This window comes from Sceloporus occidentalis, unplaced genomic scaffold, assembly GCF_023333645.1.
Source record: "Sceloporus occidentalis isolate IW3139 unplaced genomic scaffold, rSceOcc1.0.p SCAF_236, whole genome shotgun sequence".
NCBI lineage: Eukaryota > Metazoa > Chordata > Lepidosauria > Squamata > Phrynosomatidae > Sceloporus > Sceloporus occidentalis.
In genome coordinates, this window is record NW_028317216.1 from 215,506 (window position 1) to 339,240 (window position 123,735).

General features: G+C 39.0%; 3 protein-coding genes across 3 annotated transcripts in view; 2 read left to right on the top strand and 1 right to left on the bottom strand.

Moving 5' to 3' along the window:
* LOC149276496 (nucleolar MIF4G domain-containing protein 1-like) overlaps window positions 1-24 on the top strand; it is an 8,342-nt gene extending 8,318 nt beyond the window's left edge. The window contains exon 11 of the mRNA XM_089503562.1: window positions 1-24. This exon is cut by the window's left edge and continues 154 nt beyond it. Within this exon, the coding sequence (XP_089359688.1) occupies window positions 1-24 (24 nt within the window).
* Window positions 25-19,900: 19,876 nt separating this feature from the next.
* Window positions 19,901-26,243, bottom strand: LOC149276497 (motor neuron and pancreas homeobox protein 1-like). Its single transcript, XM_089503563.1, has 3 exons — window positions 25,754-26,243; window positions 22,491-22,651; window positions 19,901-20,257 (listed from the first exon to the last, which is right to left on the bottom strand). Exons 1-3 carry the CDS (start codon window positions 26,241-26,243, stop codon window positions 19,901-19,903), a joined length of 1,008 nt encoding a protein of 335 aa, XP_089359689.1.
* A 50,073-nt stretch (window positions 26,244-76,316) lies between these two features.
* LOC149276498 (ubiquitin-protein ligase E3C-like) lies at window positions 76,317-121,667 on the top strand. The gene is made up of 23 exons (XM_089503579.1): window positions 76,317-76,382; window positions 79,071-79,124; window positions 80,750-80,824; window positions 81,695-81,835; window positions 82,668-82,783; window positions 83,566-83,723; window positions 84,115-84,268; window positions 84,988-85,208; window positions 85,833-85,987; window positions 86,632-86,819; window positions 95,899-95,985; window positions 96,199-96,356; window positions 96,716-96,948; window positions 99,672-99,776; window positions 100,481-100,577; window positions 103,079-103,176; window positions 103,597-103,729; window positions 103,907-104,154; window positions 113,706-113,918; window positions 116,469-116,657; window positions 116,826-116,892; window positions 117,447-117,577; window positions 121,497-121,667. Exons 1-23 carry the CDS (start codon window positions 76,317-76,319, stop codon window positions 121,665-121,667), a joined length of 3,258 nt encoding a protein of 1,085 aa, XP_089359705.1.
* Window positions 121,668-123,735: the final 2,068 nt, after the last annotated feature.

The window sequence follows — 123,735 nt, forward strand, 5'->3', positions numbered from 1 at the left end:
AAAGAGAACAAGTTGCAACTATAAAGCAATCACTCTTACAAAATGTTGCCCATTATGAAAATGAGTTGCACTTTCTTGTAGTAATTTGCATATGGTGCCACAGGGTGTTCTGCGTAAAGCTGCCAATTTGTACTTTCCCGGTTACACAGTAAGCACTGTTTAGGCGACAATACCCTTCACGCAAACTCTAAATATATTACTCTGTATTGCCCTTGCAAAGGTTGACATCCCTTCTTGTTTAGGACAGGTGTACACATTTTTTAATTCCCTTAATAAGGGAACTTTATACTTCCCACCACTCTGTTTTTTTTCTCTGTCCTAACTCAGGATTAGCAGAAGCATCTTTTGCCTGGAGTATTTTGATATTTAGGTGTATATATATATATATATATATATATATGTGTGTATATATATATATATATATATATATATATATATATATATATATAAACACACATATGTATATTTATTACATAATTTAACTGGGAAAACTATTTCAGACCCATATTAATAAAATAAATAATGCAGCAATTGGTCCTATTTCATGTTGCAATCATCTTTTTGGGGCATATTGAATATAACGTAAACGGCAGCCGAGCAACAAAAAGGATCATTTAATACCTTTTTTTTTTGTTTGAATTTTTATCTTATTTTAGAACAGGACTTTGTTTAACAAGGAGATGTTTAAATTAAACATTGAAATTTAGTAAATTCTCATTATCTTCCGTGTTTGTACTGGGAGTGTATACAACCCAATCGATGGTCAAACGGAAAAAAATTATCTGATTTTTTTTTTTCAACTTTTTGACATGCAGAGCACAAACAGGTCGGATATTTTTATATTACTGTACGTGTGATTACAACAGTATAACTACTGCTCTGATGAAGGTACTCAAATCCCTCCATATCTCAACACATCTGTACATATGCCTGTTTTATAGACATCCATGTGTGGGGTTTTTTTTTTTTAGTTTTTTTTTTATTTTTATTAACCATGCCGTGATGTTTTTTATCTTTCATTTGATAGGAAATGTTAGTTTTTATATTGCCATGAAATGGTAAACACTTGTAATTATTCTGCTGGCCACTAGATGGTGTCATGTCAATAAACAACCAAATAAAATCGTTTTAATGTTTCATTTTCATTTGTATTTAATTAAGTTATAACCTGAAGGAATACTGATGCACGGCTAAGTGAAGGATACATATTATTTATTGTTTTATATAGCGCCATTAGATTTCGCAGCGCTGGTGGAAGAAGTGGTTTGAAGTGACGTATATCTTTTTTTATGGGTGACTGTGTGTTAGGAGGAGCTGCTTTCATGGCAATTTTTTAATATCACATTTATTTGATTTCAAGTTAAAGCTGTGGCTGTGATAGTCCTCTGATTAACAGTAATGGGAGTTGTCCTCCCAAGACTTTGTTAGGCTGCAGCTTCAATGTCCTTGCTTTTAACACGGTACAGCTAAAATACTCAACTCATCCTTTTTATTTTATTAACCCTTTGGCCCCTAAAAAAGTCTTTAAAAGCCATAGAAGGGATTGTGGTTTAGAAGTGCTGTTTGGCGTACAATTTTGGGCTTTTGTAACTAAATACAGCATTAGAAACCTCATTCCTATTAATGTTGGATGTCCAAACTTTTCCTAGAAATAATACTTAATTAAAGTAATAGTCTACCTCATTCATAATTGTTCAGGGAATGCTTGTCATGTGACAAAAAAAAATCTTCTTAAATGCTTGCATTGTTTTTATGTGATTAGAGAAGTAGAGGAAAGAATAAAATACAGATCTGCTATGGTTATTTGCTTAACATGCCGGAGGGCTCAATTCATTAAGTGAAGCTGCACCTTTAAAAGCCACATTAAGTTGTTTTATTTAAACACACTGTGTTGACACTTATTCTCTAAAAAAATGTCAGTTTATCCGCTTATTGGGATCTCTCACATAAGGGAGCAGTAAATCCACTTCTATTTGCACTTATTAAACTCTAGCGAGACACGAGGCACCATGCAGATTAGCACCACTTAGTTGATGTTGCCCATACTCCCTCGTTTGTGGAGCTTCTGCATTAATGGGCAAAATGCTGCAACCCCTTCAGAGGCAGAGAGTGTATTTACATCGTATTAACATAGGAAACATACCCTGGCTCTGCAAAGGTTAAAAAAAAAGTTCTGGGGGGGAAAAAGTGATTTTTCCCATTGTGCCAATTCATAAAATAGTCTGGTTTCTTAGTAACGCGATCTTTCTTTATAATAAAGTGATGTAAAAGTTGCCTCCTATTTAAATTTGTGTTTTAACTTTGTCTAATTTTATTTTTTTGCAATTTTATATTAATAAAGTAACCTTCCAATAAAATAGAAACTTTAAACATGTATGTAACATGTGCAAACGCAGCGGATTGGAAATAGCTTGCGGTGTTTTGAGGATAAATATTTGCCAACCCAACGTTGCCATCGTCAGTCACGTTTTGCTCATCCAGAGCCCAGCGCTTATTCCGTCTCTTCGGTCTTTCTGTAAATGTTCTTTTTTTTTTTTTTTTTTTTTTCTCCAGCTTTCGAATCATAAGAATATCTGATTATTTCCCCATATGTCCTTTGCCATGATTTAATCCTCTTTATTTCTCCCCATAAAGGTTACATTACTTCCTCATAGCGATCGCAGCTGTGCCATATAAAAGCGTCACCATATAAACAAAAACATGTCTTTTGGGAATTATTTTCTTCCTAGGTGTTTGTTGCAGTAGCCGAAATTCCGTGGAAGTCCCTTTTAACTCATGTTAGAGATACTCTGCCAGGAATGAGTTTTTTCTAGTTATCCATTCTGTGGTTATCGTTGTCTTTTTTTTTTTAAAACCGGTAGAATTCAAGGCTTTTTGTACAAATTTAACAGTATAAAAAAAAAGTTTTAAAATAATAATGATAATTAAAAATTTAAATAAGAATTGCACTTGGGTCCAATTCATGTCTTCAGACCTCTGTAAAAGAACGGAAGAGTGGAGCAGAGGGCTTGGGACTCTTTATTTTGGGCTTAAAACAGAGGCATTTGATTATTGCTAAGATTTTCTTTGTGTCCGATATGAATTTGGCCACCCGAGGGGTTGGGGAAGTCCGCATCCCCCTGGAGCTCTTTAGTTCTATGTTTGATTTTCCTTTTTTTTTCTTTTTTAAATATTTTTGCATTGGTTTCGCAACAAGAAAGAAGTGGTGATAATTGTTGGAGTAAGATGGAAATAGCTCGCAAGGATGTGATGTCACAATGATGTCATCTTGGATTGATGTACTGAAGGAAAACCCTTGTAGAGATTATTGCGATTTTTCTCTAATTGGTGCAATAAAAAGAGATTAACCCTCTGTGGTTGGATTTCAGTTACGTGGGGTGCACATGCTGTATTGGGAATTCTGCATGAATGTTTTTCAAGGACAAGAAGTTGATTGTGTTTTTTTAGTTTTTGAGACCAGCATTTTATTTGCTATTTAATAATCCTTGGTTTAGAGAATACTTTGTGTTATGTTGCATTTGCGGGTTTATACGTAGGGATTTAAGAGTCCAAACGTTCTGCGACATTCTGAAAGGATATTTCAGGAGACGAATAGAAAATAGGGACAGTCCCTTGACGATGTCTGATAACCAGTAGGTAGGCTTGCTATTATTTTAAACCTATGAAAAATGTATACTTTTTAATTGTCCTGTTTTAAGCAGAACAGTATAGAGCTTCCATGTGGCCTCCTCGCGACCTATGGAAACAGAGCCAGTTATGACATCATATCCCAGCATTCTGCTTTAACAGACAGCAAGGTGCTCGGAAGGTTAAAAAAATGCCACCGGCTGCACCCCCCACCTCAATGGAAGGGTTCTTCTTTGGACATCTGGGGGTTATTGGACATGGTGGGTTATGAATCAGAATGGCTCGGTATGTCGACGTGGCTTCCCCTCAGCTGGATATGACCGGCTGCACATGTTTATGCTCATGTAACGTCCGGCCGGGTATATAAATCCTGCCGGTGGCCGCACACTGCAGCAGGTAGCCCAGCAGCCCGCCGGCCATACAAAGAGATGTACCATATTAGATCAAGTTTTGGACTTTAGTAAAATACCCCAAATCCTGCAGAAATTCCCATCAGGACCTGAACAAAAATGATTTCAGATAACTATTTCTGTGCCCCTTTTGGAATATTTACCTAGAATACGTCACAGAGGCAGTTATTCCGGTTATTAATTTGAACTTTTTTTATCTTTATTATAGTTTAAAATAATATATAATACAATCCATGTATTTTTCTGACATTTGGGGTGTAACAATGCACAGTTATGATGCATTCCAGGTGATGTGGACCCAAGGCAGGATTTTCCTTTAAGATGACTAGTTTTGTTCCTATGAAACCATGAACCAGGACATATATATTTCGCATGTTACTGACCGGCACATGAAAAGTGCTGCCCCCCTGCGGAAAGTGGGGTGTAGAAATGGATGGTTCCCTTCTCTCATGTGATACGTCTCACATACTGCGGGGGGCAGCACTTTACATGCTCCCTTCAGCAGATTGGTCAATGTATATGTGTCCTTATGTCTCCATAGTATTCAGGTGTATGTCTTGTGCTTGTGTGATGTGTATATTTTCTATCACCCTCCCGGTTCAGACCTACAGATGTCCCAAGGTTTCCCTCAGACTAGACGTCGGATAAATTCAATGAAGAGAAACTAACGTTCCTCAACGTTCCTTCCACGTGGTGGAATAAATCAAAGCGTTCCTTGCAGAGAATTGGAGTAAAGCATATTATTTTAAATGTAACTGAGTACTTTTTCCTTAAATGAATGGTTTTGTGCCAATTTTGCATCTGTAGCTCCTTAAAAAGTCTAACTAATGGATCATCAATGGATGGCAAAGTCTTCAAAGGTTGAGTAGATAAACTCTGACCTATAACGCGTAATATGTCTAATAGCTAATCGTAATGCATTGTACCCGTCCCTAAATGTGACATTCCTGCTTGGAAACTAAACATTTTATAATTGGTTGACCTTTTCTCTGTGACCTTTAGGATTTAGGTTTCACATGGTGGATTGGAGGGGCTGGTTGACTTTGTAAGCAGTATAACAGGTCCAGGTGAATCCTTTGGTCCGTCTTTGTGGTATGTTTACATTGAAACGCTGACCGGGACGGTGGACCTGGCCTTCTCAGGAGATAAGAAGCCCAGAATCCTTTGTTTCCTCACAGCTGGGCAAACGATACTTGGCTAAATTAGACCCCAATCAATAATAATTGTTCCTCAAATCAACCTTCCCAGTAAAACAATCATTCTTAGCCCTTTGCAGAAGTCTTCATTCCATCTGAAGTATCAATATCGGGATAATAAAACATCTGGATAAACAGGGTCCTCGCGTCAATGAGTTTAATGATGAATCAAGGTGTGTTAATTGCTACAGATCACAATGACACGAAACTCAGGTAGACGGCAGCTAATAAGTTCAACTCTCACACCTCTACCACCTGTCAAGGACCGTAATCATATAACTGGTAGGAATGGTAGCTGTGATACTTTATTACTTTTATATTTGGAATTCTCTAAAGTATTGCTGTAGGACACTTGATCAATAAGCAACGCAGAAGGTTTTAGGAGCAAAATTGGTCTTCTGCAACAACTAATGCATTAAATACAGGAACAGAATATCAGTAAAGATAAATGCATATATAACAAAGCATTCACATGGTCTGGTTCACGGCTTAATTTATTTTTGATATTGTTTAATAATTATTTTATTTTTTAAACAATTGCCTGTGTTCTCCTCTTTGATCTTGCTGCTTGCTGATCAGGAGACCGGCCTGTGCTTCCCTGGTTTCCCGATCACTGGGCATCATCAGCAATGGAATCGTCAGAGACCACAACAGGGTCTGCAAAGAAGGGATTACCTGAAGTTTATTTCAGGCATATAAATCCCTCTCAGTGCAATGTGAGTGCTGTTTCCATTGCATCTGTCAGTGAGGAGAATAGGCTGCCGGCAGACAGCCTGATCACAGCCTCATCAAAGGTCTCATAGATACTTGTAAGTAAAGAGAAGACTATGTGGAAAGCATGAACACCTGAGCACAAGGTGCATGCCTCAATTTCCCTCCCTAATCTCCCCCAAAAGGAAATTTTCCACTAAATCACAAGATTGCAGTTGGTTTGAAGTGGACCACTTCAACTCACAATGAATAGCCAATCCCAGCGAGCCATCTGTATGAGTTCCCATTCTTTTATCTGAGCCCAATCTACTAGACAAACACCCTGTCTCCTTATCATACTGCCTATGGTAAATAATAGAATGGCTTGGTCTCAATCACCCAGCCAAACACACTTGCTAGTGAAAGGCTATTGAGGAACAGACTTCACGAGCCTTGCCATGAAGCATCAGCTCAGTGTGGTGATGCAGGGAAAGTCATCTGAAATATCACATGACTGACAGCAATGGCGGCCTCCAGGTCTACAGATTAAGGGATTTTTTATGGATTCAATTCCTAGCAAACAGCTCAAAAACGTAATGCAGGAACATCTCAAATACCGACTCCTATCTATTCAATACCTCAGGTCCAAATATCCTTGATGTGTTAAATGTTGCATATCTGACCTTATTCTGGAATATTTTGTAATTTTTTAAATTATTTTAAAATTCGATTTAGTTATCAATTTAGTTTCCTTTTCTAGCATTAACATTTTATTTTCCTTGAAATCACTCCTGTTCCAATACATATGTATTTTTTTTTTCTTAGGTTTGGGAACATCTGGAGACCGTATAATGATTTATGAAGTGAAAGTGTTAAACGTGGCCCCCAGCTGGAGGAAAAGGCCCGGTTTTGGAGATTTTATTAGGTGGCCTATTATGGAAAATAAAGTTTAATCCATCCATAAAATTCTGGATCTGAAAAACATCCTTGCCGTTATGACCAGCGACAAAAGACACTTTTTAACTTGTAACCAGAGCTTACGTTCTGTTCTTACTGGAAAAAAGTCACAAAAGATTTTAAAGCCGAATTGACAGGTTCTTAATCCTAACCTTCCTTACAAATAATTGGCTTTTTTAAGATTCTATTTTTTTTTTTTATAGAAGATAATGGGTTTAACATGAATGGTGATCATTTGTAATTACCCGGTTTATTATGTCTGGTACATACATTTAATTGTGTTGCAAACCATCATTTGAAAGGACCAACTAAGGCAAAGTTTATTCCATACAACAGCAACATTTTGGGGCGCGTGTTGCTCATGAGAAGATTTGTCATCCTTTTCTGAAAAAGATGTTAATAAGTTCCCAATAGCCCCAGAAACGCCGATAAAACGTAACTTAAAGAAGATGTTGTGAAGAAATCATTGGGACATTTTGGGTTGGCAGGAAGACTTCTGCCTTGGACCCATTCAGCCACCGGAACGCTCCTGATGAAGTTCTCATGTAGGAAGCTTCTGGACATGGATTTACTATTTATTTTATATTTATTATTATTATTATTGCTATTATTTATGGTTTTAGCACCATCAACAGGACGAGACTAGAAAGTCCACTTAAGGGAAATCTATCGTAATTACTAATTTCTGCATAGTTCATTGGCGTGTTCCTCACACTCTATAAGCCTAAAGTCTAATACCATAAAGCAGAAACAATTCACTACGAAGAAAAGTTCATTGGTGAATCCATGTCCAGAAGCCCCTACATGAGAACTTCACCAGAAGCATTCCAGAGACTGAACGGGTCATGCAAGCGATCATTAGAGGAACGAAGAAAGAAGTCTTCATGCTACCGCTGGACTCCTCTTGTGAATGAAGAAAACCGCCTGTGCATGCGCAGTGGTGCAGTTCGGCTCTGCTTGTAAATGCACAAATTTGGCTACTTTGGAGTCAATGAGCATACCTGAAAGCTTCCTAAATTAGCTGACCCTAAGACTCTTTAATTATTAACCTTTTAGGAGCTCATCATGCAGATTCTATTTAGTGGCTCGCCAAAAACTGGTCATCATAGAAGCTTTGACTTGTCATTATTTAAAGATACACTTCATTGAGTCACCTGCATTCAAGCAGGGATATCCACCATAAGATACCCTAAGCAAACGCACTAATTAGAAGTCTTAGACACCAGCAGATCAATGTATAGTATGAATCAGCTCCGGACCGTGCGACCCTGAGAATCTGCCCCTTCACCTTGAGACCCAGAGATTGGGGCAAAAACCCTGAGACTCCGGGTTATACCCTGAGAGTTCCCAGGTATGTCAATGAGAGTTCAGCTCGCACACGGCCTGCTTTTTTGACAAACTGCATAATTTGTTAAGCAAACAGTATTCAAAAACCTATAACTTTATTTTTTTAAAGAAAAACATACAAAGAATATAAATGGCGGAGGGTATAAAGCTGGCGTTAGGAGTCACTTGTGCTACGAGTGTTACGCTTATCTCCCGCGCCGTTAGTTTAATCAGTAGTTAAAGCGAACGCGACGCTTTAAGCACTTGAGAAGGTGAGCTGGGTCTGGGGCGCTCTCTCTAGAGTATACGGCTCAGATTCATTCTTTTATGGGTTAACGTTATACAATAACGTTCGGCGGGTGTTTTTTCTATCATTGTATCGTATCTGCAGGTTTTCTTACCAAACATCTTGTAAATCGCAGGCTTTATGCACCTGACGTTCATGACACATTTTATATAAAGTGCTGAGATGTTAGGTTTAAATAGGAATATTGGATTTTTCCGAAATAAAAAAAATCCAGAGACATTGAAACACACAAGGTGCCTACATGTCGCGAACTAATAATGGCGGGACTGGAAAAAAAAAAAAGCACCCTCTCTCCAGCCCCTTTTGCAGTAATGGGCCTAAGGCGGCTTCTCGCTCCTTCTTACTACTTAAGTCTGGTGTTTTTCCATGAGAAGGAGATGGTAGCATAGATTTTTGGCTAAAAAACCAAATGGATAAGTAATATAATATGTTTAGCAGTCCAACACACGTGAACCAAGCTCAGAGCCTGTGCACGGTCACATGAAGGGATTCCTGATGCGAGGACTCAGATTTTAACCAGTCGCTGGTCTCATCTCAGTTTAGGAACCATATGCCTATCCCACGCATGTTTAAATCCCTCACAGTATTAACATCTAACCCTTCTGCTGGAAGACTGTTCCATTTATCTACCACCCACTCAGGGAAGTAAAACTTCCTTGCATTACATCTAAGCAGGGCTGGACTGGTGATGATGGGGTGGCCTTGGCACTTTAAGACCAGCAGCTGTCTGATGATGTAAGTGCCGCCATCGGCTGGAGAATGTGACATTTGAGAGGTGTCCTAAATGGCCAGCCTCTGCCTGCATCTAAGCTTCTGATCGTCTAGTTTTAGATTATGACCTATTGTTCTAACTTTTCTCCTCCGTTGAACATCAATCCATGTTTACTGGTGGCCTCTGGTGTTAAAGTGCCAAGCCATCCCCAGTCCGAACATGGAGGCATACGTGATATCGCACAAGCTTGGACGTCTCTGAGAGACTTGCTTGGAATGTTATTATTTTATTTGTATTAATTTTATTTATTTTGTCCTATACAGTAGATGAGCTAGCGGCAGATAAGATATGAAGGTTTTTCACTGATAACATTATATGGTCTCTCTGAAGAAGTAGGTTCTGAGATTTTTCTTGAGTGTTGGGAGGGAGGATGAAAGCTGAAGGTTCGGTGGAAGTTGGTTCCAGAGATATGGGGGCAGCCCGAGTGAAATCGTGTAGATGGGAAAAGGAAGAGGCGATGAGGGAGGATGAGAGCCTTAAACCATGCAAAGAACGTAAAGATCGAGCTGGGGGTATGTTGTTATGAGGGCAGAAATGTATGAGGAAGTGGTATTATGGAGGCCTTTATATTGTGGTATAAGGACTTTGAGTTTAATTCTTGATGAATAGCTTCAGAGTGGAGAAGCAGAAGAAGAGCATCATGTAAGGAAGATAAGTCAAGAACAGCCCCGGAGGGAAAGAATTGGACAGAGGGGCCACATGAATGTAGTGCGGACGAGGTACCCATGGTCAAGCCTGTTTAAGGGGTTAAGGCATGACTAAGCGGAAATTTTGGCGCTGAAAGCGTTAAGTATTGGTGGCACGTGCAGGGCCAGAAGGGAGGGGGTAATTACCCTCCCGGGGGGTATATAAGGAAGGGTCATGGCCTATAGGGGCAATAATTTTCCCGCCCATCCCTCCCCTAATTTTGGCATTTGCCAAGCTGTACGGTGCAGGAGTTAACCCTCTAGGTGCGGTTACTTGTGGTGCACAGAGGTGTGCACAGAGGTGTAAGTGCAGGACACTCCAGGGGCATGCGCCCCTGTGAATCGTAGGGTCATGTGACTGCCGGGCTAGGGGACGCCGGCAGTTTCAGCAGGGATACAGGTGGACACGCCCATACCAGCAGGTTATTAATTTGGTTATTAATTTGGTTATTAAGTGGTTATTAAATGGTTACAATTGGTTATGTTTGCTTTCGTTTTGACAATAAATTATTGATATATATGGTGTCAAATTTGTGTGTTAATAATATTTGACACTTTGTAACATTAATAAAGTTTGAGTGTCGCGGTGCTGAAGTTTTTTTAGTCCGCACCGCGGACAAATAATTCCATATCTGACGTTTAATAAAATTTTGAAATAAAGAAGTGTCTCTTGTTTTTATTTGTAAAAGAGGTACCGGAACTTCATTCAAGCAGCAGCATTTTAGAGGAAATACAGAGGAGAGCGTCGAGACAAGGGAATACTAACATGAAGGGTGTTGCAATAGTCGAGGGAGATAGTAAGGGAATAAACTAGGCTTTTTGTGGCTTCTTGAGTGAAAAAAGGGTGGATGCGAGAAAGTTTGAGCTTCAGGATCTGGCGAGGGATTGAATATGAGGGATGAAGGAGGGAGGTGGATCAAAAATGACCCAGAGGCATCGGGCCTGGTTAGTAGGGGAGATAGTTGTGTTGAGAATTCAGGTACTGGGGTGGATATGGAGGGAAGATGATGAGTTCAGTTTTAGATAAAGTCAGTCTATTTACGTCTGGGGTAGATTTGGGTATCATCTGCATATAGATGATACAGGAAACCAAATGGGTTAATTTGTTTTCAAGAGATGAAGTGAGAGAAGAGCAGAGGGCCAAGGACTGATCCTTGAGGGACCGCGACAGAATGTGGAATAAGTGAAGATGTATTGCCGGAGAAAGTGACAGAGAAAGAACAATAAGAAAGATATGGCGAGATCCAAGAGGGAGCTGTGTCTCGCATACAGAAGAAAGTGAAGAAAGTGAGTCTAGAATAAGGAGGTGATCAACAGTGTCGAAAGCAGATGTGATATCCAGGAGTATTTGCAGGGATGGGTGCCCTTTGGCTTTGCAAGAGAGCAAGTCATTGGATACTTTTTAGGGCCACTTAGAATGAAGAGGTCTAAAACCAGACTGAAGAGGGTCAAAGAGGGAGTTACAGGAGTAACTAGCAACTTAGAGGCAAAAGGGATGAGAGAGATAGAGCAGTAGTTAGTAGAAGAATGGAATATACTATTGTAATATTCTTTATAATTATAAAAATATTTGTTTTTTATGATTTTAAGTGAATTGCTACAGAAGATATTGGAGAGCATTCAGTGCTAATATATGGACCCCAGGCATTCTAAGGAGACCTCGTTTACAAAAGCAACAACAATAATAATACATTCAAAATAATAATAATAATAATAATAATAATAATAATAATAATAAAATATTATTAAATGCTTGTGGTGGTTAAAAAAGAAAATTTTATTTTTGGGACGCTTGCAAATAGACGAACGTTTGCCGACTTTTAGTTACGGTTAATTTCGAGAAACTCTTGTGATGATGTCAAAAGCAACTGCATTAGAAAAAGATGGCATAAAAGGCAACAATATATTTTATCACAGGTAATATAATTTAACCCTTTGCGTTGCTCTAATTACCCATATTGTTTTTTATTAGAATAAAAGTCCATGGATGGAGTGTCTCGAGTAATTTACATATCTTTGGACTTGGAAAGTAGTGCATTTGAATAAAATGAGATCAGACACGGACGGTAATTGTTTAATGGAAATGAATTGTATGAGGTGGCTCTGAGCTCGTGGGGACGAGCCAATGATTATATTTAAATTTGCTATAATTGATTTGGGGAAGAGCTTTGGTGACAAGAATGAATTGATCATTAAATTTATTAGCGAGATAAATTCACTGGCTATTAAGGTTCGGAATAGGAAGACTTTGCGGACTGCAGCAGCATATTAATGAATATGAGAAGAAGGACAGAGGGTGAAGATTAAAGGGGAATCGTCACATTCCAAATGATCCCCAATCCTAATTCTTCCTGCTATATATTATATCTGTATTCATATAAATCATATATCCTCCTCCTTTCTACTGAAGTATAGATATACAAATGACCTCAGCTTTTTGGGGGGGGATCTTGTGCTTGGTCACAAGTTTTGAAGGAAAGCACCATAGAGAAAATATTTTTCTCCATGAGCATTAAACCCCAGCGCTGTATACACTAATAACCTCCCCAGTGCTGTAAACAGTAATAAACCCAGTGCTGTATACAGTAATATAACCCCCAGTGCTGTATACAGTAATATAACCCCCAGCGCTGTATACAGTAATATAACCACCAGCACTGTATACAGTAATATAACCCCCAGCGCTGTATACAGTAATATAACCCCCAGTGCTGTATACAGTAATATAACCCCCAGCACTGTATATAGTAATACAACCCCCCAGCGCTGTATACAGTAATACAACCCCCAGCGCTGTATACAGTAATATAACCCCCAGCACTGTATACAATAATATAACCCCCAGCACTGTATACAGTAATAATCCCCAGCGCTGTATACAGTAATAAATCCAGTGCTGTATACAGTAATAAACCCAGTGCTGTATACAGTAATGTCAGTCAGCATTGACAAAAAAATAAAACTCCCTTTATCTGCAGACCTGGGGGCCGCCGTTGCTGTCAGTCATGTGATATTTTGGGGGACTGTCCCGGCTCAAACACCACACTTAGCTGATGCTTTATGGCAATGCTAATGAAGTCCGTTCCTCCATAGACTTTCATTCCATTAGTCAGCATTGTTTGCATCAGAAACTGCAGTCCCATAAAGTAATCTCTTAAAACGATTGCCAAAGCTTTACTTTGTAACATTATTAATTAATAAGCAGTCACTAAATAATCCAGTAACCCATAGTATAATGAAGGCCTTGAAACTGTGACCAGATGTTAAACATGTGGCTTGTTGTAACATTTCTCTTCTAAAGTACTGCTAAATATTTGTAAAAGAAAGCGCCTTGGAAGCCCGCTGGAAGCAGTTACCACATTTTTTATATAAATTTGAACACCTGTAATATTTTTTTAATATCCTTGTTAATAAATATACTTTAGCCCGTGGCCAAATAGCAAACAGTCCATAATGTGTAACGTTAAGTGAAATAGTTACACAAAAGTGGGCAAAAAAACTCCAAAATATATAATAAAATAATATAAAAATATATATTAATTAATATATAATAAGAAATATATAATTAGGTAACAGGGAGTGTGTGGCGTACGTGAGATATATCGTACATAGTACTAGAGAGCATGAGACTTCCTGACCGCGTAACAAAATAGAAAAGGCGGATGGGGAACTCTCTAAAATGATTTTGAAAATTCTATGAAGCTCAGAAATCCCAAAACTGAATATATTAGTGACCAATATCCAGCCAAGTAATTAAGAGCTAACAATCGTTTTTTTCACCCGAAAAATGTGAAACGTGTAGAAAAACATTACTGCTTGCAAAACATCTGCATACCACCCAACATTTCAGGAGCCCAACGATCAGAGCACATCATCCCCACTACCTGCAAAAGCTGTACAGTGGGGCAAATCGGTCCATAATTGGAACTTACCTGCAAAAAAAGGGATGGTTGAGAGGTAAGCATTTACATTGCCACTGAAACACTTCATAATCTAAAACTTGGAACATGCAACGTTGCATATATTTTCATATTTCTTCTCTTAATTTAGGATTTAAAATGTGGAACATTTCCCACACAAAGGCAAAAATTACCATGGACCAAAAATCAAAGTTCCTGTGTGCCCCTTGTAGCTTTTTGGGCCACAATATTGCCTGCCAGGGAGGGCTGGTACCTTCTGGCCTGAGGGGTTACAATTAATGCCAACTGGTCTTGTCTGCCCCCTGTCCCCTCCCCAGTAACGTACATACGCACTGGCACGTATATTTACACACATTCACATTCAAAAAAAGCGTACACATACTTCCTCTCACACACATACACATTCATGCTAACACACACATACACGTTCATACTGACACTCACACATACACATTCATGCTAACACACACATACACGTTCATACTGACACTCACACATACACATTCATTCTAACACACACATACACGTTCATACTGACACTCACACATACACATTCATGCTAACACACACATACACGTTCATACTGACAATCACACATACACATTCATGCTAACACACACATACACGTTCATACTGACACTCACACATACATATTCATGCTAACACACACATACACGTTCATACTGACACTCACACATACACATTTATGCTCACACACAGAGTTACACATACAGATTCATGCTAACACACACATAATAATGTATTTTATTTAATAATATCTAAAACATGGTATTTGAAAAAAAATTATTACACATAACACATATAATAAATATAATAATTTATTTTGATATCTAATACAACAACCATTTTTATAAAAATGTGCCCCTTTTGTATTTATAGTGTTTTTTTATTATATTTGGGGGATTTTTAAGCAAAACACAGTGTATTAAAAAAAAAAACTTTTTTCTCCCACTTGGCCCCTGCAATGCTATGTACTAATCCCAAATTCAGATTTTTTATTTTTTTTTAAAATGTCCTTCTTTATTTGTTAGCTAATTAATTATTGCCATTGTTACATATAGATTATTTATTAAGTTAAAGCAGACCCAGTTCCCCTATGCGTTCCCCTATACGTTCCTGTACTGAAATAATATCACCTTATACAAATAATATCCCCATACACAAATAACACTCCCGCGTTGAGTCGTCATTAAATGAAATACAGAAATGAAATTAAAAACCCATCGTTTTTTTCCTAGTATTGGCAAGGAAAAGCCGTACCAAAAGTCTAATTTAATTGCTGAATTCATTTAATACAATGAATAATTACTGCTGTATTTCCTTAACTTGCTCCCAGGCTCCAGACAATCCTGTGATTGATTAGAAGCGAAGTGCTAGTTTTTATTAACCCACAACCATTGCAGCCTTGGTGTGAAATATTTCTGTGGTTTGACTATACCCTGGTGTTTGTTCGCCTGCACATTCACATGGATCCAATAGAACTATTAATGACTTTTCTCAGGATGAGGGCACGCAGAGTCTGGGAACTGAATGCATTCCACGTGTTCAGTAAACACTCTATCTGCCACATGTGGGCTATCACTGCCCTTATCTCTTTTTATGCTTCTATCCTGAGAAGATTACAGGCTACTAAAAGGTTGGGAAACCTGGGAATTCCTCTAGTTTTGTAGGACTACAGCTTCCACCAGTTCCACTTGTTCACTAAAAGTCACCAACGCTAGAGAACCGCATTCACGTTGACTGATGACCACTGCGACTCATTTAAGACTTACATAGCAGATCTGTCATCTGGACCTATAAATCCATAATATGTCAACCATGTATATGCTTTTTAGTTTTTAGTAATAAAAATGACAGCTTAAAACTTTCTAGTATTGCCATGGGTGTAGTTATAATTAGACACTAAATCACAGAGGACTTAATGAATACTTGCCAAGTTCTAGGTTCCCCTTGTTGGAAACCCCAAAGCTTGACCTTGTGTGTAGCTCAACCCAACCATGGTAGTAAAGTAATGGGATATACAATGTTGCGCCTGTACACTACAGTTGCCAACAGTGTCAAGAATTAGGACAGCTGGCAAATTGTGGTTGAGACTCCCCATGTCTACATTGGAATTTTGGCAACTGTGGGCTTGTTATCACTCCACCATCATTTCCGGATCCTCTAGAACAAGGGAGCAGGAGAACTGTAACTCCAGTGGCCCAATTCTCACTCCCCTCTCAGTCGCACAGAGCGATTTAATCACTAAACTAAGATTTTGGAGGAGGGTTGTGGTTTCAAGACAAGAAGTTCATTATGAAGGGCACCCAAGCAAGGTTCTCCTGCAAGAAGAAGCTAGGCCAGCTCAGTAGACATTTTCTGGGTTTTTAAAGGCCTTGAAACCAGGACTCTCTCTCAAACTCCTGATTGAGTGAATAAACCCTGAATACATGTGTGCCGCTTGGGAGACATGCACCACTCCCCGAGGGGATAGATGTCATCATGCAGCCCAGGGGCCAAGCCCAAAGTAAAGCCCAAATAATATAGTGTCACAAAACATTTGGCTAACAATGGCAATGCAGCAATGTTTAGTTCATATTCAACACATATTTACCAAAAATGCCTGCATAGACAGTCCATAAAAGGAGCACAGAAAGGATGCCAGCATGCACTCAGCATCTCCTCCCGGACTGTCTGCAGCTTATATTTATACCAGTGCAGGAGACAAGAGGAAAACACGAGGTGTACCCTAAACATCGCACAATAATAACTTCCATGGTAGATTATAAAATCTTAACGTAACCACCATGCTGTGTATTAGAAACGAAGGATTATAGAATCTGACGTCAGATCCGACCCATTCGGCCCCATCTAGTCGCCAAGTTTTTCCTGCTTTAAAGACTCGGACCTTAATCAGTTGTTGGTCTCCTCTTAGATTCAGGAGCTAAATGCCTGTCCCACGAATGTTTAAATTCCCTCACTGTATTAACACTTCTGATGGAAGGCTGTTCCATTTATCTACCACCCTCTCAGTAAAATAAAACGTCCATATGTTACATTTCTCCTGTACTTTGTTAAATCCCTTAAAGTATTTAAACGTTTCTATCACATCTCCTCTGTCGGACACATTGAGATCCCTTGGTCCTTCCTGACACTTTTTCTTTGTGTTGACTTATTGGGAAGGCAGCAGCATATTTTTTTGGGTCTTGCATAAAGGAAACATTATCCTTGTTACCTTTTGTTAAATAAGGACGCGTGTTAATTAGCTTTGTTTTGAGGTGACGTTTAACACTTCCGTGGACCTCTGGGGGGAAGTAGATGGACAATGAACCAGAGAAGGTAACAAACCAGATAAAATGAATAGAGTTCTGACGTAGTCACAGCTGGACATCAAGTGGGTAGAATAAGCTCCCTTTGACTGAATTGCCACTAACACCACCCTGCTTAAAATGACCCTATTGTATACATCATAATGAACTTTCACCCCTTAAACATTGGAAATCTTTTGCATGCCCTCACATAAAAATGATAAAAAATGCAAATGGTCTCTAATTTAGCTGAGACCTTTCACCAGCCTGACACCGGTTATTAATTACGCTGCGATAATGATTATGGGGTTTTCAAAGTGACTTTCCAGAGCAACATTTTCTGTTTGGTATTATTACCGTTTAATGAATAATCTGGCAATGATTTTCTGAACAGAGGCTTCTACTGTTATAGGAAACACGTTGCTAAAATGAAACGACAACGTTCCACTTTTGAAGGCCTTTTAGTATAACTATAGAAAGGCCGGCGGGTCAGAGGCTTAGACGTAATGTAAGGGGGTTTTACTTTATTGAGAGGGTGGTAGATAAATGGAACAACCGCCCATCAGACGTGGTAAAGGCTGATGCAGTTAGTAGGCATGTGGCTTCCGAATCCGAGACAAAACTAAGAACTTATTGAGGTTTGAGTCTTTACAACAAGAAAAGCGGGCATACTAGATGGGTCTCTTCAATTAGATCCTACTTTTTCTTAGAAAAAGGAGAAATTACCCAAATATTGCTAATAAAACGTGCTACTGCGTGACAGATCCGTGGGAATGAGAAGCCTTGCGGACAGGTCACCAGGAATTTGTTTTCTATCTTCTTTCAGATTAGGACGTATGAAACGTGATATTATCATCAAAAATACATTATTCTAACATGATATTTTCTACATTAATATTAATAGTTAATATGACTAATATAAATAATTAATAGTGATTTGACTGTTAAAATTATGCAATATTTTTTTTTTTGTTTGTGTAACAATGTGTTGTTGGTGAGTCTTTTTATTCCCTGAAGTGTTTCCAATTGTTGGGTTTTGGGCTAATTGCAAAAATATGTGAAACTATGGTATCCTGTTGTTTGTGAGGCCTGCTGAAAATATTGTTTTTAGGGGTACACATCTCCAATAATTCTGCAAATTTCTAGATTCTTTGTCTTAATCTGTCAATTCTAGTTTTTGTGATACCCTTTGAATAGACTGTAAGGAGTGCTGCATAATAATAATAATAATAATAATAATAATAATAAATATTATTAAATTAATTATTCCACAGATTATCAAAAAATACATAAGAAAACAAATCGGAAATATTGAAATGTCCTCAATCACTGTTCATATTATTTGCATGTCTCTGTATAATATTAAACCTATCTCTGCTGATCCAAACCGCAATATAACATCCGGAACCAATGAGATTTTTGCCATGAGATAAATCATCGATTATTGAAGTATGAATTACAATATCACGTAATGAAAACAACAAACAGACACATTTTTCGCAGGATCCCATCTCTTCATCACTTTTATTCAATTATTTTTATGAGGGGTTAATGCATATTAAAATTAATTTTAAAAGGAGTTTGATATTCAACATAAAAAAAATACAATTGAAGTAAAATTATATGAAATAATGATTGCACATAAGAATGGAACTTTCCTGTGTTTAGTGTAAAGTTCACAGTTTATTTCTCACGAGGCATCATATTTGCTGGGTGCAGAAAAATCAATGATACAATTTCTAGGACCCAACCAATAAAATAACCTATAACATTTTTTCTAATTACTTTATGGGTGCAAGAAAAATAAGTCATAATTTTTTTTTTAATATATTGTGAGCCACATTAATACAGAATTGGTCTGGATCCCCAACCTACCTTGACTAGGTGCCCCATGAAATTTAAAAATGGCTCCCATACATCGACGAAAGAGATACAGAGATCTGTGATTTATTTTATATTATTTTATCATATATAATTGTCTTTTAATAAAGATGTATTTCACTCCACTAGAAAAAAAAAATGCTTAAATATTTCTAGTACAAAAGAAATGTATTTTACATACCATCACACTGATGGTAGAAGCTAAATAATAATAATTTAGCATGCATACGTAGAGGTATTTTATTTCTTTATAAATACAATATACAAAAATAAAGCTAGTTTCTAGCTTAAACATCTCCAGAAGGACTCCCATTCATAGAGTTTATGGACAAATAGTGTCCACACGCATCATATTATGCTTGACACTGAAAGGTCATAACACTGTACAACTCCTTTTCCTTATACTGCTACTGGAGAATGGTTTTCTAGATATAAACCCAAAGAAGAAACATACGGGACACTAGTTGTGTAGTTATGTATCTTCTGTAGTGCTGCAATTATGTGGTTAAGGGGTAGATGACCCTTGGCTACCCAATGGTGGAATGCTGTAGGATGGTGTCAATTTTAGGAATATTGCTCTATCTACAATGTGCAGATAGGAAAGGTAAAGAAACCCAGTTTCTCCGCTATTACATTCTAGTGGATATAGTCACATGGAACGTGGTTCCCAGCTAGTCGAGATGTACAATAATGCGATTAGTTGTCCTCTAAGAAAGTCCAACATAGAGGGAAGTCCAACATAGAGGGAGGTGTCCTCGAAGAAAGTCCAACAAAGAGTGGCCGATGAGGTGCAAATGGAACAGCTTTTCTGGAGAAAGAATCAGTGCATGTGACTGTTTTGTTTGTTGTGAGAGTTCTCCTCTTCTTCTGATGTGCAATCAGATGAATGCTGGTAGAAATGCTTTCCTTCTCTCTGTTCTTCATCCTCATCATCTTCCCGCTCCTCTTCGTCTTCACTGTCAGTAAAGTCTCTGGAGTGGCGGTTGGTACCTTTCAGTGGCTCTCCCCTTGAGTGAAGGTGGTAGGAGGTCTTCTCATCCTGAGAGTCCTCTGGACACTTCTCCTCGGAGTTGCTTTTGCCTCCTCGCTGTTGCTTCTCTGCGTCTTGGACGGCCTGTTCTTTGGCCTTTTTGCTTCTCTTCCATTTCATCCTCCGGTTCTGGAACCAGATCTTCACCTGTTGAGAAAATATAAAGTTGGCCATAAATAACGCTGGCAAAATGTGAGGTCTCATTATACCCGTATAGATATAGAATACAAACATATTGCTTACTGCCATAAAAAGCAGAGACTGTATCTACTAAAAAATAAAGATGACATCCATAACCCCAATCTGTTTCTTTAGGCAGTGCAGAATTGTGTGTGCTTCAAGCTAGACACATCATTTACATTAATATATGAAAACAAATTGTGTTCTTTTATGTCAATTGGACCACTTATGATCCCACAACGAAGTATGAGAGCCAGCTAGTACATTTCTGGATATAATTAATGTGTTCACCCAGCCTGGGCAGCCGTGTTTCCACCCAACGTTCCAGAATTGATAATCACGATGCTCTTTTTTTAGCTTTGTCTTTGCTAGCTATTTGGCTATCTTTTTTAAAGCCAGGTCTGGATGGAGGGGCAACGTGGAAACCCATGAAGCAGAATCAAAGATCAACAGTAGCTCCATGTCATGCAATACGCTGGTATGTTCGGAGAGGTGAAAAATAACAATACATATTGGAACTAGTTTGAGAATCACTTAAGAATAGGGCAATGGAAGCAATATTATAAAACTATTTTTCTAGATTTTTATTATGATCATCCCTGATTTGAAGAAAGTGTCCATAAAAAGGGAAGGCGATTGAGTGAAGCTCAATTTATGGTCCATGACAATTCATAAATGTTATTTTTAGTGTGCTGAAAAATTGCAGTTCAGCAGCGTCCCCAGTGTTGACAGTAGACTCCCTATCCAACCTTTCTTGAACCTGCCCAGTTGCTGCTATATTAATAAATTGAGTGTAGAGATGGATGGAGCGGGGACTTGTATGTCTTTACTGATACGGATCTCTCTGTGGACCTTCCCAATGCATTGTCTAATAGATCTAGAGTATGATGTCATCCTCTAATGAGCCAAATGGCAACAGAGCTGAGAATAACAGAGCTGGGCCAACAGAGACCCTAAACCTTTGCCCATCAGACCCATCTACTGCTCGGAAATATCCAAAAGCAGCAGGAGCTAGGGAGAAATTGCTAACTTACTGTAAAAGCTTTTTAAGATGCCACATACTGAAAAGAAAGGGGGAGAAAACGACCTGGGTGTTCCTCAAGGTATAAACTATAAATCCAAGATGAAGATGAAGATTGTAAGCTCTCAAGGACAGAGCCCTCTTCTCCTTCTGTACCAGTATATCTCAATGTATATTATAGATGTTGACAATTGTATTTTTTACTGTTCCCTTATTGTAACAGCTACAGAATCTGCTGATGCATAATCAAAATGTAATAGTGAGCTCATAATATTAAAAAAAAAAAAACACACAAATCAAGAAATAACTATGTCAATATTATGGCCCAAATTACATAAAAACAAATTAACAGTTTAATTTTCAGTGATGGTAATACAAATCAGAGCATATATATATATATATATACTGAACAGCAGCGGTGTAGTATAACCCCTATGATTCTCAGCCATTCTTCGCTGACTTTCACCAGAGCAAACACAGTCCACACAATAACATAAAGAATATTCTTATTAAACATATGGAGAATGCCTTTCACAGATTATATCAAATATATGTATATATATTCTATGTATAGACTTGTTAATTATCTCTTTGTATATACAAACATATATAAAGCTGGGAAAATATAACTAATTGCCACTTCCCAGGAGGAGGAGGAATTTAATTGGGCAGAAAAAACAAAAATCGCAAAATTCGCATTTTTAAATGCTCAGTCAAAACGCTATATAATAGTAACTTCTAAATCTCTTTGAATTAAAATATATTGTGTTTATATTTAGTTTCCAAACCAATAGCAGCCTAAAATAATTTGAAACTATATATTGCCTGGCGATTATCCAAACAACAATTATATTATATAGGGTCATATTTTAACTCCTTACTGGTAGTGAGGAATAAATTGGAAAGATGAGGTGCAAATTACTGTAGGGGTAAACTGAAGAAATAAAAAAAGAAGAGGATATTATTAAAATTATTATTATTTTTACAAGTTGGTCTGTACTTTATACCCCTGGGAACTCTGCTTATTTCACGGGCCAATGGCTCCTTGAATTACCACTGATATTGATCCAATGACAAAATTAGGAATGTATGGTGCCATATAGAGACAGACCACCTCTAACTAGCCCCACCATGGTATGGGGGAACAGAGATGGACCCCAAAATAGATTAGCTCTGTACCTGGGTCTCTGTGAGCATTAAGGAGGTGGCCACTTCAAAGCGTTTGGGTCTGGACAGGTATTTATTCAGCTTGAATTGATGTTCTAGTTCCAGTAACTGTTGGCTGGTGAAAGCTGTTCTGGGTCTTCTGCATTTCCCCAATAAGTTAGACTGACCCTGGGCTGTAAAAACAGAATGAGAGAATTCATTTAAACAACCCAGCATGAAAAAATCTTCAAAGCAAAAAAAATCCATAAAAATAAAATATATTATTAGTATTCAAATATATATACAACAATATGTTCTTTTGGATTACAATGTCATTTCTTATAGGGTATAATTGTATTATTATTTAGGAATCATAGCTAAAGCAAAACATATATTTTCTATACGATTCTGTATTTGGGACAGGGTTGGCTAATATCATATCATTTATAGAAATATATTAAGAAATTGTGTTTTCAGTAGAGCCATAATCCATATGTATGTCAGTTTAATGGGGAGTTAGATTCAGTCTCACTTAGGTTTTAATTTAAGGAGTTGCAATTGTAATGAAATATATAGCATTTAGATGGCACTTCCTATGGAGCTTGCTGGAAATGGATCTTTCAGCTATTAACCCACTAAGCTCTGGAGGGGAGTTTAATGCTTATTTCAAGCCTTGATTGCCTGTCTGGCATTGATAAGGTTAAATGCAAGGCTAAGCAGCGGGGCAAATATACCAGAAGAGGAAACAGGGGGTGGGAGATGACCCTTTGAAACTGAAGCTTTGGTTTGAAATCAGAGAGAGAGATAAGTGATACCTCTTGTCCCAAAATGTAATTATCTGGTTTAATCCTCCAATCAGATAAAACCTTGTTTATTCAGGAGAGATCCTTGGATTTTAATCTAGACATCAAACATGGAGCAGTGATCACTTTAATCTGCCCCAATTAAACATTTTACAAATGCAAAACAGAAAGTCATAGATCACAGTGATTGTTCACAAAATAAAAATAAATAAAATTAAAGAAGACCTTTAAATTCCCAGAGGAATGAGGATGTAAATAAAAATGGGGGGTCCTTAGAAAAGACCCCTGTACCTCCTGGGATGGGTAATTAGGCTTATTGCTGGCTAATAGCTCTGATTTAGTTAAACAAATGAAACTCTATCCCCAGCCTGACAATACATTAAGGATTTAATTAAAAGATATAGACTACACTATCATTATGGCCATTATATATACTGCAATGTGCGAGTGATCTTGCACTGAATTAAATACACAAATTTCTGTGTAAAATATAAAATTATGGACTTTACCTATACATACATTTATTTATGTGATACGTAATAAACACACAAAAATAATATTTTTTTATTAAATATATTATTATATATTTTATTATATAAAGTGTGTATGTATATATCTATACATATATATATATATATATATATATATATATATATATATATATAATGAACATTTCTAAAATATGGCACAATTTGGTTCAGATTCCTTTCTGTTATACCCATGAAAAAAACTATTTAAAGGGAAGGCACTTTTTATTCCTTGATGCTGGATTTGGACCCTCACACCTTTTATACATCACACATCTTATTAATGTAATAAAATGTTCCAAGAATCACAGGTATTAAAAGTCTGCAACACAACTGCAGAGGAAATTGAATAGGACCTTGGTCTCTGGAAGTGTTATGCCATAAAAAAAGCAGTTTACATGGTTTTACATGATTGACATTAAAGTGAAAATAACACATGGTTATTAAAGCTGGGGGATGCTTGGAATAGCTTTATCTGCAATGATTTAGTAGAAGAGGAAGGTGATCTGGCATTGTAGAAACAAAGATAATAATAATAATAATAATAATAATAATAATTGGAGGTGGATTTCCCTGCTGTGCTCCTTGGGATGCTGACCTTATTGTGCTTGTAGAGGCCAGTACACTGGGGCAGAATCTGTCACCTCCCTGAGAGTTCCCAGCATGTACTGCACCCTGCCACAAAAGCCCTAAACGTCTTGTGTTACTTTGTATCCTCTGCTAAATGTAACAGCACAATAGCTACAAGTATAGCAGAGAATGCACAATGTCTAATAAAGGGTTAAAATAACACTGAGAAAAATGTATGTATATGTGTGTGTATATATATATGTGAATATATATATATATATACTCATTTTTCCATATATATATATATATATATATATATATATATAATTGTTTTTCATAAAAACTTCTTAGAAATGTATATAAAGGTCATTTATAGTTTATTCTTATCTTATTTTTCCACATGTTCATTACTAAAATCTTATATAATGTATGGTGTATATCGTTAATTTTATTCTAATATACATTTATATTTGTATATATGTATATGTATGTATTATATATAGATAGATATATATAATATATCTTTTGATATATTTATGTGCATCGCTATTATTATATATTACTTATATCTTGTATATTACTTTACACCGCGGACAGACGTTTTTACACCGCCTTTTGGTAGTTTTTTAATACAACAGTGTATATTGGATTGCCAAAGATTTTAAATTATTTCTCGAATTTTATTTGTATTACATAGACTTCTATAGAATTTATCCCTGAGCTGAAAAATATTTTTATAAAAGCCCCCTTAATATGCCTATATTTTACAGATTTCCGGAATTTTGGATTTCTTTCTACATGCAAGTCAATTTTATATATTTATATATATATATATAAATATATTTATATCTAAAATTGTATATAATTTGAACATGAAATGACTTGCATATTTCTATGAATTTCCGTAACTTTCCATTTTTAATCGCATTCCGATAAAAATGTAGGTAATGTAAGTGGAAAAATTACAAATAATGTTAATATATATTTTTTGAATGTACGGTATATTATTTTGAATTTTCTTAACTAAAAATTGTCACATTACTAATGTTTATTCCTAGGCTTTTGTATAAATTACAGCTATGACGTCAAATGTTAATATTGGGAGGAAAACAAATATATCATTATATTTTTCATACAAATACCAATAATGTAAGGTGTGTTATTATTCTACGGTGTTTCTATAGAGGGATTATGTGCAGGAAAATTCTTTTTCTCTGGATATTTGTACAGTTTATTGGTTTGGGTGTGTGAAGGGCTGATGCACTTCAGAGGTTTGGTTACCCAGGGCACATATTCATTAGATGTTAGTGATCAGTGTTAATTTGCCCCTGGCAGTGTCAGAGCCCATCTCAGGGTGAATGAAGAGGGTGGTAGAAATGAAACAAGTGGTACTCACAGTTAAAATCTGCCATTTTGGGGAGCATCATGCCGGCTGTGGAGGCTCTGAGCCACTGGTCCAGTTGAAAAGTGCCAGCACTTATCTTGATGGGGTCCAGGGGGTGGCTGTGGTGGGTCCCGTGCATTTGGGAATAGGGGTAAGAAAGGGCAGGATGCTGCCCGGCTGCCAGAGCTGCTGAGTAGCTGTAAACCGGGTGTCCATAGAGGGCCTGTGGGGGGATTCCTGTGCCCCCCTGGGGGTGTAAGCCCAGCATGCTGCCTGGATGCTGGTGACTGTTGAGGAAGCCAGGTTTAGGGACCAGTCCACAAGTCCTTGGGGGTGATGGGGTCTCAGTCCTCAGGCTGTCCGTGTGCTCAGATGGGGGGCTGCCAGACGTGGACAGGGAAGAAGACGACAGTGAGGTGACCAGAGCCAGGGGGGATGTCTGAGCCTTAGGGGGGTCGATGGCCAAAAGAGCATCGATCCGGAAATTCTTGGATTTTTCCATCATATCCGAGGGTCCTGGTGCAATGATAAAGGGGAGTAGGGGATCCAGGACAATCCACGGCACGGAGAGCAGCCCCACGCGTGTCCCACACTATGAGCCGGAGAGTCCAGCAGCTGCAGGTGTCACCGAGTCACTCTCTGCCAGCCGCACTCTTCCCACTTGAAGCCCCGGCTCGCCTGCCTATTGGCTAACCGAGCCGGCCTCTCTGATTCGTGGGAGAGCTGCTGGTGGGCGGATCTTATTGGTCCTTTCTCGGACCTGTGGTTGTCAATGGACTGGGCTGGTCCTGGATGTAATACAAGCTGTGGAGAGGGTACAGGGGCCAGGGATCCCCTACCACGTGCTACAGCAGAAGCTCATCACACACATACAACACCACAGACACATTCTCACAAATACAGCACACGCACTATCCCCAAAATTAAGTAATCAAACAACATCAAATACACTCTCTCACTATCACACAATCCATGTCAAACAACCACCTAGTTAAGTAAACACAAAATTTCAAAGGTTCTATCACACATACACTACCAACACACACTATCACAAACCAGCAAATAGAGTATCACTGAACACACTATCAAACACTGCCAAATACACACATTTAAAGCTATAGAGTATCAGACTTAAATAATAACTTAAATACAGACCACAACACATTCACCAACTCATTTCCACAAACACTTTGTTCCACAAAATGTTATGCACATACAAGTCACACAGCACTAAGTGTTATGTCAACTTACACAAACATTAGCACACACACTATCATCTATGGTGACAACTACATTCACCTACACACACGGTCACAATAAACAAATTACAAATACCAGAAGGGGAAAAACAAAAACACACAACAACCACAGCAACATCTTTACTACAGGCACACCATGACACATACTATTGCATACTGACAAATGCCATACAAGGGCTGAGTCGCATAGAACTCTATGGCAGTTGTGTCACTTGTTTTACCCCTATGATGAGTGGCTGTGTTATACACACACCTCTTGTGAATCAGCAGTCCACAAGTACCCCGAGCAGAGGCAGCTTTACAGTTTGTTGGGAATCCACAGGTGAGTGAACATGAGAGTCCAACAGAGCCTCAGAAGGGTCTGAGCTCCCATCGGGCAGAGGACAGGGGACGGAGGGTGGTGTGGGGGGAGACGGGAGAGAGAGATAGAAAGAGACAGAAGAGAGAGAGAGAAAATAAACAGACAGCTAGAGGAGAGATTTGAGACAGGTGAAAAAGAGAGGAGAAGAAGACAGAAAGAAGAAAGGCAGGAGGAGACAGGAAAAAATAAATGAAGAAAGGGACAGGGAAAAATAGAAAATGGAAGAAAGAGACGAGAAAAAGAAAATAGGAGAAGGTAAAAAGACAGAGAGAGAGAGAGAGAGAGAAGAGAGACAAAGAGACGAGGAAGAGAGAAATACGGCAAGAATGGGGTATAAAATAGGTATAAAAAAAGAAAGAGAGAAAGGAATAGACAGGAAAACAGAGAGAAAATAGAAGAAGGAGACAGTGGAAAAAGAGAAAGAAAATAAGACAGAAGACAGGGAAAGATACAAGAAATGAAGAAAAAGAAACATAAATGAAGAAAGACGGATATTAGAGGGTAGAATAAAAAGAGATAGAAGAGAATGGGACCTTATCATCTTAATAGAGCCCTCACAAAATTTTACTGTCTGCCTTGCTTTAATATATATATATATATATATATATATATATATATATAATAACAAATTCGGGCAATTGTTTACTCAGATTACTCAGCGGAGAGAACGCGGTGACCTTTTCATGGATCACACGCAAGTAGTCAGAGGGTTTTTAAGCAAACTGTCCCATAACCATGGAAAAGAATTCCTAAATAAAATGTACGAGCGAACAGCAGGGAACGAAAACGAAAACTTCCAACTAAGCATTGTCTTCTTATATCATATCGTATTATTACACAGTGCCGTTTTATACTGGTGCCTTAGTACCGAAAATCGATTTAAAATCTTTCTGTTTGATGATTCGAATTTAACTATGTCCTTTAATGTGTAAGAGGAAGGTGGCTTTAAAGGGATATATATATATATATATATATATATATATATATATACATACATATATATATATAATGTGATTTAATGTGATTAATATTTAGTATGGTAGATGTTGGGGATAGGTCACTGTAGCATTTGTAATTCCAAATAACATTGTGATCAAGGGCTCCATAATGTAAAATAAATATCCCAGTAATGTCCCCGTATGATTTAAAGGGAAGGGGGACAGGTTAGTGCAGGGGATGATGGCATTCTCAGGCCAGGGGTGGGCAGGTCATCTGACCACCACAAATATTAAAATGTTATTTGCTGTAAATCATTACATTTGTTTTGGGTTTTTTTTTTATTATTTGATATATTGATGCATTTTTCTCAATCAGGTTGTTGTAGATACCGAAAGTTTTCTTTTATGTACAAAAGCTGCATTTGGATACAAATGTATAGATTAAGAGCTGTAAAAACTGGAATGAATTGGAGATATAAAAGGTTATGTCTTCTATCTATACATAGATATTTATCTATCTATCTATCTCTCTCTATATATATATATCAATAATATCACCTCTACCCCCACACCTGATTTGGGTGCTGGCATTATGCATTTATATGCAATACTGGTAATATATTTGTAGGGTAACAACTTGCATTCGAGTATGCCCTAGAGACACTGCCCTGAGTGGGCAACAGAAATGTACTGAGTGGGGTACAAAATACCTTGATTAATGGGTACTCAACTTTAACTGCCATGATTGAGTTGTTATTTCACTATAACCGCCCTGATTAAGCTTTTTATACTCAAACTACCCTTATAGAGTCAGTTTTCTAATATAACTGGCCTTATGGGGTTTGTACCCTACTATAATTTCCCTGATAGGTGGGCATTCTAATAAAGCTGCCCTGATTGAGTGGGTACTCTGATTATAATTGCCCTGATTGAGTGGGTGCTTTACTGAGAGTACCCTACCACAGTGGGGTTCATATTCTGTTCTTACTCCAATTAACTTGTTTCACATTCATTATTTTATAGAGAGAGTGAATAGGGGTTTATGTGAGGTTTAGTGTTACCCTGTTAATGACTTGTAGAAAGGGGTCATGGATAGTAGGGCAATAATATTTACTTTAATAATATGTAGAACAAATATTAGCCACATGACTGTATTTGCTGCCACATAATAAAAGCTATTTCCTGGGGTTTTTTTTAAATCAATTTTATTCACAGAACAATCTGACTCCATCAGTGTGTGTCCTGCCTGGAAGTATTAGCTCACAGCTCTGGGAAAGAAGGCTCCTTGGATAATTAGTACTTACAGAGTAACAAGGACACAGAAAAAGCTGCAAGTAATAAGGAATAATATTTTACTGGATTTGTATCCAGATCTGTATTTTGGGGTATGTCAGTATCAAGAATACAAACCCAGAACTGGTGTTTTTATATGCAAAGAGAATCAATTTCTGTGTTATTTATATGGATTTACGAAATACTTAAATGATAAATAATTAACATATATACAAACATGTATACGTGTAATTTCATTATTAATAATGCATTCTTTTAACATTTTAATGAGAACTTATTCTGGCAATTGGTATAGAATTGCTGAAGTCTGTGTAAAGATGGTTGCCAGTCAATAAAAATAGATATTTATTAATATATTTAGAACTATAATAATTAGATTTAATAATTGTATATTTAATAATAATACAATTGTTATTAATATTATTATTATTATTATTATGTATCTTTGCATTCTAAATATATTATTTAAGAATTTAACACTTTTAATATCAATTTAAATAATTTATAATAACATTATTAGCTATTTCATACACAGATATCAACTCACGTTTCATATGTTAAATGTAAACGGTTAATGCTTAGACATGTATTATTTGTATAACTGACATATTTAATATTTTAGGAATCTGTTTCTTTGCCGCAAATGCAGTAAACATATATGTTTTTAGAGAAGCAAATACAGTGACAACCAGGGGTATAGAATATTTCTGAAATAGTGACATCTAAAATGATGAAATTACAGGATGCAACATATTTGCATATATTACATATTAATGCATACGTTTAGAGATATGTGGGGACATATGATGGAAACATATAGTATAACTAATAGGGCAGGGTATAATATACAAGTGAGTAACAACGAAGGCATAGTGTATAATAAAATGCATCCCATGTTAAAGTGAATAATTCGGTAGCATGTGTTTAAACTGTACTAGTACATTCAAACTACACAAGTACTACTACATGCATACTATAATAAACACTACTGACGGATGCAACTTACTCATTTATTATCATTATTATTAATATTCTTATTATCATTATTTATATTTCACATAATTATATATTTCATGTAATACAACATTTAACATATACTAACCTATACAATACATAAACATATATCCTATGAACCACATGATACAATAAAATAAATGTATATTTTACATTTTTGGTATATATGTGTATATAGAATAGAAGAAAATACTAAATAATACTAAATACTACATGTAATACCAAAGTTTTAGTAATGGAATTATATATATAGTTTTGCAGCTACATTATTTTATCATATGGCAGGGTGTACAAATCCACACATATATAGACGAATATATATATATATATATATATATATATATATATATATATAATATATAAAAGGGATTTTATACTAGAGATTGCATTTAGACCACATAAAACTATATAGCAGAGGGTAGTTTTTATGCAGGTTACAGGATGTGCTTGTAACACAACATGGAATACATTATATATATAAATAGATACATTCTAGTACAAAAACGGAATACTATCTCACAGTATATGAAAGTAGGATGGAATGATAAAAGTTTATGTTCAATGTACAGAAATAAGAGCCTATGTTTTGTAATCTTACTACCTCTATAATGAGCCCCCTGATGCCGGAGCACTTTATAGAGGATTTGTGAAAAATTGCAATTAACTGGGGTGTGTGTGTGATATCTTCTATTGGAAGCCAAACTGTTGTATCCTCCATTCATTTCCCTTTTCAGTCCGTATTAACCCTTTAAGTACCAAATGGAATTAGGGGATCACTCCACATCAACAGACAGAGTAAAACAAAATAAAGTTTGTATTTTTGGACAGCAGTTGGCATTCGAATGGTTAATTGTGCAATGCAATGAGGTTATTTTAGTCATAATGGTATTTACCAGGATAGAATATCATTCTGCTTGTAAAATAGGTGAAAAGCCCACAGAGCTTGCAATCACAAGGTGAGGGCATGAAAATCTGCCATCTGCTTGACTGTAGCCTGTAGGGGAATATTAAAATGCTAAACTGTATACAATGTGCTAGTTCTTCTTCATTGAAATTCAGAATCTGCCACAGGTAGCTCCCCTGTGCTGCCACTTGGCTGTGTCTGCGGTTGAATCGCAGAGCTGGGTTCTGTGTTTCTGGATATTAATTCCTTGTTTCATACATTTATGTATCAGAATGTGATCTGTAACATATAAGGCGAAGGGCATCCCATTTAGAGTCCAAATAACACGTTAAAAAAATAAAAATGTTGGCTATAATAAAAGTTCATTGACAGACACAATCATCAATGACGTAATTTTTCTGTTGGTTTCATTATTTCTGGACTGCTTCACAAGAAAAAAGAATTTCAATGGCTTTGTATGTTCCTCCAATGGGCTTCACATCACAGAAACAACTACAAGAACAGTAATAAATATACACTCAGGGAGCAGGGGGTATTAGGGGCTGATAGGTAGGAGTTACCTAGGTTCGGTGTTGTGGTATCAGGGTACAATGTTATACTATAGGGGTTCAGCGCTGAGGTTTCAGGGTGTTATTTTGGGGGTATCAAGCTATAGGGGTTCAGTATTGTAGTATAGGAACTCATGGTATTATTAGGGTGCAGTATTATAGTTTAGGGGTTCAGTATTGAGGAATAAGGGTGCATTTTTATAGTACAGGGGTCAGTGCTGAGGTCTCAGTGTGTTATTTTGGGTAATCGGGGTATAGAGGTTCAGTATTGTGGTATCAGGATGCAGTATTGTAGTATAGGGGCTCGTGGTATTAGGGTGCTAAAGCAGAGTCCCCTGGTCTGAAAAGGAACTTTAGGTAGGCCCATCTCAGCCTGTCCTCCGCTCCCTGCTTCAAAGACTCTTTCTACAGAAATATCCTTTTGGGTTCTGTGATCTTCTAAGGAAATTAAAGTCTCTTTACTTTCTAGGGAATGCAAATTGCCTTAATGAATACAATCTGCTATTGTCTGGAACCCATTGTCCACAATTAGCACATTACCTGCAGTTGGTAAAGATTAACACCAGGGAGGGGGTGCACAATTAACCCATACTATAGGTCAGGGAAAATAACTAATGAATATGCCAGGAACCTTGGTATTGGAAGAGTTCAAATGATTTGTTCCATTCCATCTATCTGTACATCTGTCTCTAGTTATTCACTTGTGTTCATTAGTTTAGTGTATATATTATTATTTTTATTTTTATTATTATTATATATTGAATTAGATGTTTTCCCCGGTAAGGTGTTGGGTGTTTCGGGTCAGATTGGAGCAGGGGGTTAATGTCCCAATCTGCAGATCTTAATGACTGGGAGAAGACATATAACTGGTGTATGTATTGGTGTTGATGCTGTTAAATTGGCCAGATGTAACATGGGGGTCACCTATAGCTCAGGCACTTCAGGTATATAGGGATTCACCCCTGCTTGCCCTGCCATGGTCTACCAATAGTTTTCTTAATAGAATGCTTCCACAAGACTCATCATTCTGAACCAGTTTAGGAATTGTCATAATCATTGAATATTCTGACAGTGTCAAGTTCCTTTAGAACTCAAATGATGGAAAATTTGCTTTTGTGGGACTCCAACTCCAGTCACCCTCAGCCAGTATTAATGGAGGAAAGTGGCAAAGGATTACAACCCAAGAGTTGTAGTAAGCAGTCCTTATTAAGGGGTTAAAGGCTTTCAGGGGCAGCCCGATTGTACATAGCATTAGCAGCTATAATCATTCACTAAGACCCTGTTCTCAGTGGCCCCCATAGCACAGGCAGCAGTGTCCTCTGTGTCCTCAGCCCATTGAGTTAAGTGATTAGCAGCTACCTTTGTATTCCAATCACTTGCAGCAGAGCCATATGCTGCTGATTTGTTTGGGGATGGATTGTGTGTACTCTACATGACACTGCTGCCAGTTTATTGCAGTCTGGTTAATCTGACTAATGAACTCGTTAAAGATGCCCCAATGACCCTGGACAGCTCCAGGCTCTTCAGGGAAATCCTTCTGAAAGGTTTCTCTGAGCTCAGAACATCTCTTCTATTACCAGATCTGGATCCAGCACATTTAACTCCCATACCCACCTATATATACCCCAGCATCTGCTCCAGTCAATGCATTAGATTGACTTTAACCCTTTCGGAGGGTTGTGATAGGGGTCTAAATACACCCTTCTGGCACTAAAAGGCTTACTCTATGTTCTCTTTATATTAATATGCAGTGTAATTCATGGGCTATTGATATAAAGCAGAAAAATAAACAGGAAAAAAATGGGGTTTTTTTATAAATATATAAATTATTAAATTATTATTTCAATTTGTGTGTGTGGTTTTACCTTACTAGGTATTATGAAAATATATTATTATTATCATTATATAGATTAAAGAATATTATTGATATTATCTTTTTTTTCCCAAGTCCATATGTTTATTAGTAGCGAGAGGAATATGAAGTGGGACAGAGGGGGGTCCCTGTCTTTAGATTTGTACTGGGAACCGAGATTTGTGATGTCGGCTCTGGCCTTATGCATTTCACATCTGTGGCCTTAGTAATAAGCCTCATCAGACACAAAAGGTTGATGAAACAATACAAAAAAAAACCAATTACATTTTATTTATCATATAACCAGAATATCCTAAACTGTAAAACAAAGTGTTTGTTTCCCTTTAATTAGATTGAAAAATGACACATTCATCAACTTCATCCTTTTAAAGTATGTTTCTCGATACATTATGAATGTATAACCAGCCAAATCCAAGAGCAAACTTTAAAACGGCAGCTTGTGGAGGGAACCTGATGGACGCAGTAATATACTAATGTTGTGAGTGGAGTTGGGAAGAGAAGTGGGGAGCCATTTTGGGATTTCTTCATAATGGTATTCATTACTAGAGCCGGTCAGTACTGATGGACCCTCAGCAGATCCATGGCTCTCTAGTATACGTAATGTAAAGACTTAGGGCATCGCCCCAGCCGCACCACCATTGTATGGAGCGACCTTAATGAAGTCTATGGAGGCTTTGCCGGCACAGCCTTCATAGCGTAAATAGGCGAATCAGGTAGATCAGAGATCTTCCATGAAACCGGCCCATTGTGGACACCGAAGAGTCTACCAAGAGGGCGACCTGCCCCAGATTTTATACAGGGCGACTGCCACCCACCTGGACCTAGACCAGGATACACAGTATACCTGAGATGAGATTTAACAATGCAAAATAAAAATGATTCTACCATATAGTCCCTTCAGCATGGATGAGGTTCCAGTTAGATGCTGGCCCTACTTTCTTAAAGGAAACACCGGCCATCCATCCTAGGTGACTCTTCTGTGGTCTGGTGATGTCGAGGTGGCCCTTGCACTTTAAGTCTAGGGGCCGTCTGATGACAGGTGCAGCTGTCAAGTAGCATGTGGCCTAGCAGTGATTGGGTGAGCGTGCAGTGCCCTCGGACTCTGGCCCAAAAGGCATTTCCCCGGTGTGCCAGATAACCAGTCCGGGCCTAATGCTGGGTCACCATGTAATGGTACTACTCCAGGCAAGTTGAGGATTTTGTGATGACCCCAAAAGCTGAGCCCTACGCAACGACCTTGGTCATCTACATGGTAGTGTCACCTATAGCTCAGGCACTTCAGGTATATAAAAATACTGAACTGACAGAACATTTTTGCCTTCCATATCTCCAGTAAGAAAAGTGGAAACATGTTATAGATAAAAATGGATATGCTGGAAAATGTATTCAAACAAATCAGTTATGGTTCCTTGAAGAATGTTAAATATAATAAAATCGAAGTTAGCACAATGATTAAATCCCAAAGTAACTTCATTCAAGAGAGTCACAATTCACTTTGAAGGTCCACGATGAACAGTCATTCTTCTTGATGAAGAAGATGAGCGAGTACGCAGAACACGGCAGTATTCTTTAAAGAAAAAAAATATGTGAACTCTACCGTCCTGTAGGCTCTTCATATTCAGCTTTATCAATATCGGTAGATTTTTTTGAAAGATTTAGATGTTAATAAATTTCTTTCAGAAAACCTATCCTCATTTATTTTATTTCCATCTAAAATAATGACATTCCATAAATTCAGTTATGATTAAAGGCCCTGGTCTATTGTCACATAAGCTGACAAATGGCCAGAGGGTCCGTTAGTGCCGTTCCTAAAGGCCAATTAAACTGTCCTTAAGCCCTTAGCTGAAAAAAAAGCAAAATTAGGTACTGGCCTTGTTGGCCTATACAGTCGCTTGATGCATCACGACTCATTTCCATCCGCAGTTGGCTACAAAGTCGGTTGTAGTTAATATCATCTGGTTGGTGTGACCACCCTTTGCCTTCAAAACAGCATCGATTCTTCTAGCTACACTTGCACAAAGTTCACAAGGGTTGAACTTGATGGACTTAGGTCTTTTTTATATATACCAAACAGGTGCTAATGATCATCAATTTGATATGCAGGTTAAACACAACCATTAACTGAAACAGAAACACCTGTATAGGAGAAATAAAACACCGTGAGGAACAGCCAAACTTACAAGGTAAAGTTGCTGTAGACAGTTTAATGTTAGAAGTCATACACTACGACAAGCCTGAGCACAGCAACAACACACAAGGTAGCTATACCGCGTCAGCAAGGTCTCTTCCAGGCAGATCTTCCTTCCAAGCTCTTTTGAAGACGCACAAAGAAATGGGCAATGTAGAATACAGTAGATGTAGTTTTTTAGTGCAGCTGATGAAATACACATCACGCTTACTTCCATACACAATCGGAAGATGTCCAACAGTGCCATTAGGTCAGTATGGGCAGCAAACAGTGGGGCTCTGGTGCATCAATCTTCTGTCCAGAGAAGCCTGGTCAAAAGTGGTCTTCATTGAAGGCTTGCAGCCAAAGAGACTCAACTATTCATAAAAACACAAGAACTAAGGCACAGAAAATGGCAGCAGGTGCTCCGTACGATGAGGAAAAATTTTAAATAATTGGCTGTAGCAAAAAGGAAGTTTGTTCACCGCAGGGTGTCGGATCGGCATATGGTTTTTTAATTTAAGATGAGACCAACGACTGATTAAGGTTTTAGTCTTTACATTAAGAAAAATGAGCAGACTAGATGGGGGCTGAATGGGTCTGATCTGCTGTCAAAATAAAATGTTTTAAACTCTATGTTTTCAAGTTTCATGCAAATTTAGTAACTTTACAGGAGCTTGAACAATAATGCGAACTAAAATGAAAAACTAAACTTGTGTATAGTTTATGTGTAATTTCGTCACCAATTGTTTGAAAAGCTCACCCCTTTCCTTTTAGCGTGATTCGGAGAACAAGAAAAAAAAAATCAAACAACTTGTATCAGTCGTTATCTAAATTAAATAAGCTAAAGTCATCAGGCCGGCCATATTGGCAAAAACAAAACAAAACACATGAGCATATTACCCAAAGACATTCTGTAAATGAGATAATGATACATAAACCCAGATGATTAATGTGACGTTGCCAAGATGTCTTTGGTAAATTAGCTGCTTGCATCAACTGGTAATAATGATGAGTTTATGAAAGCAATTTCTGTGGAGGATGCGAAGGCTCCTGGCTGTAATCAACCGGCTCCGGTTAATGGATGAGGGGGTTAGAACGAGAATTATTGACACTCTGTTGCCCTTAACCTGTTTCCCAATAAAGCTGATTACTTTTTGTCAATTCATCAGCTGGCCACTCTCCTAGGAACTGCATCAAAGTTTTATTTGCTCATGGGAAATTAACAAGCCTCAGAGCAGACCCATTAAGGGAACACTATGTTAATACAAAAAAAACAAGAAATGTAAAATATTGAAATTTATAGAGTCGGTTTTTTTTTTGTTTTTTTTTCCCAGTAACCTGGGGGAATCAATTTTCCGTCGCACTTGTCTTTGGAAAGTACTTCCTGATCAAAAAAGCTAGTGGTTGAGGATGTGTCCAAACGAACCTTGCAGCGAGCACCCTGCATGAAAACAAAAAATGATAATTAATGCGGTCCTTTTTAAAAAAAATACATTTAGGATATAATACTTTAATGGACAGAAATGTTTAATCCGTAAAAGCACAAATCTAACAGCAAAATGGAAGCGTGGAAAAGACCAGGACGGGGCTGCCATATTGGCCATTCCAATAAAATGTTTTAAATTGCGTAATTAGAAACATTTTGACAGCAGATCAGCCCATTTTTCCTAATTTATACACCCACACCTTAATCAGTCCTCGTTCTTGTGATTCAGGAGCCATTTGCCTATCCCATGCATCTTTAAATTCCTTCGCCATATTAGCCTCTGCCACTTCTGCAGGGAAGCTGTTCCATTTATCTCTCAGTAACCCTCTCAGTAACGTAAAACTTCATTACATTACATCTAAGCCTCTGACTCTCTAGTCGGACATTATGGACTCTTGGTCTAATGTGTCTCCTCCTTTTACATAAACTTCCCTCCTGTACTTGGTTAAATCCCTTTAAATATTTCAATAGTTTTTTATTCCATAATCGAAGTTATTCCATGTCTTGCTATTATGTGTTGATTGATATAGCGCCATCATATTCCACAGCGCTGTACAAAAGTATGCTGTACATAACAATAAAAAATGACGGCTTACCTAGAAATAGACGATAAATTTATACATAAAGCTTGTCGAAGGCGTCCTAAATTAAGTGGCTGATCTGGAAACCCTCGCCGCACTACTCTGCCCATTCAAGGGCTGTCATGTGGACAACAATTGCCCCCAAGGGTGACAAAAGTGTTTATGGGACAGGGATCATTTTATTGACATGATGAACTGGATCCATAAACCTGTTCTTCTAAGACTTGTTGTTTTTTTTCCCATGCGTAATGAAATCCACACTAATCACAGGATTTCATTACGGTCTGGTTAGCCATTAACTTGAACATTATTTGTATTCTCAGCTAATTACAAGGCCACCCACTCCTCGCTCCCCTCGGGATACTTGAACGTTTCAAATACAGACTCCAAAAACACAGCCATTTTTGAGAAAAAAAGAGAGATTTTATATATATATATATATATATATATATGTATATATATATATATATATATATATATATGTATATATATGTATGTTAGATTAAAAATGTCCATCATCATCATCATTTCGTACAACTAGCATTTTTAAAATATACAATGCAAGGTTTAAACAATGAAATAATTAAATATATTATGCTTATGTTTTTTTGATTTGAAAAAAACAATTTAAATAATCTTACAGACCTGTTGTCTCAATCTGAAGAAGAGACCTCTGAGGTTCCAAATTTACATTACTTTTTTTGATGTGGCCCAATACAAAGTATCAACTTCAACTAAAAAACTCATTTTTTCCCTGTTTGCCAAAAAATCCTGTTTAAATAAAGAAGCAGTAGTTTTTGTTTTTAATAAAAAGTATGTTTTAGCTCGGCACAGACATAAGCTATAAAATGAACAAAAAGAAAGGTTTTTTGATGAAAATGTTAAAAAAAAAATTTTTTAAAACAGTTTTCTTAGGGCTTTTTTGCACTCGACATTTTTTAATCAAAATAGTTTTTTTTATTTTTAAGGTATCAAAAATAGGATGTAAGTTAAGCTTAAGTATGCAATTTTTTAACACATGATCCTACCTTCTAAATTTTTTTTTACATTGTTTGCAGTTTTTTAACATTTACAGTTTAAAGAATCTCAGAATGCTATTTTTAACTGGGTGCTCTCAATTTAGTCGAAACTCGATAACACTGATAATTATAAAAAAATTACAGAGACCAGTAAAACTCTCTTTAATTCAAATTAAAATACTGGGTACATAACTTATTTTAGCAATTTTACTTATTACATTTTGAAAAAATGTCACCATGCACTTTTAAAAAAATTGCGATGAGAAAAAAACTTTATTTTAATTGAATTAAGATCATTTTTTTTTCAGAATAGTTTTTCTCTAATCCGATCTGAGCAGATCTCTTATTTTATAGGGAATGCTTATGGAAATGCATTTTCCAGAATATAATTTTTTCCCCTAAAGTTGGATTTTCAGGGCTGTCTGGAACATACACAGCGTTGCTTAAAGGGTTAACAATTGAAGGGGTCAGAAATTACCCAATTATATTTTTGTATTAGGATTCTTTTATTTCATAATTTCCTCCTAAAAAACCTCTAGACAGTAAGTGTTGGGTGCTCTCTACCATATGGACCAAGTTTGTCTCTGTCATCGTAAATTCATGTTAATATAATATTATTAGTATTAATAATAATGATGATAATAATAACAATAAAACTCACTTTTACTGAATAATAATTATTTAGATTAATATATAGATTAATATTTAGATATCATTTGTATTATTATTATTGACCTAAATGCCATTATTTATCATGAGATTATTATACTTGCAATATTTATAATTTTTAAAAAATTGTTGCCGTAGTATAAAAAATAATAATTATCGTTATGCAACCGAATGATTGAATCCTGATTAAATATTGGTTTGTGTATTTGGAGAGGGATCTTTTTTTTTTTAATCTCTATTAATGAACCAGGTAAGTATTAAAAAAGCAGTTAAAAAGAACATGCTAAAATAACCCCCCCCCCCTTTATAGCCCTTGCTTATTAAATACCACTTGACACATTTAATTATATATCATTACATGTCATTTATTTTAGAGGTGATGTCAGTTGAACTATAACTCCCATTATGCTTACAACATATGTATGTATGTATGTATGTATGTATATATATATATGATTGTAGTAAAACAAAAATCCACAAAAATTACCTTTTTTTGCTACTTAGATTTTATGTTTTGGCATGCCAAAATATGTCAACGTGCTTAGCAGTTCTCGAGCGACCGCCAAGGGGCCGGCTTAGCTTAATGGGAGTTGTACTACACAGCATTTACCTATACCTGGCAGGGAATGGGTTAAACCCTGCCTTTACTCCTTGAACAGCAACAAGACTCACCCCCCCACCTCAGTTTAATTTCATTAAAACAACCCATGAATATTTCTATTAAACCAAAAATGAAATATGAAGCCATTTAGACTCTGCCTGCACCAATCACCCAGATTTACGACTTTTATTCATCACATCAAGAGCTCGGAAAATGAATTTTCCTCACCCAGGAAGGAAATAAAAAGCCAGCCTTGGTCATTTCCAGAAAGCTGTTAATTTGACCATGTGGTAATTACCTTCACAATTAACTAAAATACAAATCAACTTGACAAATTGGGCTAGTTTATATATTAATTAGCCAGCGAAAATTTATTCATTATGAAAAGACAATTTAAGAGGACCTTCTGTGTCTGTTTTATTGCAATAAATTATTTTTAGGAAACGGGTGTAATAAGGTGTAATAAAATAGCGAGAATATTTAACCCTTTAAACCCAGGAACACAAGACGCGGCATGCCGCTGAGATGTCATATCACAGGATCCACAATTTCATGGTCTGGCTACCAAGTTATTGGAACTGGAGATGCCGCTTTCATATTCTAATCTGATAATAATATCCGAGCATGCCTATTAAGTGGGTTTTTTTTCTTCTTCATGCGCAGCTAAAATCGCTGCTTGAATACAGGTGACTTCATTCAGAATGTCTTTACCACCTAACAAGTCATTGCTTTCATAGGGGTCGCTATTAGGACCATTTGGTGGGCGCCAATCCCGATTCACTGCCAACAAATCTTTTGGTGATTAAAGGGTTAATATTTGGAGAGCTCTCGTGGTCAGCACATTATGATATATGGTCAGATATGATGAGTGGTTTAAATATACACAGTGTATATTTTCTATAGGGGAGACCTATAAATAAGGAAATTTTAGTCAATTAACCAGATGTCTTATATTGCTTTGATTTTTAATACTAATTTAAAAAGACAGCAGAAAAACAGTTGTTAAAATAAAACATTTAGTAAAAAAAAAATGAAGGCATATATATATATATATATATATATATATATATACACACACACACATATATATATACATATATATTATATTGATATCTATATTTTTTCATATACTTTGTATATAATACAATTATAATCTATAAGCATTGGCTGGGGGTGGCACACGGTAGAATATTTATTTATCCCAGCTGAATTTTCCCAATTTTGTGCCATGAATTGCTGTTGGGGTTTTTTTAGTATATTTTCTAAATCCATTCTGGCCATGATGTCCCAATAAATGTCTGTGATTTATAAAGATGTCGCAGGTAGAAAAAGGGAACACAAATAGGGAAATCACAATTGAAGTCATGTATAAATGTATTATTGAATTATAAAAACATGACATGAATTAAAAATAAAATCAGAGAATAAAATGGAGAGCAATCACGCGGTCCATCGAGGTCAATCTCGATGCTGATCCTGAAGAAGGTAAAATGCCAACATCAAAGCAATTGCCAACCGTGGAAATTGATTAACCCCTTAATGGCAAAGTGCGTACATGTACGGGCTCAAAATGCATTGTTTTCAATGGGTTTTGGGACCGCCCATTGTCCTTAAGGGGTTAAAAAGAGGCAAGCTTCTCCCCCATGGACCGCTTGTACAAGGCGGAGGTCCATGAAGCTCCAGCAGGTGACGTGGCCATGAAGGAGGAAGGACGGTGCCAGCAGTCGCTCAGACCTTCAAGCTAAGGTGGCTCCTAAGGAGACCTGGGCGGCTGCACCTTTTTGCCCTGTGTTAAAAGATGGACCTGTTCTTAGGGAATCTTTATAGGTCGCTCCGAATTATTTTTTTAAATGTGTGGTCAACTTCTGTAGCACAATCAAATATTATTGATAGCAGTAGACTTCCTATGGCTTTAGATTTGCTACCACAATGAAAATTATCTACAGATACTACCATAAACACTGCCCACAGGGGCTTCTGGGTCGTGCTAATCCCATGGATAGGAACTAGCATTCTGTCTATAGATATATTAATAATACATCAGGAACAGTGGGGAGAACTAAAATGTTCTTGGAAGCCATGGCCGGGATTTCTTGGGGCAAGTTGAGTAGTGAGTGGAGCACTTGAGCCACCCCGGCGGCGATGCCCCTGCGCCACCTTCAGCCTCCAGAAGTGGAGGTGACATCATGACCTCTGACCCAGCCCGAGGTTCCAAGACCCCGACATGGTCTCTTGAAGGAGAAGTATAATGGCGCCAACGAGTGCCTCATCAGCAGTGGTGGAACCTAACCTACAAATGACTCGTATTGAGGTTCAGTTAATACACATTTTTATGGCACAAAAAAAAAACCAAAAAACATTTTCTACCATCGCCGGCTGATTCTTTATTAATTACCCCAATGTTTTGAGGCCCGATTACATCTATTGTTTCTGATTTAATAAAACGTCGATAGAATCAGTCTTTGCCTTTTCTCTCTCTTGTGATCTTTATAAATGTCCTACTATTAAATTAGAAAATGATTCTCTCCTCGTTTAATTGTATTCTTTCCTTTCTTATTTCCAATTAATTAGTCCTATCGACGTTGCAGTATTTTAAACGACTGGAGTCCGTTTACTGTTAAAATATATGGGTCAGCCTATAGAATTTTATATTACGCTGCACTGTATAATGTGTCTTTTAACTACTCTTCTAGCATCACATGCATTGGGCTGGAGAGCTGACGTGCCATGGGTTTTAAAGGGGTCATCACAGGAGGTACATGGTTAATCGTGGATAACCTTTTGGTGGAAGAGAAGAACCAGAGGAAGTATCAAAATTAAGTAAAAGTAAATAAAATATTTTTACATTCACAATACTAGAATTCTGTTTGTGCATTGCTAAATGTAAACCCCTCATTAGATCTACCCCAGCAAAATATTACACCATGTGGCCAATGTGTTCTATCAATGGAGGAGAAATCCTAGAACAGGAGGTCGTAATCTATAAATAGACAGGCTGAGGCTTAGATGTAATGTAAGGAAGTTTTCCTTTCCTGAGAAGGTGGTAGATAAATGGAACAGCCTCCCAGGAGAGGTGGTAGAGGTTAATACAGTGAGGGAATTTAAACATGCATGGGGTAGGCATGCGGCTCCTGAATCTAAGATGAGATCAATGACTGATTTATCTTGAGAAATAAGATAAAAATAACTTTATGTTATGGTTATCAAGCACCTCTAGCAATGGAATTCTATTTCCAGTTTTGACCTCTTTTGTCTCTTATTTTTTCCTATTTTATCAATCTTCTCAGTTATTAATATTTTTTGCGAGGAAAAGTGTTGCATATAATCTAAGTTACACAAAATGAGTACAAAAAAAATTACAAATCTGTAAACAAAGAATCTCAAATATTTAATTAAAATATAAAACAAATATATATATATATTATAATATATAATAATATAAAGTTTCTCTTTTTCCTGAATTCTGGGGGAGGGGATCTTTTTGGGTTTTTTTTAACCAAATTCCAGCTCCATATTGGACACAGTGGGAAAACAACATACAAATGACCTCAATTTTAGAAACACATTTTGTACACATTCCGAACATCCAGCCAGCTTCAGGTGAAGACATTAGGATCATGGGGTGTTTTGGGTAGAGGAAGGGTCTGTTGGAAGGGAGGTATCAATAGTGGGGGGGGGAAGCCAAATTATATTTATTTAGCTTTTTTCCCCAGTTTTAGATGAAGCTCACACATACTGTTCTTTGGTGTTTTTAGCCACATGTAACTTTCAAGAAAAAGGGGCATCAGGTCTCCCATTTGTAGGAAGGCAAAGGCTGGTTATGTTTTAGGCCTGGTGGGCAAGTGCAGGCAAGTGCCCCCCCATCTGCGTCAAGAGGTAAGTCGTGTTTCTAGCGCAGGGTCTTTTGTGATCATGTGAGCACCGGCTCTGTGCGAAATGCCAGGCTCTGTGAAAGAAGTTGCGCCATCCCTATATAAAGTAATCAGACCACCTTGTATAGCAATTACCCCCTACCCATGGACCACCCTGACCTTTTTTATAGGATTAGGCTCCCCACTTGCTTATTGATATCCCAACTGTCCATCTGGCACAACGGGCATTAAAACATAGCTTGTTGCCAAGCATATCCAGCTGTCAGCTGCACTTATGTCATCTGGCGCACACTGGCCTCATAAGGACCACCTCGTCATCACCAGCCTGACTCTGTGCACTAAAGTCTGAAGAAAGCAAAGGATCAGATTTGAGTCTCTGGGCCGCCTGAGAAAGCCACCGATGTCCTTCAACTCCAACGGTTGGCAGGTCTTCCCCTTGAGGAATCTAGATGTCAACCAGACATGACCTTTGCTGAAAGTCAGCACAGTTGGTAGCGGCAAATTATTTTACTCTTATTCTTCCAATAATAGCAGCAAAAGAGAAGCTGATGAACATTTAGTCGGAAAGTCCCATTACGGTATTATTGGAAAGTAAATGAAAAATCACATCCTCGATGGAATTGCTCTCCATAGCACTTGGCTTCTGCTGATGGCCTCATTCCTAAAGGAGGACACATAAGCTCCTTCAAGTGCCTATTTCAGGCTTATTAACCTCCTGACCCTAAAAAGGTCCTACCATAGGTATCAGACTAGGATAATTATATACGTAGGAAATCAAACACCTTTTTCTCTAACTACTTGATTGCAGATGATACCTTTATCCAACAGAGAAGGCAATTCTCCTTGATCTTCCAGCCCATTTGTATACAATACCAAGTAGGTTGATTGAAGTTTTCCCACTTAAAAGATTTGTTCCTGATAACAAAACCTTTTAATGTTTCGGAGTCCATTCTTACATCTACGCTGATTGCATCTTTACTGATTCCAAAGAGGGAGGGCGATCGGAGATAACCTTTTTTTTTTTTTTATGGCACCGAGATTAAAGGTCCAAGAAAATCAAGTTGCAAATAATACAGTTTGATTAATCCCTGCAAAATTCAGCTAATCAATTTGCTAACCCTTAGGTCAGGCAGAGCTATCTTTTGTGCCGGCTGATCTGAGTGTACAAAGCGGAATGGATGGCTTTCTTTGGAAAAAGATTAGCCTTCTTACTTCGAATGAGACACATTGCTTTTAATTAGAATTATAAGAGCGAACTGCAGAATGAATGACCCCCTTATCATATTAAAGCTACATGCCACAGGGCAAATGTTAACCAATATTTGAGATATATTTAGGTATCGGAGCAAACATAACTCAGAATCTCGTCCGTTTAATTAAATGCCTGTTAAGGGATCTGTGTAAATTTTGGGCAACAAATTCCAAATCTGTGAAAAATGTATTGAATTCTAATATGATGAATTTGTTATTTTATATTTTATATGTATCAGTTGGATTTTTCGTATTTATTTTTGGCAGACAGCCTGTGTTTGCATTGTAACTATTTTAGGATTGTATTTATGTTTATAGGACAAGGAGAAGTAATTTCGAGGGGGAGAGGGCAAACAGCAGGAGTACATTTAGATTCTTTGACACCTCTAAAAAAAAAAAAAAAAAAAAAAATGGGAGCTGGCCATAACGGAAGCTGGCCATAACGGAAGCTGGCCAAAAGCTTAAATAGTTAACTGTAAAATCATAAATCTGTAGGGTTATGTATGGGGCCGGGACTGGTGGTGACTAAACGGCCCTGGCACCTTAAGGCCAGTGGGCAACAAATGGTGTACATGTGGCCGCTGGTTGGATATGCGTGGTCACATCTTACGTTTCTATACAATTGCAACATTCATGCGCATGTATCCAGTGCAGTGCAGGACACTATCTGCTGCTGGAGTGGCAGTATGGGTAACTTAGTGGCCCTGTCTTCCCCAGGACTAGCCGCATTTGCCCGGTGTGCCAGATGGCCAGTCCAGGATATGGTTATCCAAAGTGTAAGGGCTTGAGATCTCTAAAAAATATATATTAATAGTATATTAAATATACATGGTTAATAATAGACAAAGTAAGTAAAAGTAGTTCTACAGCTTTAAGTAAATGAGTAATCTGGTTGCTTTTAGTTTTATTCTTTCTGTAATTTCTTGCTAAATTGTAGCATTTTTTTTGTTCGATAGTAGATAAAACATCAGGACTCGAGTCGCTTTGTCGAGGGTTTTAATATTCACTAGTACTTCATGAAATGAAATCACTTGTATGCACTAATTTATATGCAGAAAGCAGGACAGGCATTTTCCATTACATCATATATTGTCCATGTTATGTGTCAGCAACTAAAAAAAACAGTAAATCAGCCGTCACCCTTGTATTTCATTCAAATCCGAGTGCTGCTGCTGACTGGGGTTTGAAATATAAACTATTATAAAAGATAAATCAGGGTAGATGTCAGGGCGTGCGGCGTGGAAGACGATGCCTTTTTGGGGAAAGCGCACGCTAGGTACATTACATGATGACAATAATATTTATTTAAAGGACAGGTATTTTGTCGAATCTCCCCTCGCTTTTGGGAGTTAAAATGAAGAGGACATTTGGTTGGTTTCCTCCACACACCAAGGCAGCAGGGCAGCTATTAGCGGTGGGTAATCAGTACCCATGCACGGGGCCCGGGCATGCACGGACTCCCAGCCTCTATGATCTGTCACTGGTCCCCTCGTTGGCCCATGCAGCCTTCTGCCCCCGAGGCCTACAACCAGGCTTGCAGGCTTTGGTGTCCATATGGGCCCTTTCCATGGACAGGGCCCCAATGGCCCCTTTCAAGCCCTTGGGGCCTGGTGGCTTCATTGAAAGCTTCAGGGGCTTGTGGTCCCATTGGAAACATGGGGCACAGCAGTCTCATGGTTTTTGTCCCAATCTCAGGGTGAAGGGGCAGATACTCAGTCTGGACCTGACTCAATTAAGTGTATTTTTAGGTCAAGGTTTCCATGAGTCTCAGGGTCACTTCCTGGTCCGGTCTTTAATTTTGGGCCCTGGGATTTCCGATGGCAGTCATGCAAAATAGGTTTACTTTCAACCTGGTACATAAATAAAGTTCACTTTAATCCAGAAGACCTGGACGCCAGTTGTCCAGCCCAATATTCCTTCCGACCCTATTGCTTCTTGCAGGCACCCCAAAAAACCTCCATCTTAGACATGTTCTTACTGTTTTTTTTGTTCCTTAAATGGCCGCCTTGTCACATTGTAAATAACAACAGCTTCCTGTAGGAGACCTTACCTGAGGCTCATCCAGCTCCCCAAAATATGATCCCAACCGGCAATAAACTGCCTTCGGATTTATGGTACAAAGTACGACTTCATAGAAATAATATTGATAATACGTTTTTTTCTAACAGAAAATGTGCGCGAGATCATGAGGTGATTAAAACTGTAAGTGATTTTTTTGGTTTAATTAATAATTTTAGGATTAGTTGATTAAATTCCAGGTTTCTTTTAATCATATCCTCTGTTATTAATGTCCATTTCGCTCAGTTAAGAGCTTTGCAAAATATATGCCACGATGTTCGGCAATAAAAGCACCTATCCGTCCTTTACTATGGCTGTATTAACCTTTACATTAAACCGTAATTCAAAATTTAGACACAAAGAGAATAAAAAAAGTAAAAGAAAAGAAAATGTTTTGCCTTCTTTACCTTTTTATTTTCTATTTTTTTAATCATTTTATGATGTTGGAATTTTGTTTGCGAAGAAACGTAACAATTTTTACGGTTAATCTTAAGATTTTTAGGTCTTGAGAGGTTACTGTTTTATATTTAAAGGGATGCTTCAGCCATCATGTGTACCCCCCACCCTCATATGCATTTGCCCCTTTTTTGCTACCCCCTAGCTATCTGCTGTGCAAGCGCTCCCATTGTCTTTCATTGCATCAAGCTGCCAGACAGTGTTGCGTAAGCTTGGACTATTAAGGGGGCGTTCTGCTGCAGCTCTGTATCTGCAGTTTCACCAGAAGCTATTTATTTATTTTTTTTAAATTGTATTTATATAGTTAAAAATAACAAAATAATTATCTCTGCCCTGTTAAGTTGCTGATGGCTGTTGAATGGTTCAGGCAGCCTTTGTGGGGTGAGTAGAACGGAGTGAACTTCAGGATTGGAAATGAATCTTTTTCTGGTTCTTACATATATCACAGTTAATTCCCAACTATCTTTTTGTATTTGCAGTAATGTTATATTGATGACTGCATTCAAAATCCTGTAATTGGTTACAAAACCAAATATATATGTAAAAAAAACCCGGTATTTTTGCACTTCAGCTCAGGTGCACAGATTCCAGCAGTAACAGCAGCGGCTGTGACATCATAGCTCTGTGATGCAATAAAGGCGAAGCTGCGTGTATCTGTGCAGGACACAGGCTCAGATCACCACTTTGCTGGATCGATAGACGAAGCAAAATGTTGCTGATGGTTATATTATTTCTGCTGTTGCCGGACGTTTGCCCCGCTCCGCTGCCTGCTGGTCGGAATGATGATGATGACGGCAAGCTGCTAACGATGGTCACTGTACCAAAAGAGCTGCCGAAGAACAGCCGGGACGGCTTGGATATGAAATGGATCGCTATTATCGGATTAGCGGTAGTTCTATCACTTTGCCTGTGCTGCTGCCTGCTTGGATTCCTTATCTACAGATATAGAAACCGCAAACCTGAGGAAAAGGGCAGCCTGCGCCAAACCTAGGAAAGATCCGGACCAAGAATATTCCAGTTCTTACTGTCTGTGTTCGTTAAATAATAAATATGTTGCACTTGCAACTTCAAAAGTTATTTTACTCTGTTGTGTATATGTTATATAATATAATTATATGATCATTATATATACTGTATATCATCAGAAAAGGTCTGCATGATCTAAACTGCAATCTCTGAGTTTAGATCCCAATGTTGTTGAATGGATCAGAAAACAGAGGGTTGTAGTGAATGGCGGATATTCGGAGCGAGGTGTTGTTAGCAGTGGGGTACCGCAGGGATCTGTACCCGGACCCATTCTCTGTAATATTATTATTAGTGATATTGTAGAAGGTCTTGATGGAAAGGAATGTCTTTGTACAGATCACTGGTGAGACCTCACTTGGAGTATTGCGTACAGTAATGGAGACCGGATCTCCAGAAGGATATAGAAATGTTGGAGAAAGTGCAGAGAAGGGCGACTAAAATGGTTAAAGGATCTTTACATATACAGCCTGGAAGAAAGACGTGACAGACGGGGGCTATGATAGAAACATTTAAATACTTAAACGGAGCCAACACGATAAAGGAAGAGAGTTTATTTAAAAGTAGAAATACTACCGCAACAAGAGGACATAGTCTAAAGCTACAGGATTAAAGGTTTAAAGGCAACATCAGGAAAGATTACTTTACTTGCCTTCCAGCAGAGGTGGTAGATGTTAATACAGTAAGGACATTTAAGCAAGCATGGGGTAGGCAATAAGGCTAAGCTAGATATGATAGATAAGGCCAGGGACTAAGGAAAGTACTCAGAGGTTGGGCAGACCGGATGGGCCAAATGGTTCTTATCTGCCGTAATTTCTATGTTTCTTTGATTCCTACTCATTATCTCTGCCCTGTGAAGTTGCTGATGGCTGTTGAATGGTTCAGGCAGCCTTTGTGGGGTGAGTAGAACGGAGTGAACTTCAGGATTGGAAATAAACCTTTTTTTGGTTCTTACATATATCACAGTTAATTCCCAACTATCTTTTTGTATTTGCAGTAATGTTATATTAATGACTGCATTCAAAATCCTATAATTGGTTACAAAACCAAACATATAGTTAAAAATAAAACTGTATTTTTGCACTTCAGCTCAGGTGCACAGATTCCAGCAGTAACAGCAGCGGCTGTGACATCATAGCTCTGTGATGCAATAAAGGCGAAGCTGCGTGTATCTGTGCAGGACACAGGCTCAGATCACCACTTTGCTGGATCGATAGACGAAGCAAAATGTTGCTGATGGTTATATTATTTCTGCTGTTGCCGGACGTTTGCCCCGCTCCGCTGCCTGCTGGTCGGACTGATGATGATGACGGCAAGCTGCTAACGATGGTCACTGTACCAAAAGAGCTGCCGAAGAACAGCCGGGACGGCTTGGATATGAAATGGATCGCTATTATCGGATTAGCGGTAGTTCTATCACTTTGCCTGTGCTGCTGCCTGCTTGGATTCCTTATCTACAGATATAGAAACCGCAAACCTGAGGAAAAGGGCAGCCTGCGCCAAACCTAGAAAAGATCCGGACCAAGAATATTCCAGTTCTTACTGTCTGTGTTCGTTAAATAATAAATATGTTGCACTTGCAACTTCAAAAGTTATCTTACTCTGTTGTGTATATGTTATATAATATAGCTATATAATAATTATATATACTGTATATCATCAGAAAAACTTATTTTTTTGAATTACATTTTATTTTATTGTGTTTTATTTTCCATTATTCCTGCCTAACAGGGTCGGTCAACATTACTGTCAAGCAGGGGAGGGCTGGCAGCCTAAGGCCTGGGGGGCAAGTCTAGTCAACTGGCCCGTTGCACCATCAAAGCGGCTGCGAGCGACATTGAAAGCGGCCGTCGTGCGGCAGTCACTCCACCAGCGCCTAATGAAATTAAAGTGGCCGGCGTGCACGCACCGCATGCCTCAGCTCTTCATCACACCCCTTTTAAGACGTGGGAAGAGGAGCTGAGGCATGGCCATTGGGTCTGACTGCCGCATGATGCAGGGGCGTACCTAGAGTATTTGGCACCTGTGGCAGACCCTGTATGTGGCACCCCCCCCACACACACACACTTTAAAACTGCATAGTTTCTATGGTTAGGCAAACATTGACAGGGGTACAGCAAAACTATTATCATTATATGCTTAGGGATTATGCGGTACCACCGTCAATGTGTGCCTATACATTGAGCCAGACACTGACAACCCCTATCACTATATACTAAGCCAAACATTGATGTGGTGTAGGCTTACCACTTTAGTGACTGGCATAGTATATAGTAGGGATGCAACGAAATGAAAATTCTGGACTGAAACTAAAAATTCAGCATTCACTTGGCCAAAACTGAAAAAAAAACAAAAAAAAAACTTTAAAATACTTTATTAAAAGTAACACCAAAATTAGACAAAAAAATCAACAACAATATTAACATATATATACACACAAACACACATATATAACAACAATCACAATCCTATCATGCCCAGGTTCTAGCATGTGCTGGCTGACTTAGCATGATAGGAGTGTGATTGCTGTTTGCAATTATATATATATATATATATATATTAATACTGTCATTGAATTATTCTGTCCAATAAAAGTGTTAACACACCGAAGTTGGACCAAAAAATAATTTATAACAGCAATCACACTCCTATCATGCCTAGGCAGCCACTACATGCTGGAATCTGGGCATGAAAGGAATGTGATTACGGACTCCCTATGCCAAGCTATCCCCCAACACTTACACATCCATGCTATCTGAAACCCTCATTCACAAACATTCAGCATAACACCCATCACTCTCACACACTTACATTCAGCATAACACCCATCACTCTCACACACTTACATTCAGCATAACACACATCACTCTCACACACTTACATTCAGCATAACACCCATAACTCTCACACACTTACATTCAGCATAACACCCATCACTCTCACACACTTACATTCAGCATAACACCCATCACTCTCACACACTTACATTCAGCATAACACCCATAACTCTCACACACTTACATTCAGCATAACACCCATCACTCTCACACACTTACATTCAGCATAACACCCATCACTCTCACACACTTACTAATCCACTCTTTCCTACCTTTTCTTCTTTCACTCTCACTTTTCCTCCTCCTCCTCTTCTTCTTCTTCCTGTCCTTCCGGTGCACTGAGCGCGGAAGACGGTGGGCGTGGCTTCAATGTTGTGCCGCGCGCATCGTTTCTGAAGGCGTGCCGGCCTGGTGGCACCCCTCAGATGAGCGGCAGCCGGGGCGGACCGCCCCCCTCCCCCCCACGCCAGGTACGCATGACGGCCGCATTCAATCCTGCTCGCGGCCGCTTAGTTTTTAACTTTGCGGCCGCAGCCGCATTGAATGCTCGTCCGTCCGGCCCACCGGCCCGGATTTAGGGCGGCCTGGGGGGCAATTGCCCCCCTGCCCCCCGGCCCAGTCCGCCCCTGCTGTCAAGCTAAGTATTTTTAAATGAAGGTATATGAAAGTATGTGTGTGTTATTCTGAAGGCTTTCCAGGATACTGCAATGTACACTAAATGTATTTATTTAATAAAGGCTGAATTATCAACTTTATTAGATATGCAAATAATAGAATGTTTCTACTTCCCCCTCACGGTCGATCAAGTTGATTTGTCAAGGTGCTCTCCATGTTTAAAAAAAAAAGCCAATCCCATCTCCTCCTGGGTTGACCCATGTTTTAAAAAACTGCCTTTTTTACCCAATCTCCCATATATTTTTTTTAAAAAAATATTCTCAATTGATCACGCTCCTCTTTAGTCTCCTTCCGGTCCTGACATCTCTTTCTTCCTGGACCTGCCCCTGCTGCTGATTTTGTTACAAAGCATTTATTTGGTTCTGGTCCATGGCAGGGTCTCCATCCCTTGATTTGGATACAGATGATTCCATCTACTTGGCACTGGGAATGTTTATTGGACTGGTTTCCTCTACCAAGAACCCATGTGCATGCGTGTAAGCTCCACCATCAAAGCCTCACACACCCAACATAATCTAGAGCTTTATACAAGCCATAAACATAAGCATGATGTCAGTCCGCATGTTCTGTAGCATAACTCACATAGTTACTCTGAATTCTCCTGGGTGGTTTTGATCCAATAACTTTTTTTGTCATCATGTTTGGTCTATAAAAGTCTACTTTCTTTGGATATAATTTCCTGCAGATGATGTTCACCACCACGTTCATCCAGTACAGGCTTCTTTCTGTGCTCAGTTACACTGTTACCAGCTTCATGGGATCTCTGAGGTCCTCTAGTGCTACTTTATGAACTGATTGGATTCTTGACCTCGACTGGTCTTCCTTCTTTACTGTTTATCACCTAGGTCTGTTCATTGGATTCCCTTTTCTCTGATATTTGGACTTTGGTTTATTCACGGATGGTTCTTATACAAGCACTTAAAGGAGGTCGGTGATCCGGTAGACCATTAAAAGTCTCATTCGCTCTGCTCTAGAATCATTGCTGGAAACAAGAAACAATTAGGGACAGAAGGGGACAGAAGGGCAAGGGGCGGGGCTGTCAGAGGGCCACTCCCTGGTGTTTTCCATGCATTTACAACCTAGCTGGATCCTTTATAGCCTTCTTTTTTGCCCTTTCAATATATTCCCTACATTCAGGAGGTTGTCTCTGCTGCTTTATTATTGGGTAACGTGGCTGAATTTCCCCCACAGACTGAATGGTGCCAAAGCCCCCCAACGTAGTAAAGGGACCATGAATCATAAATTGATGCCATAAATCTGATACCTGATCCACTTAGTTGTCAGAAATAATGTAACGGTAATGGAGATATTTCTACGTAATGCAACTTGTCATCTATTGATAAACCTCCATTAATCTGATATTTTAATGATACTGTTTTGTGAGTACCTTAATTTTTATTAATAACCCGTTTTTTTTAGCTCGTTTTTTCCTGACAATGACCCAATTCCGTTTCCTTACAGTAAATACTGAAATACATTTGTACCTGGTTAATGTAAGAACTGTAACACTTACCATTTATCTTGCTGTCAGATTCATACTTTTAACTTCAAATGGCCTCTATTTACTTGTTATTATTCACACGACGACAGAGTTCGATGGTTTTAATTAAAAAGGATTTATGATATCAGTCACCCAACTGCAAAATTAGTCGAAAAATGGGGACTTATTCATCAAAATGTTCTATCTAATGGAAATACTCTGCTTCAAAAGTGTGCAAATTACATAGAGTCTCTGTCAGGAGAGAAAAGAACAGGTTTGTAATGTTGATGTTTTGGTGACCACCGAACCATGTGGATGAAATGAAATATTCTTAGTATTTGAAAAGAGATCTATTGTTAAAAAATGGATGTAGAGTTGACTTTTTTCCCCAAAAAGTATAAAAATGACACCAGCAGATTGAAAGAAGCATTTTCTTTAGTCTAGTGGCCTAGTTACCTTGCCTGCTGCCCTAGGCCTGACCCCAAATTGCTCTCTCTGGGGCCGCTGTATTCACAGAGGAGCATCGCCATATGACATCATATCCCATCACTCCATGTCTTATGATGTCTTAGAATGTAATGCATCCTATGAAGGCCTCCATAGCGTAGGTGGGCCGGTTGGAGGTATAGAAGATCTCCCTTTGTAACTGGCCCATAGAGCAGCGGCATTGCCGAAGGGCAGATTGCCCAAAAGGGTTTTGCAGCAGGGGGGCTATTGCCCCACAGAAAATGTTGCTGCTTTAGTCTGTATCGCAAACTACCTGGTGCTGATTATTTTAATTTGAAGTAATTTAAGAAGCAAAGCCAACAAAGTCGTTTCCGGGAACACAGGGCTAGAAAGGTGCAAAAAAAAGTTTAAAAATGGCGGAAAATGCCACTTTCCTCCCCATAGAAACAAGCAAAAAACTGTGAATGTACACGATTCTTAGCCAAACACGCCGCGTTCATTGTGAAGTTTCTGCCGTAAAGCATACAATGTTTGACGTGGCACCCGTAAGCAGGTGACCAAGTTGCTCCTTTACAATGCATTGCATCCATTCTTGGCATCCAATGGGTTAATGCATTGCTAATTGTCACCAAAGTATGCAGTCTATAGGTCAGTGCCCTTTGATCTCCTCTCACCCCTATCTACTTACCATTTTATACAGAAATAGAAATGCTTTTTACTATATTAGCCAATGCAATATAATAATCATATAAATGACCAGCGAGCCTTATAAATCTACATGATTGCTTCTAGTTACTTTTGTTTTTAGTGATTTTCTAATCCTTTCAAATAAACAGTAAACTTGTGTTTTTTCTACTTCTTTAATTGAAACAAGGTCTCCATCCAAGATACACAATTTAACATATGGGGTGACACGCGGCGGCTTTGGACTTAAATAATATTTAATATTTTTATCACCAACCGACTCACCTTTTGAAGAATTCTACTTTATAAAGGGCAAAATGAGGCAGTTGTCCCAGATCCCCCCGCTCCCGACTCTCGCTCTCGCAGTGGTTACGTGTCGTTGCCCATGAAGGGCCACCCAAAACTAAAGTTGCCCTGGGCCCCCCAAACCACAAGGTAATACCCTGATGCACGTGGTAGAGATTGTGTATATGTTCATATTTCCTTCATACGCTCAATATTACAATATTTATCTATTCTGAAGGAAAATGGTGCGTTTTGAGGCTGGCTTACCTGTTTGGCACACCGGAAGCAACCGATAAGTGCTCCATTTTCTAGCAAGAGGCTATTTACACAACCTACCCAATCCTTCGCCTATCCGTACAACACTCATTGCTAGATTTTGGGGTTTTGTCAAACTTTAGGCAGTTCCAGTTGCCCGCTGGGGCTACAACTCAATGCCCTAGCAATTGCAGAAACCTGGTATTTTTATGTTTTTTGTAAGAAAAGATGACAACAGCCAACTTCGCCCATGTCGCCGATAACATCTTTGAATTAAATAATTTTTTTAAATGTTTTTTGTGTGGTTTTGGGGTATATGTGACGACGCCAAGATATAACATACAGCTATTTAGAGTGTTTGAGCTCCAGTATTTATTTTTTTTTTTTTTAAATAAACAGAATAAAAAAGCAAAAAGACAAGATTAGAAGTAGGATATGTAATCGCAAGAGAAGCAATAGATACATTTTTCTCCACATATAATTAAATACTAGTTTATTATTCCAAAATATATATAAAAAAAAAAATCTTTAAATATGGCAATTTGTATGCAAAGCAATCTCTCCAAATTGCGCGTGCGAAGTCTAACCGATGACATAGAACATGCAGGTATCGCACTGCGAAGAAGTCAACAAAATGTCATTTTAGCAATAAAATATCCTGTCTAAACATTTCTGCATAATTAATTCCACTGATGCATTAAGGGACATTATACACAATATTCATCAAGAAAAGTGCCAATAAAATTGTTATTTATGTGTAGATATTAGTTAATTCAATCCATAGGTTTGTTGAAATTCTTTACAAGTTTTCCACGAGATGAAAAATACATGACTTTGCTCTCCGAAACGGCTTCTAGATTAATATATGGCTTCAAGCTATACATGTCAATGTGTCCAATAGATCAAACATGGCTTTCAAACCGACCCTCAAGGTACTACCCATTGCTAGTCCTTACATCTCGGCGTGAGTGTTGTAAATGACATATTTAACGGTGTCTTTCAGCCACTTTAGCTCTGTTTTAACAAGAATACTTTCTATCAAGACACAAATATTGAGTGATAAGGAATGGCTGAAATATATTGCATCTTTCACTAAATCACTCATTAAGTGGGAAACTAAGGGGTGATTTAAACGCATCGAAGAGATCTTGAAGGTGGTAGAAAGCGACCTGCTTTTGACGTTATTGACCTTGGGTACAAGCATGTTACAAAACCATTGGTGAGATGAAAATAAACCCATGAAAACATCCATTCAAAGAATAATAGGAATGGTTATTGGAAGGAATGTGCTTTAGAACCTTTTGGGTTGACCGATCAGTGGCATTTCTCGTTAGCATTCAGGGGTATGCTTGTCTAGGGCTAGGCATGTACTCTGCCCAAGGTTGGCCCTTCATAATGCATGGTGAGGTTGGGGGAGCTGAAATGCTTCAACTAACCCTCATCTAATTCAGTGCTCTTGGCTGGAATTAACTATGGTCTGCCTGGTGGACCAGATTTATCTTCTGGGAAATCTGGCTCGGTTGATATCTGCCAGGGTCTTTTTTCTGGTTGTTGGATCACCTCCATCCCTTTAGGTGGCATTGTTATTATCACGCCTCTGCGTCGACTCCTTGTGTTTGGTTTGGGCAACTATTATAGCTTCTCATTGTGTCATTCTGTGAGTATTCTAAAGTTCTAACATTGTGGTCATGTTTTGGGTTTTTCTCCCCAGTAACTACTTAAAGCAGAAGCAAGGTTTGTACTGTTGCCACCTGATGTCTTTTGGGAGTGATATTATGTTGATTGATTTACTGTTGGTATACTGGAGAATTCTACCTGTCCCAACCTTTTTGGCTTGATGTTTTGAGTTGATCTCCTGTACTTGGCCTGCGCTGATTCTTAGGGGTTTCCTTAGTTGTCTCAGACCAAGGGTCTATCTGCTGATTTTGTTACAATACCCGATTGTGGACATAAGCATAGGGTTCCCCTAGAGTTACAAACAGCCACACAAAGAAAGGGCTGGCTACATTCAGCCCGGGGAACACGCTTAGCCCAGCACTAACACAGCCTAAAACACAATTCACAGAATTCACTATCCGTTCCTTACTTACAGAATTATGGGGGGGTAGAACATAAAGGGATCACTTAAAGGATCCAGTCACGGTGTAAATGCTGCATAAAGTCCTTATTACTTTAGACACCCTTGTATCTGTGTGTGGAATTACAGGTAAACTGAGAGGGACCCAAAGTGCCTCCTGACTCCCTATGATCCCTCTTTTACAGCCATACTTAAAATAAATAGGTCAACATCACTAAACACAGCAATTCTGCATTCTGCCATAGGTACACCGCTCTATACCACCCTGTGTTTATTGTTAGAAGAAACCCTTTTTTCCCCCCATTCTGCCTAGACCTCTTTATTTCCTAAACATTCTATGTAGCCGCAGAGAAGAGGACCCCCTGCCACAATGGAGACTGGATTATTACATGTAGTTTATATAAATAGTAAATAATATCATTAAATAATATTTAAATGACTGGCCATCATCTCGTTTAAAATTAATCTGATACGTACTAAGCTTTGAACTTGTGGTATACGCTCGTAAAAATATACTTATCGTCCGGCAAATGTCATCTGATGGGATATTGCGTTATACGCTGGTTAGTGGCCTATAAAAAAAGGGAATTGAATCCACGAGTCGAGCCAACTTGCAGCCTCCCATGTTTAACAACACAAATGTTGGTGAAGACGAAGAGGCGATGAAGCCAGATTGCTACAGACAGCAAGGAGAGAGCGTCTCAAGAAGCAATGGCTTCTAAGAATGTCTAATAATATGTATTAATTGTATTATTTGTAATTAATATGTATTAATTAATTACATTAATATGTATTATTATGTTTCTCGGTTTTCTTGGGCACTTTTTTTTCACTCTTAGTGTACATGGATGAGATCAGCTCTCTTAAAGTCCTTTAATGAAGGTTAATTGTTCATCTGTTATGAAGGTGCAGCTTAACAACCCAAATCCTTAATTAGATTTTATACCTAAAATATTGGGGACTTTCTTTTAAGTCCATTTAAAAAAAAATTAGGTATTGATGATAATTGTTGCTTTCGTGTATAGAGAGGAAAGTTATTGAATAATGTAATATATCGCACATTAAACATTCTAAGGTGTATTTCATATATGTAGAAAGCGAGGAGTAACATGAACTATAGCCATAATATTCACGGTCCATCCCCAAATCTTTTCACGTATTTATATTATTCAATCAAATATTCAAATAGACCCGTTGTAATCGTTGCTCTTCTTTCAATAGCCAATAATTGGAAGCTACAGTGATCCAGCCTATTTATTACTGATTATTATAAGGATTATTTGAATATTTGCCCGGAGTAAGGTAAATCGGTGAGTTGAATTGTGGAACTCTGGCGATCCTGCGTTGCCTTTTTGTATAGGACATTAGTCTATATATATATATATATATATATATATATATCAGACAGAGGAGAACTGCAGCTGTGACATCACATCATGCTCTGTCTGCATTGCGTAGTTTCACAATGATGTCACATCATTCTCTGCGACAATACATTGTAAACCCGATTGAGCAGCAAAACTATCATACATGATCATATGTCCGGATCATGATATTGTCAGGACAGATGGACAGCTAAACACGAGTCCCACCGCATAAAGTGTCCTAACTGACTCAGGAGAGTTGGTAACTATGCCCTTGCAACCCTTATAAGTTCTGACTTACAGCAGCCATGTGACGCAGCTCATATACGATGCAACGGAACTTAAAGGACTTAATGCAGTAAAACCCTATAATCTGAAAATAATAATCAGAGACTAAAAATGGATATGAAAATTTATATTACAGAAATAAAATTGCAAATGGCCAATCCCATTGGTGTTCAATAAAAAAAAAACCCGTAGCTAAATGCTATTTTCAAAGAATAATGCAACTTTTATGACTTATTTCACTTAAAACCCAACATTAACTAATGGCAATAATATGTTCGGTGTCAGATTTTTTGAATAATGCCTTTAAAAAAAAAATCTCACATGATTAACTACTTTGAAAGGACAGTCCCTTCTGGAGGGAACGTGAACCCAGGGCAGGGATGTATTTTAAACGTTTATGTGAAATTGATTTATAGCTTTTAAATAATACGACAGGTCTAAGTGTGTTTGAATATTTTTGAGCATTATGCAAAGTTGTATTTGATGTATATATTACCGAGCTGCATGCGGCTGTTTCACATTTGTTTTTAAAACGAGATGATTCTGGATTTACAGACTAAAATAAATAAAAATAAATAAGCCTGGCATAAAAACAGTTTCAAATTACCACATTTTATAATTGTTGTTTTTTTTAAATATTGAATTTATTTATGTAAGCTAGAGGAGGACTCCAATTATAATTCCTGTTGCTATGTAACATGTACACTTTATGACCAAATGTATGTGGACACCCAGGGCCGGCCCGACAATGGAGCCGAGTGGGGCAACTGCTTCAGGCAGCACTTTTGAAGGGGCGGCACTTTGCCGCCCCAAGCCCTTTTTTTTTAAAGCGAAAGAGAGAGAAAGGGGCGCCGAGTGGTTTTTGTTTACCAAGCTGTCAGTACCCGCTCGGCGCCCCTCTCTCTCTCTCCTCTGCGGCGAGTTTCCCTGTTCGGTCTCGGTGCCGGCTTGTAATGCTGAGTGCGGGAAGATTTCCGGTGCTCAGCATTACAAGCCGGCGCCGAGACCGAACAGGGAGACTTGCCGCAGGACTGCTGAAAGGTAAGTACAAGGGGGGGGGGGGGGGGCAGGGGGAGGGAGGAAGGGTAGATAAGGGGGGGGGGGTCGGCATTTTAAAATTCGCCCCAGGCGGTATTTTGCCTTGGGCCGGCCCGGTGGACACCCCTCCTAATTACTGAGTTTAGGTGTTTCAACCATACTCAATGTATAAAAAAAAGCAGATAGGCAGCCATTTCCATTGGCAGTAGAATGGGTCATACTGAAGAGCTTAGCACAAGGTTCCACCTCTGCCACAAGTTTGTTCAAGCGGTAGACCACGCACACTCACAGAGCTGTAGCATCAGAGATTCAAACTGCTTTTTGGAGGAACATCGGCACAAGCTGTATGGGTTGGGAGCTTCACACAAACCACAGTTGCACACAAACCACAGATCACTTTGTCTGGAGTGGTGTAATGCCACCGCCACTGGAGGAGTGGAAACGTGTTCTCTGCAGTGATGAATCACACTTCACTATCTAGATGTCTGTTAGACCAATCTCAGTTTGGTGGATGCCAAAAGAACTTTACCTATCAGACTGCGTAGTGCAATAGAGGAAAGATAATGGTCTTGGGCTGTTTTGGAGGGTTTGGTCCCCTTAGTTCCAGTAAAGTGTAATGTTAATGCTATAGCATACAAAGACATTTTAGATAATTAGATGCCTCCAACATTGTGGGTAGAGTTTGGGGAAGACCCCTTACTATTCCAGCATGACTGCGCCCCAGTGCACAAAGCAAGCTCAATGAAGACATGGGTGGATGAGTTGGGTGTGGAGGAACTTGAGTGACCTGCATAGATCCCTGACAAATTGAATGCCTTTGGGATGAACTGGAACGGAGACTGTGAGCCGAGCGTCTCGTCCAATATCAGCGCCTGGCCTCGCAAACACTCTACTGGATGAACGGGCAAAAATTCCCAGAGAAACTCTCCAAAAGTCTCCCCAGAACAGTAGAGGCTGTTATAGCTGGAAAGCGAGTGCAACTCCATATTATCCCCTTCCGTACCTCTAGATTGTAAGCTTGCAAGCAGGGGTCTCTCCACCGAATGTATCGGTTTGTCTTAGTCTGTCAATTCTTGTCTTGTCATATCCCTTGAATTTATGTATCGCGTTAGGCGCTGCTTAAACTGTTAGCGCTATATAAATAAAAGATAATAATAATAATAATAATAATTCTTGGTTGGGTGTCACCCACAGACCGGGACGTACCAGGTACGTCATCGATGATGCACGATCCAGCGTCGCTATGGACTCTGGGATCGCAAGGGGTGGCTGCTACTGACTGGTCTCCAGCGATCCATAGCAGCCACTCCCCTACAATTCCGTGCACGTGATCGCTTTGAAGCAAATCACGAGCACGGAATTAAAATATTTAAATAAAACTGCGGTCTTCACGGGAAGACGCAGTACGAGAACGCCGGTACGGAAGGGGTAAATGCCCATGGTTTTGGAATAGGATGTCCATCAACCTGAAGGTCACGTGTCCACATACTTTTGGTCATATATTGTAAATATAAAACAATATATAAAGGTGCATTATGCTCATTGAAGAACAGAGGTGACCGGTTAAAAACATTGGACAACTACCAAGAATACACTAAGTATTGGGTGCAGGTAATCATTTACATGTATTTATAGCAGCACAAGAAAAAGACCGGGCTCGGGTGAGAAAACTCAATTTTCCCCAATCCCTTGGTGTTTTGCTACGTCTGGTCAAAACACGTGATGGACTCCCTGTTCGAACAAACTATAATATTAAGCATACTCAAAACTCATTATCGCATTGTATATTGTTAAAATATTGCAGATAACTTTTTTATGTTTATCTGCTTTATTTACGGCAAATTGATAAACGAGATCCTTATTTTTTTGGGGGGGGGATGTTAACGTCATTTAAATGATACCAATGACCTAATAACATTTTAATTGAAATTTCGAAGCATATGAGGTTTGAACGAAAACAAGATTGTTGCAGGAAGATTGGTGTCGCATGACTCATCCACCTTGGACATCGTTTGTCTACAGGTTAAAAGTGGAACGTGAACACATTGATCCGATTATTTATTTATTTAGGGGTTTACGTAATAGACCTGGAGCATTATAAATGATAGACGATAAGAAAACAAGAAAAATAATAGAACCCAGGACACTAAATGAACAAAATTGATCAACGGAAAATCCTACCATATTTTTATTACTAGTATCAGATTAGAAACAAGTTTTAATTTTAATTCCGTTAATAAATCTGATTTCTTACTGGATCAACAAACTATAATTAATCCTGTCCTTATAACCCATTATATCCCTATATATTCTTCTTTGCTAAAAAAAAAAATCACACAGCCCATATTTAAACGCATCTATTCAATTAAATAGGACTTTGTTTGCGGGATTCCGCATCTTTAGTGCTCTTACCGTAAAGAACCCTTTTTGTTGCTTTTAGCGGAAACCCCGTTCTTTAAATCTCAATGGATGACCTCCTATTAATGAACAGGCCATTAGAGAGCAGCTGGTATCGTCCCTGTATGTAATTGTACGATGACATCATATTCCAGCTATACAGATAGGAATTCGATTAGGTAATTCTAGTTTTTGACATTAAATACTCCAAAATAGTTAGACTAAATAGCTGTAAAATTATTACATTGATTAGAAAACAAAAAGACCCAAAAAGGTATTTTTAGTAAGTGATTATGAATCTGATAGTTTCCCTATAACTCTTTGATATACAACGCAAAGTTCAAAAGTTACACAAAATGAATTTATGAACTGAAGGTTTCAACACTTGGAAGGATTTCAGCAAGATTTGCGTATAAATCGGTAAGCGAGGTGAACTTTTTTTTCCTGTAATCCGCAGAGTGTTGGAAATGCATATTGATGGGTATTTGTATTTCCATTATGGTCACTGCGACCGGCTAGTGCCCTAATCTGTCCAAACCAATTATGGCTCTTGGCTGGCCACGGGGAATATTATTAAACAAAAATGTCATTAGCTCAGTCTAAAATTAATGGAAGTTTTAATGTACTTTCTTCCAGATCTGTTAATTTGCAGCTAATCTGTTGACAGAGTCACTCGTATTATTTATGAGATCACAGTGAACAAACATTATCTTTTTCAATGTCCAAAAGGAAATACAAATATTATTTCAATAAAGGACCTACTGTAACCATAGTCATTTGTCATATACAGGCTAATTGGTAATGTTCGGCACAGGAGTGAATAATATGAAAAGGGAAAAGTTGACTTTTTGCTTACTTAAAGCATCAAAATTAATAAATAATAATTTAAAAAAAATGTCTAACATTGCCAGTGGCTGTACCCAGCAAGCCCTGGGCAAATTGGCAGAGTTTTGGTGTCACATGGTCCAGAATGATGGGTACTTTTCATTCTGATAGATCATGGTGGACGTTCGTGGTTGAAAATAGGTGGCTCCTGAGAACTCTTTAGGGCTTTAAAGTTGACTTGAGGTATTGATCTCAAGTTTATATTCTCCAGAAAGCATTTTCGGGGTCTAAGAGTAATTCAGTCTAACAATATTATTAAATAAAATACATATAAATGGACACATTTTAATCCTAAAATATTAACCATGTCCCCAACAGAGTCAGATTATTCATTAGACAAAATAGGCAAGTGTCAGAAGCGACAAGTCCTATGGGGTGCCAAGGAACGCTAATTGGGAGCCAGGTGGCCATTTTGAACAAGATATCGATACATTCTGCCCCTATGTCTCTACAGAGCCTCTAACTTTTGGTGTCTCCTGGTGGTAGATGGAGACTTTTATTTGACATTCTGTAATGCATCCACGCAATATGCATTCCATACATTTATTACCAACAATATCAATATTAGGGTACAATATGGCATATATTCTAGGTGGAACAAATTGTTTTGGCAATGCCTTTACATGAAATTGGGCCAGTAATAGTGAGTGTAACATTAATATACAGCACTACCTTTTGGTGTTCAGGCACAATGGTCCCATTCATGAGCAATGGGGTTCTGTTCCAGGGTGTCTTCTGTACCCTGGTCAAGACTGATGGAGATTACCAAGTGGCTGTCATTGAGTTGTAGAAAAGTGAGGCACTTTTGAAGCTATGATTGTGATGTAGAACCCATTGAGCCCAACATCTGTCCTACCCTGCCATCCCCCAAGTACTCTTATTGACCTAGATCCTTGTTCACCCTCGTAAGATGGTATAATGGAACACAATAGAAGACTGATCCATCAATGTCCTCAGTGACATTAACAAACAATAACACATCCCCTCCCAATAAAAACAATGGTCCATACTAAAATTTAAAATGGTGGTGGCGGCGGCAGACATGAATACGTCTTTCTACTTACGAGTACCCACCAAGACACGTTAAGAATGGGACCAAGTAACTAAGATTAACACATTTATTTTATCTTTGAAGAATTTCCAAAACAAATTATTCATGACCTTTTTCTTATTACAAAATGTATATTAAAAAAAAAAAGTTCATTAAAATAATTAAAGCTATCGAAGTACTATATAATCTGCCATTGTTTTATCATCTCGGCTCGATTTAGGACATCAGGTCAGAATCATTCTTATTTTTATCTTATTTAGTGTTCATCATTATCCAGATGAAAAGCACTCTCTCCTCTCTGAGACACACTTAACCCCGAAATCAAATGCATTTGCCAAACTAAGAGTGAAATGTCAACTAATTGTTAGCACTGCGCATTGATTGCTCTGAAGTAATTGATTAATTGGCAGTAGGCTAATTTTTAAATCGCAGGCAATAAATTTTCCAATTTTGTGCCTGACCACTAATGTGATGAAACACTTAATAATTAGAAACAGTGTCCATTCAATAAAGCCTTTTCTTTCTTTTGTTTGTATTCCCGGTCGTAAAAAGAACCCTTTATCCTTAGTATTTTTTGGGGATATACACAGAGAGCGAACATTTTATCAAGCATTATCAAAGCTCATAAATGGTGGCTAATCGGGGAAAGACAAACAAGTTAAAGGGTTAACAATAAAGCTATTAGAGTATAGACAGTAATAAATAAAAAAACGAAAAAAAAAGGAGTAATTGGGTTCTTTTCATAATTAATATTTTTTTATATGTTCTATTACATTCTTATACTATTTAAATGAGAACTGATGCCATCAGAGCTTGTAGTGTAAATAAAGTCCCATTGTACAGCACTGCAGAGTATGATGGCGCTATATAAATCAGTAAAAAGAATAAGTATTATAATAATGAGTAATAATTACAATTTTTGTTGAAATTCTCACTTGTATCAAACGTTGATATAATGTTCCATATTTAAGTCACATGGTTTAAGATTTTCCAGCTATATTCATCAATGGCATAGCCACGAATTTAATTTATTTACAATTTTCCTGGACTCTACCTGTATTTATTTATTATATTTCCTATTAAAGTTACTTTCACAGAGATATTTGCGTGAGATAGAGGACAGCTAAAAGCAAAGTATTTTCTATATTAATTTTTTATATTTTTTACAATTCTTTTTAATATTAAAAAGTATGAGGTTAAAAATATATGATTAAGGTGTATCTAGGACTGGGAATAATTTGGAATTAAGTAGTTCATCTTCAAAATATAACGTATATATATAATATGTATAAAGCCAGCAAGTTGTATTCTCTGGCTGTATCTAATTCCCATTATCCATGTCTGCATTTTTAGTACAACCTTTCCTGTAATCCGCAACCGGGTCAAAACCCCGCAAAATACTACAAACCAGGCCTGGACTGGCCGTCTGGCACACCAGGCAAATGCCCAGCGCCAGACACTCACCCGATCTGCCGCTCCAGCATAGAAACGCAACCTGCGGCATTTTCTGCCATCGGCCGCACTTACGCCATCAAGCGGCCGCTGGCCTTAAAGTGCCAGGGACGCCTCGCCATCGCCAGTCTAGCCCTGCAACGAACCCTTAAATGAGTACAACTCCCACTAACCTAACTCATCTCGCATCACCCCAGTTGAATAAGCCTCCTTCATTCTGTTCACTAGCCCCGGAGGATAGGAGTTATAGTCCTGCAACAGCTGGAGGAACAGCAGGTTCCCCAAACCCTGAACTACGCAATGACCTCTTGAGAAAAAAAATGTCTCCCATCTGAATTTGAAAGAGATAATTAACCTTTATGCGGAGGGTGGTGCTTGACACCCATTCCTACGATGCCTCCTCGCGGGGCTCTTATTAGTCGAAGACCGGATTCAATTACCTTATAGATTCCAGCCACACCTTTGCCCCGCAATCATCTAAATGAGTTCATCCCTTCACACGAGCGCTCGAGCCCGGCCGTACTCAAATACTGTAATTGGACAAACTCATTAGCTTCAAGCAGATGACCATGAAATATTGATCGTGACAACACCACAATTAGGGAGAACAGTCATCCGACAATAACAGTCGGTTTAAAAAAATCCACCGCGTGAACGCAGGGCTGTCAAACCACAAATAATTAAATTAAAAAAGGGGAATAAAGTGGAGGACCCGCAGTAGACAACCCTTGATCTATGGCTAATCTGTATTATTGCCATGTCTGGCGAGATGGCACTTTTATCTTAATTACCAATTATTATATTGTCAAGAAGTTTGATTTGAATAATGACTCGGAGGGATAGGAGCAAACACAATTGTGTAAATAAGCCTCGTCAATGCTCTTGTTTTATTAACATCTAATTTACCGCTAATAACTGGGCTAATTCCATCCATTTAGGAGGTTTATTTGTATTCCTAAGGAAATAGATATTTTTTAACTATTTTATCCAGGCTTAACTAGAGTATATTGTAAAAGAAACAGTTATGGCATTTTTGTATGTTTTAAGTTAATTTAACATAAAAGTGCCCCCTACATTTTTCCTAAAACTGCTAATAAGTCGGCATATACCAAACTTACAGGGACAGACAACAGATTTACACTGAATGCTAAATGTTTATTTATACATATACTATATATATATATATATATATATATATATACACTGTATATATATATATACACTGTATATAGATATATATATATATATTTCCCATTTCTGTAAAAGTTCACTGTCCCTAAGAGCCCCACCGAAGAAGAATGCATCTTAAAGTACTTTAATATGCATTCTTCACAAACAAAAAAACCCATCTAAACACTTAAATGAGGTAGAAGCTGCAGCGCTGCTCATCCGACAAGCAGAAACAGGGCCCTCCAATTGAAATTAAACCCAAGTATACAGCGTTAGGACAGTCCTTTTAATCTCAAGAATGATGGCTTTCGCTCCAAGCTTTCTTAAACCTAATTACCATCATATTAAAGGTGCTGTTCCACTTTGAGAAAGCATTAATTGTGCTCTGAAGTACGTTATGCAGGTAAACTTTTGCAGATCATTTTTTTTTCTGGGAATGTCTGGTAATTTAACATACTAGGAAATTCTATTGATTGTGTGAAATATGTTTTGCTCTACAACCCCCCCCCCCAAAAAAAACAGATAAAAACTAATTCTAGCAATGCAGTGGTGGCCAGCCCCATATGCTTGCTATACATCTTTGGGTTGTTGTCATCTCTCTCACTCTTGTCTGATTCCTGCAAATCCCATGCAAAATGATCACGTGTCACATGAACACGTAGCTTAAACACGTTCAGGTAATCAGAGGTGTTAATAACATAGAAGCATGATCCAGGTGGGTACATTGGGGGGGGCAGTTTAGTATAAATGTATATCGCCTGATCGAATCTTTTGAATCTTTATAGAACATCGCAAACTCTTCATCATTTCTGGATACTGAGGTCACGGGGAAAATAAGTGTAGTATAGAAAGAGAAATTCTGGAGAAAGGCAAAGATAGACGGAGCCATACTGGTTATAAATGGCAAAGAATGACTATGGAAGAAAGCCCGGCTAATGAAGGTCATTTTAAAGGCCACTAGAGACAAATTTCTCAGTCTGCTGTTGGGTTTTAACACAAAAACCAATGTGTCTACAACACTGGTGCGTATGAAGTGAGCAGAATGGAACCTTCCATGCCGTTAGAACCAAGGGAGCTATTAGGTATAAATTTAAGTTATAGTAGGATCAATTTCTAATCTAGACCAATGAGAGACTGTATGTCTGGGAGTGAGTACTTAAATCAATCTTTTTTTAACAGAGGTATTTTTCTAAAAGGCAATGTGATTAAAGTTGTCACTTTAGTGGGTGGATGTGAAGCTAGTGAATGGCACGGAATCTAGAACAAATGGGCCCGCCTAAGACAAGAACGCAACATTGGGTGGACACAATGGCTCACTGGACCTCTCTCTTCATAGAATGAGGAGATACGCATGAGAAATCTTTCATCGCATCTTTACATCATAGTTTGACAGTGCTGAAATCCCAATAAAATCTGTATCTTTACACTTTGTTTTATGTTGTCCCCCACACATTTTGTGGGCAAAAATTGTAACCTCAAAAACTTGCGATCTGATCAAGGAGTAAAAGTATCTTTGTACGTAAAAAGAACATAGAATATAACTCAATTTTCTAATAGCCAGAATACCCTTAAAAATCTAGCTGGTTTTCTGAGCTGTTTGTGTGTGTGTATATATATATATATATATATATATATATACTGTATATAAAAATAAATAATCTTATTTATATAGTGTCAAATTATGCAGGGCTTCTTACTATATATATATATATATATATATATATATATATATATATATATAAAAAAAAGAAAAACTGTATATATATATAAATATACTGTATATAAATATATATAATCTTTTTTTTATATAGTGTCAACAAATTATGCAGAGCTTCTTACACTAGATATATATGTATATAAGAAAAAAATATATATACTGTATATAAATATAATCTTTTATTTATATAGCACAACAATATATATATATATATATTATATATATATATATATGTGTGTGTGTATCTTAATTCACCTAGACACCCTCTATTTGATCCCAGAATGTTTTATGTACAATAATAGGCATAGCAGAGAGGATCTGTCTACAGGAGACGTCTACACGTACGCACAGCCCACCTGGTAGCCATATTTGTCTTGTTTTTAAATGGTTAATATGGCTAATATCTTTTCTTTGGTCCATTTGGCTAGTAAAATAAATGAGTGAAAGGCAATGCTCTACCAAGTGACACACTGGACTGCAACTTTTACATTATCTGTTAGAATGCACATGGATTTGTTTTCAAATGTAAACCTCTCAACTGTGCACACATCCCACTTTGGTCCCTGTAGGGTTAATTTTAAGAAATTAGTCATTAAGGTATAAAAGTGGTTTTTTTTCCCTGCATTTTTCTAAGGTCGTGCACATAAAATAGTAATTTGTTCCAAGATATGTTTCATTAAAGCCTGAAATTAGTCCAACACGAAATGCAATATTAATGTAGCTCTCTGAAATTAATATATATATATAGATGAGTCTTCATTATTGGATATCGTAAAATAATCTTTAAAAGCGCAAATTAAATATCTTTTTTTTTTAAACAAGTGAATATATTTGATATAGTTAATATGTTGAATTCTGTGTTATTTAAGATGTCCTAAAATATCATATAAGCCTGAATTATATATATATATATATATTGATTGCAGTGAATTCCACATTTAAGTTTATTATATTAAAATGTATATTTATAATTAAGTAATAAATGGCACATGTATTTTGTAGGATTTTTTCACTTGTGAATGGTTTCCTAAGCAAACAAGGAATGAAAGAAATAAACAAATGATGTGATAAGAGTGATGATATGTAATATACATTACCGAAAACGATAATGTAGTGATATTTATATTAAATAAATCATGAAGCAAGTTCTGGTTTTGTACAATACGTATACACATTTTAATAAACAAATTATTTTTGTTTGCCCCAAGTGCTGCTGCTTTCCATGTGAAGAAGTGAGGGAGGGGGTTGAAAAGAACAAGAACGGGAACTGGACTTCCAGATCTTCTGAAGCGGCACAGACCAAAAAGAAACTCTTTGAGAGATCAAAAGGGACCACTGCCTCTCACACCTAAAAAAAACTAAATCATTTGGGGTCTGGCTCCACCGTGGTGTTTTCAGTGACCATTTCAAAAACACCAAAAACACGTGACCGTTTTACCAGATATTGTGGTCCTTTGTAAAAAATAAGATATCACTCAAAAGCCCAACAACTATAAAACAAAAACCCTTGGCATGCATGCCCAAAAAGTGAATTCATTAGGAAAATGTACAAATAAAGTCTGTCATTCCCTACCAGCCAAGAAGAGTGGGGGAACTTGGAAAAAAAGTAGTGGAAGGTCCAATATTGGAGTCTACTCCACACTGAGAACAAAGTATGGAGAACACCCAGGTTGGACATCTCTGGGGGGATCAAGAAGCAAGACCAGAGGACCAAGCTTTCCCTCGCTCACAGGTACTCACTTCATCTTAGCCAAAATTACAATAAACCCGTTGATTTGATTAAAGGTAGTGCGTCTCTGAGTTATGTTGCATTTATTTATGGAGCAGCAGCAGACTGTGTGTCACATCTTTACAATGACATTTAAATCTGTATATATCATATCGACCTCACTATGCAGTTGCTAAAAATATGGGTGGCTTACTATCAAATGTGTTTTTGCACCATTCAGCCCAGGGAAGAAGCCAATATAGCCAGACAGGGAAAGTTCCCAGGGTAGGCTACACTAAGAACTCTTTTCAACTCCTTCATGAACCGGGGTTTTCCCTCCCTTACTTTTTGGTTTGGATAGTAAAATAGTTGAATGGATAATGCAATATTATTATATTTAAATGAACCGGGGTTTTCCCTCCCCTTAGTGACAGGGGGCAGTTTTACTTTTTGGTTTGGATATTAAAAGCTGAATGGATAATGCAATATTATTATATTTAATTGTGAATATTCTTATTAGAAGAGCACCTTAGGAATCAGTTTTGGCCAACATTATTTTTGCTATTTTTATTAGCAATAATTCAAACAGTAACAAAGTTAAGGTATGTATTTTTGGAGATGATCCCTCAAATGGCTGATGATTTAGGGAAATCATGTCTGAGAACTTAAAGGTAAGCCGGAAATGGAACAAAGTGTCTCTTATATAGCTGGCTATACATTAGGGGTATAGAGGAGGAGGTGGTTTTGCCTTGTGATCTCAATATGTACGGCTTGGAGGAGAAATACATAAAGGGATTCAACAATGAAGGAACAAACATTCCAGAGGGGGAGAAATGTTAGACCAAGAGGTCATAGTCTAAAACTACCGCGGCAGTGGCTTCGATGTAATGTAAGGAAGGTTTGCTTTACTGGGAGGATGGTAGATAATATAGTGAATTTCATACAGTGAGGGAGTTTAAACATGCAGGACAAAAATGTGTAGACTAGGCGGGCCAAACGGTTAATTACTGTCAAATTCTATGTCTCCATGTTTTTTGGAATTCCGCTGAATGCTCCAGCAGCCCTCCAACCCCAAAGCCATTTTTAGTGACGTCTTATTGATCGGAATGCCATATCCTTGTAAAATGCCCACATTGGGTGCGGGAGGCGTGCGTGAATTTTCACCATTTGAAAACTTTAAGCGTGGAAGCTGTTTCTAGTAACCTGTTGTGGGGGCTGATGGGAAAGTTTGAAGCTGGTCACCAGAGCAGCTAACAGAATGGTGCAATCTGCCGAGTCATTCCTTTGTTATGACCATCAAAATACCTATTTACTCACTTCCTATACACACACACACACTATATATATATATATATATATATATTTACGCAGTGCTTGTTACGGTTCATACATTCAAAGGGAATGATGAGACTAGAGCTGACAGACTAAGATAAACCAATACATTAGGCAAAGAGGTCTCGGCTTGCAATTCTATACTCTCTGGGGTTTATTTAATAAAGGGAGAGTTAACAGGAGAGTTTTATTTCAGCTCCTTCACTTTACATAACATACACATTAGCATGTTTACTGTGATATATCACTAACAGAACTCAGCTAGTGTTGGCCGTTCATAATGAAGTGAGAGTTAAACCGCAGCTCTCCTGACAACTCTCCATTTAGCGAAAGAACCCCTCTCGGTTGCTTAAATGTCACAACTGCGTCCTTTACACCGGAACCTAGATCCACAGAGAAGCCTCAGATACCTTCCCGTCCTCTGAGTTGTGGTTTCCACTCACCAAATCCAGTATAAAGGGACATCATTGGCCAACTTCACCACCAAGAAGGCCTGAGCTGTGCCTGTATAATACATACTTTAACAAAACAATCTCACAGATTTAACTATACATTATCCAGGGCCAGCCAAGCTCTTCCTGCAGCAGAAGCTCACTGGTTGTTGGACCTTCATAACATATAGTGAAGTTGGCAAGTTGCAACCACAGCTTTCCTTACAACTCCCTGTTTAGTGAATAACTCCCATTCTCTGTGTAGATGACTCTCCTGTAATGCATTCTGAATCCTGTGCCTTTACCCTCCAAGCCACTCATTCCAACGTCCTCCTTATGCACTCTTAGCCCTGCCCCTCTTACCCCCTGGGCACTCATACCCATGTCCCCCTCTTACCCCACCCCGGGCACTCATACCCCTGCCCCCTCTTACCCCACCCCGGGCACTCATACCCCTGCCCCCTCTTACCCCACCCACGGGCACTTATACCCTTGACCCCCTCTTACCCCCCTGGACACTCATACCCCTGACCCCCCTGGACACTCATACCCCTGGCAGCCCCTTACCCTCCTGGACACTCTTACCCCCTAGGCACACATACCTCTGCCCCCTATTACCCTCCTGTTTACTCATATCCCTGCCCCCTCTTACCCCCCGTGCACTCATATCCCTGCCCCCTCTTACCCCCCGTGCACTCATACCCTTGTGCCCCTCTTATTCTCCCGTGAACTCATACCCTGCCACCTTCTTGCCCTTCCTTGCTCTCACACCCCCTTCTCCTCCTGCCTTTCCTTTCGCCCTGTCACTCCAAAGCACTCGCCCTACTTCCCCGCTGCGCCTGCGACCGCTCTCCACAGGGCGGGGAAACGTCACGACATCACCACCGCGTCGGTCGCCGCCACTGACGTCAGGGGAAGTCCTACGCGCATGCGCTGCAGGTGACAACAGGGACCCGGCCGGCCAGAAAGCTACCCCAGCATCGCTCACCCTCCCCGGGAAAGTAAGAGAGAGGGGGGGTACTCGTATGGTCCAAGCGGCTCCCACCGTTACTTTACTAACACTATGGGAGCGATTACGGGTCGCCTGGCAACCCTTTACGGGGCTGACGTCACTGTGACTAGGATATCTTTTGTGTATTCAATAGATGTACTAGGGTCAATGACGTCACCTCGCAATGCCATTCAGGGGGGCAAAAACTATAGTGTTTCATGAAATTAATGCTGAATTAATTGTTTTGGTTTCTAATATGATAAAAGCCCTATATGTTGCTGTTGATATTATATGTAGGGACAGCCCACTCTGCTTATGATGTCATACATTCAGTCATATTAATCTTTAAATACTGTAAATATGGTGTTATATTGTGCGACCCACCGTAAGGATGATATAATGACACAGAAAGCACATTATTGCCTCTTTATGTTGTCATTCTTTCTTTAACCTGATGGCCATTGTATACGGATGGGCAGAAATCATTACTGACCGGCACTGGACGGTTACAGGGGCATTTTAGTGTAATATGTTAAGCCGGTAGAGAACTAAGGAATTTTGGAATTATTTCACAAAACACTGAATTATAATAATGCATAATGCGCTAAGAGTAACATTTTCACCGACTACATGAAATTATTATTATTCATTGATTTTAATAGCTCCGTCATATTCTGCAGCGCTGTACAATGGGGTCGCTTTTAAGTGATGCTATCGCTTTAATGTATATAATCTTTCTTCATATTAAATGTCAAATGTTTTTGTGGAGTGACATCAGAGCCCTGTATTGTATATGATCTCTATATACATCAGAGCCCTGTATTGTATATGATCTCTATACGTCAGAGCCCTGTATTGTATATGATCTCTATATACATCAGAGCCCTGTATTGTATATGATCTCTATACATCAGAGCCCTGTATTGTATATGATCTCTATACGTCAGAGCCCTGTATTGTATATGATCTCTATATACATCAGAGCCCTGTATTGTATATGATCTCTATACATCAGAGCCCTGTATTGTATATGATCTCTATACGTCAGAGCTCTGTATTGTATATGATCTCTATATACGTCAGAGCCCTGGATTGTATATGATCTCTATACGTCAGAGCCCCGGATTGTATATGATCTCTATACGTCAGAGCCCTGGATTGTATATGATCTGTATACGTCAGAGCCCTGTATTGTATATGATCTCTATACGTCAGAGCCCTGTATTGTATATGATCTCTATACGTCAGAGCCCCGGATTGTATATGATCTCTATACGTCAGAGCCCTGTATTGTATATGATCTCTATACGTCAGAGCCCCGGATTGTATATGATCTCTATACGTCAGAGCCCTGTATTGTATATGATCTCTATATACGTCAGAGCCCTGTATTGTATATGATCTCTATACGTCAGAGCCCCGGATTGTATATGATCTCTATACGTCAGAGCCCTGTATTGTATATGATCTCTATATACGTCAGAGCCCTGGATTGTATATGATCTGTATACGTCAGAGCCCTGGATTGTATATGATCTCTATATGTCAGAGCTGACATAGAGCCATTACTTATGCAACCTTGTACTGAGTGTTATATAAGTGATCAAATGTATCACACAGTAATGTGTCTCGTAGGCCAGTCTCTGCACGCCTTACAGTCCCAGCACAGAAAAGGAAAAGTAAGAGAGAAAAGAGAGTAAGACGTGGAGACTTTGTATTGGGTGATACTTCTCGGTGGAATTAAATTATTATTTACTGTTTTATATAGCGCCATCATATTCCGTAGCGCTGTACAGAGGGTAAATAGGATATGAGACGTAGTATATAACATCTGACTTACAGAGACAACAGGTGAGGAGGGTCCTGCTCAAAAGAGCTTACAATCTAGAGGGAGTTAGGGTGTATTACGCAAGAGGTAAATGTGCCGTTGTTATGGATGCACCCACCGCAGTAGAGGGACAAGGAAAGGTGAGCCAAAGGAATATGACGGGAGTTAACGTGTAAGTTCATTGGCGTCCTTCAAGAAGTGGATCTTGGGACTTTTTGAAGGATCGAAGGCCGGGAAAAGACAGATAGGCCGGGGGGGCATTCTAGAGGATAGGGGCAGCCCCCTGAAAAGTCTTGTTAGCGTCCGTGAGAACTTAGAGAGTTTTCCTGAAGAGTCCTGCATAGTCTTGAAAGCGTGCGATCCATTATACTTAATACAGCAAAACAGTAATCGTATTTACAAAGTTCGATAAACGCAGATATGATGCTTTTTGCCTTATTATTCACTTACACTTCTTAACTTTATAACGGTGGCCGTGATGTTGCGCCTTTCTTTTATTTTACATCATTGTTCACTTTTCCCATGGTGGGGGGGGGGGGATGCGACACACAAACGAAGAATTTTAAAAGAATGACAGCAGGCCATAAAGTACCTACATGTCTATTGTCAATAGTCCGGCCTTGTATAAGTGGACTCCAAGATGTTAATGTTGGACGTATCAGGTGTTCTCTCCTCTCTGCAAATGTCTTGTATATATAATTTTACTTGTTTTGTTTGGGGCTTGCGTTGTTCATTCCTAAACGTTGCTTCTCTGTTTCAGCATCCCATCAGGATCGCCATATCTTCTAGATGGGATAAACTGTAACCATGTTCAGCTTTGAGGGAGATTTCAAAACAAGGCCGAAGGTTTCGCTAGGAGGCGCGAGTAGAAAGGTAAAATCCCCATATCTTCATTCTGATCTTTAATAAATACAATTTATATCTGATTTTTTATCTTTTTTTCCCCTAAATATTATCTGTTCAGTCTGTGAATTAAATAGATATAAGTGGTCTTTTGCGTGGCCTGCCTTATGATCGGCGAAGGCATTGTTCCAACACGGATGAAGCCAGAAAGCACAAATATAGAAGCTGACTTATTACATTGCACTGCCGATGAACAGGTGCCTCCAGATGGAGAGATATTTGGAGCTTAGTCATTTGCGTAGAGGTTGCTTTAAAGTGACACGAAGGCCAATAATCAGAGAAAGAGGTATAAAAAAATATAGAAAATTTGTCTTAAGAAGCAGCTTCTTCATAATGGACTTCAGAATGAGGTCAACCCCAAAACCCTTTTAAAAAACAGCCATTAGCTCCAGCTTGCTCTTAGAGAAACCTATTTGAAGGCAGATATACCTGGCTGGTCCAGTTTCTCCATGTCCTTAAACTGCCAGGGTCTATTTGAACGCACAGTCCAGCCCTGCCTGTATATGGTGCTGCAACGAGCCCCTAAAAAGACATAATTTAACCCATTAAACACCAGTGGTGTTCCCATGCCTTCTCTGCGTTATTGTGCCAGCAGCTTCCTGGATCCTGAAATACTTGGTGATCAAGTAGGATCGTCAAGGTCTAGGCTGTGGTGAAAGCCCGGACTACCCATAAGTTAGTCCATAACCATCTAAGAGCAGTGTTTAACATGTTTACTGGTCTGGTGCTAGTATGTAGATGAGATTTGGGAGCGGGCTGCTGCAGGACTGCCTCTTATGTGTCAGGTAAGTGCTATTTTTTTTCATTTGGAGGAATGCATAGTAAAGTGATCACAGAGTGAATGGGGGGATGTCAAGGACATTAACCTGTCCCTTTAACATCGACCTTGCTGCCTTCCCTAGATATTTTTTTAAAGCTGTTAAATAACATGGCCTTGGCATTTGCGGGATTTTACTTTGCATCCTCAGCAGGTCTGCAAACCGAGTGCGGAATGAAACTCTCATAAAATACTCCGAAACATTATCTATTGCTATGCGGCTGTTCAAAAGTTTGGGGTCACTGAGCTTTTCTGACGATCAGTTATCCTTTTAAACTTGGATCAGCGAACGCAATGTGCCATTGGAACACAGGATTGATGGGAGTGATAAAGGGCCATTGGAACACAGGAGTGATGGGAGTGATAAAGGGCCATTGGAACACAGGAGTGATGGGAGTGATAAAGGGCCTCTGTACGCTTATGAAGAGATTCCATTAAAATTCAGTAGTTTCCAGCTCAATAGTCATTTCCAACCCTGTCTGCGCTGGATTTCTGATCTATTTCATGTCATTTTAATGCACAAAATTAGCTTTTTGTTCAAAACCAAAAACATTTCTAATTAACCCTAAACTTTTGAACGGTAACGTATATATATCAAATAAATAAATCGATTTATTAGGCCCTCTACTTATTTTTAAGTCTTCTGGACACTTACATGTTCTGGAGCACAAAGAAACAAATAAGGTGAAATAATACAGTCGAGATCAGGATATGGTGGGTAGTTTGATGATTTTATTATTGGGAAGGACGGGGACTTTAAGTGTCTTTTGATCTCTCTTGTCCTTGGTTTTTATATTTGTAAAGAAAAAGAAAAAAAGCCTGCGGTCACCTCATTAAGGTATATCCTGCAAAACATATATTCTGCAAATGATATCCTGCCCGCGAGAGTCGGTTGCGCGGAATTGAAATTATTATCGCTCTTTTACGGATAGCTATTTCCTGAAAGGGTAGGGATAAGAAATTCCAGTCTGCGCTAAATGTACCAATTTCTCTTGCTAATGAACACTTCTTGTGGCGGCTCTGCCTCTATATTAGAGAAAGATGCACTTCTTTTAAGGAATGGAGATAAAACATTGTTCTAATGTAAACCAGTGTGACTCAAAGCGAATCTATCACCTTTCCCCCATCTGCGCGCTCATTAACCTTTTAATTCCGTGTTTATTGATTAAATAAGAAATGTGTATGTATTAGAAGCGCACCTTACGTACATCTTCCATCAGAGCCGCCATCTTGATTTCACTTTCTCAGGATCAGAATTATTATATGATTATTATTATTAAATGATAACTGTGTGCCCCCGTTAAATAATCATTTTCTGTTCCAGCTCTTTAACGTGTCACAGCATGCGCGTTATACTCGCCGCCGCTTAGGCTCGCGTGAGAGTTCCTCGGAGGCTAATGAGACCTCCCATACGTTGCAAGAACGAAACAAAAATGTAGCATTACCAAGTAGTGTCATGTTTTCAGAAATCTACAGAAGGAGAGAAGCATCTGTTAGTGCCCTTGTGTTTGTGTATAATTAATTATGATTAATTATACAAGTTTACAATATTACAAGTTATGGATATTAGATTAATAGGGACAGAACGTTGATCCAGGGATTTATTCTGATTGCCATATTTGGAGTCGGGAAGGAATTTTCCCCCTGGTATGGGGCAATTGGCATCTGCTTCATAAGGGTTTTTTGCCTTCCTCTGGATCAACACAGTAGGGACACAATATGTATATAGGTTGAACTTGATGGACTTTGGTCTTTTTTCAACCTTATGAACTATGTTACTATGTTACTATGTTACTATTAATTGCATGGCGTGTGATTCAGAATATTTATTTTAATTTCAGGAAGAAAAAGCTTCCCTTCTGCACCGTACTCAGGAGGAGAGACGTAAAAGAGAGGTAAGTACATTAGTTTATAGAATACCTTCCTGGATTATATTATATATCTATATATATTATAATATTATATATATATATTATATATAATATTTAATATATGTATATAATATGTATTATATATATATATAGATTAGATTATATATATAGATATATATAGATTATATATATATATATAGATTATATATATATATATATATATATATAGATTATATATATATATATATATATTTCTGTGTTTTTACTTTATTGTACAGCACATTGTTGTGACTTCTATGAGTTTTGTAGTGGTCTAGGAATATCAGTCTTCCTTGACACTCGAGTCTGTAAATTGGCTGGACGACCGGGGAGAGTAGAAAGCAATTTAGTAGAAATCAGTGTAGAAAGCAGCCATGTTCCTAGAATCTGCTGGATTATCCTTTCCAATTAAACTGTATGGTGATTAGATACGCTAATGAAAGGAATTTAGACAGAACCGGATTCGATATGCTAGCTGTGTCACGTTGAGACAATTGGGTCTATTCAATAAAGGGGGAGATGGCAGGAGAGCTGTGTTTCAGCTTCTTGACTTCACTATATATCAAGAAGGTCCATCCCATTGATCTTCTGCTGCAAGAAGGGGCAGACTAGATGGGCTGAATGGTTTTTATCTGTTGGGAAATTCTATGTTTCTATGTAAAATATACAGTTAATAGTGAGTTCTTCAAGTCTTCCCAACCATTGAATCATGCATTATACAGGGTCAGCTCAGCCCTTTTTGCAGTAGGAGCCTTCCAGAGACTGAAATCCACAAGTTTTCTGCTGACTGTCTCTATAGTACATATTTCCGACAAAAAAAAATAAAAATCAAATTACTTTGATAAATTACACTTTATTAAATTAAGACCAACAGGGATATCCATGACACTTCATTCAGTTAACTATATTTTTTGTTATGTTTTTTTTTTTATTGTTGAATACTGTCAAATATATATAAAAAAAAGAAATAAATGTAATTGCCCTAATTTCGCGTTTGTGGCAAAACCTAAAGAATTAAGAATGGATTCCGAGCAGCCATTTATATTAACGATTCTACAGAATAAACATTCTTTTTAATAGTAGTGAAATAAACTGTTGGGTAATTGTTACCATAAACTTTTATAATTGAAAAATAAAAGAGATGATGTAAGGTAATAATCCAACGATTGGAAGTCTTATGGGCTAAGATTTGAAAGGGGGCCAGTCGCTTTTCGTATCTCCATTTCTCTTTTTTACACCAAAAAGAAAATATGTTAATTGTGTTTTTTTACTCAGCATGAAATAATTATTTTTGTTATGCTGTTAAAGGGCCTCACATCATGTTTTAAACTGGTGCCACCACACTAAGCTATTTCTGATGATAGATAGGGATAGGTTTGCCCGGGTAAACTCCCATCATTCACTGTGAAAGATGCAAAAATGATGGAATACTAGTAGACGAGCTAGAAAGCCATTCACATTATGTGGACCTCCTGTAGGTGCCACCTAGGACGACATGAGCATCTGTAGGGATATATCTTCTAAACAAGTGAAATTCTACGTGATGCCCCAGCTTTGTGCGTGACAATCTCTCGTTTTAGTTAAAATGTTTCGGATCTTTCTATTCGTAGGAAGAACGAAGGAGGCTGAAGAACGCAATAATCATCCAGTCCTACGTACGAGGCTACAGGGACAGAAAACTGCAAGTACGGGTTTAAAAATTAAAAGACAAAATTAATTTCAAATAACTTGTCTGTATTTGAATGTTAGGGAGGTACTACAGCATCAGGTAGCTGATGTTTTGTAGAGCTTATAAATAAAGAAGCCACGTCCTGATGGGGTTCCCGAAGGCTGCCGAGGATCCTGTATATAACATTTGCTGTATAACATATACCGAAAGCCATTAGTTGTTTCCCTCTGGCTGGTTTGCTGCCTTCTTAGTGTCTCCCTTTTGTGATCTTAGATAAGATACAGTTTCACTTATCGGCAAAGGCGCAAAGCCATGATCCGTAGAACATTCAGGATATCTGGTGCACGGGCTGCACGATACCGACCAATCAGGATTGGACTCCATTGGACCCGGATGTCCAATCGGCCAATAGGTTTTAGGTCATACATGTAATGTTAGTGTGCGACACATGTCAGAGGCCTTCCTCTAATATTCTTAATTTAAAAATTCTATTCACAAAATTGTTTATTATTAATTCCAACAGTTTCACCAAATACAACCTTGGCATCAACGCAGCATGGATTCAGTTAATATTATTAAAACTCGCTCGGTGACAGATTTTAAGACATTTCAAATAAAAGGATTTAACTTTTTTTCTGCTCAAAAGCTGATGTGTTCTCCAATGCAGTTTACCTCCCGATCCCTATACATATATATATATATATATATATATATATATATATATATATATATTCAGGTGTCTGTAGGGTATCCCCAACAATACACCAACAGCAATGCCTTGCATCTGCTTAATTCATCCTCTTAGATATTTGGGAAGAATTATGAGTTCTTTCTTTAAAATACATGTTCTACGTTTTTAACGTACCTCCGTTTTCCTTTTTTCAAGTACGCCATTCAGAGAAGTGAATTCGATTACTGTGTCAATTCCGCTTCGGCCAATGGGAGTGCGGCTAACGGCGCCAACCTCATCCTCTTAGTACGGAAGCTCCTATTTTTTTACAGACAGAGTGAGGATTCCAAACGATTGGTAGGTATAATGCTATATATATATATATATATATATATATATATTAATCTTCTTAGAAAGATAAGGTCCGAGGTCAGGATGGTCCCCTTAAAAGGCTTATCGCCTGGAAACTGTTATTCACTATAAATTCTGATTGGAACGATTCGCCCATTCGAAGAAGAAAAAAATCTTTACAGATTGAGACGTTTCCACTATGTTGTCACACGTGCTGGTATGGTCTGTTGGTCACCCTTCTCACTTTCTGTAAGGTTTGGTTGTATGGTTTGGTAAGCGATCGCAGGATGTGAGATGCCACCCATGACATTTCTGCACCCTGCACCGAAGGCGAGGGTTGGCAGGAGTGAAAGTAGCCCACTAAGGATTCCTGGTGCAGGAGAGCCCCCCCCCGAGAAGCTGGTGCATCAAACAGACCAGATGTGCCCAATGGATCTTATCTGCCATCAAATTCTGTCTCTGTGGTGCTAAGAGAGCCGCGTTCTCTGATAATACTAGTGCTAGTTCTTTGGACCCTTGAATAAATTGTGGCTTTGCAACATTGAGGCATACGGATAAAAAGTGGTTCTAGTGTAATCACAATAGCAGCCAAGAGAAGGTTTCTTTTGAATGGACCACTCAGTGGGCTGCTAGGGTGGTAAGATGACCTTTTAAACATCACATCACTTCTTATGCATAACTTCACGGCAGCTAAATTATACCGATGGAAGACTAAAATGACATCATATCCTGTGAGTAAGGATGATGCTTTGACGCTGGGCAGGTCATAATCTGTCCCTTTAGATGTCTGTGGCTAAACTCTGATGCTGCTAATTCTCTGGTGATCTTTTTCTTGCAGATATGGATATGTCAGAACTTAATAAAGCAGAATTCCCAGTTTGTAAAACAGCTGTTGGGTCCAGACAGACTCACCTGTCTCTACCAGATCAAGAGACTCTTGGGGTTATGTTGCAGGTAAGGGCTGGAGCCTCTCAATAAAGGTCTGTCCTGTAATATACTTTTTGCCCTAATAATGGTAATGGAGGGTTTTCTTTTGGTTGACACACACTACCGTTCAAAAGTTTGGGGTCACTGAGTCGTTTTCATGTGAAACAAGAACATTTCTAGCTGTAGCTTAATTGCAAAAGGGTTTTCAAACGATCAATTAGCCTATTAAATTTAAACTTGGATCAGCGAACACAACGTGCCATTGGAACACAAGAGTGATGGGAGTGATAAAGGGCCATTGAAACACAGGAGTGATGAGAGTGATAAAGGGCCATTGGAACACAGGAGTGATGGGAGTGATAAAGGGCCATTGGAACACAGGAGTGATGGGAGTGATAAAGGGCCATTGGAACACAGGAGTGATGGGAGTGATAAAGGGCCTCTGTACACCTATGAACGTTTCCAGCTACAATAGTCATTTACAGCATTAACCCCATCTGCACTGGATTTTTGATGCATTTCATGTTATTTTAGTGGACAAAGGTTGCTTCTCCTTCACAAACAAATTTCTAAGTTACTCCAAACTTTTGAACAATAGTGTATAAACCCAGCAGTGGTTACAAAACATGGGGAAATAGCTCAAGAAATGCATTAATATTAAATTGATATTTTTTATATTTTTTATATGTTTCCCACTCATGATCCTCTGCTATTTGAGAATCTAGTTCTCGCAACCAAGTGCCCAATGTAGTTGCACAAATATTTATGCCACAAACGTTGAGTTTACCTTTGTGCATTACTTTTTTAAGGTTGTTGCAGAATTGTCATGACGACAGCCTGAATGTTGCACTACCGATGAGGATGTTGGAGGTTTTTGCATCAGAAAACACATATTTGCCTGTTCTACAAGACGCCAGATGCGTGGCTGCGCTAGTTGAACAAATTTTGCACTACATGATTCTAAAAGGTCAGTCTTCTTGAAGAAAGAAATCAGGTTTTCCAAACTTTTCACAAGCTTCTTGTCTAATCATTCCAAATTGTATGTTTGTATGTGTGTATATATACATTATATTATATATGTTATATATGCCCCCTAAGATCTCCGTAGTTAGCCTAGGCTAGAATATGACACGGTGTGTCTATATTTTTCTGTATATTTATTTTGTGTTGTATCCTACACCACTTTGGAAAATCTTTTAGTGTTGAAGTTTACCGTTTCAGTCTGGATTTACCCCAGGGCAACAAATGTGATATAAAAAGCACACTGCAAAGACGTTATTGTATAAGGATATAATGTAAATGAAGTCAAAGTCTTATGGTTCCGGTTACTTATCTGATTTTCTGTATCTACATTTCAGGATTCTACAGGTCTCTCTACTTGTTAATTAATAACAAACTTCCACCGAGCGTTGAATATGCAGATGTCTCCAGAGTACCCATCGCTAAAGTACTACTAGAAAATGTTCTGAAACCTTTGCACTTTACGTATAACTCCTGTTCTGAGGATGCGAGGTAAGACGTTCCTCCGCTGGCGGTTTGTGTTATGGGAATCTCGGGCAACTTACATCACCTACAATGAGCCAAACGCTTTATGGTGTTGGCTACCAGCTGGATTGTTGCAAATAGCCATATTCTACCTTATAAAGACAGCATAAGATACACCTTTCTCATATACATTACAGCGCAACAAATTGGGGTCACTTAGAAATGTCCTTGTTTTTGAAAGAAAAGCATGAAGTGGATCAGAAATCCATTTTGTAAATGACTATTGTAGTTGGAAACGGACGATTTTTAATGGACTTTCTTCACCGATGTACAGAGAGGCCCTTTATCACTCCCATCACTCCTGTGTTCCAATGGCCCTTTATCACTCCTGCGTTCCAATGGCCCTTTATCACTCCTGCGTTCCAATGGCCCTTTATCACTCCTGTTTTCCAATGGCCCTTTATCACTCCCATCACTCCTGTGCTCCAATGGCCCTTTATCACTCCCATCACTCCTGTGCTCCAATGGCGCGTTGTGTTCACTGATCCAAGTTTAAGTTTAAAAGGATAATTGATCGTTAGAAAACCTTTTTACAATTATGTTAGAAATTGCCTTATTTTCTATGAAAACAGCTCAGTGACCCCAAACTTTTGAGTGGTAGCGTAATAGGACAGAAACAGAATATCTTACTAAACACAAATGTGCTTTCTAATCAGAGAGAAATCGACTGTTTGTGTGTCTTGTAGGCAGCAGGTTTTCACGGCGTTTACCGAGGAGTTCCTGGCTGCACCGTACACGGATCAGATATTCCATTTCATCGTCCCCGCTCTCGCAGACGTGCAAACCGCTTTCCCGTATGAGCTTTTTCTGGATGCGCTGCTTGCTAGCGAGTCCCGGCGTGCGAGGAAATGCGATAAAGCCCCCTGGCTCTTCTACTTTGTGCTGACGGCTGGAGAAACATATTTAGGTACAGAACATAATGTCTCCGTCACGTTTTCATTTATTTATTTATCACATTTCTGCGGAAAGTCAAGACAGATAGCATGAGCTGTGAAGAGATGTGTCTACGCCAGCACGTTTTGTTATCTATACTTTATACACACTACCTGTTCAAAAGTTTGGAAGATGCAATATCTTCATTGGCGTACAGAAGCCCTTTATCACTCCCATCGCTCCTGTGTTCCAGTGGCCCTGTATCACTCCCATCGCTCCTGTGTTCCAGTGGCCCTTTATCACTCCCATCGCTCCTGTGTTCCAAAGGTTATTACTGTGTACAGCACGGGGGGGTTATTACTGTATACAGTGGTCGGGGTTATTACTGCATAAAGCGCTGGGGAGGTTTATCACTGTGTACCGCATGGGGGGGTTATTACTGGGGGTTATTACTGTATACAGCATGATCAAGGACAAAATATTTTTTATATTGTTGTAATCAGGGCCCAAAATGCCAAAAGAATGAAGTATGGTGTCTTCCTGGGATTTTTTTAAATTATATTATCGTAACATATTGTATTTATTGGTTTATATTTACATGGAGTTCACTTGATTGGCTTTATGTTCTAATTACATATATATGACCTGTATTTCTCAGGAAGCTTGTCAGAAGAAGGAATGCTTGTTTACTTGAGAGTCCTCCAGATGTTTCTCACCCAGCTCCCTGTGTCGTCGTCCAGCGCAAACCATCAAGAGCTTACAAGCGACTCAGAAGATGACGACGACGACATTAGCAAGATGGCTACCACCATTGTAAGACACCGTTTTTGCTTGCCACTCACGCTGTACCTATTCTCTAAAATTGCCTACCTTGTTCTGTCCGACTCCCTTACTTATTCTAACATTAAAGGCTCACAGTCTATCTGCTTAATGCCAGAACCTACATTCTGGAAATGAAACCGTCCGTCCCACCACCTGCTGTCCTAATTCCTCCTCAACCTCCTAATTTATTGTAAATTGAGCAGATCCCTCTTTCAGTAACAGCCATCGCACGCATTTTCGTTGACTTTTTTTTTTTTTGCATCCAGTGCTATAGAGGGATTCACAACGCATGCCAACGCATCTTGTGGTTTCCAAGCTCCCATCTTCTTGCCTTGTAGAAGATGCATTTGGCCAAATCCATGTCCTCCTCAGAAGGTGTTATGTTTGGCACTCAGCTCGGGCGTGCGTGAGACTTACAGGGGGTTCTAATGAGACCCCCATGTGCATCGATTTCAGTTGGAGCGCTTGCTTTAAGCGTTTACGGATAGGTAAAAGCTGATTATCGGCACAGCTCGTAGAAAGCCCTTAAACCTCTGCTTATTGCTTTACGAGCCGCTTAGCTTTACTGAATTTATTATTATTCCGTTCGATTTCTTCCTGCACGGCCCTGAAAAGCTTTTGTTTTGCGGTATTAGGGTGACGGTAAGATGTCGGTGCAGTATATCACCGAGGAGTGTCTAAAGAAACTGGATACCAAGCAGCAGACCAATACCCTGCTCAGCATGGTGTGGAGAGATTCAGCCAGCGAGGAAGTCTTCACTTTGATGGCCTCCATATGCCACACGCTAATGGTGCAACACCGGATGATGGTGCCAAAAGTCAGGTAAGTGTTAATAATAACCTTCATGCTTAAAATGATAGAGAGGTCTCGTTTTAGATTCAGGAGTCCTATGCCTATCCCATGCCTGTTTAATACCCTTACTGTATTACCCTCTACCACTTCTGCTGGGAGGCTGTTTCACTTATCTACCGGTCTCTGTAAAGTAAAAGTCCCTTACATTACATCTAAAAGTCCCTGGTACAGCATACGTGATTTCTGTTTGTCAGGCTGTTCATATTTAATTACCCCTGCTGTCCTGTGACAGAGTGGCTTCTCCACTATAACAGAACCCAGCATTGATGAATTTGCATTGATGAATACTCTCTAACAGAGCGCACAACAACTGAGCACAATTACAGTACAGGCCAATCTGAAACCATTGGGCCTAACCAGTACAGGCCTTCTGAATGATGGCGCCGCAGGAGACTAACCTCGGCTACTTTGTACAGATCCATCTGCGGAATAGACTGAGGTCAGAAATTTTCGAGATCATCAGTCACTACATTATAGAGTCATGTGACCACGTGGCTCCTTTTAGCGCATCTGTGATGGCCCCAAGAGCAGAGTGCGGAGATTTATCAAATGTAACACATTTATTATTATTAACCTTTATTTAATAAGCGCTAACGTTCCGCAGCGCTGCACAATTAGTATTGCTCTTGTTAGTTATCATACTCTGCAGTGACGGTTCCGTCCTTAACATGCTGTGGCCCTTAGATGACGCCAGCTCAGATTTTTTTCTTTTGCTATGTCATCGATGCGGGTGGAGAGAGGCTTCTATCGCATGAATGAAAAATTAGCGCAGGCGTCTCCCGAAATAAATCATTGTTTTTTAAATAAAAGCATATACTGTCTATTAAAATAACATGAAATGGATCAGAAATCCAGCGCAGACGGGGTTAATGTTGTAAATGACTATTGTTGCTGTTAATGGCTGATTCTTAATGGTATCTCTTCGTAGGCATACAGAGGCCCTTTATCACTCCCATCACTCCTGTGTTCCAATGGCCCTTTATCACTCCCATCACTCCTGTGTTCCAATGGCCCTTTATCACTCCCATCACTCCTGTGTTCCAATGGCCCTTTATCACTCCCATCACTCCTGTGTTCCAATGGCCCTTTATCACTCCTATCACTTCTGTGTTCCAATGGCCCTTTATCACTCCCATCACTCCTGTGTTCCAATGGCCCTTTATCACTTCCATCACTCCTGTGTTCCAATGGCACGTTGTGTTCGCTGATCCAAGTTTACGTTTAAAAGGCTGATTGATGGTTAGAAAACCCTTTTGCAATTAAGTTACAGCCAGAAATATCCTTGTTTTCCATGAAAACATCTCAGTGACCCCAAACTTTTGACCAGTAGTGAACGAATATGTATTCGGTAGCTGAAATCCTTAAGCGGTCTCGGGACAGAGCTTGGTACAAACTTCAGTAACTCGTTATAGTCTGGTGTGTAATTGTTGATGAGGATCAGAACTTTTTGGTCTAATTTAAAGTAATTTTTATATTTATGTTATGCTGGCGGTGTTTGAAGTGTAACGGCGCGTGTCAGGACTTATCCTTAACATGTGCAGCAGACACATCCATCAACATTAAAATCAGACCGCTGCCATTCTAAAAAGAATGGGATCTAATCATTTTCTGCCATAGCAAACAACGCAAGAGCGAACCCATTAAGACCCTGTCTTGGCCCACTGGTGTTTATTGCCGTCAGGAAGTAAGCCGTCGGTGAAACGGCCGTCCTTCGATGAGGGTAATTAGGTTTTTAATTGCGTTAAAGCAGGATGTGAGATGCTAGATAACAGCAGAAGCTTCATTAGGATCCTTAACTTCATTGTCGAAAAACTACCTGGTGCCTGGAATTGCAATTAGTGATTTTTAATGCATCGATGCTTTAGCCGGACTTTTACAGCATCTGCTTCCACGAGGATACGCAGTTTATATCTTTTAGTCGTGGCCGAAAATTCTTTTCCTACCTGCGTCCGCCGTGACGAGTCCATTCCACCTTTAAGAAAGGACGCCCTCCGCGCCGTTAAGTAGCTGATAGAGCACACGGCCATAAATTTCACTTGGCTCTTCCCGGTCCTTTAACGGTGGCCGGCACTGGAACACTCTCCAAATGAACACTAATGCACATAATTATATTTAATTAAAACTCATAATATTAGTTACATCTTTGAATCTCTTGGGTCATCAATACGCTCTGCCAGATGTAGAATTAATGGGTTATGAACATTATGCTAACAGAATATTATAGTCTGCGGAGAAGCCATCTAAAGCGGACAGCGCCGGGCTGCAATTCTGCAGAGAATTTTTGGGAATGTTTTATCTGTGTGTGTTTTTTTTACGGATTATGTGGGTTTGCTGCTTCCCCGGACCATATGGGATGAGGACGATCATTGGGGGTCATCCGTGATCGTACACTAATCCTAATGAGCGAGGGGGTATTGGAGATGCCATCCCTTACATTTCTCCCGGCTTTCTACAGCTTAAAAGCTGTATAGATCTATAAGTAGGTCGTTGCAAGAGAATATCGCTGTGAAATTCCTAAATTTATAAAGTAATGTTTTGTGTTTTTAAAGCACAGATTTGAATATATTTCCGTTACAACAATTAGGAGTTTGATGCAAAATTTTGAAGGAGGGCCAACTAAAATGCCTATAACTAACCGTGTAAATACACAGAACTCGTTATGCATTTCTGTTACTTGCCTTTGGATATATTCATTTTTTAATGGTTTGAATAAAGTTGGATTTTATTAAGTATTGGTTGGTGCGCCTTTAAAAAAAAAAAAATACATACCTCCCAACTGTCTCGCTTTGCTCAGGACAGTCCCAATTTTGCCACTCTATCCTCCTGTCCCGGTGAGCGACACTCTACCCCCCCAAGCCCCTCTGGCTTCCTGATTCGCTGGAGGGTATGAGAATCTCAATGTATTAACAGACATATGGGTCTGGGATACAGAAGCTTGATTTTTGGCATACAGAAGCTGAATTTTGGCATATAAAGTGTTAACAAACAATGATAATGGGCTCTATTCACTAAAAGGAGAGTTGTGATTCAGCTCCATGACCTCACTATACAATATGCAGCTTCTGCTGCAGGAGGAGCCTGGCTGGCCCTGGATAATGTATAGTTAAATCCTACATCTTACACATTGAATTATGCATTATACAGGGCCAGCTCAGCCCTGCCGTTGATTGTTCAAAATGAAGTGAGGTAGCTGAAGTCACAACTGTTTTTATTATTATTGTTTATTGTTTTATATAGCGCCATCAGATTCCGCCGTCCTGTACACACAACTCTGTTGAAAGTTTCCCCTTCTGCCAACTCTTGTATAAGGTATAATAGTTCTTATAATCCGTGGGGGAGGATCCTGGAAATTCTCTGTTCATAAAATAAATAAAGCAAAAATGAAGGAGCGAGCAGTAAGCTTTTGGGGTGCCTCTGGCTTCCAAGTTGTGAAGCCCTGCTTTAGATTTTTACTCAGTCGTGGTTTTTTTTAATCATTCTGAAAATAGAACTCGGCATAAATCTGTTCCGTTTTATTGATTGAAGCACATTGGGGCCCTTGTGCACCGACGAATATTACAATTTTAAAATTAAATATGAAAAAGAGAACCAAATAATTATTTACCTTTCTGTTTTTCTTGTGTTCTCAGTCCATTAAATTATCGTGTCTAAAAAACAATTCTCGTTGGCTGGCCAAAGTTGCGCATAATCAATATTATTAAATTTTTCAATTGGAGGAAGCCTCAAGGTTATTCGTCTGCAACGTGCGACGTTAAAATTCCCCGTTTTAAAACATTCAGCCCTCGGCTCATTTATTTCTACTTACACACTATTGATTTTTATCGTAAGTGAAGGATAGATGTACGGAGGTCCGTGTTTTGTCGCATCGCTGTAACGTTTCACGGGGCAGTAATTGTGTTTTCCTAAGAAAATGTCGTTTTAACAAATCCAGGCTTTATTACAAGTTGTTGAGTCCATGAACGCCAAGATTTAGTGTTTGATTCAATTTAGAAGTTAATTTAACCTTGGATTTCCATAGTATTATTTGTCGTGGCTCCCCGGGGGCATGTCAAATCTGCTCTATTGATTGCGCTGATCTGTAAAGTGCATTAGCGTCTTAGCTGTACTTAGCTGTTCTATCCATTCGCGGACTGATCAGAAGACGCGTAACACCGGAGACTTCATACCTGTAGTGGAACGCGGCAATCGAAATCTACTATTATGCATAAAAAAGTGATTCTGGAGCCATGATTGATTCGTGGTCTTACCAACATTGGAGCCAATGGAATCTCCCTGCTTACTGAACCGGTGCTATGGTGGTAAGACCAATTTTCATGGGTCGCATCGCTTATCTAAACATGGAAACGTAGAATCTGACGGCAGATCAGACCCATTCGGCCCGACTAGTCTGTACGTCTTTGCTGATATAGACTCAGACCGTAATCTGTCTCATGTTCTGGAGCCATATTCCCATCTCATGCATGTTTAGATTCCCTCAACGTATTAACATCCACCACCAGTGGTGGGATGATGCCCAGGATCTTGGACACCATTAGAGCAGTATCAGAGATGATATCGCTCTCTATACAATGGAATATTGATGGCACTTCTGAAGCACCAGAAGTTAGTTGAAAGTTTTGTAAAGAGAATAACAAAAGCCCACTTTTTTACAGCAATATAAAGGCTAATGGTTTATCGGACTACTGGCGTTGTTGGGAATCCGTGAGCGTAAGGGATATATGTGCTCCTGTTAGCAGCACCTGGGTTTAAAGCTTGTTTACAGAAGAGTTGAGGTCACCAGGAAATTGTATTCTTCACACTTTCAGTTAATTACGGTGATCCACCAACAATAGCAGAGTGTTTTATCGCTCTAAACTCACTCTCTAGATAAACATGCGTTTATAAGGGCCAGAGAGATTAGAACTGTAAACTGCCAGAAACATGATTTTACGAAACCTATTCTGCCCTGCGAGGGTCATTTATCCTGGGACGTCAGGATTTTTATTAAGTCCAGTGTGCTATAGAGTAGCTTAGTTTTAATAAGTACAGTTTGGTTAATATTTCGCCCCTCTTTTTATTTTCTTTTTCTGTATTGATCTTTTAATAGTTCCTGCTTCAAGTTATGGCTGAAGTTAAAGGAAGAATGTAAAATGTTTTGTTGTTGCTCTTCAAGGCATATTGCTCCTAAATATATACTTAACGTATTGAATAAGATTTAAAACAGTGAACTTTTGATGTAAGAAGCTACGTTTGTTGTCATCATCATCATGGGTGCCAACGGCACGTGAGGCGTCTGGAAGTGCGCAGCACTATGCTATCCATGCTCACATCGTAAAGAAATTCTTAAGACGTCCGTGTGGACGCTTGGAAGGGCCAAAACAATGAAGATGAGGAGGACTTTGAGTGGGCTCTGGCTCGCACTCACATGGCTTCTTCAAAGCAATATTCAACAAACCGTTCTCTGGTCTTACCTTGACCGGTTTGTACGATAATGGCATGGGCATCCATTAGAATTCGAATGTTTTAAAATGTAAAATATTTTTCTCTTAAAATATCAATTTGTTTCATAGCGAGTCTAGAAACTGTCCTATAAGCTCTCATCTTTTATTTAAACAACTTTTAATCCTTATAAAATCAAAAGGATTTTAAGAAATTTGTAAATGCTTTTATCCTCCGATAATGTGACTTTTTGCTAGCGAGAGCTGCCACCAAGGTGTGATGTTGACTGTACCAGGAATTTCATCGAGACCCTAAATTCCTCCGAGAAGAAACCTTCTCGTGTTAATAGCGCATTCTCTGACCTTCCTCCATCATGTGCAAACACATTTTGGATTTTTCTTCTCCTTGTAATTTCCCTTTGATTGTATTTACCTTGGCTTGTGCTATTGTATTTTAATTTTAACCTTTGGTGTTTATCAATGAAATACTATCTTTTGTCCATTGCTCCTCTGAATTAGCCTTTGTTGAAGCCCAAATGTGCCACCCATTAGCATCTCTCTGATTTCTGGTCAAGTAAACCAAAACTTCCATTTTCCACCTTTATGAAGCCACCCAGGTTAAAGAAGTGTCGCAGTGTTCTCCTATCACCCTTGGCAAATTCAGCCCATTGTCTTCATTAACTTGGATGGGATCTTGGTGGGAAATAGTCAACGATTTATGAGCGACGGTAAATAAAATTTAAAAAAAAAATCCACCTTTAACTGATTTACTTTTAGTGGCTTCAGCTAAATAAAGCTTAATGGGCCATTTAATCCTTGCCTGGTAGGAATTTCACCCTGGGTTTTACAAGACTCTTAAATCCTTTTACAAATGTTGATCATCTAATGTGTCCTTTTGGGTTAAATAGCTACAGGGTACAGAGGTTATTTAATTTTCCTTTTCAGTGCAGGAGAATTAGGATAATTTAGAAAAATGTATTAAAACTACCAGTTGCTTCTGTGTTTTCTTTGTGGAAATTGCTTTGGAGATTAACAGCCGGGGCTAAGGGATTATTTTTCTTCCTGGGAGCCAAAATCTGTAGCAAAACTAGAAAATATAATTAATTTTGTATCGTGAAGTTCTCTTCTTCTCACCCACCTGAAGACAGGCTGCCCGAACCAGTCAAGAGCAATCAGCAACTTTACAATAAGGGAGAGATAACTTGATGGGGAAGAATAATCATTTGCTAAGTAACTGATAAGATCAATTGTCTATTTGTAAAGATGAGTTCTGGATTAGGTTTTTGTTTTTTATACATTAATCTGTTCAGGGACAATATGTTGGTTGTATTATTACTACTATTTTTGAAGATCTGGCAGTAAAGCTAAAAAAAACCAAAAAAAAAACCACTTAAATATTTCAAGGTGATAAAGCATTTCTTGCAAAGTTTCAGAAGAAACGTGTTTTACGGAGCCTTCTGGTTATCTATTTCAGGAGCGTTACGCTTCACGCATTTCAAAAAGCTCCAGGTCGCAAACATTTTCTCCGGTGTGAGTTAAAGCCCCCCACGCTGCCTCCGTAGCTTTCCTTCTAAGATAAGCAAAGACATATAACGGTTCTGTCGTTTTCCCCAAATCCTAGGTGCTAAATCAGGGGTGGGCAATTAATTTTCCCATGGGGCCACATGAGAAATTGGAATGGTTTTAGAGGGCCAGACCTCTACAAACTACAAACTCCGAAGCCTTGTCCATTTTGTTAACTTATGTGCTGTTTAATAAAGTTATTCAAGCCTACGTCATTGGTAGAGGTGCTTGAATAAGTAAGGCCTGAATAACTATTAGCACAGCACAGAAGTGAACAAAATGAACAAGGCTTCGGAGTGCATACCGTATTTTTCGCTCTATAAGACGCACCTGCTGATAAGACGCACCTAGATTTTAGAGGAGAAAAAAAAGGAAAAAATATTTTGAGCTAAAAAATGGGCTAAAATATTTATTACAATAACTGAATAAGCTATGAACACAGTAAGACACACGCAGTAAGACACACACAGACACAGTAAGACACACACAGACACAGTGAGACACACACAGACACAGTGAGACACACACAGACACAGTAAGACACACACAGACACAGTGAGACACACACAGACACAGTGAGACACACACAGACACAGTAAGATACACACAGACACAGTGAGACACACACAGACACAGTAAGACACACACAGACACAGTAAGACACACACAGACACAGTGAGACACACACAGACACAGTGAGACACACACAGACACAGTAAGACACACACAGACACAGTAAGACACACACAGACACAGTAAGACACACACAGACACAGTGAGACACACACAGACACAGTAAGACACACACAGACACAGTAAGACACACACAGACACAGTGAGACACACACAGACACAGTAAGACACACACAGACACAGTAAGACACACACAGACACAGTGAGACACACACAGACACAGTAAGATACACACACACACAGTAAGACACACACACACAAACACAGTAAGACACACACACACAGTAAGACCTCCCTCCCTAACCCCCCCTTCTCAGTATCTCCCCTCTAACTCCCTAACCCCCCCTTCTCAGGATCTCCCCCCCCGCCCCGGTCACTTACCTTAAACTCCTGTGTTGGAAGCGTGAGGCGTTTGTCTCGGGTGCCGGCGCTTCACTGCTGATCGCCGGCGTCTGACGTCATATGCCGGCGCCCAGCGTAAAGCGCCGGCACCCGAGACAAACGCTTCCAACACAGGAGTTTAAGGTAAGTGACCGGGGCGGGGGGGGACACCGGACTCATTGGTGAGTCACCAGGACACTCTTTGCGGGCCGGTCCGAGCTATTCAGCGGGCCGGATGTGGCCCGCGGGCCGTGCTTTGCCCAGGTCTGTGCTAAATCAACCCGCGTAACGATGTTTACAGAGTAAGAATCTTAACACCCTGTTTGCAGGGTTTTAATGATTATTCTGCTTAATTCATTTCTCTAAATAGTTTTCAAAAGTATTATTCTTCATTTTTAAACTAATATTTGCATAATATAGTGTTTTCAGGCAGCTGCGTATTAGTTCTAGCTCTGTTATTTTGGCCCAATTTTCCCTGTGGTAAGTAATAGAATGGCTTGGTCTTATTCATACAGCTTGACATACTGCATTCAATTTCATTTGCATTGCCATAAAGAGTCAGCCCAGTGTGGTGAGTATGCAGTAAAAGTCACCCAAAATATCACATGGCTGACAACAATGGCCACCTCCAGGTAGCATGGGAGAAGAGGAGAGAACATGTTTTTTATGCCTCCTTTTGCCACAAGTCCTCAGCTTCCAAATATTCCCTAACTTTTTAAAACAAATATCTACAAAACCAATTCCAAAGGCTGGGAAAAAGCACCTAATCAATTTCATTATTCTAAAAACTTTGGCACCAATAGATAAGGCATATAAAATATTTAGCATATATTTCAATTTTTCTTAAACAGTAAATAATGTTTAATTGTATTCTTATTTAAGCTTTTTTTTTTATGGCAACTCTCGGGATGTTGGATATTTCTCTCCTTCTATTTTGAAAGTTGTTAGATGTGGCCTTTGTGTTGTGATTAAATACAATTCTTTTTTTCTTGCAGGCTTCTCTACAGTCTGGCTTTTAACGCTAGATTTTTAAGACATCTTTGGTATCTGATATCTTCAATGACAACGAAAATGATCACCGGGTATGTATCCATGTGTTTTCCTTTTTTTGAGTTTATGCGCTACGACTGATGGGTTTATTTAATTTTTGAAATTGCTTTTCCTTTAATTGGCCTCCTCTAGCTTTTTTTCGATGGAATGTAGAAGATTGTGTTTTATTTGTAGGTCATTTAAGGTTTATGATTTTCCAGTTGCCACGCCAGTTTTGAGTAACCTCAGCTTTCTCTCACGATCAGGTCTATGGTGCCGCTCATTCAGGTGATTTCCAGAGGCTCACCGATGTCGTTAGAGGATTCCAATCGGATCATCCCCTTGTTTTATCTGTTTAGTTCACTATTTAGCCATTCCCTTATTTCGATACACGACAATGAATTCTTTGGTGACCCCATTGAAGGTAAGAGACTTTACAATATACTGCCGTGGCTCAAAGCCGTCAGCAGTTATTATGTACAAAAACTTTCATTACACGGTATTGCGTTACCACATTAATTCTTCTTGGCCTCGGTTCCTAAAATAGAATCTCCTAATGTATCCATTTGTTAATTCCATAGTTACATAAACCTTGATGTCTCAACAAGGCTCCTCTGAGGTCTTAACTCCTTCTAAATCTTTATAATTTAGTAATTTAGTGAATATGGTTACCCATTAAAAGATATCCTTTCAGTATCGCTGTGTCCTCTATATGTCAGTTTTCCCCAGATCGCAATATCTTAGCATATATTAAGAATTTGTTGTGTCTTGGAATGTTTCTAGTGGCCGGCCAGAGACAATCCTCAATGATGCCTTTCACGTTGGAGGAGTTGGTAATATTATCCCGCTGCCTTCGAGATGCTTGCCTAGGAATCATCAAGTTGGCTTATCCTGAAACCAAGCCAGAAGTGCGAGAAGAATATCTTGCAGCATTCAAAAGCGTTGGTGTTACCACCAACATCGAAATGCAACAACGTATCCAAACAGAGCAGAAACGGTGGATCCAGCTCTTCAAGGTATTTCTGAAACCTTAAATACAGCTAACAAATTTACGCAAGCATTCTAAATTGGCCAGCTTTTGGACCAACATGGTGTGAGTTATATCAGGTATAATTCTCCTACGAAAACATGTTGTTGAGTTTAATGTTATGCTGCGTTTAGGACAAAAGCCTTTTTTAGCTTATGCTTGTTGAAGCTGCTGTTGGGTTCTTCATTGTTTGGGGCCAGTTCTGTGATACCCAACTCAGATAGACAATTTCCCTACATCCTTTATGCAATTTAATAATTAGAGTTTATCTAATATTAACTCTTGTCGATAGGTGGGTGCCTGTATCAGTCTGGCATATTAATTCTGCCCTTCACCAGCCCTTTAATGCCAAACATAGGTGGACAATACTTTGGGCTTGAACCTGGATTAACAAAAATGGCGGCATGTGAGCCCAAGCTTAATCTTCTCACACTTATTCGCACGCGGAAGTGTATTTTGTCTTCTAAAATAGTGTGTACTACAGACAGTCTACAATTAAAACATAGCTATGTGGAGATTCATATCGTAGTTGAGAGCTCAACGTCGGGCAGACAGGCAGACGCTGTTTATGGAGGAGACCGCAACGTTTTGGATTCATGCTTAATTAGCAACGCATCTCAATTGGTTTAATGATGAGGTTAACGGAGCAGATGGAAAACAAATCACTTGACAGCGACAACACAACTTAAGTAAATCTTGTTCCTTGTTTTACCGATGTCAGCACTCGCAGCTCTGAGTAAGCAGGGACAGCGGCAACGTATGAGAGCGCTTGAGTCTCCAAGACGCCCCCCCCTTCAAGCAAACAGATCTAGTCAGCTAAAATTGCTCATTAAAAAGGCGCGAGCAAAAGAAGTGCATTTTCCAAATTGAATGCTAGATTTACAGTCCGTTTAATACCAACGACCTCTCGCACAGTAATGTTCAGTTGGAGTCATCAGCTGTCCCTCCAGGTCTTTTATCACTGCCTTTGTCAAGCTATCTATTTAATTGAAAGAAGTTAATTGAATGAAAATTATCAACTAAGCTTGTATTAATATTGCTAATGGAACTTCCTTTTTGGCCATGTTTGGAGAGAGATGTCACGTTACACTTTAGGAGGGACCCATTAATGCCTGCACTTAACCTGATGGACTAATTAAGCCACGCTTATTCATTCTACAAGTCTACAATAGCCTCGATCCGGCCCATTCTGTCAGATTTTACAACGCATTTCACTTATGAGCATGAGACTCGCGAAACATTAGCCAGAGTGGGACTAAATGATAATGTTTTGATAGTAGCAAATACAGCACTAATGTGCCATAATGCGCTGGGCTTTCTGCTGCACTTTCGCTCAACTTTCATTTAAAAGTCTTAAAAAGGACCAAATGAATCTGTTAATGTAGCTGCCAAATGAATCTATTTTAAGAAAAATATCAGTGTCTGCGGTTGCCAGAAAATTTGCAGTTTGGGCCCGTATTAATGATCTGATGCAGACATTTTGCAGTTTAAAAACGAAAAGAAAAAGAAATTATAAAATGATGGATAAATGTCTTTTTTTTTTAATGTCTTTTTTTTTTATTTAACTCGTGGGGCCCTGAAAAGGTAAAAAATATGTAGAAAGATTTTTTTTTGTGCATCCCTTTAGGCACCATTTCAAGGCCCTTGTACATAGTACCATCATACAGATTCTGGTCACCAAAGGTTCATGGACTCTCACTAGTAGATAACATTACACATTTACCTCACAGACATCACTAATAGATAACATTACACATTTACCTCAGAGATATCACTGGCAGTGTTACATAGGCTCTATCCAGACATCACTAGTAGATAACAATATACATATTTACCTCACAGACATCACTGGTAGATAACATTAGACATTTACCTCACAGACATCACTAGCAGTCTTACATAAGCTCTATCCAGACATCGCTAGTAGATAACAATATACACATTCACCTCACAGACATCACTGGTAGATAACATAAGACATTTACCTCACAGACATCACTAGCAGTTTTACATACACTATCCAGATGTCACTAGTATATTGTACTATCATACAGATCACCAAGGGTACATGGACTCTACACAGACATCACTAGTTAATAGCATTACACATTTACCTCACGTACATCACTAGTAGATAACATTAGATTTCCACCTCACAGACATCACTTGTAGACAACATTACACATTCACCCCACAGACATCACTAGCAGTCATACATACGCACTACTCTGACGTATCACTCTGCACTAACATAAATACTAATCGCAGGACATACACAGACCGTCTCCTGCGCATGTATTTACAGACATACACAGTGCACAGTGGTGTGCGGAAGGGAATACTGTGGGATGGAATTCCTCCTTAATATCCCGCCATTTCAAAGGGTATAATGTTCAAACACGGAAGGGCAAAAGGATAATATAAGTGTTTAAATGTCATTTAATGTTAAATTATTTTAAAACTTGGGAGTTTTCTTAACCTGACAGGAGGCATTGCAAATTTTCCTCCCCAGTCACTCATGTGTCAGAAGATCTCCTGAAGTCTTGAGAGTTTATGTGATTCCAATTGAACATCTGATATTCCTAACTTTATAAGCCTTGTCTCAGACCGGACAGAGCCCATGTTTGATTCATTTAGGGTTTTCTAGCTTTCATTTTCATTTGCTGGTAAGACGGATCTGGTGCCAGAGGTACTAATATTCTTGTCTTGCAGGTTATTACCAATTTGGTGAAAATGTTGAAGTCTCGGGACACGAGAAGAAATTTCTGTCCTCTGAATCACTGGTTGTCAGAACAAGAAAATATCAAGGCCGATAAGGTGAGTTTTCAGGTTGTGGGGTGAACTTTGTGTTCTGAAGTTGGGGTTGGTGTTTCTACAAACTTGAGATTTAGTAAAGGTCAGTCTGGCATCATAATTGTAAAAATGTACACTACCATTCAAAAGTTTGGGGTCACTCAGCTATTTTCATGAAAGTGATGTGAGTGATAAAGGACAATCGGAACACAGGAGTGATGGGAGCGATAAAGGGCCAATGGGACACAGGAGTGATGGGAGTGATAAAGGGCCATTGGAACACAGGAGTGATGGGAGTGATACAGGGCCATTGGAACACAGGAGTGATGGGAGTGATAAAGGGCCTCTGTACACCTATGAAGAGATTCCATTAAAAATCAGCCGTTTCCAGCTGCAATAGTCATTTACAACATTAACCCCGTCTGCGCTGGAGTTCTCAACCATTTCATGTTATTTTAAAAGACAATATTTGCTTTTCTTTCGAAAACAAGGACATTTGTAAGTGAACCCAAACATTTGTAGTAGTGTGTTTTTAAATCTCTTATACAGGGTTTACTTAAATAGTTGATTGGGGTTAATTGGGGGTAGATTCAATAGTGAGTTGCAGACAAGAAGAAACATTGTGTCACTGAATGAACTGGCAGTACAGTGCCCCGGCAGGTATTATTTACAACAATGGAGTAGTTTTCATTCTTTCTTTGGTCACGTCTCTTTTTGTTTCTTCCTAGATTACTCAGCTGTACGTACCATCTGCTAGACACGTGTGGAGAAGGATGGGAGTCAGGGGAATGGGAAGAATCGGACCCTTACAGTCAACCTTAGATGGTACGTGTTTTGTATGTCTATTAGCAGCCTTTAGCATACATATCCGATATAGATATGCTTTTCCAGAAACCAACCCGCAACATCTACACACTTAAGAAATGTATTTCAAAGGAGCAGAGATGTTAGAACCAGAGGCCATAATGTAAAACTAGATGGTCAGAGGCTTAGATGTAACGTAAGGAACTTTTACTTTACTAATAGGGTAAAAAGCACACCAGCAGAGGTTAACACAGCGAGAGCATTTAAAGATGCATGCGATAGCCATTTGGGTATACTGACCATGACCAGACCAAGGACCGATTTAAGGTCTGAGGCTTTACATCAGGAATGGGAAGATTAGATGGGCCTGATAGTTCTTATTTGCTGGTAGATTCTGTGTTGGCACTTTATATTGATGAATAATAATTAGCTTTTGGACATTTTAATAATGTTCTATGAAAGTGTTAATTTTATTGTACTTGTTACCTGTTTAAGATGTCCACTGGCTCCTGAGGATAAGGAATACCAATTATCAGGATGTTCCACGAAAGCCCAGCTGCTTCTGTTTGTGATTCCTCATTGCCCTAAATGGCATAACTTTTGGGTTTTTACAAACGGCCTCTATTGACATCTACTAACCATAATTCTCTGCAGAAACCGAGGTCTTAATGTATAAAAGCAGGACTAATTGCCCAGAATAATTGCTCTGTAGTTCCCCGGTTTGTGGCTTGCTGTACATGCAGTTTTTGCAGTAGATTGCTTTTAACCCTTACATTAGGTCTGCTTTCATCAACATTGTTATGCGAAATGTCAAGAAGCGGAAATTACCTCAAAATCAAAGCCATAATTAAAACACAAGATCCATCAACCTCGGAGTAGGACGCGGGAAACTCTTTTTGTGTGCTTTGTTTTCTTTAATAGCTATGAGGCACTTCAAGGTTAAACACTTCTGGGTGGACTTAAGGGGTTGAGAAATGCGTGCGTCTGTAGTTATATTTTTATTAAATATTCCACACATTTAAAACCCAGGCTGCATGCCATTCTAAGCTAATTACTAACGTTAGCCAGTTTTACTTCTCTCGTTCTTAAGTTTCTATGGGATGCTTCTCATCTGATTATGATCTCTATACATATAAAAGTATTATCGCTGTGGAAGTTGTTGGTTGAGCCGTGTGTGGCTTCAAGTACATTTAATTGGACGTTCACTGTATGCACTTCCTAGTGTGACCGAGAATTCACACCAAGGCTGTGGTGGATAGTGCAGCATGCAGCGAGGAGAGGGGCTACCATATCATGTTGTGTGCAGGGGCAGCGTGGGGCTGCTGGATGGTACTGTGTGTTAGGAGGAGAGGAGCGGCCAGCTGGTGCTGTATGCCGAGAAGATGGTGTGTCTGGGAGTAGCATAGTTTTGTTTGCAGGGAGGAGAGGGGTTGCTCATTGCACATAATGAAACATTTCATACATGAAATTTCATGTATTAATCCCAATTTTAATAATCAGTAACCTAAGCAATATATATATATGCGCTGAATTCTTGTGTAGTTATTAGTCATTATTATTCTACCAGCAACCCAGAAATCTGAATTCTTATGCTTTCTAGGTTGTGCGCTCGTCTAATTTGTGCCAATTTTAATAATGGCTACTTTTGTATACTTAATACTTTGTGCTATATGAATGTAACACACAGAATGTTTACAAGTTAATTATACCCTATAGTTGCCAACATATTATCATAACAACATTGTTCAAGACCTTAGAGGTCAATTCTAAAGAAAGGCCTCAGAGGTCTTGAAGGTTTATGCACATGCGTATATAACGCTTTAAAAGGTATCAGAAAGACCTGAAGAAGGCAGTGGGTATTGCAATAACGGCCCCTAGTTTTGCGGGTGAAGCATGAGCTTTGGGTTTGGTGAAGTTTAGGTCAGGGTCTCACCACGATGCACGCGTTTCTCTGTAATAGCAATAAGTACGGTATCTTGCAAAATTTGCTACTCGCAGCTTCTGAACGTGTGCCGTCAGAACATGTCTGCCCAGCCGTTTTCTGATAGGCCTTAACCTCTAGCTCTGAATGTAACCGTTATACCAAGACACGGCTCAGCCCAGTTCTAAATTAATACGTCTAAATCGTGAAGGGAAATCAGTGTCTGGTTATTAAATAAAAATCTCAGAGCCGGATCTCTGAATAGTGCTTTGAGGAGCTGCCAAACCAGAAGCCGTCCATCATCGGTGATAGATGCTCTCCAAGGATCTAAGGAATTTTATCAAACAGCGGAGATACTTTTTGACTGGAGCATTTTGTTGCTGCAACATCTGCTTTAAGATATGAACCATTTAAAAGTACTTGGAGGTGATCCCCCCAAAATGTCATGCCCCCCCATAAAGCCAATGTGTTTTCACTGTTACTGTTACCCTAAAACACACTCACTATGAGAACCTTCTACCCTGTCAAAGTACCTCTTGACGTTTCCTTACTTGTGTTAAACCCTCCATAAATCCGCAATAAATATTCCTTTTTCCCCCAGTGGGCATGGAGCCAGCACCCCTGTCTGTTTCCGAAGAGAGGCAGCTGGCAATATTAACCGAACTTCCCTTCGTAGTGCCCTTTGAAGAAAGGGTTAAGGTATGTGCTATCAAGCTAATGTCCTCTCTCTGTGTTATAATCATCCTTAGAAGTACAAACTGCCCAGTGTGGTCCTTATACTTCTCTTTGGTCTCACAAACACAAAATACTTATGTCAGAGAAATGAATTACTGGTTCTGTGCCTTCCACCTTCAAACATGCTTCACAACTTACTTCCTCCTAGTAACTTAATCTAAATCCATTCTTCATATTATCTTATCCTATGTCTGTTCTACATTGACCCAAAGCATCCTTCTCCTGTGTACTGGTGTGTCCACCTATCTTGTGTCTGGGGTTTTTTTGCTTTGAGGAACCTCTCTGGTGTCTTCCATCTAACTTAAAAAGATCAGTGGCAAAAACAATGAATTTTATAATGTGAATTTACATTATTTACACCTGGATGTAAACATCTTTTTCTAGATCTTCCAAAGACTAATCTACGCGGACAAACAGGACGTTCAAGGAGATGGACCTTTTCTGGATGGAATCAACGTTACCATTAGAAGAAACTATATTTATGAGGATGCCTACGACAAACTATCTCCAGAAAATGGTCCGTAACCAAACAAAGCATTTGGATTGTAAAATATTCCACTCATAGAATTTGTTTACTCTCTTTCCTTTCGGCAGAAAAAATGAATGTTATTCCATATAAGAAAGGTTCTTCTCTCAATTCTGAGATGTTTTATTAGTTGATAAAGGATTGGTGACATTTGTAACTTTCTTTCAGAGCCTGATCTGAAAAAACGGATCCGTGTCCACCTGCTCAACGCACACGGTCTGGATGAGGCCGGCATCGACGGCGGTGGGATATTTAGGGAATTTTTAAATGAACTTCTGAAATCTGGCTTTAATCCCAATCAGGGATTTTTTAAGACTACAAATGAAGGGCTCCTCTATCCTAACCCTGCAGCGCAGATGCTTGTGAGCGACTCCTTTGCGAGACATTATTACTTCTTGGGACGAATGCTTGGAAAGGTGAGAAACATTATTTAAGTGTATACATTTTTAATTTTTATTTATTTATTTAATTTTTTATTATAACTGGTCATAGCTTTGCCAGAAATTGCTGTTTGCCTTTTGTGGGTTTGCCATATTGTTTGGGAAGGATTAGGGATTTTTTATTTTTTTTTTATTTTTTTTTTAACATGTATCCTCCTATGAGCAATCAGCTATGTGCAAACAATGAGGTTCAGCTTACTTGTCACAACTTTATAGCTTTGTTTCTTTAGAGGTTTTAGACAGAAGGCAGGACATAACGATTTACAATGGCGAATTCACTGCTTTCATCAGGATTTCTCACCCACTTAAATATATCATGAAATATTTGTTGATATTAGAGTTTATTATTTACAGTAGAATAACTAGATGACATTCGGAGAGACTGAATTAAACCCATTTGATTAGTTACGGGCTGCCGTGAGATCTTCAGCTTTTTCAGTTCAGTTGAACCTTTTAAACTAAATACCTCCAAAATTTTATGAATCCAATTTTATGAATCTGTATTGAACAAAAATCGTTTCTACATTAATTTTCACTGTGCTAAAAATTAAATGAGATAATAAAAATTGAAATTATACCCTTTAATTTGCCAAAACTGTACACTAAACTGTATGGGACCTTTAACCAGTCCTTAGCAATTACATTTTGGGATCATATCCTTCCAAAAGTACAACCATAATCAAATTATGTGTGTGTGTATGTGTATATATATATATATATATATATATATATATATATATATATACATTTACATTTTCTCTTTGTCTATTTTAAAGAATTTGGTCACCGAAATAACGCTTCTACTTTAAGCATATCTGATGCATAATGATGTATGTGTGTGTAGAGATATATATATATATATATATATATATATATATATATATATATATATATATAATTATTAGCTTGTACAAACAATTCAGGGGTTAAGCATAGCACACATTTGGTGTATACATATATAAATCAAAAGTATTAAAAGCTTACTTTATGGATATTTCTTGGGGATATTGTATTCTCTCTGGTTTAGTTCATGTAACCTTTAGAAGGGTTGGTGATAGGAGTAGGGAAGGAAATGCTGGATTTGCCACAGACTGCCACCAATCTCCTCTTACATAAGGTGGACCTTTAAATATCTCATAAAAATTACATTTCCAAATAAAAAGCACAAGCTATAGGTAGTCTAATTAAATGTATTTAATAAAAAAAAAAACCATTCGGTTTATATTTTTAGTTTTACTAAATCTTCTAACAATTCTTCATTAGCAAAGGGAGAAGGCAGATTATAAAACACATGGCCTTAAGCAGAATACCGAATTACAGTCCCTTGTCCATGCACGTTAACAGTTAATTTGTACTTTATGGGGGCCCATTGCGAGAATACATATGCTTTTAAATCTGTGGCCCTTGCTTTGCCAGGAGCCCTAAGAAGTGACATAAATGACCCTTCCTGCAGCTGTTTAAATGGTAATGCTTGTTGTATTGGTACATTAACTAGAACACAGAGAGGAAAAGGGTGATTGCATTTCATTTTATTTCAGATGAGCTCATAATTTTAATTTTCCAGTGATGATACATAGTTTAGCAAGATTTAATAGTACAAAGAATTGTCTTCGGATTGATCTGATTTTAGAATCTACATTTAATCCATAACAGGCCTCCCGGGCATTATATATGAGTTAAGGCGTCATTGTGCCAAATGTATATGGGCAATAGATTCAAGCAGTAGGACCAAAGATAATTAAAATGAGTTCAGAAATATGAATTTCCTCCCAGTCAGCTTTGATATAGTGCAAAACTAATGGTTATCCCCATGGAGCTCTTGGATATATTGTACAGAATAGTTTGGTAATTTACACCTTCGTCCTGTTCACAATCAGAAAAATGAATCTCTTTTTCGTGTATTTCAAGGGTAGAAAAAAAACTACATTGTCTCATAATTAGACATTCTAGAACTTATTTCTCTCTTCCCAACGCGTGAGAGAAAAGTCATGTGAAATGAAAAGCAGTTTTTTTTTCCAGCTTTATTTTATTTTTTTACTTTTTGGGGCTTTATTTTATTTAAATTAATTGTAAATAAAGGTATTAGAATTAAAGTTTTACTATTTACTTGTAATCTAAACGTGCAAAAAAATTGGTTACATTTTACTTTCTAAAGTGTAATTATATTTAATTTTACTTAAAAAAATGTTACTTTAAAATTTGTGATGTAAGGCTGTTGGAGGCTGAGCTCTTGCCTTTTTTAGGTCTGTGGTGGATTATAAAAGATATATTATATTTTAGCACCAAGCCCCCCTCTTTGATCTAGGTTTATGGATATGGATATGTTTTGTCTAGATTTATCCTGGTTTCTCTGAGCTCTACCTCTTTAGGGGGAGTGGCTTAAGAGGGGTGCTGCTAGCTTGTTGTGTAGGGGGTGGGGCTAGCTCCAGACAGCCTTGAGTAGGAGGAGGAGGAATGGGCATGGCTAAATGCTGCTCCGCAGCCCTGAGAACGAGGGAAGTGACCCGGAGACCCAGGAGGATTAGTTCTTCACCCGGAGACTCCAGGCCAATCCCAGTGAGCTTTAAGTATGTTTATCACATACTTTACTATGATGAAGCGGGCCAGATTAAGTGTATAAAAATATGTAATACAACACATTAAGGACCTGCAGGCCTCCAGCTGGACAAAAATAGCATTGCAGACACAATCTACTCCACCAGATGGCATGTCTATTTTTTGAGTGGGGGCTAAAGCAAGAACTGTCATCTTTATACCATATCCTGCACTTTATACTTCTGTCTACCAAATAAACACGTCTAAGCAATACATATGTATTAGCGACCCACCTTAACGTCCCATTCTCGGGGTTCGCGTCATTATCTCTCCCCTGGTGTTAAGTTGGTGATTGCTGTCGATTTTCTTAGGTAAAGGTGGAGCAGAGAGACATGGAAGAGCTTCACGATATTAAGTTAATTTGTTAAGGTTGGCTATGCTATACCTTTTGCCTCATATCTCAGCTTCTCTGATGTTTATTAGTACCATACTTTTAAGCAATTTCACAAATCTATTGGTAGTTTTCATAAATAAAAGCAGTCAGTCTGACCATTCCCCTTGGTGCTGTTCAGGTAAATCTTATGTTAATCAGCTGATCATCCTTTGGATATATTTTACGCAGTAGTGTTAACCTGGCGCATTCTTAATCATCGGTACATATTACCCAACCTCAAGGTTCTGTTTGTTCCAGCTTTAAATTAATATGGAAGAATTTAAAGAGCTCTAAAGCATGGTCTATTAGCACTAAATAGTGTATTGATTGCAAGAAGAATTTATGGGGTCATAATGTATTTAAATTTTACTTAATGCATACATTAGTAATTGTTTACCGAGCTAAAGTATAAACAGGTCCCCGCACGTAAGTGTATAGGAAAAGAATTACCTACTGTCAGGGCCCACTTCTCCGTTAAAAGTTCCATTAGCGAATGATTGCTGCTTTTGGTTTGTGTAGCGATTGCATTTTATTGCCTCTAAATCAGGGTTTTGGACGGGGAATAAATAAACCATTCCGATGCCGCATACGGTAATAACATCTTGATCTTTAGGAAGAAGCGTAGTCCTGTTCAGTTACAATGTATTATTGGAATTCAGCCTTCTTTATAATTTAACCCTCGGAACCTTGGTTATGGTATGACTTTTTAGCTCCCCTTTTTTTGGGTGATTTAATGTTAATATTTTTATAACGGTAAAAACACAGACTTCCCTTAAAAGAAATAAACGATTTATTTAAATGTTACTGTTGCAGTGACTTTACATGCATATAGTGACACTGTAGCACATACTCGTTCATATAAATTACCCGTATGTCGCATATTATTAGTAATATCATTTATGATGCTCACAGGCTTTCATTCTATTGGGAGTGGGGCACAGTCGAGAGACACATTGGGGGGGGTAACTAGTGCCATAGGGGTTGGGTAGAAGGACTATATAGGTGGTATCAACAAAGGATGGTATTATACCTTCCAGGCACCCCTGTTTAGTTTTGCCCGTGCCCCTTTGGGACCCAATACCTCTGTTCCTCTTTCCTCCCCTGGTGCCCGTACCCGGGAATTTCCCATTGGAGGCCAGCTGGGGCTCTGGGGCAGTAGGTCGATGTGTCCCAGACAGCGTTGGGTGGGCGGGGAGTGGGTGTGGCCAAATACCACTCCCTTCCCAGAGAAAGAGGAAAGTGACCTGGAGACCCAGAGAAGGAGCACTTCACCCAGAGACTCCAGGACAAACCTCACGAGCACCCACATATGCCGATGTCCCTCTTTTCTAGGAACTCAGAACGTATGCTGGGTACGAGGGTATCTATAGCCCTAAAAGTCACAATAATTGTATAAAAACAGCAGAAATATTTTTACATTAAATTAAATGATGTAAATAAAATGCATTTCCCAGATGCCTTACATAACCACGGGCATAGCTAGTAATAGGTCAAAAGACACACAAAAAGTAAACCCCTGTACCCAGAGCTGCAGGCTGCACGGTGACCGTACATTAACAGTATGGGATTTAACACCCCATTGGTGTTAACCCTTTCAGATCATTTGCAGCCTCCCCTCTACATGTAAATGTTCAGACAATACTCTTGTGATTATTGTACAGCGCTGCAGAAAATGACGGCGCTATATCAATCAATAAATAATAATTAACCTAAATATTTTCTTCCTCTCGACTAACAACTTATTGAAGAAAACGGGTAACACGCCTTATATAGTTTTTAGATGAAGAAATAAATGTTCGCTCTGGAACTACCCGGAGCTTGCGAGTGATGCATTTGAAAAGCATTATTTTTTTTTATTGATTCTTAATGCAGTAAATTACTAAAGTTATTTGGCAGCAGACAGAAATGGCCTTGCGATGTTGTTACCATTTATCCTCCTGATAGCAACACAATTTGCGTTAATCACGTCCCCGGCTCACTCACTTATATTAAAAGGCTTCTACCATAATTAATCCATTTTATTTCCAATCATTTTGGCACAATTTCTGCCCATAAACACTGCGAGGAGACAGACAGCTGAGGAATAACGCACGCGTTTCAGCGGTCTACCTATCGTGGACGCACCGGGGACGGCGTTATTGATAGCATCGCTGGGGCACGCGGACCCAAACGCCTTCGGATTAAGACCAATGTGACAGATGCTAAGTGGATTATTTTGCATAAAAAATAGACAGTTTGCAAAGTTGTACAATTAACCTGTGTTTAGAAAATGCCGTGATTTACGGCCACGGTGATATTTGTGTCGCACGCATTATGGAAATTGAATTTATAATCCATTTAGCTGATGTGGTCATGGTTTTTAATGTCATCATTTATTTGACTTTTCAATACCGAATGTCTTTAAAGGTTTGAACCTGGCTTTTTTTGGAGGGGGGGGGGTATTTGGTGTTTTTTTGCTTCGCTGAAAAGTCATTCTTTACTCGTGGTGCTTTAAACACCAACCGCACAAAGGACAAATCAAAAACACACCTTGAATACATCGAGTTTTTGCCGCATTGAGCTGTTGCACTTTGAACCAGTAACGCTACTGGTGTATGCTGGGAATGAAATAGATAATATGGGTTTGTTGGTAGAATTTGCCCCTCTCAGCTTCTTGGACTCCTTGAGTAAGAATGCCCCCGTTTAATGTCCTGGACACAGTTCGTACCCCCAACCAGCTGCTTCCCTGCATGAACATTGGTGTCTTTAGTTGACATTGATGCCTTTTATTGGCACCACACAGAGAACGATGTTACTGGAAAGCTCCGGTCATCATATGCCCCTTAAAGCAAATCATAGCTGTGAAGTCATTTTAATATTGCTTGGTGTCCCCACCCCCCCTTATAAACACATGTGGAGATTCCGCAGGATGATCTCATATGCATTTGCCCCTTCTCCCTGCCCTCCCCCCCAGCTGTTTTTCGGGCAAGAGATCTCCCGTGACTTACTTCACCGGTCAGCTCCGTCGCTGGCTCCCCGAGTGCTCCGGGCCGGGATCTGTATACCTGGAACACGCTCTCGTTCATTCTAGTGAGAGCGCTTTCCTGCCACTGATTCCAGAACTGACGGCCCACAGAGGAGGAGGGTGGCTGCAGCTGCAGGGCTGCAGCTTATGCCTCAAGTGATTTTTATTTTTGAAGAATGCATATTAAAGAACTCGGTATTTTTTGTTCTTTTATTAAACCGGACCTCTCATCAGATTATTAAAGAAAGGGAAGGAAACCCAGTCACTAATTAAACCATTCCTTTACACGCTGGATTTATACAGTTCATAAAATGTTTTAAAAATGGCATCATCAGTTACATCAGAAGCAAAAGAGTTATAATTCTATTATTTATTCTCTTCTTTTCTCTATGTTTTAAACGGTTATTTTAACACAGTACTCCATTTTCAGGGAATATTGAGGGGTTTTTTTTTTTCAGTCTTGCATTACCTGTCAGAGTATTTCGCAGCGTGTACCTGTTCAATTTGAGTATTTTAACATCTTTCCAGTATTTATATAATCACCCCTGAAATCATTTTAGAAAAAAAGGGAATACATTTGTGACCGGCTACCCTCTGCTTTAATGAACGCCATATAACCCGGAATCTGCCATAGTGTAAAAATAATAAACTCCTTTAAAATGCATTACAAACCGTTTCAGACACCCTTTAACTATTGTTTTTTCCTCTTAAGGAATGGCATGAAGGGCAGATGGCACCGTGCATGCGCCGTGTGCTTTTGGCAGCTTAGTGACGGGGCTGCTGGTGCATTAGTAATATATACTACTGTTAAAAAGTCTGGGGTCACTTAGAAATGTCCTTGTTTGTAAAAGAATATAACATGAAATGGATCAGAAATCCAGCGCAGACGGGGTTAATGTTGTAAATGACTATTGTAGCTAGAAGCGGCTGATTTTTTATGGAATCTCTTCATAGGCGTACAGAGGCCCTTTATCACTCCCATCACTCCTGTGTTCCAATGGCCCTTTATCACTCCCATCACTCCTGTGTTCCAATGGCCCTTTATCACTCCCATCACTCCTGTGTTCCAATGGCCCTTTATCACTCCCATCACTCCTGTGTTCCAATGGCCCTTTATCACTCCCATCACTCCTGTGTTCCAATGGCCCTTTATCACTCCCATCACTCCTGGGTTCCAATGGCCCTTTATCACTCCCATCACTCCTGTGTTCCAGTGGCCCTTTATCACTCCCATCACTCCTGTGCTCCAATGGCCCTTTATCACTCTCATCACTCCTGTGTTCCAATGGCCCTTTATCACTCCCATCACTCCTGTGTTCCAATGGCCCTTTATCACTCCCATCACTCCTGTGTTCCAATGGCCCTTTATCACTCCCATCACTCCTGTGTTCCAATGGCCCTTTATCACTCCCATCACTCCTGTGTTCCAATGGCCCTTTATCACTCCCATCACTCCTGGGTTCCAATGGCCCTTTATCACTCCCATCACTCCTGTGTTCCAGTGGCCCTTTATCACTCCCATCACTCCTGTGCTCCAATGGCCCTTTATCACTCTCATCACTCCTGTGTTCCAATGGCCCATTATCACTCCGCTGATCCAAGTTTAAGTTTAAAAGGATAATTGATCGTCAGAAAACCCCTTTTTGCAATTATGTTACAGCGAGAAACGGCTCAGTGACCCCAAACTTTTGAATGTGTATATACGTCACCTTTCTGAGACACCGCTTCTAACACCTCTCCTTTCCTGTGGGAAGCGTCCAACCTGTAAACATCACGGGGTCATTGGAAGTTTGGAGGCCCTGCTTAGTGAATGGCGTTCAGGTTGCCGTTCAGTCACTAAGCAAATTTACGTAGCGTAATTAAAGTCTTCAATTGCCTTAGAGGGCAATGATTAAATGGCCCACCTTGTGTTGTATGTGTAAGGTAATCCACGATAAAGAAGTGTGAAAATGCTTTATCTATAGCCAACAAGGCAACCTGATCAGATAATACTTGTACACAAACACAAGGATACAAGATCTTCTTAAGTAATTGTTGTCTTTATTAAAGCAGCTGAGATGTGAAAAGCTTTGACCTGTCAGGAGGATTTTCTTATTTGATTACAGCTGTATTGGCTCTATAAACATCTCCGGGGATGTCATTCGATTGATGGCTAGATCGATGTGCCAAACGGCACATACCTCTCCGGGATTTCCCTACAGAGGGGCGACATGTTCCATAGGGTTGCTCAACGGGGTCAACAGCTAATCGATAGGTTTATGCCATTGAGTCATTTTCCTTAAACTTGTAGTCAGTGTAACAAAAGCAAGAATGTCTACAAGATATATATATAAAATTCTAATCCACCATATGGCAGTTTTAAAGGTAATTTGTAGTAAGAGTTCTGCCTCCATGTTGTGAAGCTGTGGGCTCTTCTCTTAGATGCTTTCTGCTCCATTTTTGAAATACAGAATGTTTTCTTCTATATCGGCATCTGCCGGACATGCGCTACAGTTCATAGGTTTGAGGTCACTGAGCTGTTTTCATGGAAAACAAGGACGTTTCTAGTTGTAACATAATTGCAAAAGGGTTTTCTAACCATCAATTATCCTTTTAAACTTGGATGAATAAACACAACGTGCCATTGGAACACAGGAGTGATGGGAGTGATAACGGGCCATTGGGACACAGGAGTGATAAAGGGCCATTGGAACACAGGAGTGATGGGAGTGATAAAGGGCCATTTGGACACAGGAGTGATGGGAGTGATAAAGGGCCATTGGGACACAGGAGTGATGGGAGTGATAAAGGGCCATTGGGACACAGGAGTGATGGGAGTGATAAAGGGCCATTGGGGCACAGGAGTGATGGGAGTGATAAAGGGCTGCTTTTCTTGCAAAAACAAGAACATTTCCAAGTGACCCCAAACTTTTGAGTGGTAGTGTATCCTGTATGACTATAAGAGGTTATAATAGGTAGGTTAGAGTACTGTTGTGTACATTCTATATTCTTATCACTGTATTTTTGTAAAGCAGTGACACCTGTAGCTTTATTTTGTAATATGCTCTTCTTAAAGAGTTACAAAGGGTACATACAGTTTAACCTTCACAGGGGTTATCAATGACCTTGGTGAGGTCCCGGGAAAGTGGCCATAAATCAGTCTTTAATCGTATTGTCACTGCGTGCATTATTTAGATAAATCCGATAAAGGAGTGTGGGATAGACCTTATGTGTTTGTTAAATTAGCGTCCTTAGGTGAGAAAACACCGACTGCTTTGGCTACCAAACTTTTTGTTAATAAAATATTCTGAATATTTACGTGGACCATACTGAAAAATGCAGGCCTTGTGTTTTTTTGTGTAGGCTAATGGTTGTAATATTAAATATCAAAACAAACTGTCATTGAAAGCAATAAGCTTAAGAAGCGATGGTTAATGTTATAACTCATTTAGCAAACACATCGAACACTTCACCCCATACTGCTTGATGTCTCCAACGCATTCACAACCATCTGTAATACCGGCACAGACCTGGCACTGTAGGCAATAAGGTTTGCTTGTGCGTTCCTTCCCTCAGGCTCTGTATGAGAACATGCTCGTGGAGCTGCCGTTCGCTAGTTTCTTCCTGTCGAAGTTGTTGGGCACGAGCGCCGATGTCGACATTCACCACCTGGCGTCCTTGGATCCCGAAATGTACCGGAATTTGCTCTTCCTGAAGAGCTACGAAGGGGACGTGGAAGAACTGGGTTTAAACTTTACAGTGGTCAACAATGACCTTGGTGAGGCCCAGGTAAGTGACCATCGCTCTGTTATTAATCATATTGTCACTGTATATATCAGATAATGTTAGCATGGGATACAACAGGATTGCTCAGTGCAGGTGATTGGGAATTATATAACTAAATATCTATTATAAAGAAGGGATATCATGTAACATTGCACTTTTGTTGGTCGGTCATGTATCATACTTTACACTTGGTGGATATCATGTGACCCTATGTGATATTCCTCCACTCTACAGGAATCCCAAGCATGTATCCATCAGCCTCCCCAATCATGCGCATGTATCCATCAGCCTTCCCAATCATGTACATGTATCCATCAGCCTCCTGAATCATGTACATGTATCCATCGGCCTCCTCAATCATGTACATGTATCCATCAGCCTCCTCAATCATGTACATGTATCCATCAGCCTCCTGAATCATGTACATGTATCCATCAGCCTCCTCAATCATGTACATGTATCCATCAGCCTCCTGAATCATGTACATGTATCCATCAGCCTCCTCAATCATGTACATGTATCCATCAGCCTCCTCAATCATGTACATGTATCCATCAGCCTCCCCAATCATGTACATGTATCTACCAGCCTTGCAGTCAGGTGAAATCTCATGAGCTACAGTCTACATACAATTAACAAATTGCCTGTAAAGTGAAGATTTGACTCTCCATCTGTTAATTACAGTCCCCTTGTGTCTTGGCTACGGGTGGCAACTTGGTCAAAAAAGTTCTAACTATTTCATAAACTGTAATTTTGCAGCCAATTTCCATCAACCTTACTGGTAGAGTAAGGATTGTGGGAGTTGTATTTTAACTCCTTACTCCTTCTCTAATCGGCTTAGAAACTCTGCCATGATCTGTGTCTGGATATTTATACCTAGGATTAAAGCCCATGGTTTCTCCCTGCAGGACCCACGCCTTCCAATAATTTTATACAGAAGAAATAATGCTTAGGTTAGATGTTAGATAAAATTGGCGCTGGTATTAAATACCTCCTTTGTATTCAATTTCTGTTTAGCCAGGCAATAAGAAAGCAATAATCCCGGATGTCGGGGGCATCAACAGACAGTTAAAACTTTTACTGAAGCTCTCAAAGAAATCTTAATGGATGAGTTGTTAATTGGTAATTGTTCTCTGGTCAGAACACATTCTCTCTTTTTCATCCACTCTTTTCTATGAGCAGAATGTTTGCTGGGTATGAGGGTATCGCAGCCTCCATGATGTACATGGCAGCATGGAAATATACTGCATAATTGGCTAATGATGTCACATAAATAGTCTTTTTTAAAGCCCCAGTCACACCTTTTATACCCCCGAAACAGTCATGTCCCTCTTTGATGATTAAATACGTTGCGAGGTTTGTTGTCCCATGCAATTGGTCTCTTTTTCCATGGGGCAGGTCCAGATTGCAAGTAAAATCCACATATAGACCAACGGTCAGCTCTCTGACTACATCCATTCGCACTCACCCTTAGTATTGCTGACATACTGTCAGGTTCTCTATAGGATCCCTCCTGCAACCAGCAGGGGGCATCACACTCCCTGTCTCTTCCATTGTCACCAAGTAGGTCACGGTTCTGCTTGGTGCTCATTGTTGGGTGGCATCTTCTGTCCATATATTGCCCTAAAGCCCTTATACACCAAGAGAACTTTCACATTACAAAATGTCTAATTAAGGCTTGAAGACCTTAATTGTTTGTTCTGACCCTGACTGCTGAGAATACAATCAGTCGTTCAGTAAAGCTTAAAACGAAGGCACTTCTCAGATTGTAATGTTTTGTATAACGTTGGATTTCAGTAATATCCAATCTGTAGCAGGCGAGGAAGTAGCTGGAACCAGATGGACATTTCTAAGAAATATGACTCTGTAGGACACACACTGTGTGATTTATACATGACCTTATCATACAGATGACTCGTATGTTAACATTTTTATATTTTAATCAGCAAATTGGCTGCTGCGAGGTTAGTTCTGATATATATAAACCAATCATGTAAAATGTGTATATGGGGTATGGGATTAACCAGTACTGGGTATACTGGATGAGCTAGACAGTCCTCCAGAGATCAAAATACCGTTTACAAATGGCGCCATCTAGTGGCTGGCCTGTTATCTGCCATTCACTTGTCCTGCTCCTTCTGCGTAGTGTTTTTTATAGAACGCATAGACCAAGGGTGTCCAACTGCGGCCCTGCAGGACTACATCTCCCATGCTCATCAACCAGGCCCTTAGCTGAAAGAGTATTATGGGAGATGTAGTCCTGCAGCAGGTCTAGGGCCACAGGTTGGACACCCCTGGCATAGACTGTAACACGCAGTCTACACATTGACTCTTAGGATCCTGTGAAGGACACGGAATTTCCCTTCTGTAATCACTTAGATCATTTTTGTAGCTGTTGAAGAAAAAGATTATTTAAGTGTATTTTTCACAGGTTTAGTGTTTTCCGCACACACGTAGCATTAGTGTCATGCTCTAGAACACAAATGTTTTTGTCCTTTTAGCACAATTTATTTCTGATACTAATTGAGTTTGTTTTCTTCTCGCTTTGTTTAGGTAGTAGAATTAAAAATGGGAGGAAAAGATATTCCAGTGACGAGCGCGAACCGAATAGCCTACATCCACCTGGTAGCGGACTACAGGCTCAACAAGCAGATCAGGCAGCACTGCCTGGCCTTCAGACAGGGCCTGGCCAACGTCGTCAACCTGGAATGGCTCCGGATGTTCGACCAGCAGGAGATCCAGGTACGGAAAGCCAAATTCCGTGAAATCAAACCGTGATTGTGTCATACGGTCTACATCCACGCAGTCTGCACCTTACGGCTGTGCGTTGCCGCTTTAAGTAACTTTGGCGATGATGCTCGGAAGTAAATATATGAGTGTCAAGCCCTCTCTTTTCTGTGATACTTCTAGGTTTTGATTTCCGGCGCTCAGGTTCCTATCTGCCTTGATGATCTGAAGTCCTTCACAAACTATTCAGGTGTGTATTGATTGCAGTAAGTGGCGTGGGGGTAACGAGGTACGGCTGAGGTTTGTGAAGTATCTTAATAGGCCGTTTACACTTCATTTACATGTTCCTTAAGCGCAGAGGAGGTCGAGGTGGGGGGGCAACACTTCTTCACGTGTCTTTAGCGACTTTTGCTTCACTGATCATCCTTTTCTTTGCAGTGAACAAGCATTAGTATCAAGTTATTATCGGCAGTAATTCTGCGCATGTGCAGGCATTCGAGGAATATTCCAAGGAAGTTCTCATTGCATTATCCCAACAATAAACCCTGCTACAGCCTGTCCATGGCATTGGTCCGCTGGGCTCCTACATGGCTAGCTTGTTATCAGAGTGCTTCCCAAAGAGAGACTCTGCTGTCCGCAGGGCAGGGGTCAAGGGGTTTTTATTCAAAGAAATACTCACGTCAAGAGCAGATTTTTGGATAGATATGTGCCGTCGGCGGAAATATCGAGGCGATTATTCCTGTTAAAGAGGCTGCCAAACGTAAAACTATAAATGTCATTTAACACGTCTGTGTTTTATTGCAGGAGGCTATTCCACTGACCATCCAGTGATCAAAATATTTTGGAGAGTGGTTGAAAATTTTACAGATGAGGAAAAGCGGAAACTGCTTAAGTTTGTGACAAGTTGCTCCCGACCTCCCTTATTAGGATTTAAAGTAAGTCCTCCCCTTTTATTCAGGAATATGCATGGGGCCGAGGAGGGCCGACACCTTCCAGCCCTGGGGGTAAAGCCGAGTGGCAGCAAGCGGAGTCTTTAGTTGACGTTGATGCCTTTTATTGAGCCAACATCTGAAGAAGAGACCATGTACAAGAGCTTCTGTTACTTTACGTCCTCTTCAATGTTCCCCCAATAAACGGTATCGACTTCAACTAAAGACCCCACTCAGCGACCGGAAAGCAGCAGACCCATCTCTCTCTCTCTAAAGCATTCCGCTAATGGCAGCAGTAATCATCCTCGGAAGAACAGCTTCAGACGGCCTTATCTCGGGCTTTAATAAACTAAAGCCATATTTAACCTCCATAGTTCCTGACCTTTTCCATTAAATGGCAATTTGAGGTTTATTCTGACTACTGGGAGGGTGGGAACTTGGCATTAACGCAGGACAAATATAAGAGACTTAACCAAACAACCAACACCCGCAGGATCCAGAGGAAGCGATGGAACGGTACATGAAAGTGTCCGCTTGTTAGCCTTAGATTAGTAATAATTCTACCTTTTCCTTTCTTTAAAGGGTGCGGCGGGGATTTATTTTTATGCTGGTTAAATAGCAAAGTGAGAATGTTTGTTTTAGCGCAATGCCTTATCAGTCGTCTATTTGCTGAAATCATTTGAAATGGTTTCTGAATAGTGCAGACCCCGCCGGCCGCGGCCTCTGAATCGCACTCGAGGCGTTGTCAGTCATGCTCCGTGAATAACATCGCACCCCCCCTATTAATAAACCAAACACCGCAGAGCAGCTCGTGGGCTTTTCTATACCACGCATACACGTTCACTTGTCTATACATGCTTCTTATACGAGGTATTCAGCTTTCTAAGGACGTAAAGAGGAAAAAATGTTTGCATGTCAGAAGAGCCATTAGCGTAATATTCTGTACATAAAGGAGTGGCCGTTCCGGACGTGTAATGCGGGTATACACACAGTACAGAGGTCATTCTCATAGGGGTGAGGATCCATTAAGTTGGTCCTTTTCACCATAGTGATTTGCGTAATAAGTAAACGTGACATCTCCAGGGGGGACAATTTATTCCGTTCTGCTTTGAAGATTTTGGGGAGCTGCCAGAAGCCTCTAATGTGTGTATTATATGCAGTTCTGCATTTAGCCACTAGGGCTTTAGAGTATCAAGGGGTTTAGGGAGCATTTACACCCTGACTGTATCCTTTGGTGCCCTTTAAAGCAGCTAATTTAGGTAGATATGCATTGGAGAAGACTTGCGTTGAGCATTCTTACCCTTAAAATTGCAAAATCTTTTAGGGCACAATATAATTGGGTCTTTAGCTTGGGCTCGCTCTCTGTCGGGTATTATTTACAGCGTGACAACATACCATTAAACGGAAATCTGATTATGGATGGTAAATGAGAAATGTATTCAATGATACAGGGGAGTGATCTATTCATTTTTTGGTATTTTGGCTTCACAAATGGCGGTGGGGGAAAGAATATTTGCATCTAGAAGCCGCGTGGATGATGTCCGCTGTACGAGTTTCATTGATAATATTGAAAAAATGGGTATTGTTGTAATCACCTCCGAGGAAGAGTTTTTGGAAATATAAGCTTTGTTTGCAGGGAGCACCTGTCAGTTTTTGGACTCGTACCTGGCTCTGGATCGTATGTTATAGATATTTTGCCAAAGGCTATTAGCCATATCACAGAAGAAATGGGAAAGTGACTGTGAAGACTGAGCTTACTTGCTCTGGACCAAAAAGAATATTAGATAGTATTTCTCGCCACTTCCGTTACAACAAAGAACGCTCCTCAGTTAAGAAAAGACTTCAAATAAGTTGAGGTCCAACATCGCAAAACCATTCTTTTTGTTCTAAGCTGCATCCGCAGTCCAGCATTAACTCCAAATACAACGTTCTCTTTCTTCAACCATCAGTGCCAACCAAAAGTACAGGTCAGATCCACCCATCGCTGGACCTTTTCAAATAAATCAATCCGTTTGGGATCTTAAGTGTTTGGCTGAGGCTCTCAAGTTTCTCTCAACTTTTTCGCCTCTGTCTCCTACCCCTGGACCCATCACCATATCCCATGCGCCTTGCTATGGACTCAGTGTATTCTAAGCCCCCTTTTCTGGTTTTTGATGACCACTTTTTGTTTATGGACCATCTAAGTCAACGCGTGGGGTACATGTTAGCAGAAGATATCTGTATGGCTCCATAGCTTCGGGACCACCATATTTACTGCAGGACAAAGGTGTTTATCCACTAAATGGAGAGTTTACAGGCGACTTTGCACTCAACCTCAGTGAGCTTCTGCTTCACCCATTGAATTATACATTATACAGGGCCAACTACATCCTTGTTGCTGAAGAAACCAGCCAGCGTTGGTCCTTCAGAATGTAGAGAGGAGCGAAAGAGTTAAAACCCCAACTCTTCCTTTTGTGAATAAACCCCATCGCCACCCAAAGAGCCTACTTAATATCCTTTTTTATTATTCATAGTCTCAATTAGTTTCCATACAAAGAAAATACTTAATGTGCTTATAAAGTGGTTAAAAGCAGCCTCCGCCGCGGGCCTCCGTAATGGCCGTTCCCCGGCGATTTCCAGACATTATTTACCGTTTGTAGACTCTGCGTAGCAGAAGGTTACACCATTAACAAATTAAGAGCCCATTTAGAGCCAGATTAAATGTTACGAGATAGCATTTTCTGAAACTAATTAAAGCTTAATAACTTTCATAAATTAGGTTGCCTTACATATAGAAAAAAAAGCATTTGTATAAGAGTGGGTAAAAGTGTTAAGTTCCAGTCAGGTCAAAATTATAAATTGATTTTTTTTTTTTTTTTTTACTTTTTTTTTTTATTATTTTATTCGGGAAGTGTTGATAATGCACGGAACGCCGGACGGCCGCGTGGTTTTACTGCAGTACATAACGTTACTAACGCCTTAAAGCCATTGACGCCGGTAACTTATGCAAAGATAAACGCCCGGTAACGGTAGGCGTTAAAAGGCCAGATCAGAAACGTAGTCCTACCGGTCCCGCCTGGACCTTTTTAAAGCGTTACGAGAGTATCGTGAATTTTTATTTTTGGCATAATATTATTTAAGTGCCAGTAAAAGAAAATCTTCCATAGCCCCTTGGTAATTCTGGGAACCAGATCCATTCAGAGTTTGTACCTTTAAATAGTTGTCACGGCGACACCGAGCTTCCTGCTTTTACAGGAAGTTATGAAGTGGAGAATTCGTTGGCCATTTTTAAAATGTATTTATTCTGTATTATGTGAAACTAATTGGATAATATTAAATATTATCGTTTATTAAGGGCTAACGTATTCCGCAGTGCTGTACAATTTAAATATAGGGTAGGTAATAAATACGTAATAAGCGTGCGTTCACACATACAGCTACGATGGTAGGCTTATGAGCTTACAATCTAAAAGGAATTAAATGCGTAATTGAGGCTAAAGGAGAGGTCATGGGAAACATTAGAATCTCGCTTTGCTGTGTCTGAGAAACACTTTTCTACAATAATAATTTTGGGTCTAAACGTACAATTTAATATCTAATGTCCATGGCAGGGAATGTGAACGTTTCATCCTAAAGTGAATAGTTTCTCCTCGTTATATAAAGGTTATTCTGCTTTAGCGCATCAGGGCCGTCCAAATCAGCCCGCAACGGCCAAGCAGACAGGCTTTTAACTTGTAGCTGTTCATATTCCATAACGATACGCAGTTAATTATATCATCATTAAAGGAATCTTAAAACCTTTCAAGTATTATGATCCGTAATGCCACGACAGATAACCTCTCGGCAGTGGAAATGCATTTATTTAAGGTTACTTTATATTCTATAAGGCCTGAAATTGATACGATAATGTATGTATTTATCACGTTTGCTTATTTTCTGTTCTTAGGAACTCTATCCCGCTTTTTGTATCCACAACGGAGGCTCTGACCTGGAACGGCTGCCGACGGCGAGCACCTGCATGAACCTGCTCAAGCTCCCCGAGTTTTACGACGAGAATCTGATGAGGGGCAAATTGCTTTATGCCATAGAATGCGCAGCGGGCTTCGAGCTGAGCTGAGACGGGGTTAAGGTTTACGCTCCAAAGATTTCTAACCGATGTCTGCTTAGAATTCACCATCAAACTCCGTAGTTTCTGGAGATCAGGTCACATCAAGAAGCCATTTTAAATTCCACCTTGATGGCCTTCCCAGATCTCGTCTAGAGTTAAGATTGAAACGTCCCGTGGGTGCCCTCCCAGAAAAGAGCACATTTCAAACAAAAATGGCATCTCTATGAAATTAACCAAAGACGATGTCGGGGCTTTCAAGCTGTTTGGCAATACGTTTATACAACGAATAAAGCGACTGGTCCCTCGATGCTATGGAACAAGCCTCTGGATCTGCTGGAGGAAAGAAAAACAAAAAGTTTTATATCTGCCTATAGCCAAGAAAAGGGTTAATTCAAAGCGCGACTAATCATTTTTCTCGCCTCACAAATAATAATTAAATTACCGTTTTCAGATTATGTGGCTCGCTACCTTTCACCATAATTGTCATTTATTGTATTTTATTTGCTATTTCTACAGAATTCCTTTTTGAAGGGCCCTTACTTTTAAGTGCTTCTGTACCATGTACACTATGATGGGATATATACAGATGTGAATATAATTTGCTTTAATTTGTATTTGGTTTCCATTCTGTACAGACTGTTAATTTTTATTTTTTTTTTTACCGATTTCTTTTTGTCGTGTAGCACAGTCCTGGCTATGGAGATAATTATACTATAACATCTATTAAATATTATTTCAAATAAATTACCCAAAGTCTTGTAGTGTCTTTCAGCTTTGACCTATTACCGGTATATGGTTTTTTTGCCCAGAAGAGCGCTGTGAGAACGGTTTCTGTTTTTATTTGCTGTTGAACGTATCCCAAACTTTATTACTTACCTGTGATTACCGGGTCTTTCCCTGCTTTAAACACTCGAACCTTAATCAGTCATTGCTCACTATATTTGCCCCTACCATTTCTTGTAGGAGATTGTTCCACTGATCTACCACCCTGTCAGTGGACAAGTAGAACTTCCTTACATTTGACACTGTAGTTTTTCATTATGACTTTTTATTATAAAATGTATACAATTACTATATATATATATATACGTACACACTACTGTCCAAAGGTTTTCATAGAAAACAAAGACATTTGTTGCTTTAACATAATTTTCTAACAATCAATTAGCCTTTTAAACTTGGATCAGTGAACACAACGTGCCATTGGAAAACAGGAGTGATGGGAGTAATAAAGGGCCGTTGGAACACAGGAGTGATGGGAGTGATAAAGGGCCATTGGAACGCAGGAGTGATGGGAGTGATAAAGGGCCATTGGAACACAGGAGTGATGGGAGTGATAAAGGGCCATTGGAACACAGGAGTGATGGGAGTGATAAAGGGCCGTTGGAACACAGGAGTGATGGGAGTGATAAAGGGCCGTTGGGACACAGGAGTGATGGGAGTGATAAAGGGCCATTGGAACACAGGAGTGATGGGAGTGATAAAGGGCCATTGGAACACAGGAGTGATGGGAGTGATAAAGGGCCTCTGTACTCCTATAAAGATATTCTATAAAAAATCAGGCATTTCCAGCTACAATAGTCATTTGCAACATTAACCCCGTCTGTGCTGGATTTCTGATCCATTTCATGTTATTTTAATGGGAAAAAATGCATTTCTTTCAAAAACAAGGACATTTCTGAGAGACCCTAGACTTTTATTTATGAAATCAAGATAGTTGCTTGGCTTTGCCCTTAATGGCCATGTTGAAGTGGATTGCTAACCGAACGCAAAGTAACAGTTAAAATAGGACACAACATGCTTCTTGTCCCACATTGATTAATGGAAAAGCTTCCTAGAGATTGTCCAGACACTCAGCGTGCAGTCACAGTTACACTGTTATTCTATTGTTTTGGTTACGTTGATCGAAGAAGCCTTCTAGACATGCCTGGCAGCTTCAGCTCTTACAGATTATATCAGGATCTGATAAGAAAATAAAGAGGACAGATAGTTTATAATAGGTCGAACTGGAAATTTTCGTATTCATTTGCTGACCAGTTAATTCCGTGTCCTTTACACTGAAGAAAAACCTCAATGT

Excerpts from the sequence above, each read along its gene's own strand:
- LOC149276498 (XM_089503579.1), top strand. The coding sequence starts at position 76,317 with ATGTTCAGCTTTGAGGGAGATTTCAAAACAAGGCCGAAGGTTTCGCTA. Across the intron at positions 83,724-84,114 it reads GCACTACATGATTCTAAAAG|GATTCTACAGGTCTCTCTAC; the intron begins GTCAGTCTTCTT and ends TCTACATTTCAG. Across the intron at positions 103,730-103,906 it reads CAAACTATCTCCAGAAAATG|AGCCTGATCTGAAAAAACGG; the intron begins GTCCGTAACCAA and ends ACTTTCTTTCAG.
- LOC149276497 (XM_089503563.1), bottom strand. The coding sequence starts at position 26,243 with ATGGAAAAATCCAAGAATTTCCGGATCGATGCTCTTTTGGCCATCGAC. Across the intron at positions 22,652-25,753 it reads CAAAATGGCAGATTTTAACT|CCCAGGGTCAGTCTAACTTA; the intron begins GTGAGTACCACT and ends CTGTTTTTACAG. Across the intron at positions 20,258-22,490 it reads TAATGCTCACAGAGACCCAG|GTGAAGATCTGGTTCCAGAA; the intron begins GTACAGAGCTAA and ends TTTTCTCAACAG.